The 144,179-nt window shown below is 33.2% G+C and overlaps 11 protein-coding genes, 2 long non-coding RNA genes and 3 other non-coding genes across 21 annotated transcripts; 6 read left to right on the top strand and 10 right to left on the bottom strand.

Annotated features, from left to right (window-relative positions):
- Positions 1–22,766: 22,766 nt before the first annotated feature.
- LOC105779050 (uncharacterized) lies at positions 22,767–24,835 on the bottom strand. The gene is made up of 4 exons (XM_012602801.1): positions 24,251–24,835; positions 23,771–24,106; positions 23,375–23,614; positions 22,767–22,850 (listed from the first exon to the last, which is right to left on the bottom strand). The coding sequence occupies exons 1-4, from the start codon at positions 24,833–24,835 to the stop codon at positions 22,767–22,769; spliced, it is 1,245 nt and encodes a 414-aa protein (XP_012458255.1).
- Positions 24,836–55,908: 31,073 nt separating this feature from the next.
- LOC128040572 (uncharacterized) lies at positions 55,909–58,254 on the bottom strand. The gene is made up of 3 exons (XR_008195300.1): positions 58,190–58,254; positions 57,116–57,340; positions 55,909–56,279 (listed from the first exon to the last, which is right to left on the bottom strand). It is a non-coding gene; the product is annotated as an uncharacterized LOC128040572 (long non-coding RNA).
- Positions 58,255–59,133: 879 nt separating this feature from the next.
- Positions 59,134–60,069, top strand: LOC105781048 (mitogen-activated protein kinase 8-like). The gene is made up of 2 exons (XM_012605623.2): positions 59,134–59,527; positions 59,709–60,069. The coding sequence occupies exons 1-2, from the start codon at positions 59,252–59,254 to the stop codon at positions 59,757–59,759; spliced, it is 327 nt and encodes a 108-aa protein (XP_012461077.1). The 5' UTR covers positions 59,134–59,251; the 3' UTR covers positions 59,760–60,069.
- A 1,048-nt stretch (positions 60,070–61,117) lies between these two features.
- LOC105781047 (laccase-7) lies at positions 61,118–64,622 on the top strand. The gene is made up of 6 exons (XM_012605622.2): positions 61,118–61,381; positions 61,473–61,624; positions 62,779–63,023; positions 63,132–63,260; positions 63,354–64,310; positions 64,382–64,622. The coding sequence occupies exons 1-6, from the start codon at positions 61,292–61,294 to the stop codon at positions 64,510–64,512; spliced, it is 1,704 nt and encodes a 567-aa protein (XP_012461076.1). The 5' UTR covers positions 61,118–61,291; the 3' UTR covers positions 64,513–64,622.
- Positions 64,623–67,707: 3,085 nt separating this feature from the next.
- LOC105780332 (fructose-1,6-bisphosphatase, chloroplastic) lies at positions 67,708–70,127 on the top strand. The gene is made up of 4 exons (XM_012604593.2): positions 67,708–68,264; positions 68,379–68,603; positions 69,108–69,614; positions 69,720–70,127. The coding sequence occupies exons 1-4, from the start codon at positions 67,836–67,838 to the stop codon at positions 69,789–69,791; spliced, it is 1,233 nt and encodes a 410-aa protein (XP_012460047.1). The 5' UTR covers positions 67,708–67,835; the 3' UTR covers positions 69,792–70,127.
- On the bottom strand, positions 69,900–72,852 carry LOC105780331 (uncharacterized). The gene is made up of 7 exons (XM_012604592.2): positions 72,543–72,852; positions 72,141–72,402; positions 71,462–71,662; positions 70,697–71,384; positions 70,471–70,577; positions 70,330–70,389; positions 69,900–70,245 (listed from the first exon to the last, which is right to left on the bottom strand). The coding sequence occupies exons 1-7, from the start codon at positions 72,714–72,716 to the stop codon at positions 70,193–70,195; spliced, it is 1,545 nt and encodes a 514-aa protein (XP_012460046.1). The 5' UTR covers positions 72,717–72,852; the 3' UTR covers positions 69,900–70,192.
- A 7,979-nt stretch (positions 72,853–80,831) lies between these two features.
- On the bottom strand, positions 80,832–81,696 carry LOC105779392 (uncharacterized). The gene is made up of 2 exons (XR_008195440.1): positions 81,558–81,696; positions 80,832–81,112 (listed from the first exon to the last, which is right to left on the bottom strand). It is a non-coding gene; the product is annotated as an uncharacterized LOC105779392 (long non-coding RNA).
- A 6,823-nt stretch (positions 81,697–88,519) lies between these two features.
- On the top strand, positions 88,520–93,471 carry LOC105780426 (uncharacterized). Of its 5 annotated transcripts, none has more exons than XM_012604752.2 (5): positions 88,520–89,013; positions 89,389–89,567; positions 90,002–90,356; positions 90,555–90,674; positions 92,991–93,471. In XM_012604752.2, exons 1-4 carry the CDS (start codon positions 88,591–88,593, stop codon positions 90,633–90,635), a joined length of 1,038 nt encoding a protein of 345 aa, XP_012460206.1. In that variant the 5' UTR covers positions 88,520–88,590; the 3' UTR covers positions 90,636–90,674; positions 92,991–93,471. The 5 variants fall into 5 exon arrangements, with proteins under 5 accessions (XP_012460206.1, XP_052485319.1, XP_012460205.1 ...); XM_052629359.1 differs by lacking the exon at positions 92,991–93,471 and adding an exon at positions 91,526–91,797; XM_012604751.2 differs by lacking the exon at positions 92,991–93,471 and adding an exon at positions 91,195–91,510.
- Positions 93,472–95,346: 1,875 nt separating this feature from the next.
- On the top strand, positions 95,347–96,902 carry LOC105780125 (L-type lectin-domain containing receptor kinase VIII.2). The gene has a single exon (XM_012604259.2). It carries the CDS (start codon positions 95,614–95,616, stop codon positions 96,691–96,693), a length of 1,080 nt encoding a protein of 359 aa, XP_012459713.1. The 5' UTR covers positions 95,347–95,613; the 3' UTR covers positions 96,694–96,902.
- A 2,868-nt stretch (positions 96,903–99,770) lies between these two features.
- Positions 99,771–99,862, bottom strand: LOC128040855 (small nucleolar RNA snoR27). Its single transcript, XR_008195661.1, has one exon. It is a non-coding gene; the product is annotated as a small nucleolar RNA snoR27 (small nucleolar RNA).
- A 103-nt stretch (positions 99,863–99,965) lies between these two features.
- Positions 99,966–100,065, bottom strand: LOC128040856 (small nucleolar RNA snoR27). Its single transcript, XR_008195662.1, has one exon. It is a non-coding gene; the product is annotated as a small nucleolar RNA snoR27 (small nucleolar RNA).
- Positions 100,066–100,100: 35 nt separating this feature from the next.
- Positions 100,101–100,194, bottom strand: LOC128040854 (small nucleolar RNA snoR26). Its single transcript, XR_008195660.1, has one exon. It is a non-coding gene; the product is annotated as a small nucleolar RNA snoR26 (small nucleolar RNA).
- Positions 100,195–101,323: 1,129 nt separating this feature from the next.
- On the top strand, positions 101,324–102,174 carry LOC105780079 (heme-binding-like protein At3g10130, chloroplastic). The gene has a single exon (XM_012604186.2). The coding sequence runs from the start codon at positions 101,475–101,477 to the stop codon at positions 102,072–102,074; it is 600 nt and encodes a 199-aa protein (XP_012459640.1). The 5' UTR covers positions 101,324–101,474; the 3' UTR covers positions 102,075–102,174.
- On the bottom strand, positions 102,146–103,138 carry LOC105780080 (protein transport protein yos1). The gene is made up of 2 exons (XM_012604187.2): positions 102,972–103,138; positions 102,146–102,551 (listed from the first exon to the last, which is right to left on the bottom strand). Exon 2 carries the CDS (start codon positions 102,546–102,548, stop codon positions 102,315–102,317), a length of 234 nt encoding a protein of 77 aa, XP_012459641.1. The 5' UTR covers positions 102,549–102,551; positions 102,972–103,138; the 3' UTR covers positions 102,146–102,314.
- Positions 103,139–104,084: 946 nt separating this feature from the next.
- On the bottom strand, positions 104,085–107,578 carry LOC105780078 (O-fucosyltransferase 19). Its single transcript, XM_012604185.2, has 8 exons — positions 106,794–107,578; positions 106,294–106,366; positions 106,137–106,207; positions 105,954–106,042; positions 105,733–105,865; positions 105,405–105,637; positions 104,842–105,318; positions 104,085–104,759 (listed from the first exon to the last, which is right to left on the bottom strand). Exons 1-8 carry the CDS (start codon positions 107,367–107,369, stop codon positions 104,510–104,512), a joined length of 1,902 nt encoding a protein of 633 aa, XP_012459639.1. The 5' UTR covers positions 107,370–107,578; the 3' UTR covers positions 104,085–104,509.
- Positions 107,579–112,124: 4,546 nt separating this feature from the next.
- LOC105780191 (uncharacterized) lies at positions 112,125–115,126 on the bottom strand. 2 transcript variants are annotated; one of them, XM_012604381.2, is made up of 7 exons: positions 114,960–115,126; positions 114,655–114,855; positions 114,344–114,410; positions 113,715–114,046; positions 113,337–113,478; positions 112,872–112,997; positions 112,125–112,656 (listed from the first exon to the last, which is right to left on the bottom strand). In XM_012604381.2, exons 1-7 carry the CDS (start codon positions 114,979–114,981, stop codon positions 112,272–112,274), a joined length of 1,275 nt encoding a protein of 424 aa, XP_012459835.1. In that variant the 5' UTR covers positions 114,982–115,126; the 3' UTR covers positions 112,125–112,271. The 2 variants fall into 2 exon arrangements, with proteins under 2 accessions (XP_012459835.1, XP_012459834.1); XM_012604380.2 differs by having other exon boundaries at positions 114,655–114,858; positions 114,960–115,125.
- Positions 115,127–144,179: the final 29,053 nt, after the last annotated feature.

Below are 144,179 nucleotides of genomic sequence, written 5' to 3'. Positions count from 1 at the left end.
TTAATTGTCCTCCTCCTCCTCTCCATTCCACATCCTTTATGTATAAAACATGCTTAAATAGCATTATACATAATTTCACTATTCACTTATATTTAAATTCAAAGTTGTCTATTTGAGTCGAGTCACTAAATCATTTTTATCTAAAGATACAGAGCTCCAAATTAAGATCTGTTAATTTTCCCTGAAACTAAACTCTCATGTCTTCTTACCATAAAATTTTTAGAATTTTTTACTGGGTAAATTAGTACAGTTTATTCTTTAAATTCACCCCTATTTCACTGCTCAACATCACTGACCTTTCTTCACTAAAAATGAATTATCTCATTGTAAAGAATTCGGATGATATTTATGTTTCTTTTATTTGAAAATAGACTCATTAAGTATTCTAATCATATAAATTATAACTCATAATTATTTTTTTACAATTTTTAACTATTTTCCAAATTCAGAACAGGGGATTCTGAAACCAATCCGACCCTGCCTCACTAAAATTCAAATATCTAAAAATTTATAACTTTTTTGCTTCCCTTGTTTCTTTCATTAAAAATAGACTCCTTAAGCTTTCATTTAATATCTTATTCACTCTCTAATTAAATTTCCACCATTTTTGGTGATTTTTCAAATTCACACTATTGTTACTGTCTAAAACTGTTTTGTTGCACATTTTACTTTTTCATAATTTCATTACTTCTTTTCATCCTACTTAAGGGTCGATTAAATATCGAACCCAATATTCATCACGTAACCTTATTCGATTCACATATATTTTCACTTATCTAATTTCCCCGATGAACACTTTGGAATATTAACCGTTACACGGTGGAATCAGCACTTAGAAACCACCTTATAATCAATGATACGGGGAATCAGCACATAGCAACCCCTTTCACAGTCAAGGATACGATGGAATTAGCACTTAGCAACCTCCTTTATATTCAATGATGCGGACTCACATAGTAGCATGCACATAGTACTACACATGTGACCATCACTATCCGATACACGTAGTAGCCTACACATAGTACTACACACGTGATCGAAGCTATCCGGTACGCATAGTAGCCTGCACATAGTACTACACATATGACCTATCATTCTGGTACACGTAGTAGCCTACACATAGTACTACACACGTGATCGAAGCTATCCAGTACGCATAGTAGTCTGCACATAGTACTACACATGCGACCTATCATTCTGGTACACGTAGTAGCCTACACATAATACTACACACGTGACCATCACTTTCACTTTCACATAGTGGCCTACACACAGTCCATGCCACATATGTGATCATTTCTGTCACTTCATTCGTATCATTTTTTATTCCGAATGTTCAATGGTGACATTTCTCACTTTTTCTCATTTTTTTTCACTAATCAAAGTCAATTCCTTGTCTTTCTTGACTTATAATAACACATTTAACTTATTTAACACTCACATTATTCAATCCAATCCAAAAATCACATTTTGGAAAAATTACATTTTTGCCCCTAAAGTTTCACAAAATTACTTTTTTGCCCCTAGGCTCGGAAATTAAACTTTATCCCTTATTATTATGTATTATGACATGCTGAACATTTTTCCCTTCTATAGCAACACCAAATTCCCACTCTAACACTTACTTATGAACATTTAGTGTTTTTATCGATTATGTCGTTTTACTCGTTTTCACTCAAAATCGCTTAGCAAAAGTTGCTTAACATAATTTATAGCTTCATATTCTACCGTAAAACATCAAAATAAACACATTTCACATATGGGTATTTTTCCAAATATAAACCCTAGGTTAAATTATTGCTAGAATAAGCAAAATCAAGTTACCGGGACTCCAAAAACGTAAAGAACATTAAAAACGGGTCTTAGAATCACTTACTATGGAGCTTGGAAGCTTGAAAACCCTAAAAATGGCTCCCCCCCCTTTGCTGATTTCGTCCCAATGAAGAAGATGAGCCCAATTTGCCATCTTTTTCCCTTTTAATTCATTTTAATTACTAGATTACCAAATTGCCCCTAACTTAAAAATTTCCTATTTCACTTATCTCATGCCCATTTTTGTCTACCAACTTAACCAATGGTCTAATTACCATATAAGGACCTCCAATTTAAAGTTTCATAACAATTGAACACCTCTAACATGTAGAACTCAACTTTTGCACTTTTTACAATTTAGTCCTTTTGACTAAATTGAGTGCCCAAACGTCGAAATTTTCGAACGAAATTTTCACAAAATCATTCCGTGAAATCGTAGACCATAAAAATATAAGAAAAATAGATTTTTCCTCGTCGAATTTGTGGTCCCAAAACCATTGTTCTGACTAGGCCCAAAATCGGGCTGTTACACTACCTGGCCTCAGTCTGATTAGAACCTCTGCCCGATACTCTCTATCCTCGGCTCATACCATTACCACCCCTTGCTGGTCCACGACCCTTAGGTGGCTGTTGTACTACCTTATAAGGCTAAACAGACCCCGATCCCATAGCTTGCATCTGATCAACACAATGTGGACACTCTATAATTCAATACTCCAACGACGCACACCACCGAAAAGCCCCTAATCTCTTCCAACACTCGCCTGGATGGCACCTACCACAACCACCATAAGACTAAATCCCAATAGGAGCAACAGGAACTCCAACTCTAACAGGCCCATAAGGTCTAGCCCATTTCTTAAGCCTCTGAACTGAACTAAATGGCTCCAAATCCCTCTTATTCTTGCCTCTCTCACGATCTCTATTCTAGCACTCTACACGCTTAACATCTTTGGTGATCTTCGTCTTATCCAAAAGAACAGCGAACTCACGCTCCCTTTGCGGAGCAATCAAAACCCTCAGACTACTCCTCAAACCGTCCTCAAAACGGACACATTTCTTATACGCGGATGCCACTATGCCTCAAGTGTAACGGCTCAATCTCAGAAACTCGGCCTTATACTCAGCCACAAACTTATTACCTTCCGTAAGATTCATAAACTCAAGCCTACGAGCATCAACATAACTCGTGCCTACATATTTTCCATAGAAGGCAATCTTAAAATAGCCCCAGTTCAAATGATCTGGTTGAGTACCCTCTTCAACTGACAACCACCACTGATAAGCTTCGTCAGGAAGCAGAGAGACTGCACCCCTCAGTTTCTACTTAGGAGTGCAGTCAATGTCGTTCATAATCCTCTCAGTGGCCTCCAACTAATACTCGGCCACAGTAGGGGCAATTCCAGTGACATTCCTAAACAGCTCAGCTCTATTGGACTAGAGTCGTTCAGTTAATGACCCATGGCCCTCAGATCCAGAATAGGGTCCAGCGACCTTCTTCAAAACCCTCAACATAGCTTACGATAGTGCGCCGTCCCTAGCCGATCGGCTTTGAGACCTAATCTCAGTAGCAGGTGAAATTGGTGTCTAACTCGTGTCTAAATTTGACATACTACTCTGAGAGAAAGACTCAGCTCGAGCCCCCTATGGCGCTCGTTGCTTCCACGAATACCACGACCACGAATTCTACGGACGCTAATTGTATTTTCAGTTTTATCTACATTAAAAATTTTATGTATCAGTTCCAGTGTTTATTAACAGATATTTTATGCTTAAATTATCAAAAGTTCAAAAGTATTTCAGAGGTTCTAGTATCTAACTAACTCAGTACAGTTTCAGAAAGTACTAACTACAGTGTTCTCTAAATTCAGAGATACTTACACGATCAACGTCGGAGACTCGGTGTACCACATACTTACTCAAAATAATTCAAGTTATTTGAAAAACCAGTTCTTTTTTAAAACACAATTTTGGAACCCAAAATTCATAGCTCGAGTTTTGTAACCTGACTCTAATACCACTAAATGTAACACCCTAAACATGGCTTAGACGTTATGGTCGAATCTGGGAGTGTTATGAAGAAGGGTTTTAAAATCAATGATACTACGATAAAACCATGTTTAGTTATTTGATAAAATGTCTAGGTATTATAAAACATGTTCATTATTGAAACCATTATAAGTTGTTCTTTAAAGTTAACCATTTATTTTGTAGTGAAAGTTTGGAAATTGTTTAAAACAAAACCAAACTCGTGTTTAAGAAAAAAACCATTTGTTAAAACCATTTGTTTACGTAATATTTTGTTAATGTTGCGGAAAAGAAAGCAAAACAAAATCCAAAACCAAAGGTTAAAACCATACAGTCCACAGAGTCCCAAAAATTACAAACTCTCAAGAAAATCAGATTTTAAATTAAAACCATTATTACTAAATAAAAATATATCTCAGTCGAATGGTCACCGCTGAGCCTTTGCCGCACTGATCCGCCTAAGTTTGTGGATTACCTGAACAGAACAGACAAACATATGTGAGTTTTCGTAAACTTAGTGTGTAATCCAATAGAAATAGTTATGCAACATACACAGAATTTCATATACGTCAAATACAGATTCAGACCTAAGTTCATGACAGATACAGATAGCAGAATTAGATAATCAGAATAGATATGTAGAATCCTACCTCATCCTATACATACTATCTCTGACCATCCCATTACACCATATAGGGTTAAAAACACCCACCCATCCCAACACACCATATAGTGTCGATACAACACATGACAGAATAACATGTAATCAAGCTGCCAAAATATAAGCGAAAGGTCGCCGTACTGATCACTTCCTCCACATATGCAAATCTCACCCGAAACACAGATATAGAATACAGAATTAACATGCTGAACATACCCGTATACAGATAACATATATATATACTTAAACAGAACAGTTAGACATACACATCAATGTCCTACTCAAATTAGACTATTAGAATATCATATCCTAAAAATTAGGGTTTGGTTAGCCCTTATCAACTCTACGGCAGGCCTACAGTCGATCTGAACGACCTGTGTGACCCTAGAGAAAATTTTAGAATTTTAAGCCCATGTAACAGCCCGTTTTTAGTGAAATCAGAATAGTGGTTTCGAGACCACAAATTCGAGTCCGTAAGAAAAATTATTTTAAAATTATTTTATGGTCTACCATATGATAGGAATATCATATAAAAATTTTGTTAAGAAAATTTTACCGATTACATGTTTAATTGATAAAGAATCAAATTGCATGAAATGCAAAAGTTAAGTTCTAGTAGCTATAAGTATCAAATAGCTATGAAATTCAAAATTTGAGATCCTTATATGGCAAATAAACCATTAAGAATAATTTGTAGATAATTATTGTAATAGCCCATTTTGCCTGGGCCCGTACAAACTAAAACAAAAAAAACAAATAAATAAAAAACAACAAATATAATAAAAAGTTCAGTCCAAACATCCAATTACATTACTCAGCCCAAAACAAATAAATCCATTACATTAGCCCAAATACCTACTAAATCCAACTACCTCTAACCATCCCATTACACCATATAGGGTTAAAAACACCCACCCATCCCAACACACCATATAGTGTCGATACAACACATGATAGAATCACATGTAATCAAGCTGCCAAAATATAAGCGAAAGGTCGCCGTACTGATCACTTCCTCCACATATGCAAATCTCACTCGAAACACAGATATAGAATACAGAATTAACATGCTGAACATACCCGTATACAGATAACACATATATACATACTTAAACAGAACAGTTAGACATACACATCAATGTCCTACTCAGATTAGACTATTAGAATATCATATCCCAAAAATTAGGGTTTGGTTAGCCCTTATCAACTCTACGGCAGGCCCACAGTCGATCGAAACGACCTGTGCGACCCTAGAGAAAATTTTAGAATTTTAGGCCCATGTAACAGCTCGTTTTTAGTGAAATCAGAATAGTGGTTTTAAGACCACAAATTCGAGTCCGTAAGAAAAATTATTTTAAAATTATTTTAAAATTATTTTATGGTCTACCGTATGATAGGTATATCATATAAAAATTTTGTTAAGAAAATTTTATCGATTACATGTTTAATTGATAAAAGAATCAAATTGCATGAAATGCAAAAGTTGAGTTCTAGTAGCTATAAGTATCAAATAGCTATGAAATTCAAAATTTGAGATCCTTATATGGAAAATAAACCATTAAGAAGAATTTGTAGATAAGTATTGTAATAGCCCATTTTGCCCGGGCCCGCACAAACTAAAACAAAAAATAAATAAATAAAAACAAAAAATAAAATAAAAAGTTCAGTCCAAACGTCCAATTACATTACTCAGCCCAAAACAAATAAATCCATTACATTAGCCCAAATACCCACTAAACCCAATTAACCCAAACCCAATTAACCTAGCCCAGCTAATGTGCAAAAACAGAAAACCCTAACTCAGCAAGCTCTCGCGTCGTTCCTCTTCCACACCTACCAGCCCCACGCACGCCGTGCCAAGTCCACGCACGCCTCCACGCTAGCTGGCCATCTACTTGCAATAGACGCAACAAGGAAAGAGAAGCAAAATAACAAAAAATGGGCCAGCAAAGAGCAGAAGATTTTTTTTATTATTTGAAATTTCATTTTCGGCTATATAAAGGCTGATCGAAAATCTGTAAAGGGGGTACCGAAAATTTACCAAAAAAAATTAGAAATCAATAGAAATCACAGTTTTTTTGGAAGGTGGTCTGAGTTTTTTTTCTTCTTTCGTTTTAGTTTCTTTTATGTTTCTTTGATTTTTTTTATTGATGCTTATTTACTGATTGAGACAAGAGACGCAAATAAGAGGTGTGGGTTTACCTTTATGACGATGCGTTGGACTCCTGTTCACTTCGTTGCAATCGGAGCTCGAATGGAGGGACTGAGAATGGTGAAAAGCAACTGAGCGGCTAGGGGCTTGGTTGATTTGTTTTAAAACAACTAAAGGGCATGTTTTAGAGTTTTTTTTATTTTTATGCTGATTATTGAAACGGTGCCGTTTAGACCCTGTTTCAATAGTACTAAAATGGTGCCGTATTGGCACTGACCCGACCCAGACGCAACTAGATCTGCGCGTTTTAGGTCTTGATGGGTTATTTTCGCCACTAATCCTTCCATTTTATTTCACTGTTTCAATTTCGTCATTTTTACTTTTTAAATTTGCCCCGTGTTAATTTGAATTTGTTGCATTTGAGTCCGCACTAAAACGCTGCATTTTGAGGAGGCGAGAAATATTTCCGTTTAGCCCTTCATGTAATTCGCGCGTTACATTCTGGTCCATTATAGAACGGAGCGTTTAGGTGGCCAAGAATATTTGCTCATTTGCCCCCTTATTTACGCACGTTTTTTGATTAAATCCAAATCTTTATTTTTTTTAAATTTGTTTCCTTCAGATTTTGGCTCGAATTCAATCTTGTCCTTATTCTTTTTTTATTTTATATTTCATTTTTGTCCTCAAATTTTGTTTAGTTTTCAACATGATCCGATAACAAATTTATTTTTATTTATTATTTTATTACTCTTTAAGATGATAAAATAAGATTCATCAACTCGATTAATTCAAATTTTTACTCAATTTGATCGAACATCACTCCTACTTGAAACTAGAAATATCAATAAAACTCTTGTAAAAAAAATAAGACATCTCCAAAATAAACAAAAAAACATTCTTTCTATTTGCTAAATTAAATTACTGAAATGACTATATTTTACTAATTGAATTAATTTATTGCTTACTCATTTACTAAAACATGCATAAAAATAATACTCCTACTAAACGTAAGAGAAATATATTAAGAGTCCAATTTTGGTCAAAGCGTATTTAGATAATGTAGACAACAATCCTAAAATGAAACCTTAATATATAGGATTAATTTATTAGAGGATTTTAATTATATTAAATTATCTTACACCTAACATAAAAAAATTCTACATCTTACTTTTATGAATATACATGCATACAAAAATTTAAAGGTTTAGAGGTGTAAAAGACCTCAAATGATTCTTTTAAAAATTAAATTTTTATATTAAATTAGATATTTAAATTATCAAAATGTATCAAAAATACCTTTTGATCGTTAAATTTAATAACCTCCTTTTTTCTTTTTTCAAATTAATGTCGCCACATGTCACACGGCAGTTGTGACACATGGCGAAAAAATAAAAATAAAATTCAACAAATATTATAAAAAGAATATATAGAAAATTATTTAAGCTTTATTAAAATTATAAATTTATTATAAAATATAAAAGCTCATAAAAACCATAATTTTATCCTTATAAATGTACTAATGGTTTATGCTAATATTGGGATTGGTCTATAAAATTTTAATAATTTTATGATTTTTATACACATATTTTAAATAATTAATATAAATAAAAATATTTTAATAATTTAAACTTCAAACGCAAAAATTAATAATACTTAAAACACTTAAACCTCAACTTTCATATTTGAAAAAACCTTTTTTCACTACACTTTTAACCCCATAAGTGGAATAGGGCTTTTATCCGCCATCCTTTATCGTGGTCTTCTACTAATATCTTAAAATTGAAGTACATAATTGATTTGAGAAAGAACACACGATTAAGGAGAGAGCATTTGTATAGGAAGAGCTTGGAAGCAAGGCTGAGCAAGAAAATTTCAAAAACAAAAAAATCTACCCAAGTGTTTGGATGATTTATAGAATGCAAGTTTGAAAACTATAGTTACTCGAAATCAAACTAAATTCTATTTTTTACATAAAAAAATACATATTTTATATTTAAAATGGTGAAAATAATTTAAAAGTTCTTAAAATGTTATTGTTTTAGAAATATTTATGAAAAACTTTTAAAATTTTGTTAAATAATATTCAAAAGTCATAAAACAGGTTTTTTTTAAATAAGTGTAAAAATTTGAAAGAAAAATTACTATGAAAAAATCGTGAACCGAACCAAATTATGATGGACAATTCAAAAATTCAAAATTTTCACCAAATCGAACCGATATGACCCCTATTAGGAAAAGTAAGAGCGTTTGTTTTATTATTTTTTATAAATTTTATTATTTTTAATAATTTTATAATTTATATACCAATCCCAATATTAGCATAAACCATCCAAACATTTATAAGCAAAAATATATATATCATTTTTTATAATTTTTTCTATATTTTTTATAAACTTTCTATATTTTATATTTTAATAATTTTATATATTTTTAATAATATTCTATACTTTTTTATATATTTTTATTATTTTTTTATCATTTTTCTCCACATGTTATAACCGCAGCGTGACACACAGCAAAGTTAATTGAAAAAAAAGGGAAAAAAGCAGGGGGCGTTATTTTTAACGGTCAAAGATTAAACCGCTAAAGTTAACGATCAACCGTTAGAAGGTTAAAGTTAACAGTTAAAGAGCATTTTTGATGCATTGTGGTTATTTAAAATAAATATTTACCACTTCCAACATAATAAATATGCAATTCCATCTTTCAAAATAATTTCAATTTTAAATATTCATAGTAAAAATACTTTCAATTATTCACTTAAAATCATTCACCAAATTATTCATAAAATAATTCGACATTCACTTCATACATGAACATAATACTTTCATCACTTTGAATATAAAATATAATTTTACAATTCCACATCAAATTGTACAATCAAATAAATATAATATAATAATTTAAACAATTTACCCATATTTTCTCTTGAATCCTTCACATATCCAAGCTTCCTCTCCTTTCCATCTTCATTTAATTATTAGATTAATGGATAGGATTTAATCTTCAAACTTTAATTCAATGACTAATATTCATACCATAAAAAATTAAATAATTTTAATGAGGAAATGACAAAATATGATTTAAAATATCTTTATTTTAATCAAGAGAGTAATTTTGTCATTTCATATTTTCCTGTTGACAGATGGATTGGATGTGTGTCAAATTTAATCATTACTTATTTAGATATTATATACTCATGGTATAATTAAAATTTAATCCTTTTATTATATGGTATAATTCACTTTTAGTTCCTCTAATTTCTTTCCATTTACAAGTTAGCCTATATTCTGATTTTTTCATATTTTCCATTTATTAAATACTTTTTCTACTATTTTCTTTTTATGGTCTATTGACATTTTAGTCCTCATGCTTTTGCTAAACTTTGATTTAGTCCTCACTAAAATTCACTATTCATACTTTATTTTCTCGGTGTCTTCTTTAATTCTATTATTATTTGATTAATAACTCTTACTTTCTCATAAAGTTTATTCTTTATTTTCCAAAATAATACTATTTGTGACACAAAATTTTTGGCGTGTTACATAAATATAAAAGAAAACATATTTATAATGTTATTATTACTAAAATATTTGGTGATTCAACCTTGGCATTTGGTGGTTGATTGATCCTTTGCCAAAAAGAAATAACAGAATTAGAACGTAAACACACACACACATATATATATATATATAATATAACAAAAAAAATTGTACAGTTATTATGTAACACCCAACCTATGGGCCAAACGACCGACCCTTCGAAATTTCAACTATCAGCATATGCAAAATAATTTAATGATCATACAATAGTTTCATAGTGTGTTACGTATATAAAAAAAACCTTCTGATAATATTAATTTTTATAGAAATCTATCAATTTAGCCTCATATGTCTAATTATAATTTGAACTACATTTAAAGGGTTCTTATCCATATACAAAAAAAAAAAAAAAAAGTTTAAGGCTACAAGATGTCCCAATATCTACACATGTTACAAAACAAAGGGTGACAAGTTCACACTCAACTTTGAATATTCTGGCTTAATTTCTTTTTTCCTACAAACAACAACTTAGAATACCTGAAACTAGGGAGAGAAAGATGGTAAGTTCATAGGGAACTTAGTGAGTTTTAAAATAAAGTTACTTCCCTTTTTTATTTCAAAATTAAGAATTTGCCTCAAAATTCGCTTAGACAAAACTTGTGCATTCATATTCCACAACTTATGCTTGAGCTTGAACAACACAGAGGTATAGTATATAATGCATGAGAATTCCTTCTGTGAAAGATCATGAAGCATATAATCTTTTCGTACAAACTTGTTGTATATAATCTTAGCAGAAGACCCATCGAGTGGAAAGAGTAAATTTGGATTAACTTGGCGAACAATCCTACGGACACTTTCGTGAGGATTTCTAGATGCGGACTCATACATGTGAACTTGTAACACCCCTAACCCGAATCCGTCACTAGAACAGGGTTACGAAGCATTACCTAGTAAACCATTTAACTCATACATCAATCCAAATATAATATAATTTCATTTAAATACATTCATAGTGTCCCTTAATCGAGCCCTCGATGCCCTAAATATACAATAGAGACAATCAATGACTAAATCGAAACATTTGGAAAGTTTAAGAAAAAGTTAGAAAAAAATTTGGATTGCAGGGGTCACACGACCGTGTGACTCACACGGCTGAGACACACGCTCATGTCTCAGGCCGTGTAACAATCGAAATAGGGGCATACGGCCGTGTCCTAGCCCGTATCTGTGCCTGTGTAACTCACTAACTTGTGCCACACGACCAAGCCATACGCCTGTGTGCCAAACCGTGTAACACTTGAAATGAAACCTTAAAAATCTACAGAGGACACATGGTTGTGTCATGTAGCCATGTGAGACACACGGCTGAGACACTCTCCTGTGTTTTAGGCCGTTTGGACAAGAAATAGGCCAATTTCAAGCCATTCCTTTCACCCAAATCAACCTTGAACCAACAAGCCAAAATCATATATGAGCAAAACACCAAAACATGCATAATAAGACCACTTTCAATATGCCATAAATCCATACAACCAATATGCCATTTAGGCACCGCAAATACAATTCATCAAATTCACCCAAAACATATACATAATTGATCATTCATTTGGCATTTATATCTAACCTATTTCCATACCAAAACTTACTTCAAATGACCACAATGAAACCTCATCATCACATACCAAGTTTGGTCATAAAACCTTGCATCAACTTGACAAAATAAACATAAACCATTTAACATCAAAGTACCACAAACATACCAACCATCAATGTATGAAACTACCCTTAATTCCACACTTCAAAATAACATTACAAGTCATAAACATTAACTAAACCTTAAACATAAGTCCACCTATACATGCCATTATAACCATGACCCAAAACATCAAAATCTACCGATATTATGGCTGGATAGTGTGATTGATCTCCGACAAGCTTCCAACCTGATCAAGCTTTCGATAATCTGTAAAGTAAGGGAAAAACAACTACGTAAGCAATGAATGCTTAGTAAGCTTGTATAAATTTTAAACATAATATTCCATTTCTGTAATAGCCCGGTTTAGACCCTAGTCAGACAGTGGTTTCGGGACCACAAATTTGAGTCAATAAAATATTTTAATATTATTTTTCGTGCTTATAGTAAGTGAATTGACATGTGTGAAATTTCTGTGATTTAATTTATCCGTTTGTGTATTTAATTTGCGAAAAAGGGCTAAATTGCATAAAAAGTAAAAGTGGCATTCTTATTGTTAATATCTTAATTTGTTATGATTTGATATATATGAAGTCCTTAAAAGTTTAATAAGCCATTATAAGGTTAGTGGACATTTATGTCCATGATGCAAGTGTTTTAAATTAATATATCATTAATGTTAAAATGGTAAAAGGTAAATAACACAATATTAAATAAAATAAAACACAAAATGCCATGCATTTGGCTTTGTTTTTGCTGAAACTTGAAGGAAAAAGAAGACATTTTGTGTTTTAAGCATTCGACACCTTGGAAGCTAAAATTTTGTAAGTATTTTGCTTGGTTTTTGATAATTTTTATGTTTTTAAGATCATTGCTTCGTATTCTAGCTAGCCCGTGTCCTATTTTTTGAATTGGTTGTGTATTTTGTGAATTGCCATTGATGAGAAATTATTGTTTTGTTGTTTAATGATGAAAATTAAATATTTGTTGATAGATTATTAAATTTTGTTAAGTAACTTTTGATAAAAATCTAAATTAGGGATTTATTTGTGAAAATGAAAAATTGAGGGCTAAAATGTGAAATAAATGAAATATGTGGGCTTATATGAGCTATAGGAATATTCGTCCAAGCTAGGATATTGTTAAATTATGTGTATTTTGTGTTTTGTGAAATAGGGGCTAAATTGTGAAAAATATGAAATGTTAGGGGCTAAAATGTAATTTGCCCATTTATGTGTTTTTGGAATAAATTTGAATGAAATGTGTTATTAAATAGCCAAATTTGAATTTATATAGATCAAGAACAAAAGAAAACGAAATTAGATCAGCGAAGGTCGAAAGTGGTCGAGTAGTCGATTTCATCCGGTTGTCTTTGTCCGAGGTAAGTACATAAGTAATTAAATGTTGTTAAATTGAATGTATATATTTTATAAGTGTCGAATTGAATTATTAAAAATATAAGTGTATATGTCAAATTAAATTAAGCATTGGAGTATTATTTATGAGTTTGTATCGATCGAATTACGACGTCCTAAAGTCCTGTACGAACCTTAGGAATAGATAGGATACTTATGTCATGACATAGGATTCTGATATGTGATTATGTGGAACACCACGTCTAGGACGTTGGCATCGATTTGTGATTTACGTGTAAGACCATGCCTGGGACGTTGGCGTTGTATGAGCTCGGGATCATCGTGGAACGTCATCACACTATCAATATCTATTTTGGTACCTTAAAAGAAAACTTGTATTTATGACTTATGGCATGTATAGTCTAGCTTGATATGGTTGGTCCTAAGTTGTGTATATATATCTATAGCCATGTGAAAATGGCTAGATCATGTTGTTAATAGTTATGAATATGCGATTGTAGTATAAGTTCATTTTGAGAAGTATGATATGTATTTGTGTTATGTTTGGTATTTGATTTCGGTTGGAATTATTGATATAAATGTGGCTTATGATTAGATTATTTTAGTAAACTTGATATTTGATTGATGGACAAATTTTGATTGTGGTTTATTTTGACTTATTATTGGATTGTATAAATTGTCAAATGAATTGGTGTGAAAGTGGTAAATGATGTGATTATGTATTCGCTAGTGATGAAATAAATATGTATTAAGCTTACGATATAATTAATTGTGGTTTGGATATTTGAACTCTGTTTGTAATGACAAGTATATACGTATACTATGCATGAATGTTTAGTTATATAGGATCGATTTTATATAGCCCTTGTGTTGATCGAAATTAGTTCAAATTGAAATGGTGTTTGTACGCATGAGGCTATATGCATAAATGGTATTAAAAGTATACTTGACCATATTATAAGTTACAAATGCCATATATGTATATAAATTTTAAGTGGTATAATAGGCACTTAAGTTGAAGTTGCTAAAAGAGATGTTAGATATTTGGTTAATGATACGAATTGGTAAGATTAGTTGTGGCTTATTTATAAAATGATTATATGCAATTATTGTGGAAATATATGCATTTGGTACATGGTGTAATACATACCTAGTTGTAATTTAGGTAATATCATATTATTTTTAGTTATACGGTTTAAATCTTGTAAATATGAAATATGTGTAAAATTGATTTTGTGGTACAACAATTTAATTCAAATATTTAGAGTAGACCAAAAATATTGATGTGATTGAATTGATGATGCTTGGTTCATTTGTGTATTATAAGTAATAAAACTCGAATGTTTTTATTAATTAAGCATTTCATTCTTGATAATTGACTTTTAAATTTTATAGAATAATTGTTATTTAATTCTAGAGTTTATTTAGGACAATTAAGTATGAGATGAATTTCATGACTGTGTTAAATTGTGTTATATCAAGTAATGCCTCATAATCCTATTCCGGCGACGGATAAGGGTTAAGGGTGTTACAATTTCAACAATGAAGTTTATAGATTAAATATAAACCTATACCAATACCTCAAGATTTATCCATTATATAACCATCAACTCGTAAATGAGTAAGACTATCAACATCATATAATTCATCAATCCCTTTTTTCGTCATATCACATTTCAATAATGAACTTACCATTTCATTACCTTTTCTTACCCATTTCATTTGTATAATACCGGACATAAGCATAAACATCAAACATAATGTCAAGCTTGACATAAGCCTAATCACCATCATCAATACACAAGTTAGTGCATTTATGTATACAACTCATTCGGAGTCAATCACATGATAAACCATTTTATAAGAAAATACACCTTTTGAAGCATACCTGTTTTTCATGAACATAAGCATATTCCCATCTTTGTCATTTACCATTTCATTGGATATCATTAATACTAAACATGATATAATGTAACTATAGCTTAGCATAAATCTAAGCATCATCCACAATCTCAACTGTTGAATTTATTTATGTTCTGATCAATATTCAATAAATAACAGATCTTTCAAATTCATTAAACATATTATCGTATTGAGATTTTCCATTCAAAGAACGACTTACAGATAAGATTACATCGTCAATAGAAGCTCATAGAGCTGGTCTACACGAACACACCAACAGAAGCTCAAAAGAGCTGGTCCACCCGAATCACACGAAACAGAAAGTATAACGCGAGAGTTCACAATAAAATGTTGAACCTCGGTTTACTTGGGTAATATGACGATATCTCCCTCCAATACCATCACAACTCCAAATCCCCATAATACACCAAAACACGAATGTACTTTATCTCGCGTTCAAATCAAAACGAACATCAAAATTCAATATTATAACTTAGATAATGATTCATTTCCAACAATGGAATATATATACACCATGTTATACTATTCCTCAATTTAAATAAATATTAAATTTTTAAACATACAAACTTACAGCCAAATCGCAGAAATATCAAAGTATAAAGGCTATTTGGTAATTTTTCATTCTCCTCAATTTTTTTCCACTTGATCTTGATCTAAATTAATAAATTCATTCAATTTATTAATTTAGACACTAAAACAATGTATTTTATGTAATTTATTCATTTTGACATTTTTACAAAATTACCCCTAAATTTTTACTTTTATTCAATTTAGTTCCTAAGCCTAAACCATGCAAATTAAAAAAATTTTTTGCAATTTCCCACTAGTCGAATATTCATAGTCTTCATTTCAGCCTATTTTTGTAATAATTTCACAAAAATCCTTGTACTTTTATTGTTTTAGCAATTTAGTCCCTAATTGATAAATTCATCATTTAACATAAAAAATCACTAGAATCATCAATGGCAACATTCAAAATCTTTAACAGTTTCAAAATCGAAGATACGGACTAACTGGACCTCGTTGCAACGATCTCAAATACATAAAAATTATTAAAAGTGGGCAAAGTTTGCTTACCAAATCACCAAACCAAAGTTGGTCGAATGTTTTCTTGTTCTTTAGGGTTTCAGTGGTGGCTTTTAAAATGAAGAAGATGATAATGAATTTTTATCATGTTTTTGTTATATTATACATATTTGAAATTTACTATTTTACCTTTATAAATATAATCAAACTTTAACAATTTAAAAGCCCACTAACGTCCGCCAACCCTTAAATGGTCTAATTACCATTTAAGTCCCTTTTTTTTCTTTATTCAATTAACCATTTAATCACTCAAATCAAATAAAGTTTAAATTTTACATCTTTTACAATTTAGTCCTTTTTAATTAATTAACCATTGAAACGTTAAAATCTTTCAACGAAACTTTAATACCACCTTAATGCCACTCTATAAATAATTATAAAAATTTTATGGCTCGGTTTATAAAAATGAGGTCTCGTTACCTCGTTTTCTAAAACCACTTGACCTTAGGGTCATACCACTTGAACTTAATAAATCGTTTATAAATCATAATTTATCAAATAAAAAACCTTTTTAAAAACCATATTTGAATCGTAAATATTATTAGATTTGGTGGCCTCGAAACCACTATTTTTGACACCATTGAAAAACGGCCTGTTACAGAACTCGTAAAAGAAGATTCATAGATATGACAGACTCGCACATGTGGATTCATAGATATGGCAAACTCGTACATGGGAATTCATAGAAGAAGATTCTTAGATATAGAAAACTTATACATGTGAATTTGTAGAAGAAGATTTATAGATTTGACGGACTCATACATGCAATCTGTGTCGTGGATTTCGTATAGTGAAGTCCCACATATAACATTAACATAAAACTTAGAGAACAAATCCTACGGACTTTCATAAATTTTCATATGCCATGGTCATGGACTTGCTTATAGACATAAGGCTTTAAGCCTTAGACTCTGCAAATTCTTATACTTGAAAGAACTCAAATAAGGTTTCATATACATGTGTGCATATATCCCGTACAATCCAACCGAACCTCCGCAAAACCAAATATCATGCATATACATTCTCCGTACAACCTGCTCGAACCTCCACAAAACCAAATATCATGTGGAACAAGGTGCACAAAATGACATTTCTTCATCTTTCATCTGCCATTACATCCCTCTATACTCTGCATACCATTCATTTTCATGTCTGGCATAACAAACACTCAACTAAATATACTATTAAAAGCACAACATAGATCATACCAAACATATCACCTTTTAGACCATATCAATGTTAACCTCTTCAGTAATTACTTTACCAGTAATAATCCATCCAAAAAAAGAGACTTATACTTATAACTAGACATGCATATATAAATCAACACTTTGCATGCTTCGATAGTACGACAAACATCCCATAATAATTCAACTCCTCATCATAAATAGGACATGAAATGAAACATACCACCACAACACAGTACTGACATACATAAAACAAAAACTGAGGATTTGAGTTCAGGAACTCACCAACAAAGGACCTGGAGTTAACATAACTTAAACCTACTTACCCTTCCCTTTATCACTTGGGCCTTTTCCTTCTTTGTTAACTAAGCATAACAACCATATAAAGATCAAAATGAAGATAATATATATATGTAAGACAACCTTAATTCAAATACATGTAGAGTAGTTATAAATCCTGACTATGACTTAAATCATCACAATTCAAAATAAATTATGCTAAAATCCTCAGTTTTTCTTTCCTTTTTCTTTAATCAAAAGGTACGGAAGAGTTAGAATGATTACTAGATTGCTAAATTCTCAATTATTTAAGCGAACACCCTAGATTCTTCCTTTCATGCAAACCACTCCTTAATTTTATTTCTTATAGAATAAATCAGAGAAGAAGATGAAAGAAAGAAGAAAAATAATGAATCCAGAATGAAAGAATTCCCCTATTATATAATCTTTTCACTACCGATTCCTCTAATCCCGAGTCAGTTAGTACTATTAATACCCTTAACCATAATGTTTCCCACTAAAAGAAACATTTCGTTCTAAAGTAACAGAACTAATAGTTGAAATCTAACCAATTTCCAAATCAGTCAGCAAGATTCATGTAATTACACCAAGACCCTCATAAACAGAAAGTTTTCTAATTAGATACCCAAAATTACTGTTGTACTTATCCTTTAACATTTCCGAGTGTGACATATTATTACAAAAGTATTTGATGCTTCAACCATAGCACTTTGTATTTGATTAATTCTCTATTGCAAACAAAAGAAAATTAATAAATATTGTTATCAAGTTCAATCATATTAAGTAAAACAAAAAAAAAACAAATTTTTAGCTTTAAATGACAGGTACATATTGCACACACATTTATTTGTTATGACCCTCAACCCCACAAACTCTATATGTCATTATCAAGCTAACCCTACAAAGTTTTCTATGCCATTTTTTCTTCATTCATCTTTTGACTTTTTTTTGGTCTTCTAATCATCTTTTTGTCAATGGTGGAAGAATAGGCTCAATTCCATATTTGCCCTATTCATGTTCTTTCGTTGATAGGTTGCAAAACATAAGCATATGCTTTCAATTACGTTTCTTTCTGGTAGCATTGATCAATATGATCATCTAGCTCACCACTCAGGTGCTATATGGTAGAACAAACTTATGGACATGGCGAGCTAGTTAGTTGTCAACTCTAATAACTGAAAATTATCTCTTATTAGTTCATTGTCTATTATTTTTTCCCTTCTTAACCATACAACCATTATCACCATTCTACACCATTTTTCATTCAACATTGACTTTCTTATTTTGATCAAATTTCCTCTTCAATAAAGGACCATTATTATGCTTTCATGATATACAAAATTATCACTTCTCGATAATATGATTCATCAATTTAACCCTAATGTCCTCTAACATTGTGATTATACTCTTGTTCCTTTTCTCCACAATGATAGAGTTGAAAGCTTCACAAATATTATTATTGACCATGTCAAACTTACTGTGACAATCAAAAAGGGTTTTGGTCCAATATTTAGGAGACTTCGACTTCAACTGTAACACCCCACGCCCAATCCAATTGTCGAATCCGAGTATAGAGCATCACAGATCGACCCGTTTGAGACATAAAACTCCCCCTTTTAAAACAATCATCCATTTTGGTAGGTACCCCCTATTTCTTTTTCCCAACACGGTATTCCTGTTAATTTAATACTACATTTACTTGCAAGCATAAATAAAATGGTACCACACCATATTTAAAGATACAAGAAATAACCTTTGGCGGCTTCTTAAACAAAATTTATCAATCAAAAATAATGTTAAGCCAACGAGGCTACTAAAAAACATTCGAAAACAAAATAAAGTTTCAAGTACAAATTAATAGTTTTAAAATGGCAGTATCTAACAGCTGACCTAGTACCCCCAGCATATATATCTCACTTTGTATATGGAGCAGAGGTAGTAAGCCTTGCTGAGATAGGTACGCAATCTCATAGAACATTTCATTTTGACAAGGGCACTAATCAAGAGGCCATTTGACTCACCTTAGATCTCATCAATGAAGCTAAAGAGATAACAGATATTAGAAATGTTGCACGAGCCCAACAAGTTGCTTGATACTATCATTCCAAAGTCAAAAACAAATAGTTTCAAGTAGGTGATCTTGTTTTAAGAAATACCAAGACAAGTTTTCTAGCATCACAACAAGGAAAAATGTCCCCAAATTGGAAAGGACCCTACAAAGTGGTAGAAAAGATCGACTATGGAGTTTACAGAATAGCAAAGATAGAGGGTCTTGTGCTATCACGTACATGGAATGCACGCCACTTAAAGAAATATTACGTATGAATGATCTATCCCTTTTCAGTAAAGATACATTATTTGCAAATGTTGTCTATTTTATCTATCGTGAACAATTTTATTTGAGTTAGTTAATTTAAAATCGCATGATACGGTCGTTGAAAGCACCAAAAATATCCTATCCCTAATAAATAATACAAAAGAATAGTAAAAGGGAAGTAGGGTCAAATCCTCAGGGACTGGACTTGAAAATATCTTGTTCCGTGAAATCCCAGGCAGAATCTTGCCCAAGAAAACTTGCGTTCCTAAAAAAATAAAATAAAAAATAATAGAATTAAATGTTTGGATCTGAAAACAAAAAATAAAATAAAAACAGATTTAAGAATATTGAATCGAAAATTAGATAAATTAAAAATAGAGTTGAGAGAAAGGAAATTCTTATGGGAGATTCCAGCCTCCAATTGTCTCGTTTCACCTTGGGTTCAATCCTCGGCTTTTAGATAATTCTTCCCAAACTGAATAAGCCAGTTATAGTGGAAGAGGACGCCTACGACCACCAGCTCCAAGGATTTAGACTTACAATTTGGTGGAACCTGACTCTAGCCAACAATCGCTTCTGTGGGATCGTCTTATGCTAGATCAACGCTTCTCAATGGCAAATCCCATGCCATTTTGTCTCTTGGGCTCACCAACCTCTGACGCAGTAAGCTAACGAACCGACTGTGCAACCTTCCCAAAACATACAAAGCGGCCGCCTTTGCATACGTTGAAAAGCTTAGTTCTTAAGGGACATGGACGGAAGCGTCAGCCCCGTAGTGCAGAGAAACGATGAATACTCGTTGAGAAGGCTAAGTACGGATTCTAAGCCTCATGAACCCTTTTTAGGGATTTTCGACAACCTTCGGCTAGATTGGTTTAGTGGCTCATGGTTGAGGTAGAAAAGAAAATAAATAAAATAAAAATAGAGATTTTATTGAAAGGAAATATGAGAAGAACAAAAGCCTAAACTTTTGGGGAGAGAGTGTTTACAGAAAAAGATTGACCTCTTTTGAGTCACTTCACCCCCTATTTATAGTGTTAGGGGAGATAGTCTAATCCTACTTAAATTCTCAAAAGATAAATACATTTAATTGAAGATAAATAAAATAAAATCCTAAAAATAATCCTTAATAATTATCTCAATATTAATTATCCTAATATAATTAAAATAGAGTTTAATAGAATAAAATCTCTTCTTTTTGCATTTCAACCCTTCTGTCCTCTATGCTTGCACTTTTGGCACCAACTTTTCCTTGTGCCGCACATTGGCCCATTTTATCTTTAAATTCACTCTTTTGGCCCTTCATTTTGTTTTTGCCTCAAATTTAGTCCCTATGAGATAAAAGATCATAAATAGGTCAAATTAGCAGGATCATACGCAAAATAAATATATAATTAATACATAAAATTACGTTATTCTAGAGTGTTATCAAATTCCCTCTACTTAGCCCATGCTTGCCCTCAAGTATGGTTCATATCTACTGTGAAAGTTAGATTCTGCCATAAAAGAAATATCACTCCAAAGTTTTATAAAAATCAGTCAAAAATGCATATGAAAAATAAAGAGAACCCTAAGCTTGCTTTAAGTAAAACAGAAAAAGTTTTCCAATCAATACACACAAAAATTAGAATCGACTTGAATTATTTAATGAAAATTAGGTAAATTACCAAACCTACCAAGACACCCTATTTGTTTCCTCCTTTAGTCTCCAAATTATATTTTTTCTTTTTCTTTTTTTTTGTCTTTTTTTTACTTTGATTTTGATTTATTTATTATTTATATTTTTTGTGCTTTAGGAATATACTGAACCTTTTGATGCGAAGAGAGATGACAGCCAAGCACCCCACCCCCGGTTACTCAGCCCAGCAGACTCCTACTTTATTATAATTTTTTTCTTAAGAACACATCGAACGTTTTGACGCGAAAAGAGATGACAGCCAAGCACCCCACCCCGGTTACTCAGCCCAACATGTTCTTAAAAATTAATTCTGGTTAGCGGAGTTTTACCTAACACGTCACACAACCTTTTGACGCAAGATAGGACGACAACCCAAGCACCCTGCCCTAGTTACTCAATCAGTCACGTTTTTAAGCTTCACTCATAACCACGAAAACATTAAATGACATTTTAATAATAAATTTTTTTATGAGAACTTTAGAGAATAAAAATCAAGTGTCAAAAATAAGTTTTAGTAATTACCTTAATAGTCATGAACATATTTTAGCATGCAAACATATTAAGTCTCCATTTTGTATTAAACTTGATCAGTTTTACGAAAAGCAAGATAAAGTTAACCCTATAAATCACAATTATTTTTAGCCTAATAAGAATAAAACAGTGAAGATGACATCAATTATGGAAAATTCGTAATTTCCTCATAAAACAAGAATCATGCTTGTAGGTCAAACAATAGGCAATTCTTGGTAAAAATCTTGAGCATGAAAAGAGGCAGATAAATATGGACAAAATGGAGCTCAACCAGCAACACCAGCCAAAAATAATCACAGCAACAGCAACAACAACCAAAATCACAGTAGAAAATGACAGTAATAACTAAGAGTACCTCCCCCAACTGAAAGCACATTGTCCTCAATGTGGATGAAAAGAAATAAATAGGTAGAAGAGTTTAGAAAAAACCCCGTGTTGTTACTATCGATCGCCTATGATGGCAATGAGCTCGGTCAGTTACCGGCCAAAAGTTTCAAGTCGGGCCTCAATGTGCTCTAAGCATTGCTCAACGGTTTTCTTTGCATTTCCGCTCTGTTTTATCTAAGAAAAAGAAGAGAAATTTATTAATATACAAATAAGTAATAAATAATAAAATAAAATAAAGTAATAAATAAAGTAAATAATAAATAATAAAAGTAAATAAAAATAAAAATTAGGTTGCCTCCAACAAGCGCTTGTTTAACGTCATTAGCTTGACACCACTATTGGTTCTATGGTGGTTTCAAATGGATTTTCTCAACCGTGTGGGCTTGAAAATTCTCATAAAACTGCTTCAACCTCTTGCCATTGACTACGAACCACTTTCCAGATTCTTTATTCTTTATTTCAAACGCTCCATGTGTAAACACTTTAGTAACAATAAAAGGTCTTTGCCATCGTGATCGAAGCTTACCTGGGAATAACTTTAACACGGAGTTATAAAGTAAAACTTTTTGTCCTACCAAAAAATTCTTCTGAGCTATTCTCTTATCGTGAAACAACTTTGTCTTGTCCTTATAAATGTGAGCACTCTCATAGGTATCATTGCGAATTTTTTCTAACTCTTGGATGTCTAGTTTCCTTACCTTTCCTGCTGGTTCTAACTCCAACTCTGGTGCCTGTATAGCAGAAGGTAACAGTTTAGTATTTGGAGATAATAACTCATTAACAAATTCAAATTCATCAAGTTCGGAATTATCTCTATAAATTAACTCAAAATTATCTTCCATTAAAAAGTCAATTATGCCGATACGATTTAAGCTCAAGATTTCGCTTGGATGGCTAATGGCGTCGTAGACATTAAACTTTACGATCTCCCCATCAAACTACATCATGAGAGTTCCACTTCGAACATTGATTTTAGTACTAGATATACTAAGGAACGGTCGACCTAGCAGGAGATCTGAAGATCCAGGAGTGCTATCCTCCTCCATTTTGATCACATAAAAATTTGTAGGAAAAATAAGCTAGTTAAATTTTACAAGAAAATCCTCAAGGACTCCTTCTAAATGCACAACAGACCTGTCCGCCAATTGAATGATAACATCTGTTTTTGTCAAAAAACTCGCGTTAAGTGATTTATAAATAGAATATAGCGTTACATTTATAGATGCCCCTAGATCACACATAGCCTTCTTAATTCCCAGATGGCCTATTCTGCATGGTATTGCAAACATGCCCATATCCTTGCATTTTGCTGATATTTTCCCATGTAACACCGCAGATACATTCTCACCAACATTCAACCTTTCATTACCTGTTAATTTTCGCTTGTTGGTGCAAAGCTCTTTAAGAAATTTAGCATACTGCGGTATTTGCTTGATGGCGTCCAATAGAGGAATGTTGATCTCAACATTCCTAAATGTTTCGAGGATTTCCTTGTCCTCTTTTCCTCTTCAACACCGGTTGAATCGTTCTTGAAATGGATGTTGAATTTTAGGCAATGGAGGCTTTGGTCAAACCTGTTCGTCTTTCTCGGGTTTTTTCTGAGCGATTTCTTGGCCAAGATTCCTGTCAGGAATAGTTTCCAGTATCTTTCTGCTTCGTAACGTCACTGCATTTGCATTTTGTCTAAGTTTTGGTTCTGTTTGTGACGGTAGCTTCCCTTGAGAAGTTAATTTCTCGATCGATGTGGTCAACTCTCTAATGGACGCCTCGATTTTTTGTTGGAAATCCTTCGTCTCTTTTTGGAAATTAAGATTTTGCTGTTGAAAATCAAGAACATTAGCTGCTAACTTATTTACCATGGTTTCTAGAAAATTACCTGAACCTTGCGGTTGTTGCAGAAACCGATTTTGGTATGGCTGATTATTTCGTAAATTGGCCCCATAACTTAAGTTAGGATGGTCCTTCCATCCTGGGTTGTAGATATTAGCGTAGGGGTTGTATCGCCTTTGTGGCGGCCCAGGGAAATTTCTTACAGTATCCAGATGGGCCATGGTATCATCATACAAACTTGGACATGCGTCAATTGCATGATCAGGTGTAGTACATATTCCGCATAACCGGGCTGTCTTCGTTTTTTCTGCAATAAAAGAGTTCATCATATTAGTAAGTTTATCAAATTTATCCTCTAAGGTTGAATTAATTAGTTGGTGAACCCATCTCAAGGGTTCAGTATTGGCTCAGAACTACTAAGAATTTGCAGCCATCGTGGAGATCAAGTCTCTCGCTTGTTGGGGAGTCATGTTGACCAGTGCTCCTCCACTAGCGGCGTCTACCATATTCATCTCCATGGGCTTCAAACCTTCGTAAAAGTATTGGAGGAGAGATTGCTCTGTCATACCATGTTGTGGGCAGCTTGCACACAACTTCTTAAACCCCTCCCAATAATCGTAAAGGGACTCAGCTTCTTTTTGCCTTATTCCAACGATCTCTCTTCTTAGCTCAATTACTTGAGACGCTGGAAAAAACCTGTTCAGAAACAAACGAGATAGATCAGCCCAAGTTGTAATAGATCCAGGGGGTAAATAAAATAATCATTCCTTAGCAGAATCTGCTAGGGAGAAGGGGAAAGCACGTAATTTAATCTGATCCTCAGTTACCCCTTGAGGTTTCATGCTAAGACAAACTATATGAAACTCTTTCAGATGCTTGTGGGGATTTTCATTTTTCAACCCACAAAAAGTTGGCAGTAACTGGATTAAACCTGACTTCAACTCAAAATCAGTATCCATAGTAGGATACGCGATGCACAATGGCGGTTGTTCTGTCGGAGCTTTGGCCAGTTGCTGAATCGTTTGAGCCATTGGTTGGTGTGCTAGATTCGGGTTTCGTTAACCCTAGCGTTAAGCACTTCTTCTGGTGAGTCGACTTCTACTTTTTTACTTTCAAATGTTCGAGTAGGGTTTTCGTTAGCCCTAGACTCAGCTTCGTCGCCAACTTCAATTTCTGGCTGTGGGTTACTTTGAGTTCCAACCACCACTGACTATTTTTTTTTGTAACTTTGTCTCCTTGCAATTGGCTCTAGCGGTCTTCTCAATTTCTGAATCGAACGCAAGAGTACCTGGAGCAGATCTGGTCATAAGAAACAAAAAATAAGATTAATATGTTGCCGCCCCCGAAGAATAATACCAAAATTTGATGCGGTCGTTGAAAGCACCAAAAATATCCTATCCCTAATAAATAATGAAAAAGAATAGTAAAAGGGAAGTAGGGTCAAATCCTCAGGGACTGGACTTGCAAAATATCTTGTTCCGTGAAATCCCAGGCAGAATCTTGCCCAAGAAAACTTGCATTCCTAAAAAAAAGTAAAATAAAAAATAACATAATTAAATGTTTGGATCTGAACACGAAAAATAAAATAAAAACATATTTAAGAATATTGAATCAAAAATTAGAGAAATTAAAAATAGAGTTGAGAGAAAGGAAATTCTTATGGGATATTCCAGCCTCCAGTTGTCTTGTTCCGCCTTGGATTCAATCCTCGGCTTTTAGATGATCCTTCCCAAATTGAATAAGCCAGTTATAGTGGAAGAGGACACCTATGACCACTAGCTCCAAGGATTTAGACTTACGATTTAGTGGAACCTGACTCTAGCCAACAATCTCTTCTGTGAGATCGTCTTACGCTAGATCAACGCTTCTAAATGGCGAATCCCACGTCATTTTGTCTATTGGGCTCGCCAACCTCTGATGCAGTAAGCTAACGAACCGACTGTGCAACCTTCCCAAAACATGCAAAACGGTCGCCTTTGCATACGTTGAAAAGCTTACTTCTTAAGGGACATGGACGGAAGCGTCAGCCCCGTAGTGCAGAGAAACAATGAATACTCGTTGAGAAGGTTAAGTACGGATTCTAAGCCTCATAAACCCTTTTGGTGATTTTCGAAAACCTTTGGCTAGATGGGTTTAGTGGCTCATGTTTATGGTAGAAAAAATAAAATAAAATAAAAATGGAGATTTTATTGAAAGGAAATATGAGAAGAACAAAAGCCTAAACTTTTGGGGAGAGAGTGTTTACAGAAAAAGATTAATCTCTTTTAAGTCACTTCACCGCCTATTTATAGTGCTAGGGGAGATAGTCTAATACTACTTAAATTCCCAAAAGATAAATACATTTAATTGAAGATAAATAAAGATAATAAAATAAAATCCTAAAAATAATCATTAATAATTATCTCAATATTAATTATCCTAATATAATTAAAATAGAGTTTAATAGAATAAAATCTCTTCATTTTACATTTCAACCCTTGTGTCCTTCATGCTTGCACTTTTGGCACCAACTTTTCCTTGTGTAGCACATAGGCCCATTTTATCTCTAAATTCACGTTTTTGGCCCTTAATTTTTCTTTTGCCTCAAATTTAGTCCCTATGAGATAAAAGATCATAAATAGCTCAAATTAGCAGGATCATACTCAGAATAAATACATAATCAATACATAAAAATACGTTATTCTAGAGTGTTATCATCGCAACTCCAAACAGCTAGTTGATTTAAGATCACAACCTAAGTTCATATAATGAAAAATTTTATTTGATTTAGATGATTTAAGATCGCACCTGATATCATTAAGGTTGACTGATTTAATATCACAACTTAAGTTCATTTGATTTAAGATAATGAACAATTTTATTTGAGTTAGCTGATTTAATATTGTAACTCTGAACAGCTCACTGATTTAATATCGTAGTTAATATCATTAAGGTTAGCTAATTTAATATCCTAACCTAAGTTCATTTGATTTAAGATTACGAACAAGTTTATGTTGAGTTAGCTAATTTAAGATCACAACTCTGAACAGCTCACTAATTTAATATCGCAGCTGATATCATTAAAGTTAGTTTATTTAATATCGTAACCTAAGTTCATTTGATTTAATATCATGAAACATTTTATTTTAGTTAGCTGATTTAATATTGCAGCTCTGAAAAGCTCATTGATTTAATATCACAGCTGATATCATTAAGGTTAGCTGATTTAAGATCGCAACCTAAGTTTATTTAATTTAACATCACGAACAATTTTATGTGAGCTAGTTGATTTTAGATCACAACTGATATTATTAAGGTTTGTTGATTCAAGATTGAAACCTATGTTCATTCGATTTAAGATCATGAACAATCGCACTTGAGTTAGTTGATTTTACAATCTTTTTTTCTTAGCTCATTTATGTTAACAGTTTGATTATGCAGTTTACTTAAATAAATTTGCAATCAAACACAACACCGCTTCAATACAAAAAAAACAAAGATTTTTCATTTCATTTTCAAAAGAAACAAGTTCAATAAAAATAAGGAAATTAAGAATTAGCGTTGGTATCTTGGGGATCGACAAGCATTTCATCTTCTTCTTCCGTGAAGTAAAGTCTTGTTGAATTCTTCCATTTTTCTACGAATTCTTCCCAAGATGCTCTAGAAGGGAAGTGAACATCGAAATCTAATTGAGTACCAGTGAAATCAATAAGAGCATCAAAATTTACCTTACGAGCATCGAAGGGATCGCCAACTACTTGAGCGTGCAATACGTAGTTAGACTTTAAATCAGGTAAGTAGTCTTGGAAGCTTTGCATAGTTTTCCTCTTGTACTTCTCCAAAGCTTTTTCATGGTTCTTCACCAAATCAGCAATAGTAGCTTTGTGTTGTTTATCCATACTTTTTATGGTTGCTTTCAGAACACATTTATCGGCTTGCTCACCTATGATTTCTCCACGTAACTTTTCAACATCTTTTTGAGCAAAGGTGAGATGCTCTTGTAGTTTCCTATTCTGCTCTACCAATTCTTGTTCTCTTCATCTAAGACTGCATGTAATTTACGAGCCCCTTTTAGAGCCTCCGTTGTAGACTGATAAACATTTTCAGTCTCTGTCTTTTTCATTTCTGCTTCACCAGTACCCTTAGCGAGCGCCAACATTGACCATGTCAGCTTCAGCTAAGACCACTTGGAGAGAAAGTATAAACTTTTTCAAAGAAGGTTTTCTTGTACTGTTGGATGATCTAAATGGACAGGTATGTTCATTTGCCTCTTCAGACATAGAATTTTTTTCATTGCCTACTCGCCTCACCAAAACTGTAGGGAAACTTCTGCATGTTGAGAGGTTCGCACCATGGAAATAATATTCCTGTTTCACCACTAGAAGTAGTAAATTTCATGGAACTACTAGGAGGGCTATAATCAACAATTACACCAAAGGCATCATCATTTGCTAGCCTTGGTGGTGGTTGAGGATCAACAGGAGAGTTGGGAAGAGATGGAACTATGGTAGGAACTGTAGTAATAGGGGCTACGTTATCAAATGTTCTAGCACGATCTTTCCTTTTCTTTAGACGTAGCTCCCCTATTAGACTATCCTCATCTTCACTACTTAGTATGATGTTGGTAGTTCCCATAATAGTCTTTTGTCTCTTTTGACTACTCGCACTCCCTTCCCTAACAATAGTACCAAAGGGACCATCTCGCACATTTTGCATGGAAAATTGCACATCCATGTATTTGTCGATATCTTTGGATAAGCTGGTGGATTCTTCTGAACTTTCTTCAACACTGCGAACTATGTTTACATCACCAACAAGTGTAATATCAGCACCAACAGTTAGCATAAGGGGGTTTGCACCACTTTCTACATTCCCTGAAGATTTCGAAGACCACGGACTACACTTTAATTTACAAAAGCTATAAAAATATTTTTTTTAGGTTCCTCTCATCTCCCTAATAATATAAGCCCCAATTCATCAGTAGCTCCATGTGGCCAAGTGAACTATGCGGCTAGTAATCCAACAGTGTTCGCACCATCATCAGCATTAACTTGTCTCCATCCGTTGGGGCTTAGATTCAAGAAGCAGTGCTAAAACACGTTCTTCATAGTTAGCACTTCCTCCAAGTCTAGTACACAACCTTCGTAAAGTCTATAATGTTGTCCGCAACCTACTTCTGTCATAATTTCCCACTTTCTTAGACACATATCCTTACTAGGTCTCGACCACTCAGTTGGAAAGTCAAAGCCACTATTAATCTTGTACTTAACTCGTATGTACTTGCAATGGTTTAGATAAAGGTTCGAAGACCAATTCGTAATGATGGATTCCACATCTTCGCGATGAGAGAAATAAAATAAACTCACCGAACACCGTCGATTGTAGGCCTTCAGTTAATACAAATTCTGAAAAATGGCGATCAATGGCATTTCTTCGCGCTGACTGCATTCGATGAAGTATGCCATTTCAACCCACCATAAAAAACCAGATAACTGCCCCGGAGCTATCCTGTATTCATTGAGAAGATGGCAAAAGAATGGGTGGAGTGGTAAATGGAAGCTTACCTCTATCACGTGGAGTGGAAGTAAAAAACTATCGTCGTTGGTTTCGCTCGACCGATTTAATTTTTTGGGGATTGAGAAGTCGTAAGTGAAGTTAGGTATTTGAATTCCCCGAGCAGTCAAAACGCGATTTATTTCTTCCACTTTCGTATGCCAACGTAGGCCTTAGCCTCCACCAGAGTACTCACTTCATGGTGCCACGAAGGGATGTTCTGAATAACACGACCACTTCCTCTAGTCCTAGCCATGGTGTTCTAATAAAACTAGAAAAAATGGAAAGAATGATGAAATTTTAGGGAGATTACCTCTGAAACTATTCTTTTCAACAATTTCTACACGGTTTTTCTAGTTATAAAGTGACTTCAAGTTATAAAGTGACAATTTCTACAAATTGTTGATACTCACTATTACCAACCCATAACCAGATTGGGTCTGAGTCGAGTTCTGCACGGTTTGCACTTCAAGTTCGCGTGACACTATGAGTTCACAGGTAAGGCACTCACAACCTTCTATAGGACCGCATGATCTGGGTTCGCACCCCATCACATAGGTGAACCAACATCATATAAAAACGTTCTAATAACCAATTTTACCTGGGCTTATTAAAATTAAATTAAAATAATATAATAATCCAATAATAATAAAATGTCCAATAACAGTCCAATAAAATAAACCCATAAACCGAATACACCCCAGCCCAAGAACTAATTACAGACCCAATTCAAACCTAATACCCAAATTGCAACCCATAAGCCCAAAAGCAAGAAAAATATAAAACCCTAGACAGCAGCAGCTTCCAGCGCTGTTTTCCCCATGTAGCCTCCGCAAGTGCTACGCCACCACCACGCGCGTTCCTCCCATGTGAACCAGGCTTCCACTCCAGCTTGCACCTGTAACAGACGTAACAAACTAGCAAAGAAATTAAAGGAAAAATGACAGCAAGGAAAAGGCAACACAGCAAATAGGATAGCAGTAAATGAAAATTGTTAAAAATATATTTCGATTGATTTTATTTTTATTTTTACGGATTTCGGTTATAAAAAGGCCATTTGAGCACTGTAAATGTGGACGCATACAGAGATTGAATACAAAAAACAAAAAAAAATATTCAAAGAAAAAGGAAAACAGAGTTTTGTAAGATTTTTTTTAATTTTTCTTCACTTTTCTTTGTTTTTTTTATTGCTTTGTTCATTAATAGTATGAATAAAAGAAAAAGAGAGAGTAGGGAGAGAAATTTACCTGAAAGCCGAGACTTCGTTCGCTCCGTCATAATCGGATTCGGACGAGGAATCGGGGCCTCCAAGCGCTGGTTTGTAGAGTGGCGCACAGAGGAAAAGTTGCTTAGGGTTTGTAGATCTGTTAAAATGGCTTAATGCCTTGGTTTTTTTAGGTTTTATGCGTGCAACGAAACGGCACCGTTTGAAGCCCGTTCTAATGGCTCCAAAGCGGTGCCGTATTCAGCCTCGACCCGATCACATCGACCCGATCCAAACTAGGTTCCAGATCCGCGTGTTTTATAGCATAGGGGGAATTTCGCGAATAGTCCTCCGCTTTTATAGAGCCTTTAAATTGATCCTTTTATTTCTTTTAAATTTGGCTGCTCATTCTGTGCTTCATTTCAATTAGGTCCGTGCAAGGATGCTGCGTTTTGAGGGAAGGGATATTTTCCCATTTAGTCCCCAAGTTATTTGCGCGTTCCTTTGTGGCCCTTAATGTTATTTTATTTTTATTTTCTCTTTTAATTTTGAATTAAATGCAATTTAGCTCGTTTTCATTTAATTTAATGTATTCAATTTTTATTTTATTTTTAATGATCATCATTCTTTTTTTAAAATATTTAATTTTACATCTAGCATTTATTTTATGTTTAAATTTAGTATATTTTAAATTTATTAACAATATTATTTTAATATTATAACATAGTATTATTCTAAATGTATCGTTAACATTATTTTAAATTTATCATGTACAATCTTATGCATTCTTGTTGTAGTTTCAATATAATTTATACATTTTTTTTACATTTTATTTTATAATACATTTTTAACTTCACTTATATAGTTCTTTGCTTTAAGATTTATACATTAATATTCTTACATAATATTTTCTATACATATATATAATTTGTGTTAAATTATTTTTATTATATATAAAATATATTATCGATTTCATATTATTACATATATTTTACATATTTTTATAATATACATAATTTGTTTCTTTTAAAACCCTACTTTATTATGTACTTTGTTTATTTCAACTTTTATAATATTATATATATTATTATTTATATTATTATTAAACTTTTCATTTCATATATATATATTACTTATTTAGATTAATGTATGTATATTATTTGGTATATTACATATATATTTTTATTTACTTTAAAATTCATTGTGATGCTATAATTTTACATTGTAATTCTTTTTATCTTCCTTTAAATCTATTTCAAACTCGTATATATATTTTTAATGATAATTTTATGCATGTAATTTATTGTATATTAATAATTTTCAATTTCCTCCCTTGCATGTTATTCTTTTTTTTTTCATTTTTAAGCTTGTTTGTATTAATTTACTTGATATTCCTTTTAATTCTTTAGCTTTTAATATTAATATTTACCCAACATATAATATGAGATTCTTACTATTGTTATATTGTATTGTTTATTTATATTTATTGATTGTTTGACATTCATTAGTATACGCTTTTAGTTTATGAATCATCATCTTGCATTGTACATTATTATTCAATCGTTTTTATTCGTTCAAAAGATTACGTTTAATATCATTTAAGCATCGAAATTGATTTATTCAAAAACTTCCAAGATAGCGTACTATTCGGTATTTGGGTTTTTCGATAGAATTAAGCCCTAACGTATTGGGTTCCAATTTTCCTTGTTGAATCTAAATAATCGAGAATATTCTTCAATCAAAAATACATAAATAAAAAGCTCATTCTCGGGAATTCAATACGTTGTGTCCTAACGCATTGGATATGACATGTTGTTTTCTCGAGATGAGATTTTTCTAAATAAAAATAAAGGTAATATTTGGTATTTAGGAATTTTGTGAAATTGAACCCTAACTTACTGGGTTTTGATTTTTCATTTAACCAAATAATCAGATATACTTCTCAAAATGCATAGGTTTTAAAAAAAAATCAAAAGATAAACTTAGTTTTGAAGATCAAGAATGTCGGGCCCTAACTTAGTGGGTGTGACATTTTATTTCTTCAAAATAAGAGTGTCTTATTATTTAATTCAATTTATTCAAAGTTAAAAGGGTCGTATTTTAAAACATTTTCAATTTTTTGACACTAAGACATTAAACAATCAATTCGGTACCAATTTTGGGCGTTACAAGGGTACTAACCCTTCCTTGTGCGTAACCGACTCCCGAACCTATTTTCTCAAATTTCGTAGACCAAAATCGTTTTTAAGGTGAGCCGATCACACCCCAATAAATGATCGGTGGCGATTCTCATTTTTGTTTTTAAGTCGACTACTAATTTTTGTTTTCAAAAAGTGGTTTCGACACACGTATTAAACCTGGAATAGAGTACGTATCAACATGCATGAAACCTACCTATTATATCACATCTATGAACAGTAACCATATCATATAAATACACAATTATACCCAGCTAAAAGACACACAAAAACACTCAATAAAACCAAATATTCTAAAGAGGAATAATCTTTTTTAATTGGTTTACTCGAGCTCTATTATAACACTGCAACAAACAAATGCAATTTCGGATGCCTACAGTTTCTAACAAGCAAATCAATGATTCAACCTCTAAACCAAAAAGAAAATGAAAATCAGGAAAGCAAATAAAGAAAAAAAAAAGTAAAAAAGTCCATATCTACCAATGCATCAAATCGGTTCAATCAAAATTTCAACATCAAATAAAAAAAGTAATTTCAAGAAAATAAGTTATAAACTACCCAAAAAAATAAACTTAACTATTTTATTTTAAAAATTTTGTATATCTTTGGGCTCAAGAGAAGTGAAACTCCAATTCCATGAAACAAGAGTTTGTGGGATGGGTTGAATGAAGGCATCGTGGCTTGTCGAAGTCTTTTGCCTCCATCCAATTTTAACTCTGTAAAAAGAATAAAGAAAATCGAGAAAACCAAAAAACAAATTGAGTAAGCAAAACCCACGAGCTACCAAAAGCAAACAGGACTGTAGGTATACTGACGGGGTATCTGTTCGGGGAGGGTTTTTGAATTGGGCCATAATTTGTTATCCATTATGCTCGTTATACATTTCGCCATGAGTCGGACTGTAGGTATGTTAGATGTCCTTTTTCATTTTTGTTATTAAAACAATAGATAAAAAGGTTTAATAGTTTAATCAATTCAATCATCGATCCTATTTTAAAAATATTATCACTAATTAATAAATATATATGATAGATAATAAAAAAAGTTATATATTCATATAAAATAGTATGATGCTACTTATAATCTCATATAAAGTTAAGCATTTAGGTGATAATTTTACTCTCATTAACAAAACAAATTTAGTAACATAAATGTGTGTCACTATAATTGTTCATAGTAATGACAAACCAAAAGTGTCACTTATAAAGTATATTTATGATAATCACATGAGATTAAAAAATTTATTCATAAGGTTTTGCATGCAATATTGGTGTATGTTCGGTCATTGAAGCGGAATTGTGGGAGGTTATGACGGACTACAACAAGCTTGGCGACTGGGAGCAAGAAACGTGACTCTTGAAATGGACAGCTTGGAGGTCATTCAACTAATAAAGAAACCTATGTCTGATATCCCTCAGTTTGCAGTGGCTCGAGATGCAAAAATACTGATTCATAAACAATTGGAAATTATGGTTCAACACGTTAACAGGGAAGGTAATAGAGTAGCAGATGCATTGGCTAAGCAAGTTCTTTGTTGGGAGAAAGGTTTCTATAGTTTCCTGCAACCATCCGGTCATGTCTTGTCTCTTGTTCATGATGGCTTGGCCGAAGATAGCCAGAACAACATGGCTTTGATGTAATGGATTAGTTTGCTTTATTTACCAAAAAAATTATTCATAAAACAAAACATTTAAAAATTCATCACTGACAAATTTTCAAATTAATCAAAAACTAAAAAAAAAAGTCAAAATGGCAATAAAAATTTTTCAAATATTTTTTTTTCTATTTCTTTGAACCAAACATTAAGTGACATAATCTCATGATGCTCATGACATTTCTTAAAATTGTTATAAAATATAATAAAAATAAAGAGCAAAAAATTATTATGTTTGTCATCTTAAATCTATTTTTGTGATTAAAATAATATGTCACCTTTTATGTATTATAAATACGACAAATCGAATTTTGCATGAATAAAACTTATTAATAATAGTGACATAAAGATCAAAAGTATCAAAACGTAACTATAATTCGTCACTCAATGGAATTTACATTTGTGATAATGAAAAATCGTCACAATTTTTTTAGACTATCATTAAAACATTTCCCACCAAAAGTGACAAAAACCTATGACGTTTCTAGAAATTGTCATACAAGATATACCATCAACCATCGAACATGACAATTAATCATTTTTGTCGCATTCACAATATATTCTATGACGTTATTTTAAGTGTTACATGGAAAATTCGTCACTAATTGATAGATTTGTAGTGTACAAATCAAATCACTAATATTACATAAACAAGATGATAAGTGCGTAATTTCTCATTTAATTATGATATTTCTCTCCCTTGAGATATGATATTTATGTTCTCAATTATTCGTCACTAATTGATAGATTTGTAGTGTACAAATCAAAACTCTAATATTGCACAAACAATGTGAAAGTGCGTAATTTTATTTATTATTGATTTAGGGAATAACTGGAGAAAAAAGACCTTAAAGCTTATTTTTAGCAAGTTTTTGCGGTTTGGACTTTTAACATAGTGAAGCTTTAGTAATTTGGCTATAACTTGAGCTACAGACCTCCGTTTTGGGCCCATAATATAAGGATTCAAAGGGAATTGAATTATTTAACCAAATTATTACACAATTGATCCCAAAAAGTGGCAGGAAGATGTGTGAAAATGGCCTGGAAGTTTGAAGCACAAATTGTCAAGAAACCTAGAAAGTTTTTGTTTTATTTAATTAAGGGCACTTTTGTATTTTTTGCATTCTGTTATTTTTTCCCTATAAATAGATATTATTAGGTTAATATTTGGGGAGACTTACGCATAGGCATTCTTATTTTTATTTTGTTTCTTTATGGGTTTCTAACCTTCTTTTTTAGTCAAAGATTATATTGAAGTTTGATTTAATAAATTCGTGAGACTTATTTGTGTTTTAATTCTTTTTTGTTCTTTAGTATTAGTGTAACAACTCGAATTTCAGTGGCGTTGGAAAACGCGATTTTGAAACCTCATTTTTGTAAAACGAGTCCGTAAATATAAAAATAGGAATATTTATGGAGTTACTATGAAATTATAATAAAGATCGATTAAATAACTTAGCCAAAAAAGTAGTTAATTAAAGCTCAGGGACTAAATTGTAAAAATCCAATCACTATTGAGTATTAATTAAGAAAATGCTTGTGAAGATAGAAATTAGTCAAAGGATCAAAATGGTTAATTAACCAATTTTCAATAGTAAATAGTGGATGAAGATGGTAGACTCCAAAGAAGTTTAATTAATAATTAATTAAACTATAATAATACTTAAGTTAACTGATTAAACCAAGTTAAGTTAATTAAGGTACATATATAAACTAAATCAAATGGAAAGAAAGAAAAACTTATTCCCATCATCTTCAACCATCCTTAGAGAAAAAGAAAGAAAATCACCATTGTTAAACCTTGCATTCTACCATCCAAGTATTTAAGGTAACAAAGCTAATTTGATGTAATTTCTATAGATTTATGATCAAGGGAACTTGATTTAGATAGCCCATGTATCAATTTTTCAATTGTTAAGTTTTTAGCAAGTTTCCATTGTTGAGAAATTATGAATTAGACTTGAATTTGATAGATATAAAGCTTATATCATAATAAGGACTAAATTGTAAAGCTAAATAAGCTTGTTAGTTAACTTTGTAACATTAGGGACCAAATTGAATAAATTAAAAACCTATCATGAAATTATGCGATGAATAGAAATTATAAGGTCCCTAATGAGACAGTGTGAATTCATATTTTGATCCAACGCTAAATATCGGAATATACACATATCCCGAGTATAGGGACAAAATTGAATAAAATGAAAAATATTTGTGGCTTTATATTCGAATGTGGATTGAATGAAATATGATATATTTTTATTTATTGAATTATCAATCGTAGCAAAAGATGACGCTGGGCCATCATGAGGGAAAGGAAAAACGAGAGTCGTAAACGAGTAACCGCAATTTCGGTTTGTATTTTCATTATTCAAGTACAATATATATATATATATATACATGATTGTAGCTTACTAGATAGTGAGGTAAGATGTTTAAATGTCTCATGACTTGATTTGTGATTGTTGATACTGAATATTGAGAACTGGACTGAAATTAATAAAATAGAAATAAGAATGATATAAAATGATAAATATCTTATATTATGAAATAATGATAGAAATGGTATGGAATAATGTGTTGAATATGTGATAATATGAATTTGATGATAGTATCTCATATGGATTGATAATTAAATGAAATGGGGTTATGATATATGAATGGTTAATGCCCATGTAAACTTAGTAGAAAGGCTAGGATACATTGGCATGCCAATAGGGTCATATGCGTGTTTCTGTACGAGTTTGTCAATGATGTGGAGATTATGATATGTCATACGGGATCTAGAATTTCTTATGGATCATCAAGTATTTATTGCCTCTTTAGAGACCTTTGTGTGGTGGAGGGATGTATTTGCATATGTATATGCATTTGATGCCTACGTGCTTGGCATTTCGGTGCTTTGGTGTGGTGTAGTTTATGCTCATATAAGCTATCTTGATTCGAGAAAGCGTGAATAAAAGAATGGATAGGTAGAATGAAAAGAAATGAGATAGAGATGTTCTGTTATAGTAATGTATGAGTATGTGTATATAAACTTGATTAAATGAGAACTTTGCATAAATTATGGTACTTGGTTTAAATGGTATATAAATTGATTGAATGTAAAACTTGAATTGATTATGTATATGTGTATAAACATGGCTAAATGGAATCATGCACTTACTTGGTATTTGGCATGAATATTGTATGAATTGATACGTGTACATAAACTAATTTAAATAAAATGGTGCATTATGCCAGTACTGATATATGTATAGCAATTGAATTGGTTGGTTATAGAACATGTATTGTAGAGGTGTCCATGGGCCGGGCCGGCCTGACGGCCCGCCCGAAATATGGGAGGGTTTGGGTAAATATATAAGCCCGAAATATAGGTTTGGGCAAAAAAACGAGGCCCGTTTAGAAAACGAGCCGAGCCTCGGGCACCACTTTTTTTGCCTGGAATATAATAAATATTTATTTTTTATTTTTTATTTTAAAATATTTTTAAAATACTTTTTTTATTTTTTTATTTTTAAAATAACTTTTTGGTGTTTATTAAAAAAATGGGCTGGGCCAGGCTGGGGCTTAGGAATTTTTCTCGGGCCGAGCCTGGACAAAATTTCAGGCCCATATTTCGGGCCAGGCAGGGCCTGGGCCTAGGTCGCGGGCTGAAATTTTTTTCTGGGCCAGGCCGGGTTGGACACCTCTAATGTATTGTAACACCCCTAACCTGTATCCGTCACCGAAACAGGGTTATGGAGCATTACCAGAATTTACAGATCAAATACAAACATTTCATAACATTTAACATTCATATCAGAAATCATTCACAATGAATCATATTGTCCCTTAAATTATCCCTCGAGGCCCAAAATATGCATTAGAAACAATTCAGGACTAAATCGGGTACTAAGAGAATTTTTCGCGAAATTTCAAAATTTTTCTTAGGTGCAGAAGACACACACCCATGTGGTCAGGTCGTATGGCTCACACAAGCCAAGAGACTCGCCCATGTCTCAGGTCGTGTGGGCATTAGAAATAGGGTACATGACCGTGTCCCACCCGTGTTAGTTCCCATGTAACTCTCTGACTTGGGTCACACGCCCGTGTGCTAGGCCATGTATAGGTGCAAGGGTCACACGGCCAAGCCACACACCCGTGTGCCAAGCTGTGTGATAAATTCTAAGCATTCTGTTTTGAAAATTTAAAGATGCAGGGGACACACGGCCAAAACACATGCCCATGTGCTAGGCCATGTGTCACACACAGCTGAGACACACGTCCATGTCTCTGCCTGTGTGGACAAAATAAGGCCATTTCTTGGCCATATTTCTCACCCAAACTTGTCTTCCACCTACATTAACTCTTAAACACTTTCACAAGCCAATATAATACATTCAAATCAAGCCAAAACTAAGTCTTATACATGACATATCAACTTGTATGTTCAATTATCCAAACTTACCAAAGCAACCATACATACATATAGGCATATTTTACCAAATTTAAATTATCTCAAACCCATCCTCAACATGCCTAAATGATTTCCATCATTTATCCATTTCAAAAACACATCAACATATTAAGGCCACTTTTTACATATCAAAACATACCAATTACAAGCCTTTCCAATGGCTAATTTCAACCAAACACTTACATGTCATTCTTGACCACTTTTGGCCAATACATGTCATTATAACCTAAAATTTAATTTACTATTTATACTGAAATGAGCTGATGGATAGTGTGAGATATCTTCGCCAAGTTTCCAACCCAACGAGCTTCCGAAGTACTATAAAACAGAGAAAATAAAACAGAGTAAGCATTTAATGCTTAGTAAGTTGGTATAACAGGAAATTAACTTACCATTTAATTTACATTAAAGATACGAAAATAAACATGCTCAAGCCAATTTGGCCATTTGCCTAAACACATATCCTCATCAAGCATGTTAGTCATGTAATTCGCACGAATATCAAGAAACATGTATGAGCTCATCATGTAACAATTTCCGTGTATTTTCAGTAAACACAGATAATATTTCATCCAAAACTTATCTTAACTTATATCAAAACTTTACCCGTTAAACCATATGAAATATTGATGTACATACGGGTAGTACACACGAAGTATACGAATCTGTAATCCGTCAATTCATATTCAGGAGTGCTCATTAGAGCACATAATCGAGAAGCCCTCTCTCGAGTCATATAACAGAAAGTTCATGTGAGCCATATAACGGGAAGCTCATAAGAGCCATATTCAGGAAGCTCCGGATAGACATATATCGAGAAGTTCAAGCGAGCCATATAGGGAAGCTCTGGAGAGCCATTAATCAGGAAGCTCACAAAGAGCCTTTAATCGGGAAGCTCCGAAGAGCCATATAACGGGACGCTCATAAGAGTTGTGGTGTGTCCGCAACACATGTAAGATCACGACCAATTGAGATGCTCCGAAGAGCTATTAACGGGAAGCACGCAGGAACCATATAACGGGAAGCTCGAGAGGGCTATATATCGGGATTCTCATGAGAGCTAATAACGGGACACTCTTTCGACCTGTGGTGTGTCCGCAACATATTCAGGACCACAACCAATTCGGGAAACCTATATCCATCGAATTTTATTTATTCAAATGAGACTTGGTACTTGTCAGATATTTATCGCATATGTGATCAGTACTTACACATGGCAATTATATATTTCAAATACATATTACTCAATTTAAACATCTAAATATACAATTTAGTTACATAAATTTACCCTGACAAGTGTTCGTTGATTTGTTGTCTACAAATCCGACACTTTTCTCTTTTCCTCGATCTAATTTCGTATTTTGTCTATCCGGATCTATACGAGTAAATTTAACTCAATTTAATACAATTCATATTCATTCAATTCAATTCACATCTTAGGCAAAATAATCATTTTGCCCTAATCTTTTTATTTAATTATAATTTCATCTCTAGGCTCGAAAAATGAAATTTATACAATTTACTCCTTATTCCAAGCCTAGCCAATTTTTACATGTCACAATAGCAGTCCATATATTTCATAAAATCAAAATTTTTCCATGAATTTTGTAACTTTTCAATTTAGTCCCTAACTCATAATTTCATCAAAATTCCCTTTACAAAAGTTTTTTTATCTATCAACAACCTTTCATTTTCTACCATAAAACTTCATAATTTAACTATATTCATCCATGGAAAAACCCTAGTACTTTGATAACTTTGCAAATTAATCCCTGAGATAGATAAATTAAGTTATTACGATCTCGGAAACATAAAAATTACAAAAAACGGGACTTGAATACTCACCTAATTGAGCCAAAGTATGCTTGCTTATCTTCAAGCTTCAAACTAGGGTTTCCATGTCTTTTGATTTTAGGAAAGATGATAAATGATGATATTTTTGTTTTATTTTATTATTTATCATCTTTATTTTTTCTTTTTCCAATTTTATCTTTTTCTTTTCTTAATTTTCCATGGATGAATCATCATACTTATCTTCTAACTCCTCTTAATGGTCTATTTCCATATAAGGACCTCCAATTTTGAATTTCATAGCTATTTGATACTTATAGCTACTAGAACTCAACTTTTGCATTTTATGCAATTTGGTCCTTTATCAATTAAACATGTAATCGGTAAAATTTTCCTAACAAAATTTTCATGCAATATTTCTATCATAATTCAGACCATAAAATAATATTAAAATATTTTTTATTATCAGACTTGGATTTGTGGTCCCGAAATCATTGTTTCGATTTCATTGAAAACGAGCTATTACATGTACTACATGTGTTCATATGGTTAATACTACCATATTATTGGCTTGAATCATGAAAGTACCACTGAGCTTTATTGCTCAACGTACGGTTTGTTTATTCCATGTGTAGTTTATAGTAGATTCTGAAGTCCTAAAGCATAATTCAACATCCAATCAGAAGACCTTGACTCAAGAATTTTTGTATAATCCCTTTCTTTTTTAACATATGAGGTGTACCTAGGTTTTGAGTCTATAACACCCCAATACCGAGTAACAGAATGTCACATTCATTACCGGAGTAACTACCATCAAAAAAATTTTATTTAAATCATTTAAGCACTCAAACATTTCATAATACAATCATCATAAACTAAAAAAACTTTTTCGAGACCGAATTGAGCTTACGAATGCTCGATTACAAATCTGAACATGAAATAGGATCAAATTGTAATTTTTTTAAAGTTTCAGAACTGGTATCGATACCCTTGATAGGTACCAATACCATTTTTAGTTTCGATGTTCTAAAATCAATTTATATGAAAATGAATCAATACTAGGCTCATAATATCGATGCTCACATCTAAGCACCGATACCGATATCTCGGTATCGATACAAATTTAAGGTTCGATGTTTTGCCAAAAATTAACAAAATAACAATCATATTGATACCCTTATAAAGTATCGATACTATAATATAAAGTATCGATACTTGAGTCCGGTATTGATATTATTTTTGGATTTTGTTTGTTGAAAAATGGCTTGAAAAATGTTAAGTACCGATAGCCTACTCAAAGTATTGATGCTTCATAGAAAATTTCCAAAATATGCAATTGGTACATATTTCATTTCAAACTAAACTCAAATTATACCACAATTTGCCCCAAAATACAATCAACACACACACCATTCCAATCATTCATCAAGCGTACCAACCTTCCCTATCATTTACATAAGCATATGCCAAATCCAAGGTCATGAAGTATACATAGACATACATTTATTCATCACCCTCAATCATTCAACCTTTTCAAATAAATACTTCAAACCTTACTAATTCATAGGTAATCAATGTATACCATCTACTAGATTCAACTATGCACTTTCATATTTTAATCAAAATGTACCTAAGCATAAATTGGACTATCTCTCTATCCAATTCATTTTAGTTTCACACATTACCATTAAATTTTTCCAATGGCCATTAACATTACATCCATTTATAGTAAGAACATATAGGCAAAATTTCATAGGACATTATAGTCATCTAAACAAGCATATGTACATAACATAAAATACCAAATCCCAAAAGTTTCAAGAACTTTAAAGCAATCAAAAAACATGACTCAACTAGGTACACGCTAACTTAAACCAAAACGGGATATACACACATTACTAAGTCGAGAATTGTTCTCTGGATGCTAAACTCTACTAGCAGTTTGCTCGAAAATCAACTAACCTGGGCACAAAAAAAAAACCATACTCTGAGCAAATTGTTCAGTGGTAATCCTAAGATTCAAATTAATAAGAATAAATGTCAACTAATATAAATTAAATCATTTCAAAATCAAACATGCATCTAACATGTCTAATTCCATACCACCACTACTAATTCCATACAAGTATATATATACATATATATATCTAATGACAAGTCAACATGGAATACATCATATACATGAATATGCAAATTTGGCCTATTGCTTAACATTCACTTATATTCAACCAATTCCACTCAATTTGCTATCTATTACAACAATGAAATTTCAGTACTCAATATCATCATTTAGATTGATATACTCCATTTTATATTAATATTTCAGCCATTACCGAGCCTAGTAGCTCTTTTATACATATTCGGCCCTCAAGGCTCGTTTTCAACTCAAACTAAATAGTATCATGTTTCATATTTCTATAATTTTTCATTTCATTAACATTTATCCAATTATTGCATTTTAACCCTATTAACTAGACACAAACTCAGTAAGGATACACGGATCTGTCACCCCGGGTTGCCCGGCAACGATGGCGCTATAACGATGTCTAATACCATACCGAATTGCCCGGTAATGATTTCTCAACTTGATCAATCTGTCACCTCAGATTGCCCAGCAATGATGACTCAATGCACATTATCTACCACCCCGGATTGCCCAATAACGATGGTTTTACTCAGTACTTTGACCCTATGGCATGCCAACTATATCCGACAAAGTCCGAACAACTAATAAGGTAACAAATACCAATTTCATTATTCATCTCAATTGATAAATTAACATGCTAAGTTCATCATCAATTTATCATTCCATGCATATTATAACATGTTTTAATTCAATTCCATACTAATTGCATATTCCAAGCAAGACAAAAAATTTTAATTTATTCAATTCACTCCCTAGTTCAAGATTCAAATCCAATTCTCATCAATTCAACTAAAGAGGCCACTAAACTTATCTCTAATTCCATGAAATAAAAAATGGTATAAACATGCAACAATTCAAAGATTCCTGAATCATAAAACTACAAATCGAAAATTTTGCGCTATTCGTCGACAACTTTAACTTTTCATTTCCCTTTTGAGGAACCTAGGTCGACATTAGCTACGAATTAACATAAGTATACAAAATTATCAATAACCAACCAATTCACATCTCAATTATCAATTTATACAAAATTATCAATTCATTCAATTTAGTCCCTAAAATCGAGACTAACATAACTTTCAAATTAAAACTCCAATTTATACTCTGATTTCACTATTTTCCATTAGGGACCTCCTATTTCTTATTTCTATAGCCAAGTTCTTAATATCTGAAACTATCGATTAGCTTCATAATTTAATCCTTTTTCAAATATAAGCTTTGAATCTATCAATTTAACACCTAAAACTTTCAATTCTAAATAAATGAAACTTTCAAAACTTCAAAAATTTTACAAATTGATACATGGGCTAGCTAGCTTAAGCTCTCATGATCTCAAAAACATAAAATTACAAGAAAATGACTAAATTGAACAAACCAAATTATTGTTGAAAGTAAAAAGCCTTAATTTCGATTCTTTTCTCCTTAATAATAGAGGTTTCGACTGCTTGAGGAAGAAAAGAGAAATGTTTTTTTTTCTTTTTTTTCCATGATTTCATATTTATTTATTTTATAAATGATACAAATTTTATTTTTAATTATAAGTTAATATAAATTATAAACAAAATCCACATCTAATCATCCATTATATTACTAAAATGGTATATTTTCTATTTTAGAAATTGGTTTAATTTCTATATAAGTCCATAAACCTTTGGCCAATTATAAATCCATAGTTGTAAACTTTTACAATTTAGTCATTTTACCTTAATTACTCACTAATTTGGTTAAATTACTTGTCCAAAATTTAATTCACCTATATAATAATTTCATAAATATTTAATAGAAATATTTATAGGCTTGGTTTATGGAAACGGGGTCTCAAAATCACATTTTTTGATACCACTGACTTTTGGGTCGATACAAAGTCGATTTTTATATAGTGTGATCATGTTGTTATTTAAAGTTGGTAATGGTTAGTGAATATGACCAAATGGTGTTGCATATGTTGTGATTTGAGAATGTTGGAGTTGAAATGGACTTGAAATGCAAATGTGATAATAGGTTGGATGAAATGATTTAGCATCAAACTAGAAATGGTAATTTATATAATGTATGTGTTTATATGGTTTTAAAGGCTAGAAATGAGCTTATGGAATTGAAAACTTTGCTGAAATATCATATTTGAGATATTAAATTGATTACATAGGTGTTGCAATTTGGTACCATTTGGACCATTTGGGAAACAAACGGTCATATCGTAGCGTCGGACCCTTCACGTCATGACCTGAAACCCCAGAAGTCACGACGTCAACCTAATATTTTGAAACTTTACAATTAAATCCTAATTCAACCTCAGGTTAGCAAAAGAACTTTCGTAAGTTCGTGTAAGGCACAAATATGATTGAAAAACATATTGAGATTGCGTAATGTATTTAGTTGCATGTACAAAAGGTTAAATGGAATCGTAGTTGCTCTGGCAACGTATGTGGCATCCCATAGCTCAGACTTGGCAGTCTGGTCAGGTATGGATGTTACAATTCGTGAATCTTTTTTTTAATTCGATAGCTTAGAACGGATGTTTTGTCAAGAAGGTTTTGTTTTTTTCTAGGTCTCGATAGCCTAATACAATGATTTCAGGATCTTTAAAATAATATGATTTTCACAAGTAAGAATTACTTGATGTGGAATTGGATTTGGTTATTTGCTTTGATGAAAAATAACACCATGATAAATCAATTTCTCTCTTGACCTTTTCGCTTAATGTTACACAAACCCTAAGCGATGGAGACTATAAACTTTCTATCAATTTTTAATGTGTTTTTTGTTGTGCAACCTTAATAGAAAGATGATCAATTTATAATGATCAACTATTAATCCGGTACATCCATCAAGTAGTTGAATGTACGAATAAGATTTTACTTCTATTAAAGTAAAACACTTAATCCCTTTAAATTGGGCCACAAAATTGGGTTAAAATCTTACATTCTCCCGGTTGGCCCAGTGCGATAAAACATAATCTTTAATAGAACAACCGTTGAGCAAGCCTAATAAAATATATCATTCATCATTATTACCATATATAAATGGCAAATGCTAGTTATGGTGGTTGTATATGGTTTAAGTCACATACTTCCTTTCGTATACTACAACATTACAACTCAAGGTAATACGATTTAAGTAACATACATATCATATCATGATCACAATAGTATCTTATAAAGATTTTCTTGTTTTAAATAGTTTTAAGCAAACTATGTGCACAAGATCATAAAAAAATAGGAAATATGTAAATTTTATATCAAAAGCACAATAATTAAGCTTAAAGTGTCAAATTACCTTAAAATATCATTTACCAATACAACTAAGACCCATTCTATATACATTTTCTTTAAATGTCTTTAGATGTAAGCCTTTAGTTAACGGGTCTGCAATTACGAGATCAGTCCAAATGTGCTTTAGACACTCTTTATTTTAAAATTTTCTCTTTAATGATAAATACTTTGATTTCATATATTTTTCATCTTTGGAATATTTTTCATTCTTTGAGAAAACACTACTACGGAATTATCACAACAAATTTTTTGTAGCTTGGTCCCAAGTCCTGAAATAAATTTCTAACATAATGCATAAATAGACACCTTAAAACATGCCACAAACTCTTCTTCAATTGTAGATGATCCAATGATGGACTATCTAGCACATTTCCCTTATATGGCTCCTTCAACAAGTACAAATAAATAACCAAAGGTGGATTATCTAGTGCCAAGATATCCAATAAGTTTGAATTCAAATATTCAATCACTTTCAACCAACTGAATCTTCTACAGATGAGCATGTAATTATTTATTCAAATTGCCCACAACAAAACCATAAGTCATTGATTCTATTCTTTTACCATTCTACATAATTTTTTCGACATTGTATAAGATTAAATGCATACTTTTTGTTTAGAAACAATTCCTGCTGAACAATTACGCATATTATATCTTTCTAAAACTCTTTTGATATAGTTTTTCTGAAACAATCATTGTGATCTATCATGAAATATTTCAACTTCTATCACACAGGATGCCTCACTCCTATCTTTCATTTCAAATTTATTTGAGAGAAAAACTTATATACTATAATCATTTGCAGCAAGTAAAATAATGCCAACATGTATAACTAAGAAAATAAACTTTCTCTAACTGATTTTTTGATATATACATCGATCAACAATGTTTTCTTAATAACCAAAAGACTTTATGGTATCATAAACTTGGTGTACCACTGTCGTGAAGTTTTCTTTAAGTCACTATATTGACTTCTTAAGTTTACACACCATATGATATTTTCCTTCAACTGAAAAACCTTCAGGTTGGTTCATATAAAATTCTTCCTCAAGATCTCCATTTAGAAATGTTTTCTTTCCACGTCCATTTAGTGTAACTCTAAATCAAAATAAGCCAAAAATGTCATAACAATGCTTAAGACCTATTTCTTATAGGCTGGTGAGAAAGCCTTCTTATAATCAACACCATCCTACTGAGTGTAATCTTTGCAACAAGTCTATTTTTATACCATTTGATATTGTCATTTGAGTCATGTTTGGTTTTAAAACCTATTTACATCCAAATTTTTAAAAACCCTTTGGAAATTAGATAATGTCCAAGACTTTATTTTGTTCCACAAATTTATTTCATCTTATCTTTCATAGTATTTAGCCATTTCTCAGACTCGTCATTATTTATGGCTTGTGAACACAAAATTAGATCTTTACTTATTCCAATATCAAAATCTAACTCTATAAACCACATAATCATCAAGAATGGTTGATTTTCTCTCTCTATGAGATCTTCTTAATGGCAGTATTTGTGGTTTATTTTCATTAGACCTCTATGAGTTAGTTTCTTCTATGGTTTTCATCATTTAAATGCCGTACAACATTATTAGGGTATTCATTAATTGATGGAACAACATTTGTGATATTTGTGGATAGAGGAACATTTATAGGTGTTGTAAATTCTGCTCTAATTTCTTTTATATCCACAACTTGTTTTGAAGCACTCCCACTAACTTCACCATTCTCAAGGAATCTAACATTACTAGTTTCTACGATTCTCAAACTATAATTTGGTAAGTAAAACTTATATCCTTTAGATTTTTGTGGATAATCAATAAAGTATACACTTATTGTATGTGAATCTAATTTTCTTTAATGTGGATTATATATTATTGCTTCCGCTTGGTAACCCCAAACATGTAGGTGTCTTAGGCTAGGCTTCCTTCGAATCCCCAACTAAAAAGGTATTTTTGGAACTATCTTACTAGGAACTCTATTTACTAGGTATACAACGATTTTGAGTTCATGCATCCACAATGAAATAGGGGATAAGGAGTTACTCATCATCCTTCTAACAATATCTAATAAAGTTCGGTCACACCTTTTTGCCACACCATTTTGTTAAGGTGTGTCTGCCATAGTATACTATGCACATATGCCACGACATTGTAGGAATTTTGCAAATAAACCTAGACATTGTCTTGGTTCAATAAATTTTTCATAAAATTCATCACATCTATCAGATCTTACTATTTTCACATTTCTATCTAACTACCTTTCAACCTCGTTCATATATACATCAAGGGAATACTGATTGAGATTTTTTATCAAGTAAATACATATAACAATAATGTGAAAAATCACCAATAAAGGTGATAAAATACTCTTATCTATTAAAAGATGGAAAATCAAGAGGTTTATATATATCAGTGTGTATTATCTCAAGAAGCTAGGTACTTCTTATGGCGCCTTTCTTAATATATTTATTTTGCTTTTCCTTAATGTAATCCACACATGCACCAAGATCGATAAAATCTAGATTCAGTATAATCTCATTCTTTACTAATCTTTCTAGCCTTTCTTTAGATACATGACCCAAACGTTTATGCCACAAGTAAGCAAAATTTTCATTTAGTATACTACACTTAGTTCCAACATTGCTACAATCAATAAGTAAAGATTATGCAAAAAAAAAAAACATTATCAAGTTTCAATTTATATAACCATTAATAAGGTTTCCAAAACCTAAAACAATATTATTCTTAAATAAATTGAAATAATTATATCCAACCTTAACATTAAACCCAGAAACATCAAGTTCTAAAATTGATATAAGGTTCCTAGAAACTAAAGGTACATAAAGAGTTTGAAATAGGTCTAAGTGATAACTAGTATCTAAGACCAGATGATCAGTCCATATTCCTTCATTGAAACCATCATATGATATAATGATAGAAAATCTTTAGTTGGGTTTGTGGTTTGGATCAAAAAGAATGTCTACACCATATTGGATTCATGTATAGTAGCACCAAAATCAAATCACCTAGTATTATTAGGAACATGCATTAAGTTTGATTCAAAACATACAAAAATATAAAATTTATTTTTCTTTTTGAACCAAGCTCTGCATTTTTTGCTATCTTTCTGATAATGCCCTACTTTTTTACAGAAGTGACACTTATCTACCATTCGTTCCTTTTTCTTGTAATTGGAGATATTGAAAGGTGTGTTTTCTTTTTCTTAGACTTGTTGGTTTTTTCCTTAATTCATTTTCCAACTCCTTGACCCACAAGGTTGATGGAATTACTTCCTTGACTATTTAATCTCATTTTGTAACACTTGGTTTCCAATAAACCTAGAATTTCAAATGATTAAGGGACTAAATTAAAAAAACCGTAAGTTGGCAGCCTCTATTAAAAGAAACGAAAAACTAGAAGATGAATTGGACATGGTTGAGAACCAATATAGTTTGATTAGAATGGAACCAGTCAATTCCTTAGTGGGAGACATAATAATTAGTTATGGACGGTTATAATAAGGTTTGTGATAGCGCAGGAAGGGCTATCAATAGTTAGGAAATGGCTTTCTAGGGATGATTTCCTTCGCAAACCTGTTTCATTTTCTCCCGTTCTTCATCTTATTCAATAGCTTGAAGAAGGATTAGTCATGGAAAGTTCTACATGGAGCAGACTTCATAAAGATGGAGGTAGAAAAGTAAGGAAAGCAGCAAGTTGGTAAGGTTTTTATCCCTTTTGTGTACATAAAATTTAAGGAAATGAAGTTATAGACTTCAGAACCATTTTAAGGGTACTACATGTTTCTAGAAAAAAGAGGTTAGGCTGATAATATTAAGTTAATCCATGATTTTTGGTTGTAATGCTTAGCTGCCACGAGAATGGAAGCTCTGGCATTCGAGGGAGCTAAGCTATGGGAAACGATAAAGCTTCAGGTGAGTTCCAAACTCCAAATCTATTGTTATGATTTATGTTGTCTAGCTATGTCATGTTTGCATAAACATGAAATATGATATGAGCATGCATTGCATGACTTAGGGAAAACCTCAAGGAAATAGATGAAGTTTGGAGGGAATAGAGAGCAACCTTATTAGATACCGCCTTAGGAAAGTTCTCGGCCTTGCAGAGGGAAAAATAGAGTGTTTAAGTATCAAGTTTAGGTGGTGTAAATGAGGTAGTGGAGTGAGGATTAAAGATATAAAAATCATGGAATGGTATTTACCACGACTACGGTATCAATCGGTCCTTCGGGACGACACCGTGACGATGGTATATGCTGTAAAACCATAGATGAAAGATGCTATGGCAGTCAGGTATGAGGTACGTAGCGTAAGACTATGGATGAAAGATGTCATGGTGTCATGGTACAAGGTAAAAGGGTATATGGTTTAAGACCATGGATGAAAGACATCATGGCGACATGATATAAGGTATAAGATATACGTTGTAATACTATAGATGAAAAATGTTATGGTAGCCAAGTATAATGAGTAAGACCGTGGATGCAAGACTCAATGGCATCATAAGATAGTGCACCAGAATGGTGAATTGGTGTAATACCATGGATGAAAGACTCCATTAAGTCTACAAAGATAACCCACTGGGACAATAAACACAGAACAGAGATAGTTCGTTGGGACAGTAAACATAGAAAAAATAAAGTTTGCCAAGAAAGTAAACACTAGGTAATTTGCTGGGTGAGAGAAACGAGGTAAGAAGGGTGTAAGACCATAACTCGGCTACGGCATCTGATAGATTCTACCATGTAACAAATGCAAAAAGTATGCTAGAACCTCAAGTGAGAGGTATAGGCCAGTGCGTCAAGTATGAGAAACCACGCGGGTGCGAGAAGAGTTAAAAGAAAGTGTAAATGGTGGCAAGCAGATCTGGAGGAATCTGCCAAAGGTGATAAAAGCGGTAAAAGGATATGTGAAAGTCAACAAGGCATGGGTGAAGACCCAACAAGAAATAGAGAAAGATAGGTCACACTAGAACTGGACTCATTATGAAGATGTAAGAGGAGAAGCAGACTCAAGCAAACTTATGAGCGATGGCCTGCTAGGACAGTAAGTCAGTTGTTTATCACATCAGATAGGTGAGGTCCCAAGTTAGTCTTGTGCCTAAGGCGGATTACGAGAAAAGTAATCCAACCACATGTGACCTAGTATAGGGGAAATCGAAATAGTTCGTCAGGATGGCAAGGACCAATATGAGCAAACCCATTTAATGGGACGGTAATAAGTCCTCTAGGACTATGGTATGGAAAGAAGGAGTCCACCAAAGACTGGTTCGACCATGAAAGTCCATCAAGAAAGGTACGACCTAAGGACCCTTGGGCGAAAGACAGAAGAGCGCTACTACCAATGTACAATATGGTAGACGAGTTTACAACCAAATAGATAGAGGACAATGAATACCCTGTGTACGAGGTGTGCAAAAGGAAGGAAAGATGAGAAGTAAAGATAGGACTAACAGATTTGGCGAGGTGTTTGGATTACAATCGAGTGAAGATTCCAACCAGAGGAAGGCCTTATAGAAATTCGAGAAGCTTAAAGGATTGGGTGGAGTCTGCCACTCTGAAAAGGAAAACTTGCCATGAGTTAACAGGGAGTAAATTTATATTTAGTTTATTTTACATTCTTTACCCTTGTGTGATAGGGTTATTAATGGGCAGTAACGGAACTCACTAAGTTCGTTTGAACTTACCAGATTCTGATGTTTGTAGGATTTGCAAGGATGATTGAGGACTTAGATGAGGGACCTAGCTAGACAATGACAAAATCGGGGATCGCAAGCAAAAAACTCATGCACATGGGAAGGGGGTACTATCAAAGGCTTCACCTCAGGATTTTTGTCATGACCAGATAACACCCCTAGGGTTTGGGAAAAAGGGTAGTTATCCTCTGGGAAGAGTTGTAAGAATTTCATTGTAAATAAATAGTCGGATTAGAGAAAAAAATTTAAGAGACTAAGCATTTAATGGCTTAAGGCCTTAGTTGTAAGAATTATTATTTTTAATTTCAAATATTTTATTTTTAGACTATTTTCTAGCAGTTATGTTACAAAATTTAGAATAGGTGAACTAGGTCCATTTGTGACGCTCCATACCCGGAACCGATTGACGAGTCGAGTATGGGTGTTACACTCTTCCTCCTAAATGAGCTTACTAGTCAATTCATTAACGCTCCACTTATCTTTAATAGTGTTATAGTTAATTTGAAATGACTCATAATTTGAAGGTAATGATTTCAATATGAACTGCACTTAAAAAGAGTTATCCCCAAGGTCTTTAGCCTTACTGTAATATTAGCCATCTCGATGATATGTTCTTTTATTCCCATAGACCCATCATACTTCATGGTCATGAGTTGTGCCATTAAGGAACCGACTAATGACTTATCTATAAAGCAAAAACATTCTTCCACAAGCATAAAATTGTTTTGTGCTTTCAATTTGTGGAATTGTGGTCTTAATGTTGTTGGCAATAGTTATTGGCAAAGACATAAAGTTTAATCTATTTTATCATTACCATTGTTTATGGTACTACATCTCTTCATCACTGCTTAAGTCAACAATAGCAACAAGTTTATCTTATAATAATGCTAAGCCAAGATCAAAAACACCTAAATAGAAATTGACTTATTCACTCCATTAAAAAAAGTTCAACTTTATTAAACAAAGTAACAATGAAGCTTGTGAATAAAGAGAAAAGACTAAAAAGAATACATAAAGTACAACAATACATAAATTCTCAAAATATATTTACTTTATGAATTCGGATATATAAACAATCCAAGTATATCCTAGTTCTCATTCGGTAGATACTACAATGTATTATCATAAATAAATTCTAATATATCCTAGTTCTCATTCGGTAGATACTACAATGTATTATCATAAATAAATTCTAACAACATTAACGAAAAAATAAATAATTCTCATCAAATATACACATTATCTTTGGCAATTCAAATATATATCTAAAAAATATTATTTTGCCACCACAATTTTCACTATTCATAGAATAAATAATTCACCTTTGGGAAAATTCTAAAATTCTAATGAGTAGTGAAAGCCAATTCATCCATTTTTCCTTTATAACCATTTCATTAATTACATGGATATTAACAATTTTATATACATGATTTAATTGACATCTACGAATCCTTCCAATTTGGTCACTTTGGTGACTAATAAATTATACACATCACATAGACATCAATTTAAAAAATATTCAACTTTAAGAGATAATTTTTTTGAATAATCTCATTATAGGTTCTGATCATATCTACTTTTTTTGACACAATGCTTAAAACTACCCATAGCCCCTCCTCAACCCATAAATAAGAGGATAATGCACTTTAACGCACTCGAACGCACGTCCTCCTACATTGGTAACAATGCCCATACCAATCAAGCTAAGACTCAATCAGCTAGGAGATAAAAATTTTAAATACTCATTCATGTAAAATACATAAAATGATCATGATTTGACATATCCATAAATATATATACAAAAATATAACTTATTAATTATATATTTTTGAATTAAAATTAGAAAAATAGTAAAACCCTCGATCAAAACCAAAATATGTTGGCATGGTGAATATGCTAACTTCACTCGCAACTTGATGTGCTAACCTTATTATCTTTCATAAAATCATTCATCGCATATTTGATCAAATCGATTATGAATAAAAGATAAAATTAAATCTACAAAGATCCTTCACCGTCAAACTCATCAACATTTATCAACTTTACATGTTAATCATACATAAAACATAAAACCTATTGTGAAATTCATAAAATCTATTTTTATAGGTTACTTGGAACCACGTAAATATTATCATAGAGAAAATTGTAATGGAAAATCATATATTCTTTAAATAAGCTCATGATAGCATATTTCAAATTCAATTATCAGGATACTATGCAAATCAAAACCCTAATATTACATTACATAAACAATGATTTTAGGTTTTTTAGAATAATATGATTTTCACAAGTAAGATTTACTTGATGAGGAATTGGAGTTAGCCATTGGATTTGACAAACAAGAACACTACGATAAATTGATGGCATAATTGCAAAAAAAACCTCAACATTTGGGGGCTTTTGGTTTTGTGCCCTTGACCTTTTTGTTTTTTGATTGACACCCTCAACATTACGATTTTTTAAGAAAGCAGCCCAGTTTCAAACGGTAGGTCAACATAATAGCCCATCTGTCATGCCACATAAACGCACAATGTCATAGATGATGTAACACCCCTAACCCGTATCCGTCGCTAGAACAGGGTTACAGAGCATTACCGGAGTTTACATTTCAAAACTATCAAAAATTTTAAAAAATTTAATTCATATCATCAATCACAGCAAAACCAATCAATAGCATACATATTGTCCCTTATACGAGCCCTCGAGACCCTAAAAAACATTAGAAACAAATCGAGACTAAATCAGAAACATATAGAAATTTCTTGGAAAAGATGAAAATTTACAAACTAAAGGGGTCACACAGCCATGTGGCTAGGCCACATGACTCACATGGCCAAGAGACACGCCCGTGTCTTAGGCCATGTAGGCATTCAAAATAGGGACACACGGTCGTGTCCCAGCTCATGTTCGTGCCCGTGTAACTCACTAACTTGGGTCACACGGCCAACCACACGACTGTGTGCCAAGCTCTGTACCCTTCGAAATAACCTCACATGCCCGTGTGTCAGGCCGTGTAAGACTTGACCAGCAACCCTTTGAAAACTATAGGGGACACACGGCCATGTTACCTGGCCGTGTGTCACACACGGCTAAGACACACGCCCGTGTCTCTGCTCGTGTGGACGAAAATAGGTTATTTTACAAGCCATTTTTCTCACCTTTTTCAACATGTACCTATAATCCCTTTTGCACATATACTTAAGCCCTCAAAAGGCACCAAAACCATGCATAATCAAGCCAAACACATAGTACAATAACATCCAACCAATATGCCCAAAGGCACCTCAAATGACAACATTAAAACATGTATAACCTTGTATTCAATTTGGCCAAAATAATTGATTAACTTCTAACTAAGTTTTCATCATTACACAACATGTAAATCACTTACCAAAACATACCATTTGGTACCAACTGTACCACATAATTATTAGTATCAAAATACGATATGCTTATTATGGTAAAACACCAATTTACAACAAGTTATATGTCATATCTAATATGCACATTCATCTATTTTTCTATCTACCATCATTGAATCATAACAAGTCATATATCAAACATTACAAGGCTACTTATATACACCTTATAATATATATATCATTTTACTAACACAAGGCCAAAATGCAAACTAACCAAATGATCATTTCTACAACCAAAACACATAGGCTAACATTAGCCAAAATACCTATACATGTCATTATAACCTTAACCAAGATATCAAAATCTACCAATATAATTTTTGGATAGTGTGATAAATCTCCAACGAGCTTCCAACCTAATCGAGCTTTCGATAATCTGAAAAGTAAAGAAAAATAACTACGTAAGCAATGACTGCTTCGTAAGATCATATAAACTTTAATCATATCTACCATTTCAAATATGAAATTTATACATTTCAAGAATAATCATATATCGATACCACACGATTCATGAAACCAAATTCAACAACTCATAAATTGAATAATTTCATAGTATCACTTATACCTATCATCCTTAACAAAGTAGGATTTTATAAAAACTTTAAACCTCTTTCAATTTTCTTCCTTTCGTTTGCATGTCATTACTTTCCATTACATTTACTTTCTTTATCTTAAATAACATCATCGGTTTAACTCATCGTTCCATTTCATATTTATAATAAACAAGACACAAGCATATCATCAACCATAGCCACAAGCTAGTGCATTTAAACATAGCTCTTTTAGAGTTAATCACATGATAAACCATTTCATAAGAATTTTCATAATTTAAACCTTACCACTTATTCAAGAGTACAAGTATAATTTCATTTAAGGACTTACCATTTCAATACGACCTATAAGTAAACATAATACCATTTAACCAACAGCTTGGCACTTGCCTAAGCATCAAATAGCAACACATGTTAGCATACTTGAACATATTTCATATAAATTCAACATTGATAACGTTATTTTCTCAGCATGTCACACTTGAGTTCATTACTCGTCTCAACTTACATATTTACGATGTATCAAGATATCAAAGATGTTCATATATGTACATGTCATGATACATATCACTATCTCATCATTTCATCATATACATATATCATCCATTACAATTTATCAATATATCATGTACCATCATTTCCATGTATTTCACATATATACCTGTATTAGTTCGTATCGAACTCATATCATCTCGTAATAGAATTGTGCCTGTTGAACCACTAGAATGATATCGAATACGCGGGAATCTCGCAGACTATGTACCAACACGTGGTCAAAACCACTACCATCTCATATCTCATATCAATGTTCTCCCTCGAGCCATAATTGGGTCTGCTCACATAAGTTGTCAGTCAAGACGTAGCTACACGGTGTTGCTCACACAAGCTGTAAAGTAACCGCAACACATGCCAAAAACTCAGCCACCAGTAGGACTTATAAGACCAACACCCCAAACACGGTAACCTCAAATGATATTTCATTTGTATCCTAAATATTCCTAAAGTTCAAACGGGACCTGACAATCATCGTGCGTCGTTGAATTTTCCTCATTTCATTATAAGCTAAATCGTATAATAACATATATATATATATATATCGATTCATTTCCAATAAAATTTAATATAACAACATTCAATTTAATCAAAAATATACATAGTATAATTCATACGAACTTACCTGGCTAAATTGCAGAAATACCAAAATTCAGGGGTATTTTGGTAATTTTTTATTTTCCTCGATTTTTTATCCGATCTTGATCTAAATTAATAATTTAATTCAATATATTAATATATACAATAAAATAATTCATTTCATAAAATTTAGTCATTTTTGACATTTTACAAAATTGCCCCAAAAGTTTTACTTTTATTCTATTAGTCCATGAGCCCAAAACATGCAAATTAACCATTTTTACCCAAAATTGAGCTTATCCGAATGTTCATGGTATCCAAAACATCCCATTAATACAAAATTTTCACATTAAATCCTTGTTCTTTTATTAATTTAACAAATTAGTCCCTAATCGAAAAATTCATCAAAATCACTTAACAAAATACTTATAAATATAAATCAACCTTCCAAATTCATCATCTAACATCAAAAATCACAATATTCATCAATGGAAACATTCGAAATCTTTAACAGTTTCAAAATTGAAGGTACGAGCTAGTTGGACCTAGTTGCAACGATCTCAAAACATAAAAATTACAAGAAACTAATAGTTTAGGGGCTTACATGCAAGGAATTTGACTAGCTAAAATTTTCCATCATCCATGGCTTCTTTCTTGCTGAAATTTTCAGTTGAGGAAGAAAAATAAAGATGAAAGCTTTATGTTTTCTTTATTTATTCATTTAATACCTAAATATCATTTTACCCTTACCTAACTTTAAAAATTACACTAATGCCAAGCCATGCACATCCACTATCACCTTTAATGGTATATTTATCATATAAGGACTTCCACTTTAAATTTCTATAGCTATTTAATACCTTTAGCTTATAGAACACAGCTTTTACACTTTAGCGATTTAGTCCTTTTTGCTTAATTAACTATCGAAACGATAAAATTTTCCAACAAAACTTTAATATCACCTTAATTATACTCCGTAAATATTTTTATAAATATTTACAGCTCAGTTTATAAAAAATGAGATCGCGATACCTCAATTTCTAAAACCACTTGACCTTAGGGTCATACCACTTGAACTTAATAAATCACTAATAAAACAAAAATCACAATATCAAAAACCTTTTTAAAATCAAAATTAACTCGTAAATATTATATATAATATTTGCAAACTTACTTGTCAGATTTGGTAGCCCTGAAACCACTGTTTCCAACATCACTGAAAATGGGTTGTTACAAATGATGTCATTTATTTAACAAAATTTTTTCTCTCATTTTCTCTCTTGCCAAACACCACTTTTTTTCTTCAAAACACATAGTTGCTGCCATTTTTTCTCTCATTTTCTCTCTTGCCAAACACCATTTTTCTTCTTCAAAACATATGAAATTTAAAATAACCTAAACATGGTCAGTAGAAACTTTAGGATTACAAACGAAGCCTCGAATAACAATTTCTATTAGGCTTCCAAAATGACAGAAATTGTATTTATAAGCATATATACAGTATTAAAAGGGACATTGCCCCTTTTCCACTTGAAACAAAATTTAGCTTTGACTACGATGTTGACAACCTAGACACCACAGCTGGCTATGCTAACCAGCGGAAAATTATTAAGGGAATTATTAATGTTGATATTGGTTGGCTGTGAATCCAAGTAAAAAATAGTATATGGGGGGAAGTGGAAGTCTCGTGGATGGTGTTCGTCGCTGGTTTCAACCTTGCCATTTGATTCCTTCTTCTTCGAATCAACAAAATAATAACATTATCATCGATCATCATGATACTTCTTCGTCATCTTCTACTACTCTAACCCTCACTCTAAAACAACCACAAGAATCAACGGCTGATATTGTCGTTCAGGATTTTTATTTTTCTTCCTTAAGGCTTGTTAAAATTCCTAAGAGTCATTACTTTTCTATTTCTTCCATGGATTCTCACAAAAAGGTAATTTTACTTGTTTTTTTCAGATCTCATCTGCTTTCTTTGCAATTGTTATTTTTAAATGATTCAAAATTTTGAACTGCGATCGTTGTTTTTTTAATGTAAAACTGAAAAATTAAGGAGACATTTTTCATTTAAGGAGCTAAACCGTGGATTTGCGTGGTTTATACCTATTGTTCAACAGCTTCGAAAGAGTGACCTGGATCCGGATCCACAAACTCAGCATCGTCGGTGAAGCAAATGGAATTTGGGTTTGGGTTTTTTGTTGAAACCGGGTTGCATTCATCTCCAGTTACTCCAACCATATGTTTTGAATAAGAAAAATGGTGTTTGGCAAGAGAGAAAATGAGAGAAAAAAAATGGCAGCAACCATGTGTTTTGAAGAAAAAAAGTGGTGTTTGGCAAAAGAGAAAATGAGAGAAAAAATTTTGTTAAATAGATGGCGTCATCCATGACGTCGTGCGCTTATGTGGCATGCCACATGGGCTATTATGTTAACCTACAATTTGATTAATGGTCAATATGAGTTGACCGTTAAAACTGAATTGATTTCTTAAAAAATCATAATGTTGAGGGTGTCAATCCAAAAATAAAAAGATCAAGGGCACAAAACCAAAAGCCCTCAAACGTTGAGGGGTTTTTTTTACAATTATGCCTAAATTGATTTTTCCCTCTTAACATTTTTCCTTAACGTTACACAAGCCCTAAGTGATAGAGATTATAAATTTTCTATTAATTTTTAATTGTGTTTATTGTGTAATCCTAATAGGTAGAAGGAGGATCAATTTCTCATGATCAATCTTTAATCCGATATCCTATCAAACAATTGAATGTACGAGTAAAATTTAACTTTTATTAAAGTAAAACATTTAATCCCTTTAAATTAAAAAGCATTATTTTAGACTTAATTAATTCACAAAATTTGAATGAAAATCTTACATAACAAGACAAAAAAATTGATGATCAATTATGACATGGAGGCGAACGTGGCACCTAAGGTTGGAATTTTCGATATATTAGTTTATTCTTTTTTTATTTACATATATTTCATTATTTTCAAAATATTGAAAAATGTTTTATTTTTCTCAGAGATTATTTAGTCATACTCGTGACTAAGCTCTGGCCACAGTAGAATTTTTAATTATTTTATTTATTCTATTTGTGCTTAGTTATTTATTTACGAATTGATTTAATTTCTAAATATTATAAATTAAATTTATGATATCAACTCAATTAAATATTTATATAGGTGTTATGACATTAATATTCATTTTAAATATCATATAGTCACATATTTAAATTGATATATTTATATAAACAAATTGCTCACTCATAATTTCAAAAGTAAATTGTGGGAAAAGAAATTAATGCTCTTTCTATATATTGTTACCATAGAGTTTTCTTTTATAGGAGCATATTAAATTATATTCAGGGTATTCGAAGCATATTAGGGAACACAGATAGATGGAAAGGAAACAGAATCTAAATTACCCATACTTTCTCTATCTGTTTATTTCACCCAACAAGGCTTTATACGTTATTTTTAATTAGCAGTGCCAACAAATTTTACCTTAGGATGTCGCCTCTTCATTTCATGATTCAAGCAAGAGTTTTATATGTCAAAACTGAATACGTCACAGAGAAAACTGAAACAAAGGGTTTTATATTTTAAAAAAACATATCTTTAAAATATATTTTATATATATCTAAGAGGCTCCAGATCACTTTGCCTTATATCTTCTAATAATTGTCTCCGATCCTCTCAAAATGAGGAACCCTGTTTTGTTGCTTGTCGGCGTTTTAACTCTTGTGGTGGCTACAACAGCTTCAGCAGCAGTAGTGGAACACACATTCAATGTAATAATCTCAAACACCCTTTGGAACCTGTTTCAGGTGGATGTATATAGAAAATGTTACTGATCAGTCAGATGTTTATTTGATGCTGCAGGTTCAAAACTTGACAGTTACTCGACTATGCAATCGCCAGCTGATTGTTGCAGTAAACGGTAGCTTCCCTGGTCCGAGAATCCGAGTTCGAGAGGGTGACACACTTATTGTTCATGTCTATAACAAGTCACCCTACAACTTGACTGTTCACTGGTTAGTCCAAATCGGTTCTTGATTTGTTAGTTCAAAAGAAGCTTTCATTTTATTTTTTTTTATAACAATAGGAGACGAATAATATCCATAATAAATTTAATTGAATCTTAATTCGATTGACATGAACATTATTGTCAAGAGAATGTGAGTTCGTGTGTGCTGAAATGCATTATTTTTTTATTTATAAGTTTTGAGAGGTTTTGAGTAATTTTCAATATTATCTAAAAATATATATTTAAAATTTCACTCCACTACTTTTTCTCATGTGTATTTTTTCAATAATTATGTATAGTTTTATTACTTTTCAATTATTAATTTTTATATTTCTTTGCAGTATGTCGTACGACTAGTTTATACAATTAATATATATATTGTAGTATTCTTTTTTCCTTAATTTAAAGGAATAATTGTCGTATTCTTAAACTATATTTTTAAAAATCAATTGCTTTTAGTTATTATTTATACTAGTTAAACATTTTATTAATTTATAGTTACCTTTAATCGGTCATCAACTCAATTATAAAATTATAGAATATTTTCTTAATTATAATTAATATTATTATGATGATTTTTTTCCTTTTCATATTTTTATATAATTTTTAATTAAAATAATTACATATTCAAGGATCGAACACATGGTAAATAGTATTAAAATACAAATTCATTACCACTCCACCTATATTCAATATAAAATATTTTCTTTCCCCACATCGTGGGTGTGATAAAAGCTAGTATTTATAATGTTGTTGATTGAGTTTGTATCACCAATTAACTTGACATAAACTCAAAATAGATGTACTTATGTGTTTAAATTTAATATTTTAATATGACTTATTTACGTGTATAAATTTCGTGTATTCACAATTTAATATATTCTTTTCATTTGACATATTGTATGTGTTATTAATTAGTTTCAAACCATTTGTTTCATTATTTATCATATGTTATTTTAAACACACTCTCGTATTCTAAATATGTAGTTTCCACACACATACACGTGGTAAAATTTCAATTTTCTTTAAATAGTTCATATTTGATATAATGACTTTATAAGTGAAATTAAAAAACTTTGTGGAGTGCGCTAAATAATTTGTTCAACTTTAATATGATATGTGTAAAGATTCTGATCTAACAACTGGTGATTGTTTGAATAGGCATGGAGTGTTTCAAAAACTGAGCTGCTGGGCGGATGGACCCAACATGATAACTCAGTGTCCCATGCTCCCTGGGAATAAATATACATACAAGTTCAAAATCAGCGGTCAAGAAGGAACCCTGTGGTGGCATGCTCATGTCTCGTGGCTACGAGCCACCGTCCATGGCGCACTCATTATTCGTCCGAAATCAGGCCACAAGTATCCCTTCCCTAAGCCCCACAGAGAAGTCACTATCATATTAGGTACAGCATTAGTTAACGACCTATCTTAAACACTCATTATTAATTTAATGATTGAAAAATTTATTGACCATCCACAAAGATGACAATGAAAGCTTTTATGTTTTTCAGGCGAGTGGTGGAATGCTAACGTCATGGATGTTGAGGACGAGGCCGTGACCAGTGGAGGTTTACCAAATATTTCTGATGCTTTCACTATAAATGGATGGCCCGGAGATCTCTATCCATGCTCTCAAAACCGTAATTAATTATCCATAATCATTAACATATTCCATTAAAGAATAATATTTGAAACACCGCAGGTTTACATGTTGTGAATTGATTTTTAATCAGACATGTACAAGCTTAAGGTTGAGCCAGGAAAGACTTATCTCTTACGCATAGTCAACACTGCACTCAACGGACAGCTTTTCTACAAGATAGCGAATCACAACCTGACGGTTGTCGCCGTCGACGCTGCCTATACGAAACCTTATGTCACCAACATCATCATGATAGCCCCAGGTCAGACCGTCGACGCATTGCTAGTCGCCGATCAAGACATTGGGTCGTATTACATGGCCGCTAGTCCGTATTCTACCTCAGTTGGTATACCGTATGATAATACTACCACAAGGGGCGTCGTGGTGTATGATGGTGCCCCACCCATAGCAACGCCGTTAATGCCAACCCTCCCCGCTTTCAATGACACCGCTACGGCTTACAAGTTCTCTAGTAGTTTAAACGGTTTGAAGGATGGACCTCATTGGGCACAGGTTCCAAAAAACGTGGACTACAAAATGTTTGTGACTGTTGGATTGGGGTTCACTCCTTGCGAAGCAAACAGGACATGCCTGGGTCCAAAGGGAACCAAACTCTCAGCGAGCATGAACAACCAATCCTTCGTGCCACCCAAGAGAATGTCATTGCTGCAAGCCTTCTATTCGAACGTGGATGGCATCTACACCACGGATTTCCCTGCCAAGCCCCCCATTGAATTTGACTATACCAATGCTACTATCAACAACTACAACCCAGCGTTTCTCTTTGCTCCAAAAGTTACTAAGGTGACGAAGCTAAAGTTCAACTCAACAGTGGAGATGATGCTTCAGAACACTGCTATTATTGGAGTGGAGAATCATCCCATGCACCTCCATGGCTCAAACTTCCACGTATTGGCTCAAGGGTTTGGGAACTATAACCCTTCCAAGCATAGGGAGATGTTCAACCTTGTCGACCCACAAATTCGTAACACCATTGGCGTTCCAGCTGGAGGATGGGCAGTCATTAGATTCACAGCCGATAATCCAGGTTAGCTTTCCATTATCATTGCTATTCATTCGTAAGTTTGTATACTGAAAATACTTTCAATATAAATGTAGGTGTATGGATAATGCATTGCCACTTGGACTCGCACTTGACCTATGGCCTCGGCACTGTTTTCATGGTTGAGAATGGACCAACTCCCGAAACAACTTTGCCTTTACCTCCGGTAGATCTACCAAATTGCTAGAAGTTCAAATTTTGCACAAAACCATGGCTGAAGTTTCTTAATATTTATTTGGATTTGATTTCATATATGGTCCCTTTAATTTATGAAAACAGATCTAAAATCCAATAATGATATCCAATTATACAAACCGTTGTTTACTCGTATTCTATTTTTCAGGATATTATTTTTAATTATAAAAATATTCCCTTTGTTTTTCTTCCGTTTGGTCTTTCTTGACGCCCTTTTTGTCTTGTTTTTTCGTCCTTATATTAATTCTGATTGGATGGATGTGGTAATAAGGTAAGGGCTTCCCAAGATTGACCATTCTAAAATTCAAATTCAATGTTTGGTAGAAAAGTCTATTTCCACTCCATCCAACCTCCAGTCCATAAAATTTTATTTCCTTTTAACATTAATTTTTGTTTCTAATGCTTATCTAGAGTTTAATCCTTTCAACATTCTCCAAGCATTTTAAAGCCAACCCATCTCCTTTGCCTACCACCATCAAGTCCTCTATGATCTTTTTCTTTTTTTCTTTTACATTTTGATATCTGTTCTCTACCTTACGCCATAAGCTTCCCAATTCTATCTTTAATAAAAACTAAAATATCAAAAAAAACAATATATAATATCAGCCTTATACAATAGAGAAATAATAAAAAAGAAATCTTAAACAATAAAGAAAACCCCAAAATACAACAATTGAAATGAAATCTTAAACAATAAAAAAGCAAGAACTCTAGAAGAACAAAGTAGTTAGATTTTTCAATTTTCCCTCATAAATGTATCGTTTTGGGTTCGAAGGCCATAATCAATAACATCTAGCCACCTGTGCAATGTCTAATGCCCCTCATCATGGCCACTTTTCCTAGAAAACTTCGCATTTATGATAGTTATTCTAGAAAAAATCTAACGCCTCTTCAACTTCTTCAGTGGGTCAAACCATCATCCAATTTTGGATCATGCCTTACGAGAGGCCACTTAATAACCTCTTGTTCAACCCGAGGGGCCTGTTGTTATACCCCTTCATTGTTTGGACACTTATTAGCACCGAACATGTCGTTGACCTATGCGTTGACTCCTTCTCAAACAATGCCTCAACAGGCCACTCGTCCTCAAAACCTCTAAGAAAGACCACCCACTCAATCTAAATGGAGGCATCCACCTATATTTAAGTGTGAACACTCTTCTAGTGTAAATGCGCTTCTAAGACACTAATGAGTATATTTAGGCATAATAACCTCGTACTAATAGACACATATAATATACGCCCATCATTATCCTTTACACGTTACATTTAGTGAGGCTAACTGTGTATCCTGCCATGCCATACTAACGGACAAAAGGACCTCTCCTATAAAGACCCTAAAGAAAGATAAAGAAGGGATCGATATTTTAGCATCCTAAGGTAACTCTGATCAATTATCTTCTTGATCAGTTTGTCCTCTTGTCCTTGTTTTGGCTCTCAGCCTCTTTAGGTGAACAAACTTCCATTGCACCACTTTGATCTCCTTCTTGTCTTCCTCCCTTGGTGTACTCGATTTCAACAAACATATTAGAATTTTTTTAAATTTTTTATTTTCATAATTTCATATATATATATATGAATTTTATGAGGGTTTAGATTTTTTTTCATTTTTATAATTTTATAGGTTTCTAAAATTTTAGAGAAAAAAAAAACTTTATTTTTTATAATTTAGATTTTTTATAACATTTTGACAATTTTTTAGAATTTTCTTTTGAAATTTATGCTTTTAATTTTGAACTGCTCTTATGACATTTTGGACGCATATCTCGTTTGAATTGGTTGTATATTTTCATGTTTTTTTAATGAAAAATACACTAAAATAACTAATGATGAAATGAAAGAATAAATACTAAACTAATTTTAGAAATTCTTCAAATACCAAACTAATAATTTTTTTGCATAATAAAAATTGTGGCCTTAATGTTTACATTTAATCTCCTTTTAAAAGAATCGAATTTGATTATCAACCTTTTAAAAAAAAGTCAAATTCGACCATTAATCTTTTAAAAAGAGTTGAATTGTTGTTGTTTTAACGAAAACATTGACTAATATGTTAAATTTTTAAACATGATGACCCATATGGCAATTCACATATACTTCATGTCAATTTTTGAATTATTATGAATTTTTATATATATTGAATTTTGAATTATTTTATTATATTTTATTATATTTTTATAATTATTAAACAACTTGTTGATGTGGCATACAAACAAATTGTGTTATGTCAACATGAAGCACACGTGAACTGTCACACAGTTTACCATGTTAACATTGTTAAAAAATCAATATTTTAATCAACAATATGTTAGAAAAACAATTTGACTATTTTTTGAAAATTTAAAAGCTAAATTTAGTTTAAAAAAATCAAAAACTAAATTAACAAAAATAAAAACGTTGAAAGATAAACTTATCATTATATTTTTTTATTGTACAGTTTAGTTACATATTGGTTGGGCTTTAAAGCATCCATGACTAATAATACCAAATTGAGAATCTATCTACTGTACAATTCAGTTCACATTTTGATTGGGCTTTTAAACCTAATGGCTTTAACCCAACAAGATTTTGGAGTGAATTTCATGTCTGTAAGACGTATTATTTTTCTACTGTATGTATTTGTGTTCAGATATATCATTTTGGATTTACTATTTTTTAAATATAATTTATATATGTATATAAAAATATTTTTAATATTGAATAAATTTCAAATACAAAATATTCATCAATTATATAAAATATTCTTTCAATAAACTTCATAAATATAATTTATCATTAAACAAACTCAAAATAAACAAATAAAAAATCCCATAATTAAACAATAATATCATTTTATACTATACATATAACAATCCACCGTCTAACAAAACCAAACTAAAAAAAATTTAATTTTAAATTTTAAATAACTAATACAATCGATACCAACTAAATTTAGACCGAAACAAAACTTAATAGAATAAAACATTCCGACCCACACAAGAAGTACCGATACAAATTCACTACCTTAGTGGAATTCCATGGTTCCAGAAACAGAGCTTTGAAACCCATAACTAGTATTTACACCAACTGGGCTTTTTAACCAAAAACCCATATAAATAAGAGAGCTAAAAGTAGAAACTTTGACATAATACAAGTGGGTCCTCGTAGGCTATATGGTGGATGCTATCTTCCATTTGGATTGATTGCAGGCATAATCATCATCACACATTTGTCAGCAACAAGCAGATAAGCAAACAACTGCCCAATTGGAAGTTTTAAACACACAACCAAAATTATAGAAAGGATCAGCGGAAAATAGAAAACTGAAAAAGAAAAAATGGTTCAGGCAATTTCAACTTCGTCCTGTTGCAATATCCTCTTCTCAAAGTCACATCGATCCACCTCTCCTCATAGTCTTCATCGTTTCAATCACTACTCGCCAAGTTTCGCACACAGAATTTCCACCGGCGTTCAACGTAAAGCGCTGGAACTTCCATTGCCGGAAACAGTGACACAACAAGTCCAAAACAAGGAGCAAAGGAAGACCCAGTTTGCACTCGAGAATTTAACCTCTTGGCTGTTGAAACAAGAACTAGCAGGCAACATTGACGCCGAGCTCACTATTGTTCTATCAAGCATCTCCTTGGCTTGTAAACAGATAGCTTCGTTGCTCCAAAGATCAAGCATTATTAATCTCACCGGCGGCCAAGGTACTATCAATGTCCAAGGTGAAGACCAGAAGAAGCTGGACGTTATATCCAATGAGGTTAGTCTATGTTTCCAATGGGTTTTATTTATGTCGTTTGGTAACATGAGACAAAAATACCATGACATGTTATGATGTTTATTCACTAACCCAAGTTACATAATATAAGTTTAGTTGTTCTGCAACTGCCTAAGATCAAGTGGACGAACAGGGATTATAGCATCAGAGGAAGAAGATATACCTGTTGCAGTTGAAGAAACTTATTCTGGAAACTACATTGTTGTCTTTGATCCTATTGATGGATCAGCAAATATTGATACTGCATTAACAACTGGATCAATCTTTGGCATATATGGCCCTGACGAGCAATGCCTTATCGATCTCGATGATACCTCCACGGTAATCCTTTCATCTGTAACGTCTAATCTTAGTCAACAACGGTTAAAATACCATGGAGGCCCCTATATTAGGAGTAAGAATGCATTTACCCCACTACTCAAAAGATTGACAAATTAGTTCCTATATATTAGATCAAAAAGTAAATTATTTCTTCTATTCAAAATTTTATCCATTTCATTAATCTATTTACGTCAGCATTAATCTAATGTACAAGGACTAGTTTGTTCAAAATTTTAACTAAAATGACCAATTTACACATTAATATAATATACAAAGACTAGTTTGTCAATTTTTTGAATAGATAGACCAAAATACAATCTGACTTATAATTCAAGGGCCTCTCTGGTACTTTTACATTAACCAGCATAGATTACCTGCAGTTTTGTATCCTACAGCTGCAACTAAACAGTGGAAGTGAACTGCAAAAAAACAGTCCACATTTATTTAAACAAGGCCACTGTTTTAATCTCTTACCTAAATGGTTTCAACTCGTTTACAATACAGCTTGATGAAGCAAGAGAAAAATGCATCATCAATGTTTGCCAGCCAGGGAGAAATTTATTGGTTGCTGGCTATTGTCTATATTCAAGCTCTGTAGTGTTCACCATCTCCTTAGGCAAGGGGGTGTTTGCATTCACCCTAGATCCCACTTATGGAGAATTTGTGTTAACACATGAGAATATCAAAATACCTGAGTCAGGTAAAATTTACTCTTTCAATGAAGGAAATTATGACCTCTGGGATGACAAACTGAAGAACTACCTTGACCACCTTAGGCAACCAGGATCCAATGGCAAACCATACTCAGGCCGCTACATAGGTTGCCTTGTTGGTGAAATTCATCGAATGCTGCTTCGTGGTGGCATCTATGGCAACCCTAAGAACAAGAACAACAAAAATGGAAATCTGAGGCTACTATATGAGTGTGCACCAATGAGCTTTTTAATAGAACAAGCTGGTGGCACTGCAATAGATGGAGTTCAAAGAATTCTTGACATCGTACCTGAGCAGGTAACAGCTTAAACAAGAACCATATTGACTAAGAATTACAATGTTAACAGGAGCATGTCCTTGCACTAGACAAGCATTAATGGCTTTAGCATGTTATATTGGCAGGTACACCAACGTACACCAATTTTCATTGGAAGCCCAGATGAAGTTCAGAAATTACAGAAGTACTTGGCTTGAGCTGTTGAGCACCAACATATGGGTTTCAACCTTTTTGCATGTTATGGGCATATTTCAAGTACACAAGATGACAAGACAAGTTTCCTATCAAGGATGACGAGAGAAGTTTTCAATTAAAGAATTACATGATTAGACAATCAAAATGCTATCAACATCTCCATGGTATCTTTAGTATCCTACATGATTAATTAAAAAATACAACATTTGATTAACAATTCTTGAGTTTGTAGAGCATCTATGTTGCTCAAATTTTAAACAAAAATCACATTGGCAAACACAACTTGATCTTTACAAAGAAATTAGCTTAATGCCATGTTAAAATGCTTGAAGGGTTTAGATATTGCTTGTAGTGAGTGCTGTACCGATAGTCAGCCAACTAGTCATCTTGATGGTAAAACCACTCAGTTTGTAGCAGAATAATTGTTTTTATCCGGAGAAGTTCTTTGACCTTTTGCTGCAAATTCAGGTAAAAGTAAACATGAATAAAGAGAAATATTAACTTTCAAAATGATCACTGTAGCAGGATATAGTATTTTACCAGGGCTCAATATCTTTATGCATTTTGTTATAGACTTCATTGATGTCAAGGTGTTGGGCCCTGCAACCATAGGACATGCAGAGTAAGCATACAAATATCAGTTTAGAAGCAATAAAATTAGGCAGCAGTGAGCTTTACCACCTTCTGCATTCATGTTTTTTTCTGAAAACACTTCTGTGACAGTAGATGAAAACGCTGACATGACTTGATTAGCCCCCAGATTGTCATCCCCTGAGTCATGAGAGGACCTGTGAAGCATGACAGAAAATAAACGTCAGAGAAAAATGACTACACGGAAATTAATGAAGAAATGAGTGGAGAAACTAATGGTCAAAAAATGTAATTTGATTGAAGTTAGAATCAATACCCTGAAAGAGCAGATCCAGAAGTACCCAACGTTGGTTGGCAAGGGTAGCCAATTCCATCAGGTCCAAGATCAAGATCCACTAATAGTTCCGAGAAGGAGAAATTTTCACCAAAAGCATCTAAATTTGGCAAATCCAGGTCAAAGAGATCTGCATCTATTTCAGACTCAGACGTGGAGGTCTCGTTCATTATTGGCTTGTACACATCAACTGTTGCATCAGAACCATCAAAGTCCAGCCTGCTCTTTACATGATCCCTCTTGCCAAGCCTCGTTAAGCCTGTCTTAACTGGTGAACAAGAAGAAATGCAACGATTCCTCTCAATGGTGTAGCACGTCATTTGTTTTAAAGGACTAACCGTGACTCTCTCGGTTGAAATTATAGTGCAGTTGGCAGGAGTGATCTCTTGAGGAGTATTGCTGTGGCCGCGGTTAGCAGTTGAAGAATCACCAAAAGGAGTCATTAATTTATCACTCTGAGGAGAAACTGCTTGCGGGGGTGTCTTAGGACCTGAAGAATTAGTTGGAGGGGACAGCTGTGGCCGATTGAACAAACACTTTGCAACACCAGATGCGTGCATTGTCGATTCATTGGGTGTGCAGCTGGCGGGTGTTGATTGATTTAAAGAACGTAACTGTCCATCTACTTGTCTATTTATTACATTATCAGACTCTGGCAGCTTCTCTGTTCCTGCAACAAACATGTCAGGGATGTTATGGATATATCAAGCCATGAAATGATGGGGCATAAGAATGAAGAAAGCATACCTTGGGTTGCTAACTTCGTAGAAGTTGATCTGCTACGAGTTTTCTTTGCAGCTGTTGGGGCTTCAGCAACAACTTCCGAGCTCCTTTTATTTCTTGTTAATGGCTGACTTGGAACTGGCGAAGAGTAATTGTTTCTCTCCATTCTGGAATTAGAAGGACCATATACTGGAATAACAGTTGGTGTACTATACACAGGAGGGCCTATAAAGCAAGAACATCGATAAAATACAGGAATTGCTTAGCAAAAAGAACACAAGAAATACGCATATCAATTTTTTGATCATATACCATGATTTGAAATTATTATCATGAAATAATTCTCAAATAGAAAAACAACAATTTAGACATCTCCAGAGTACTCTAAAACCCAATTGCATCAATTGAAAACTCAAAATACTTATCAAAAACAAATTGCCACTAGTCACCAATTCCAAATATTCCATTTAGCACGACTTTAAAATATTCAGAATTTATTACCACCATACTAACTATACAAACATCTAATCAAACAATAATTTTGAGCCAAACCGATGACACCTATATTTGATAAACGTTTCAGTCTTCAAAGGCTCAAAATCTTCCAATGCTATCATCAACAGCTCAACCTAAAGTAAGATCTAACAAAAACATGGCCAATTCTAATACAACTAAGTAACGACCCAAAGCTCAGCATTTGTACCTGGAGGAGATCCGGCACGTGGATCTGATTGAGGAACCACGGCTACTGTTTTAGTTGCATTAGCATGAGGAATCATAGGCACTGATGCAGTGGCACTTGCATTGTAAGCGTTCATTACGCTTTGCATTCCCTGCAAAAGGGACTGAACCCTGCATTTTTCTTGCTCCAAACGAGCTTTTTCCTGCTCTACTATCACCTTTTGCTCTTTCAAACAAATATACTCGTCTAACATCGCCCCTAAACTCAACAAACTCTTCGGCGCCTATAGCAGAAAACAAGAAATAATTCAATAATAATAATAATAATAATAATAATAATAATAATAATAATAATAATAATAATAATAATAATAATAAAGAATGGAGATAACAGATTAACTGATCCAGTCAATTAGGGACCTACCTCTCGAACAGGGGATTTTGAAATGAGAGATGAAGCTTCGTTTCTGAAAATGGAACGAGTTTCGGTGTAGTTGTTATCGGAAAGGTAACGATCGACGATGAATGCAACTTGGACCGGAGTGACTTTTCCTTTGCCCAGATTCTCCGGTTTCTTAGACCTGCTTTGCTTCCCCATTTTCCTTTGGAAAGTGAAAAGAAAGATAGAGGGAAAGGAATAGTGAGGGAATTTCAGAGTGGACTAAAGATATATGATTGTGAGTTAAGAGAGGGAAAGTGTGAAATGGCGCCATGGCTGAGGTGAAATGAAAAACGCGGCAGAGTTTGAAAATTTTTGGAGGAAAATAGAACGGAAAAACCCCCTTTTTTCTAATCTTCTTTCCGTTTCCCGGGAAAATCACATGCCAATGGCTTTTGGAATAATAAACTTAATTAATATAGGTAAAATATATTTTTGGGTACCTAATCTTGACTTTTTTTTCAAATTGGTTCCTATGTTTGGTTTCCATTACACAAAAGGATACTTACTACAAATAATGTTTACTTTTTTATATGGCCCAATAAGCACATGGTGATAGTGACATAATTGATGTTAATATTTGAAATTTTAAAATTATTAAAAATTATTTTTTATTTTTATGAAAATTATAACAAAATGACATGACCCAAAGAGAATATTTTGTGTTTTTATTTATTTTAGAAATTTATAAAAAAACTATTTGATTTTTATAATTTATATAATGTTAAATTTAACCCCCAATATTTAATTTTCTGTCAATTGGCCTTTGTTCTTTTTGTTTTAGATTTAGCTATTAACCTTTCAAAATGAGTCATTTGCTTTTCTTTAACATAAATATTGACTAAAACATTAATTTTTAATGATGTTAGTCCACGTGATAGTCCACTTGCATTTCATGCTAACATGGCAATATTTTATCTTATATGCTATGTCAACAAATAATTTAAAATTTATAAATAAATTTAAATAAACTCAAATTCAAAATATATATATATATAAATTTCATAAAAGTTCAAAAAAAAGAGCATCAATATAAGTGGATTGTCATGAAAACTTTCATGTTTAAAAGCTTAGCATTTTAGTTGGTATTTTCATTGAAAAAATCAATTGAACTTTTTCAAAAGGTGATGATCAAATTTGACTTTTTTTAAAATTAAAAGTCAAATTTAGCTTCAAAAAAAATAATGGTCAATTTAACAAAATGTAAACTTTAAAAGTTAAATTTGATATTATGCCGTTCTAATTTTTATATATAAAATTATCATTTTATAAAATATTATGGAATTTATAAAGAATATTATTCTTTTTATTTTTACGAAACTTTTTTTTTTTGTTAATGAATTTTGTTGTACTTTTACTTTTTAAAATTTCTCATGATTTTTAAATGATTACACATCCTCATTGCCACATGACAAATATTCTTTATCCCAGGCAAGTGTCAAATTGTATAACATAGACCAAGCATAAGTACCATGTTGAATTAAAAGAAAACATATGCACCAAAGTCAATGTAATACCCAATTTTAGCCCGGGCTCACATATGGAAACATAATTTTTGAGGATATGCAATCTTAGATATGATATATGCAATCTTAGATATGATATGCAATCTTAGATATGATATATAATCTTAGATATGATTTTGTAATCTTAGAGATTTAATTTGTAGATACCCTTTAATCTCAGCCGTTGATGTAATTGATCTGTACCGTTGGATTTGGGGAGGCTCAACTATAAATAAAGGCCTCTCCCTTCATTGTAAAGAAAAAAAAAGGAGGAAAGAGGAAGAGGAATAAAAAAAACGATTGGCAGTTTTTTAAAGGTGGCTTACTATTTTTTCCTTTCGATTATTTTTTTTACTTATTCACGATTTTAAAAAAGGGAGAAGGTGATACCACTGCGAATTTTATTTATTTTTTATTTAGCCCCTCCGCCTTTTAATGTTTTTGTAATTAAGTTTTCTTTATTTTTTTAATTTACCCTTTTATTTATTTTAAATTCCAATTTAATCCTTTTGAACGACACCGTTTTAGAGGAGAAGGGAAAATTTCCCTTCCAGCCCCTCTATGTAATTCGCTCCTTCAATTTAGTTCTCCAAATTTTATTTATTTGTAGATTTACCCCAAATTTGTTTACTTGTAATTCAATTTAATCCTTTTTATATTTTTCTTAAAATTAGTTAATTTTGTTAATGTAATTATTATTATTATTATCTTCATATGTAATTATTATTATTTTAGCTATATATATATGTATACTTGTTTCTATGTGCATATTTATATATTTTTTTAAAACTAATATTTTTCGCATATTTATTTTTTTAATATGAGGTAATTATTTTTATTTTATTTTATTTTATTTATATATAATTATTTTTTATAATCTATATATGTTATATTTATCTTTGTATATATATATGTATGTATACATATTAATATTTTTAACCAGTTTTTATATACTTGTATATATATATATGAATATATTTATTTTTTAAATGCTCAAATATATGTATTTTTAACACTTACTTTATAATTTATATTTTATTTTCACAAATGCATTATATATTCTGCTTTTATAAATTTTAATCCAAAGTTACATATGTAAATTATGTGTATGGCTTTTAATTTCAATGTATATATTATGTGCCTTTTATTCTTTATATTTTGTTTATTTTCTTCATTCGATTATTAATTCATGTTTTCGTTTATATGTTAAAAAGAATTGTTTTTATGATTTATTTGATATTTTGTATGTGATTATTTTTATTATGTATATTGATTTTATTTATTCATTTATTTATATTATTTCTAGGCCATTGTAATATTTATTATTGCATTGTATATTTAATATAGCATCACATCATTCTTTACTCAATTTCAAACTTTTCAAAATTGAGAGAATGCTTGAATTTAGGATTTTCAAAGAAATTGAGCCCTAGCGTATTGGGTTCCGATTTTCTTCGTTAAGTCTAACAATCGAGCATTTCTCTTTAATCAAAAAATAAGAATTCATTATTGGGAATTCAACACGTTGTGTCCTAACGTATTGGATGTGACGCATTGATTTCTCGAAATGATTTTTTTTTTCTAAAAACAATAAAGGAAATATTCCGAGTTTGGGATTTTAAAGGAATTGTGCCCTAACGTATTGGGTGTGATTTCTTAAATCTTGGATAAGTGGATGCTCTTTTAAAGTAAAGGAAATATTCCGAGTTTGGGATTCTAGAGGAATCGTGCCCTAACGTATTGGGTGTGATTTCTTAAATCTTGGATAAGTGGATGTTCTTTTAAAATTTTATTGTACAAGTATTTTGGCTCAATTCATTTTGGGGAAAATTAGAATGCTGTGCCCTAACGCATTGGGTGTGGTATCTTCTTTCTCTGAAATAATAAGGGTCTTAATACGTAGCCTTTTAAGTTTTGCTAAGGATTACGTTTTTTCTAAATTCTCGACCTTAAGACACTAATTAATTAACTAGGTACCAATTTTGGGCGTTACGAGGGTGCTAATCCTTCCTCATACGTAACTGACTCCTGGATCCGTTTTTCTAAAACTCGTAGACCAAAGTCGTTTTTTAGGTGATCCAATCACACCCTAATAAAGATTGGTGGCGACTCCCAATTTTAATTTTTTAAAAAGTCGACAACCTAAAATTTTTTGTTTTTCAAAAGATGGTTTCGACAGTCAACATCAAAACCAAACACATATAAATGGTAAGACAATTTATTCATTCCAAGACAGTGAAACTTTTAATTTCATAACTGAATTATTGTAATGATAGTGTTTATTATGATCTATTAAAATATATAAAGTTTTATATTTTATGATGAAGTTCCTCTTCATTTTATATATTTTGTCACCATGTTCTATCCCTTGTTCAAACAACTGTCTTGATATGTCTTTGGGATAGCTAAATACATAATAAAGTTGACATTTTTTACTTTGATCTTCATGGTGTATTACATCATTAGCAAATGATCCTCAGAGCATGTTTTATTATTTGTTGAATGTTGCTAATTGGAATTGGGAAGAGTAGAATGAGGGAGGATCGGCAATTCCATGTTAAGCCTTACCATTATCCTTTACTTGGAGACCAAACTGACTATTTTACTTGGATGATGAATGAATTTATGGGATAGTTATTGAAGATATTTCGAGAGATAGATTCAGCCTTTTACTAAAAAGTTTGATGCTTATCAAAAGTTGTTGAAGAGACTCTTGTACCAGCGTATAAATAGGTTATTGATCGACTTCTTCTTTAGTCATTTAGGGATGTATTTAGACACTCATTGTTTAAGGATTTTTATGGAGATGTATGTAACGTGAGGTATTTGGGGAGAGTGATTTGTAATAATTTGATTCAATTTTGGAGCTACAACTATCCATTGGGAAAGGCTAGATTGGGCTTTAGCCAATAGTTGTCTTGGATGAATTTTAATTAAAATCATTCTCTGAGCAAGACTCCATAAAATAGAATTAGGGAATCTAAATTGCATGAAGAAATATTGTGTCTTGATTCTCTCTCTACTTATCTTTTTTACTCGTGTTATGGATTTATGTTTATTTCTATCCTTGATTTGCTTCTTGCACTAATATATTGCTTGCATTCTACTAAAACATCTGTTTAAACACCTGTCTGAACATTGAATTGAACTAAGAGTAAATTGAAGTTCTTACATTTACTAAAATGATTTTATCTCATGTAAGGATTTTAAATATTTAGATTAAACTCCACTTTCCCGAGTTTGGGTTTCTCGAATTTGTTGAAGGTAATAACATTTTGTTTATTTAGAAAAGTGTTCATGCTACCAAGACTTTGTTGTTAGAAGGAACTTATCAGAGTCTTAGCACAAGGCATAATATTAGAGTATTCATGGATCCATGGATTCCAAATGAAACAAATTTTCATGTGGATTCTATTCCTTTAAAAGACATGAAGGATTTGCTAGTGAGTGATCTTTTTACTCCCAATGGTGACCTATGAAACGTTTAACTAGTAGAGGGCGTATTGGCTCCATATGGCGCTAAATGTATTTTGAAGCTATCTATTGCATGTACTAAGCCAAATGCTAGAGTTATTTGGCATTTCACTTGGACAATGGTGTATGAAGCTAAACTAGGTTATGCACTAGCAATAAACTATTTGTCCAACATTATGAACTTGGCAGTTAATGGTCATTGGTCTTCTCTATGGAATTTGGATGTCCTTCTAAAGTTAAGGACTTCTTGTGGTGTTGTGTGCATCATTTTCTTCCTTGTAAGGGACAATTGGCTAAGAGGGGTTACCCCATAAACCCCACACGCTCTCAACATGGCTTGGTTGATAGCATAGAACATATTTTGCTTGAATGCCCTATAGCATTGGATGTATGGTGGAACTTTGGGCTTGTTGTGGATTCTTTATCTGTTATGCTTTTCTTCATTTTATCCTATCAATGAACAATGCCTTTACTAAGCATTATGTGATGGCAACTGCTTGAAGTAAAGGTGCTCATGGTAGGGCAGCCCATAAAAAATTTCACCGGGTCCTAGCAGAGCTGCCCGACCCAAATATGGGCCTAAGATTTTGCCCAAGCCCGACAGGAAAAAATCATAAGCCAGTTGCTGCCCACAGATCCATTTTATTTTAAAATTTTAAAAATTAAAAAGTATTTTAACATATTTTAAAATATTTTAAAATTAAAAAATAAAAAGTATTTTAAAATATTTTAAAATTTAAAAAAATTAAAAAGTATGTAAAACATATTTTAAAATTAAAACAATAAATATATTTATTATATCGGTAGGGCCGGCTTGAAAAAGTGATGCTCGAGGCTTGCCCGTTTTCTAAACGGGCCTCGTTTTGCCCAAGCCCATATTTCGGCCTATGTTTTTACCCAAACCCTCCCATATTTCGGGCGGGCCGTCGAGCCGGGCCGGGCCGCCCGACCCATGAGCACCTCTAGCTTGAAGCTTATGGTTACATAGAAATCTTTTTGTTTGGAAAAGTATTAATTAATGCCTTGTATCTCACTATCATTTTTGTGGAAGATAGGTTTTTGCAATATTGGACGGAGGCTTGCTGCATCATTGACTATGAGCAAATAGCCCATTACTATAAGAACGACTAGTAATGGTTATTGGAGTAGACCAGATCAAAACTGCCTCAAATGCAATGTTGATGCAGTGCACGCTTCACAAGATGCTTCCTCATTTGTTGTTATTATTTTGGATCACTCTATAGCCTTCATTCGAGGTTTTTTCTTGAATGCGTAAAGAGTGTCTCATGGAGGTCAATCGATTAAACAGGGCTCATTCGACCCACTTGAACTAGCACAATCTGTGGAACATGTGGAGAAGCTCATCTACTTGAAGCCTTGGTGGCCAAGTGAAGCACTTATGGAAAATTAGGACTATCTTGGTAAATATGGAAAGTAATATTAGAAGATTTGATTTTGTAATCTTAAAGGACTGAGTCAATCCCTTAAGATTCTCAATTGTAGATAGGCTTTAATATCGATCATTGATGTAATTAAATCTGCACAATTAGTTTTAAGGGAGCTCAACTATAAATAGAGGTCTTTCCTCTCATTTCTAATCATCTCATTCTTTGTATTCTTTCTAGAGGAATAGAATACTTTGATAGCATTTACTCAAATACTTAGCGTGCTTTACTTTATTGATTTTCTGTTTTTCGTTGCTTTTTTGCTTTGAGTTGCTTCCACTTTATTTTTGGTGCCTTGGAGAATTTCTATCGAGAATTTGAACCCAAAAATTCACCTAAGGCCACACAGATTGCGAGATGAAAGTTCTAGCCCCACAATACTTTACTAAGCATCATATGATGACAGCTGCTTGAAGCTTATGGTTACATAGAATTTTTTTTGTTTGGAAAAGTATTAATGCCTCGTATCACACTATCATGTTGGTCGAGGATAGGTTCTTGCAAGATTGGACAGAGGCTCGTTGTATCATTGATTGTGTGCAACAGTCCACTACTGTAAGAATGCAACACCCCCTAACCCCAAACCGTCGCCGGAACAAGGTTACGAAACATTACCAGACATATTAAACAATTTACAAATAAATAAATCATAAACAACCAACTTATTAAAATAAATCATAAATTCGTATGTTTGTTTACTAATTGACTTATTTTTTTATAAAAATTTCGGCAGCATTTCTGCTTATTTTTACTTAAAACCCCCTGCAATTTAAAACCATATCATTTTCAAATACAATCAAATCAACCAATTCATGTCACATTCTCATTTTCTATTCTAAATTCATTCTAGTCAAATTCAATTAATATAATATCAATTTAAATTTAACAATGTACTAATTAAATAAAAATAGATAATCTTCTTTCATTAAAATTCATAAACTTTTAATACTAACATTTTTAACCATTTATATTAAAACATAATAATATTTATACACATCCTATGTACATGCCACATTATCCAAAAGGAAATATACATCACCAAAGTTGTACTGAAGTCGGGATTGATTTGGGTCTTTGAATCGAATTTTGACTTCTACCAACTCACATGAAACAACCGTCTGTTGAGTATTTTATACTCAGTGGTATTACCATATTTCAAATTATAACAATAATAAACATAAAATGCATAATTCATATACACAATTTTAAATTCAATTTCCATATTTCAACAATAATAATTCATCAATTAATATCATACATCCACAATTTGAAATTTGACATAACATAAATTTTAGGTTCATTCCTCAATCTCATATCACATTTCAATTAATAATTCAACTTTTTCATTTCATTTCAGTAGCTCTTTGTTAAACTCATTCGGTTTGTCATTTCATTAATTACCCTATTAACAAAAATTCGGACTTTGGAGGATACACGGATCCAACCAAACACACCAATATGGCACCCAGTGCCTCATCGAATAGTTCGAAACAATAGTTGATACCCAGTGTCTCATCGGCCAAGCCGAAGTAAGTTGGTACCCAGTACCTCATCGAAACTATCCGAAGAAATATTGTGACACCCAGTGTCTCATCGACTCGAGGTCGAAGTATCCTTGAACTCTTCCAAGCTTATGGCATGCCAACTATATCCGACTCAGCCCGACTAGTTAATAGGGTATTTAAGTCACGTATAATCCTAATTCAATCACAAATTCTCACATTTTCAGTTCAATCATTTTTCCACCTTTCAATCAACAATTAATCCACAATTCACACAATTTCATAACTCAATACATTTCCCATTCAATTTAATATCAGTCACTATTTAATTTAAATTCACTTCCCGCTTTCAATCAACAAACAATTTAATTATTAATTCATATCAACTATTCAATTTAAATCACACTCATCTAAATAATAATAATAATAATAATAATAATAATAATAATAATAATAATAATAACACTTATACTTATCTCACATTTCATTTACCAAACACATAAATTAAATTTAACATTTAATAATATATATAACTTGAATTATAGTAATACAAACCGTAAATCTCCCGATTTAATCCTCAATAGCTTTCTCCTTTCCTTTTGATGCTGATGCCTCAGGCTCTTTGTTAGCTACAAAAATAATAATAATATTCGCTATCAATTATAGTATTAAATTAAAATAAATAATTGAATTTCTAATCAATTCTTACTTTATTCCCAATTTAATATTAACTAAGTTTACTTACTTTCCTAATTCAATTCACACTCTATTTCTATTCAAATTTCATCTAAACTCAATTTTATCTACTAATTTTTTTCAGCATTTTCACTAATTTCGAATTTTCCTCAAATTAATCCCCAAAATTCAAAACTTATAGTTTTGTTTACAATTTAATCCTTTTATCAACTCTAACTAGAAACTCTATCAAATAAACCCTCAATTCCATCATTTATTCAACATAAACCCTACTCCAAAAATCTATTAACTTCAAATTTTCAACTTAAATCCAAGAGTATTTCACTCTAGGATTCCAAAAACATCAAATTTATGAGAAAAGGACTTGATTTAGCTTACCTATTAAACTTCAAGCTTCAAAATCTCAATTTTCCCCCTTTCTTTTCTTTCCCTTTTTCTTCCCCTGTTTTCGTCTCTTTCCCTGTTTCTTTTCTGTTCTTCTTCTCTTTTTCTATTCTTTTATTTCATTTGTTTTTCTTTTTACTTTTTGCTATAATAATATAATATAATAACTAATATAAATATATTTTACTACACATGTCATAATCATTACCATACATTTGTCTTAATCTTATTTGTTTCCTATAATATTTTAATTTAATAATATTTTATAATATAATCAAGAAAAATCTAAGATTTTTTTTCCATCCATTGCCGCCTAAACTTAAGCCATTGGCTTATTTATCTATTTAGTCCCTCTTAATTTATTTTAATCTATAATTAAACTTTCACTTCTATTGTAATTTAATCCTTTTTACTAATTATTCTTAATTAAGCTAAATTCACCTATCTAAAACCTAATTAAACACACAACTAGTCTAGTAAATATTTCTAATAATTATTTTCGAACTCAATTTACTAAGACGGAGGCCCGATATTATATTTTTCCGATGCCCGTGAATTTTTGAGTCATTACAAAGAATGACCAACAATGGTCGTTGGATTAGACCAGACCAAGACTGCTTCAAATGCAATGTTGATGCAATGATGCACGCTTCGTTGGATGGTTCCTCATTTGTTTCTATTCTTTGGGATCATTCAAGGGCCTTCATCCAAGGCTTTTCATATTTGTTTCCTTTTGCTTTAGATCCATGTATGGCTGAACTTCTAGCTATTCAAGAGATTCTTTTGTGGCTTAAGGATGAACATTTTGATAATGTGCTTATTGAATTGTATTGTAAGTATGCCATTGTAGCTCTTTGTTTGTCAGCATTGAATTTTTCTGAGTTTGGTGTGATTCTACAAGATTGCGTTATGTTAAAATCGCTCTTTCAACTTTTGTCCTTACACTGGACATGACGAACTGCTAATAAGGCAGATCATGAGTTTGCTCGAGTGGCCTTATTCTATACTGAACATTAGACATTGGATGATCTTCCCCATCCTCTTTGCTCTATCTTAGATATGGATTGCTCTTTGTCTTTTTCCAATAACATTGAGAGACATAGGTTTGGGTGTATTAAGTAAGCTTATCGACTTGAGATTTAGGTGTTCATCGGTTTTTGGTTTGCTCTTGTATTGCTCACTCAATTTTACTTAGAAAAAATATTACTTTTTAAATTTAATGCTAAAATATTAATATTTAATCCGATTTAAATAATTATCATTAAAAGAAACCATAATTATGTTTAAAACATAGTCGGCTAAATGTTGAGAATATCTATGAATGTTTAAAAATGTAATAAATTAAATGCAAATTAAAAAATCAAATTCCTAAAATGATTAAAATAAATTTAAAGAAAATAAAATATTAAATTTTTTAAAATAATTTAAATAAAATTCAATTTAAAAGTATGTAGTAGCAAAATTACAAAAAATATTTAAATTTCCTCAATATTAATATTCTTCTTTTAAGCTATCATACTTATCACTATCTTCTATCCTTATTTGTCAACTTATTTAACTTTTAATACAATTAATTATCTTTTGATGCCCATTCTTTCATTTCACTTTACAAAAAATATTATTTTCTTTGCTGAAAATCTCGATTATAGATTTTAATATGTTAACGATAAACATCTAATCAAACTCTTTATATAACAAGCATTAAAATTAAATTGAATAAAATTATATTTAAAATTTAATAACATAATATTGTCTCATTATCAATTAAAATAATCTTATGCCATTTTCATCACTTCTTTTTCAAATCATCTGACTTATCAATGTTAACAATCTCAGTTATAAAAGCAAAACGCATCAAACTAAAATTTAATTTTGTGTGCTTCTTTAGATGCTATTTGGAAGTGTTGGGTGTTAATGTATATATTTATAGTGTTAAATATTGAGTTTTGCTCATTCCTAAGTAGCACTGAATAAATGATAATTAAATATGGATACAAAATATTACTTTAATATTAGTATTATTTCATATAAAATATTTTTAAACCTAAACTACGTGCAAAAGAATATACGTCTGTTGAATACAACCATAAAATGAAGAAGGGTTAATTGTCATATTGATTAATTAATTTAAAATAGTAAGTAATTCTACAAAGTTTAATTCAATATTATTATGACTTCATTTAAAAAAATAATATGATCAAACAGCGATGTGGGACAAATGAAGTTGCATTTGTGCAACTGGAACAAATTACATACACCTATCCAACAAGGGAGGCATTAGATAGATTGAACTTCTAAATGAAGCTTTGCTCGCAAACAAGCACGAATAGCATAAGTATTGAAAGCCATATATTGTAGATTGTCCTTTCAAATATGTCAAAGCCAAACCATCCGATTTTTAGATGTGAAAAGGCATTTTCGAAGGAAGAGATGCTTGCAATAGAGGCAAAGATGTTTAAATATGTTGCGGGAAGAATTGTTGGATTGCCACTTTGTATAAGCCCAATTTTAGCTCGGGCCCAACACACTCAAATCAGACCAAATAAGACCCAAAATATCCCACCGACCCAATTACAATAACAGACCCAAGGCCCAAAATTAAACTCAAACCCTAAGCCCACAACCTAAAGTTTTCAGAAAAGAAAACCTAAACCCTAATGCACCCTTTGTGCCGCTGCCCCCATGTGCGGTGTTAGCACACTCACCGCTCGAGGTCTGCTCCTTTGGTACGGCCTTGCACCAAGATGGAAAATCCTTCCGTTGACCTTACCCCACCTGCAAAAAAGGAAGCAATAGTAGTATAAAGAAACAGTAATATGAACAGTAGTATAAATAGTGCAAATCGGCTATAAGAGTCGAATGAAATGTAATCAAAAAGAGGGGGGGGGGGAACAAAATATTGAATCAAAAAGAAAATTTTTGAAAGAAAGAGTAATAGAAAAACAGTTTCTAAAGGTGATTGTTCTCCGAATTTTTAGCCTTTTTTTCTTCTTTTTAATCAGTTCTTTATTTTTTTTAAAAAAACTATTAATAAATAAAAAGGAAAAAGGGTTTAACTGCGTCGCGCCGGAGGAGGAGCTGAACGGTTTCCCTTCGGTTCTAGGGTTCGTGGCCACCGTTCAAACGATTCAGCCTCGAATCCGAATTCTAGGAGAGACGAGCTCCAAACGGGGCTAAAAAAGGCAAGTTTTTGCACCTCCGACCGCCGCTTGCGGCAGAGGTGCGCCGGAGCCTTCGTCGGTCCTAGGCCGGACTAGAGAGAGGGGTCGAGAGAGAATGAGGGCGTTTTTTTTTTTGGAAAAAGAAGAGTAAACGAATTTTTTTTTCTGAAAACCTTAGTTTTTATACTGCTGCGAAATGACACCGTTTCGTTCAAGGTTTTTTAATGCCAAAACGGTGCCGTTTTAAGGCGACCCGTCTACGCGACCCATGGACCCTAAAGATCCGTGTGTTTTTGGACTGAGGGTCTATTTACCTTTTCAGTCCTTCCGCTTTTGGGCTTTCCTTCAATCTGGTCCCTGTTTTAATTTTTCCTTTTTAAATTTACCCATTTGATTTTATTTTGTTTTCATTTTAGTCCTCCGACTATTTTGTCACTTGAGAATGTTGCGTTTAAGGGATAAAAGGGGAATAATTTCTTGTTTACCCCCTTCTTCGCGCACATCCTGATTTGACCCTTTCCAGTGTTTTTGCACATTTTTCTTTACTTTGATTTCGGCCCTTAAATTTTGGTTAAGTTTCAATTTAATCCTTCATTTGTTATTTTAGTTATTTTATTTCTAAATTAATTATTTAAATATTATTATTACTATTATATTATATGCCATCATTAATCTTCTTTTATTATTATTATCATTACTTATTCATTTATGCCTTTTTAATTCCTAAATTTTGTTATATATGTACATACTTACATTGTTTTATTTTATAACATATATTTATATCTCTTTTGTCTTTATGTAATATATATATACACCTGCGTATTCTCATTTATATATATACATACTTTATAATTTATATTCATAAATATATATAAAGTTATGCATATTTGTATTTATATATACATATCCCTATGTTTTTTTAATTTATAATTTACATACATATATACATGTTTTGAATTTATATGCACATACTTATATATTTTATATACTCTATAATCCTTATACATATACATATATACGTATAGACATACATATTTTCATTATATATATATATATATACCTACATAGTTTTGTATTTTAAAATTTTTTATATTTCATACATACATACACGCGCCCTTATAATATATATATGTATGTGCATGGGCACATTTTATAATCTATCTATATATACACATATACTTATATATTTTTATGATCAATACGCATGCCTATATATATATACCCGTATACCTTTTATATTCATAAATATGTATATATTCATACATATATTCTTTTATATATTTTATAATTTATATTTATACATATACATTTGTATTATTATTTTTAAATATGCATATATAAATACACACATATTTTTCTACATATTTTTATAGTTTATTGATTTCATCTATTGCATTTTGTTTCACTCCATGTTTATTTGTTTATTTGTGTATGTGTTCATTATAATTCAAAAGAATGTCTTAATATTGCACCCATTTATTTGTTGTGATATGATAGATTTGTCTCTCCTATTATTTATTTCATTTACGTTGTTGTTCATATTATTTATGCTCACATTATCGTATCCATAGTTGTCATTTATCAATGCAACATTTATTCGTAAATCAAATGTAACATTACATCAATTTTTACTCAAATTCGTAAAAAAGGAAAATTTAAAAAATAAAGGTAATACTCGGTATTTGGGATCTTCGAAAGGATTGAGCCCTAACGTATTGAGTTCCAATTTTCTTCGTTGAATCTAAATAATCGAGAATACTCTTTAACCAAAAAACATAAATAAAAAGCTCATTATCGGGAATTCAATACGTTGTGTCCTAATGCATTGGATATGACACGTTGTTTTCTCGAGATGAGGATTTTTCTAAAAAATAATAAAGGCATTATTTTGCATTTGGAAATTCGAGAAAGCGTGTCCTAATGAGCTGGGTTTCAATTTCTTGTTTGGCCAAATAACCAAATACCCTCTTATAGTTTCAAAGAATGGATTTTGGAAACCATAAGGTGATATTGGTTTCGAGAGTTTAAAATATCGTATCGTAATGTGTTGGATGTGATATCCTTTCGAAACAAGAGAATCTTAAATTCCACTCATATTGTTCGAAAGTTTTTAGGATCGTATTTTTAAAATTTTTCAAAGTTTTTAATTTTCGACTTTAAGACATTAACTAATCAACTAGGTACCAATTTTTGGGCATTACGAGGGTGCTAACCCTTCTTCGTACGTAACCGACTCCCGAACCCGTTTTTCTGAATTTCGTGGACCAAAACCTTTGTTTTAATAAAATCAAATCGTTGATTAAAAACAATCGCTTTTCAAGGTGATCCAATCACACCTTATTAAAAAGGATTGGTGGTGACTCCCGTTTTCGTTTTCATTTTCAAAATCCAAGTCGACCCCGTTTTTATCCAAAAAATGGTGTCAACACACTTCTTAGCATGTTTTAAACAATTTGGTAATGCAAAGTAAGAAATCCCATATAGGTTGAGGAAAGACTTTTTAGAAGGTTTAAATATAGTATTATTTTTTATTTTTATTGAGAAATTGGAGGCTAAAAGCCTAGCATATGTGTGTCATCATTGTTGATTGGTTAAATTTATGTTTCTGACACTTATTTTTTTGTTTTCAGACTATTTTTTTAGTTGTAGGAAATCGTATGTTATTTTTGAAAACTAACACTACTATTTTACCATTGCGTTTTGCAGTAATATATTTTTAACATAGACTGTGTATGGTGATTAGAGAGTCAACTATAGTAAGTGTTGAGATGTGAATAGAGTTACCAATCAACCTGGTCATCAAGAGAGCTTAAGGGATCTCTTGAGTAGATCCTTGTATTTGTACGGAAAAAAGATGGCACGGGCAATGTCTTTTCAATTAAGGAGCTTTCAATATTCTTTGGAAAACTGATAATGGTAATAGAGAAAACCAATCAAGATCCAACCGTAGTTGAAAGGTATTTTGAAACATGCGACAATTGTTTGCCAACAATGGAGTAATTAGTAAAGAGAAACATAACTTCAAATGGTACCGGCGCTTTGTGTGGAGTGAAGCTGGAAACCCTTAAACATCTTTTTGTGCAATGTCAGTTTGCAAGAGCTGCATGGTTTGGAAGCTCACTTACAATAACGATAAATTGATTTTGCCTCAACTCAATATCAGATTTGATCCATCAATGAACATTGAGAGTTTAAAGGCGAGGAGCTTTTAAAAGGTTTCTACGTGCATGCTTTGGGCAACATGGAAGGCTAGGAATGATGTTTATTTCAACAAGCCCACCCCAAACTCGTAAGGTGTTTAACAAATGGTAGGATTAAGTCATGGCTTTCTTCTACTTTTTAATAATAGAATCGATAAAGATACATGGTTAGCTGCAGTCCATTCAAGTGATTAAAAATGATATTGGTTGAAATCTCTCTCTCTATATATGCAATTAAAAAAGCTTTCGTAGAAATCGTTTAAGAAAAATTGTGATGGAATTTTTTTATCATTTATAAAATTATAAACGAGAATTCAGATTCTTTAAATTGTTAAGAAATGAGAGATCAAATTTTACGGATTGATAAATTTTAAAAAATATCATGTCATTGAATTGAAAATCCTTTTTGACATGTGATATACAAATATTAATACATCCTTTTACTTATCTTTAATCTCGGACTCCAAACATTTTTTTTCAATTCTCGCTTAATTAAAGTGCAAAAAAGAACAAAATTTTACATAAAAAGGATTGGACCATGTCGGCCCATCTCGAGGCAATATAAATGGGCCCAAAAACAACAATTTCTGCACCAACGCTATCGAGTTCGAGTAAGCACCAACTTTCACATTATCCCGGGGTCGAAGAAATCTTCAAGAAAAAAAAATGAAGCAGGGCCTTCTTCTATGGAGTCCTTGCTATCTATCTCCTCCATCTTTCCACTCAATTTCCCTCAAAATTCCGTCAATCAAACACACTCCGCGACTCGCACCAATCTCTGCTTCTCTTGATTCGACTGACACCCAAGTCCAACTGCAGCAGCAGCTATCAGCCAGGGAGAGAAGGCAGCTTAGAAACGAAAGAAGGGAGAGCAAATCAGGGTACAGCTGGAGAGAAGAAGTTGAAGAGAGGCTCATTAAAAAACCCAAGAAGAGATACACTTCTTGGACTGAGGAACTGAATCTTGATAACTTGGCTCACTTGGGTCCTCAATGGTGGGTGGTTCGAGTCTCCCGGCTTAGAGGTCTCGAGACAGCCGAGGTCACGGCTCGCGTGCTCGCTAGGAACTTCCCGAACATCGAATTTAAGGTAAACAGAGCCAGTATAGTTTGTTGCTATTTCTATTTATCGGCTGCTAGAACATAAGATGCATTGTGTTGTTCGTGTAGCCTTTTATTTTTATGCTGGGATTTATTCGAGGATTGAACTGAAACGTTATTGAGATTTGAGAGAACAATATCAAAATGTTTGTTTGTGCTAACTGTTGCTAAGAGGACTAGACACAGCGGCTAGCCTTGGAATTGGTGTAACCATTGTTATCTCCTCCATTAAGCTTCTTTATATGTACAAACGAAAAGTTGTCTAGGCATTTTAGGCGTTATTGTTTAAGATAGAGAAAAGGTTAAGAATTTGATGCATATATAATATGATTACAGTTACTAGTTCCTTTTTTTTTCCCTTCAGATATATACTCCAGCTGTTCAGGAGAAGAAGAGATTAAAAAATGGTTCCATATCAGTTAAACCGAAGCCCTTATTTCCTGGTTGTGTTTTCTTAAGATGTGTATTGAACAAAGAGATTCATGACTTCATAAGGGAGTGTGACGGAGTTGGAGGTTTCGTTGGTTCAAAGGTTGGGAATACGTGAGTGTTGCTTTTTTCCTGATTGAAAATTTCTAAATTCTCTAGAACCATGGCTTTACGATCATAAGTTAATTTGTTATCTGTTTGCAGTATGAAGATGGCATTGTTTCATACTTCTTTTTGAGTTTCGAAAAATATAAGATTTCTAATGAATCTTTGGAGAGAGTTTTACTATATGATGTTGTTGATTTAAAAATTACCCAATCTAAATAAAACTGTTGGTTTCATGATTCTTTCGTATCTTGTTTCAAGGTATGTTAGGATTTCGAAGATGTTTAAACTATAAAGACAACGCACTAAGACCTGAACAAACCCAAGGACACTTGTATACATTTTTTATGAAAATAATGCTGAATTCAGAGTATTTTATATAATATTCTCTGTTTTTCAGTTTTTTCAGTCAGTATAGTTAAGTGCTCGTGCATGGTTTGCAGAAAAAGACAAATAAACAAACCTAGGCCGGTTTCCGTTGATGACATGGAGGCAATCTTCAGGCAGGCAAAGGTGGAACAAGAAAAATCTGATCAAGCATTTCAGGAGGAACAGCAAGGAGAAAATGCTCTCATGTCTGATAAGATGAATATAGAATATAATGTAGATTCCAATGGTGTTACAAGCTCCGTTTTGGACACTAAGCCAAAACGACAAACTAAAAAGAAGTCTGATACTGTAGTAAATGGAGCAAAGTATTCTAAGCAACTAGTCCCAGGTTCAAAGGTTCGCGTATTGTCTGGGAACTTTGCTGAATTTATTGGCAGCCTTAAGAAATTGAACCGCAAAACTGGAAAGGTATGACATTTACAGTGTGAACAAGTGAAGTTACTAAGTCAAAAATAGGCCTGTGCTTGCATACTTTTTGGTGTGAACCGAGAAACATTTATAGCCCTTAATAACCTAAAACATCCTTTCTTGTAATGATGGTGGATACTTATGCATTTACGTATCAAGTTAAAATGATTTTTTAAAATGAAAACATGGTTCTTGCAGGCAACTGTGGGATTTACACTATTCGGGAAAGAAACCTTAGTAGATCTAGATGTCAAGGATGTTGTACTGGAAACAAAATGACATGAATGTGCTCTCCTGATATATCATTACAGTTGAAGGGTAAGATCATTGAGCTAATGTCCTTTCGCTATGGGCATCTTTTAGCCCACATTGTATGTACATCATGGCACGGAAGTCGTAACATACACCTCATCGTTGCTTGCAAACTTTTGTAGATGATTCTCTTAGTTGCTTCCTGTGTCAATTGTATCTTACCATCAGGTAATAGGAAATTTTCTGAATTTGTCTAATCTGTTTCAAGTCATTACCCTTTGATATATCACATTCATATTTACCCTCCAGGATGTATACATTTTTTGTGTACATACAATCCTAATTTGCCTAGTCATTTTAAGAACATTTTTCGCTTTATAAATATGCTTTACAAAGTTTACATTGCAGCTATATCAAACACTTTGTAGATTGATAGAACATATTTCTTGAAGAGGCATCTGGATAAAACTTGAGATTCATGATGTTACTTGTCTGTTTTATATAAAACTGTGTGCTTTCATATGCATGTCTCTGAAGGTGATGCTCTGCCTATTTTTATTTCCTTTCTGATAGTGGATTTGCTCAGGCTGATGCTTGGCTACTGTAAGCTTTCGTTCAGATGGAGTTATGATATTCACTCGTTAATCCTCAGAAAACTGGTTTACATTCCAAGTTGTCCCCTTGCTCCTTTTGTTGACGATATCCTAATTTGGGATATGTCAATTAAGTAGTTAAGGCTTAATAGACAGGCACCTTCGGAAGTTGGAGCTTGCAGTTATTATGGAGTTAATTGATTACTATCATTGAATATGAATTGCATAATAACAATAATGACGTCTCATCATTGTTGTTGAAGTCAGTTGATTACTTCTTTTTTAAATATCAAAGCCTGGGGTTTAATATTTGGTTGTGGATAGCCTCTTTTCTGTTTCTTAGATTGGGTCTTGAGCTGCAACCGAAGGGTAGCTGTACTCCATCTCTTAACTCTTCCTTCACATCTTCCTTGGTTCTGGTTTGCTGGGTACTGCACTGTGTTGTACTGTTAAGTGGAACTTGCTTCATCTTGTTTCCTTCTATTTATTTATATATTTCTTGGGAGAGCTAAGAGGAACTTCCTTTAAAAGAAAACAATATATATATTTAACTTGTGGAGCAGTTTGGTTTACATCTAGTGCCCCATAATATTAAAGCTTGGTTAACCAAAGGTACATTGATGGTAGTTGCATTAATTATTTAGTTTGTAGTCTAGTGTTTATTAAGATATTGATTACCTTACATCCTCATGGTTTTAGCTTTTAGCTTCTTTCTTCCTCTCGTTATCATTGTTTCTTAAAATTGATAGTATATACCTAATTTATACATTATTCTTGAACTGGCAATCACATGAACCCTATAAATGATAGAAAGTTTTAATGGGATCCAATTGTAGAAGCCATCAATGTAGTAAATAGCCAAGAGCCTAACCTTGGAATTAGCTTTTGCTTCTTCACTATTTTCAAGAGTTACTTTAGGGCTTTGGAGACTTGGCTTTAGCGACCTCACGAAATAATCTAATCCCACTAAGACTAAATTGTCCGGATTTAGGTTATGTAATGACCCGTCTAACAAGTTGAGCTGTGCTGTGAATGCATAATCCAGCATTGTCCTCTTTGGGTACCCACAAGTCCTCAAGGTTTTTCCACCAACACCATAGATTTGAACTTGGAACATAACACACAAATGTGTGTCCACAAGTCCTCAAGGCTTTTGCACCCTAATGTGCAATTCATTAGATTTGAACTTGGAACATAACACACATACGAGTTTACTTTACAGAATGGATACCAATTGATCCAAATCGGGTTCGAATATGTGGAGCCACACTTAAGACCTTGAAGGTCCTATGGGTGCCCAAAGAAGACGGTTCCGGATTATGCTGAGCGACATGGTCCAAAGGACTGGGTTAGGTCATGACACAGATTACATGGTCTGTCTTGGGCTTAATGGTGGTCCTCCGGTGCTCCAGATTTAGAAATGTGAAGGTTTTAACCAAACTAGATATGCCAGCTTCTTCGAAATAATCTGTCCTCCTATCTAGACAAGGAAACAATGCTACCTTTTTACACAGTAGTTGTTATCCTATTTATGTCCATCTTTAATTACTTTAGCTGATAAGTAGCTATCTTCATTCAGCCTGCTTCTTTGTCTCTCTCTATCTCTCTGGTGGATTGCCAGACCACTATCAAGCCCCACTGCAACCTCAATTAACTACTATCCTCTCAGCAGTTGATAAAACCTAAGCTCTTTCTTGGAGATGTTTTTACTATTAGGTTGTCACTGTTTTCATGCATAAACTATGCATATTACTGCGGATGATAACCCTTTTTTTTTTGCTTAATCTAGGAGACAGGTGTTGGCTTGAAAGATGGTAACTAGTTCCATGTGGGTGTTGTGTCTTTAATCCATTTGTTGATTTCTTGATCCTATTGCCAACCCAAGAAAGAGGGTAAAGATCTCAGCATAACCAACCAAACCTGATAGGGTTTGAGGCTTTAGAAAAAAAATCAATCAAAGAGGCCAAAAGGCAGTGGTCACAAGAATCTCACCTCAAAAGCTAGTGGTCCCCCTCCCTACCCATGTTTCAAATTTAATGCACAAAACAAGTGCCAGTGCTTTGTGGTTCTAAACTTTGTTCCCAAAGGGTTTTGTTCCACCCAAAGTTCATATCCTACCCTGCACCTGTCTTTGTAACCGTAAGCATGTGCTTTGTAAATAATAGAATAGACCATTAAACCAACCATTTTCAATTGGCAAGTTAGGCAATGTTATTCGGATTCAAAGTTTGGTCCATATGAATATATTTAGTGTAAGTAATGAATGCAAAGGTCTACTGTCACTCAGATTTAACTACGCCTGACGGCCTAAACCTACTAAAAAAATTTCGGTAGATTCATTCTTAATTTGCAACCTCACGAGTCATGGCAAGCTGAAGTAAATAGGTATAAAAATAAAAAGCAGGCTTCGTTGTTGCAACAACTGACTACATTTAAGATAACCAACTCTTGCTCATTGTCTAACATTTTTTTGGAGGAAATAATTGAGAAGTCAGCTGAGAACATACACTCAACGGTTAGTTGAGTCAATTTCAAGTTTCAATACTTAAAACCTTACTTGTGTGTTATTTTGCTGTTCAAGTTGTACGGTTAGAATTTTTGTGGCCAGTATTTCCAGAGGTGAATGTAAGATTACGTTTCCTTAAAAGTCTTTCCTCCCCGCAAAGAAAACAAAAGAAATAAACACTCAATTTCAAAAAATTATAAAATAATTATTAAATTATTTAAAAGTTTTTCACTTAAGTCACTCAACTGTTAAAATTATTGTTGTATGGCCTTCTCTACTTGCACTATTTAAAACTCATTTCCCCTCTCTCTCTATATTTCATTTTTTCCTTCTATAAAACAACTTTGAACATTATAAATTATAAACCAAAATTCAAATAACTTTTTTCTTTTATCTTTGACATTGATTGCCAAATTGATCTGGTTAGAAGGTATATTTTACTTGTCGATGAATACAGATCCATTATATCGATCGTCAAATTATCACTTGGAATTCACTAGTTAGACTTAAAAAAAAACTTAATAACTCAGTGACTTAAATAAAAACATTCGGATAGTTCGATGAATCTTTTTTTCTTTCTTTCTTCTTTTACTTTTATATTTTAATATTTTCATGGAAATCTTTTAAGGGTAACTAATTAATTTACATAAATATAGTTTAATGAATTCAATGTCAAATATAAATTTAAAATACTTATATATATTTTTTACTAAAAAGTCAAATATATTTAATTTTATGGTAGTTTAATATGTAATTAAATTTTTATTAGTTTGTAATTAAAAATAAATAATAACAAACATATAAATATTTTTAATTTAAAATTTATTTAGTAAATACAAATGAAAGAAAGGTTAAAGATGAAGGTAAGGAGTGGGCGTTTTAATAAGTTGGCAAGAGAAAATAGTGTAGTAATTTATGAGGAATTATACGTTGGGTGAGCGTGAAGATAAGAGCACGCTTACATTAGGTTTTAGGTGGAGTTGGCTGTAAAGTGAGGCAGGCACGTTGCACAACCATCTTAGCTTTGCTTGGGTTGGGTGAGTTTATCGACGACCGATCCTGCAAGTAAAAAATTGAAAAGGATCTCATCCCTTTCTTCAATGCAATTTAATCCCTTTTTCCTTTTTCTTTTTTATGCATTTCCTCTTTCTTATAAAACTAAAGGCAAATTAAAAAGGGAAGAGATGGTGGGAATCATACACTCGCATCCGTCGTAGACTCTAATATACAAACATGCTATAACTACGTCCGTCCAGCCTGAGGCTACATTTATTTACCCAACGCATCTCCTAGCTTTTCTCTTTTCTCCTAGCTAACAAGTTTGCTTTCATAACTGTAAGTCTTGTTCCAATAATTTCCAAACAGCCATTAAAAAAAATTACTTCTCTTAACAACTCACATTACAAAGTACCAATTTGGTTCATATATTTGTACTTAAATAATTTGACATTTTTATTACAAGTAATTTTTCCAGGCTCAAAGTCACAAACCTTTTCTCCCTTTATTGGGAGTTTAATTAATGAAGCAAATTAAGAGAAAGCACTATGGATGGAAATGGAAATACGCAAAGATATTGAGTAGACTTGAGAGATCAGAAAAATGTACAAGGGTGCAAAATTGATAATTCTCCATTATAATATTCCCTCAGCCAGCAACCACCGAGATAGAGAGAGAGAGAGTCATAAAGACATTGCAGAAACGAGTAAACGTATTTAATTTTCACACCCTCCAACCCAACCTTCATATTCTTTACTTTCTTTCCTCTGGTTCTTCACCCACAAGCCTTAAAAAATTAAGGGAAAAGAAACCAGCTTGTGTTGTAAAATGGAATCATCACCTGGCACATCTTTGTAGACCAACAAAAAAGAACCAAACTCAGATTTCAGCTCTCTAACCCACATCTGCGATGGCCATTTTCTTCTTTTCCAACTACCTCACAGCCCTCACTTGTCTTGTTTTCTTCTCCAAAATCTTAGCTGCAGAGCAAAGTTCTTCCTTTTCTTTCAAAATTTTTGGTAAAGATCCAAAATTTGAGTCCAATATTGCTTTATATGGGGATGCACATGTTGGTAATGATGGGTCTTGGGTTCAACTTACTAACTCAGTGAGTTGGAGTGCTGGGGCAGTTATGTACAAGAAACCCATCAAGCTTGTTCAAGGTAAAGTAAGGAAACTTGCTTCTTTTTCAACCTACTTTTCCTTCTCCATGTCTCATAAAAATGGTGATGGTTTGGCTTTTATTATGGTTCCTAGTAGTTTTAAAGTTGATGTATCGGGAAATAGTACGTTTGGGATTTCTCTTGGATTGGAAAAAAACAACAAAAGCGGTATTGTTGCTGTAGAATTTGATACCTTCAGAGATGCCAAGCATGGTGATTTGAATGAAAACCATGTGGGCATTGATGTGGGTAGCCTTGCATCAGTTAAAGCTAGAAATTTATCCTCTCTCAATTTGGTACTAAGCAATGGAGAAAAATTACATTCGTGGATTGATTATGAAGCAAGTTCTAAGAGACTAGAGATTAGGTTGAGTCAATCTAGTAGTACCAGGCCAGATGATCCCTTGCTTTCATACTCAATCGACTTGTCAAAACTATGGAATGATGAACAAGTGTTTGTGGGCTTAAGTTCTTCAAATGGCAACTCTTCGCAGACATGCTTTATTCACTTATGGAGTTTTAAGCTAAGGCAGGTTCCTAATTGGATGCATTCCCAACCACTTGATCCTGAAGCTATTACAAAAAATCCCAAACCTCTTACAACACCGCACAAGAGTAGCAAATGTTTTTGGAAAGTGCTTGTTGTGTTTGTCTTCGGCGGTGCTTGTGGAGCCTTGACAGCTTCTTGCGTGCTATACCTCTGGAACATGTTTGGTGATAGGCGACCTGTGGTGCCTGAAGAGTGTGGTGCAGAAGGTGTGGATTTCGAGTACAAGAAGGTCAAAGTAGTAGTAGTAGACAACGCTGTCAAAGATGGCAAGAAGTAAATCTTAGAGTTGGGTTTTTTTTTTTCTGTCTGATTGATGTTTTATTATGTTGTAAATTGATGATCTTTTGTAATTGTAGTTGCAGGTTTTGTGTGTGCTTGTAGCTAATGACCAATTGTGAAAAATGTATGCTCTTGGTTACACAGTGTTTTAACGATGGAATCATTGAGGTTTTACCTTATAATATAAACTGAATGTTGCTTGCCTTATTCCTGAGCAAGTTCTTTACTGTTTTATTTGAATTTTTTTCGTTTCCCCTAAGTTTCCATGATGAACATATGCGTTCGGCATAAATTTGGACTTTGTATTAGATATGATGTTCCAGACATATGAAAGAATTGAGTATATTAGTATTAGAAACGCATCTGAAGTCCAACTAATGGATGCTTTAATTTCATGTTAGATTATGCTGTGAAGTCGCTTGTCTAACATCAATTAAAAATGCAGAAACTCCTGAACAACTTCTTTATCTAAGAAATCCATTTTGTGACCTTATTTAGGCCTGAATATCGTTTGCCGGGAACCGGTAACAGCCCCACTCCGTAAATATGTAGTGTAGGCCATTGCCCTTGCTGTATTAGGCTGCCTCAGGTTTCATGCTGTGACTTGGTGTAATTAATGGAACTAAAGATTTTTATAGCTTTTTTGCACTAAATAGATAAGACCTATGACAGTGAATTTGCCAGGCTTAACAGTTTAGTGATTTGAGGGGTAAATTTGATATATTATATATATATATGTGTAGTTTTTAGGAAATAATTAGAGGTAGATTGATTTTTTTAGATATATAGGGAAATAGATAGATTTTGGAGAGAGAAACAAAGAACGTGTCCTATTGAATGTGCTTTCCTGCAAAGTTAGATAAAACGCATCTTGCTGGTTCAACCAATGGTGAAAAAATCCAACGACAATTTTTTCCGACAACTAAAAATGGCTAATTTATTTACTATAAAAATCTAAGTTATTTTCTTTGTTTTGCATTCAAATTTCATTCGCCTAATTCTCTTAATTCTCTCAACTTTTTAGTTCTCAAATTTTCATTCAATTTCTCTCAAAATCTTGTTGCTTTAATTTTATATTTCATAATTTTTTTTTTGTTTTTAATTGATTTTTATAATGACAATTTCACTTATTCGTTTCGAAGATAAGCACATTTCCAACGTCCAATTGTAAATAGTAAGAAAATATTATTTTTTAAAAATTTTAATTAAGTTCATTTTGAGTTGTTAACACTATTAATTTTATAATTTTTTATGTTTATATAATCGAACTAAAGATCGGTTTTAAAGATGTACATGAGGGCACCACATGTTATTGAACAACACTTGCAAGAGACAAGATTCTTGCACGTGACTCATATGCTCGAGGAACTAAATTTAATCTCACACTTATTAGCGCTTTGGTGGAAATATGAAGACCCGAGACTCACACATTCCATCTTTCGTACGGTGAGTGTAAAATTACACTCGAGGATGTAACTTTACAACTCGATTTACAGGTGGATGGGTCAGTCGTTACGAGGACAATGATCATTGGTGATTAGAGCGCAATTTACGAGCAACTATTAGCCAACGTGCCAGACAAGTTTTTGGGTAGCCGAATAGAGATGAAGTGGTTGGAAGAAAATTTCAATTATATAGACAACTCCGCGAGTGCTGTTGAAAAAGAAAAATACGTCCAATCATTCATCTTGAAGTTAGTTGGAGGTCTTCTACTGCCCGATAAATGTCAAAATCTGGTACATTTAATGTGGCTACTACAACTTGTCAACTTGAAAGAAGTGAGACGACTCAATTGGGGATCAATTGTGTTGATGACATTGTACTGAGAGATGTATCGGCCAACGCAACCAACGAAAATTAAAATCGGTGATTACATACTCCTTCTGCAATTATGGGTATAGTACCAACTACTCTTTTTACACCCCGGAGTAAACGTCTTCTTTCTCACTCGTAATAAGATAAAATTCATTTGATAATATAGTTATCATAAAATGCTCCCAATATCAATAACACTAAACAATTTGGTCTCCAATTGTTAATAAAAGCTATCTCTGAACTTTACCGAGAGAAAACAGTTGCTGGATTTTGTGACCACATTCAACGCCGAGAGATACCAGTTGCTGGATTTTGTGGCTACATTCAACAATGACAATATGCATGAAATTTAAGACTGGAAAAATATAGCATTTCAAGCTTGAAGGTATAAAGAATTGAAATTGAATTATCAATATATTTAACATTCATACAGGCATACAAGCTTTCCAGATTAATTCTTTCTGGAATTTGTACTCTTCTAGCATTGTTTTACATTGTATAATAACATCCTAGAATCAAAGCATTGATTACGCAGTTGTTCAGAATCCGTTCCACGATGTAGGATGAATTCTTGTCCAGGACGGATCACCTTCCTTCGTGCTCATTTAGCCTCTGAACATAGCATACACCATAAGGTACCTTCAACCACACATAACAGCAACACACATCTTGTTCTTGGCATCCAAATTTGGTTGGGTGAGCTCAAGCACAGTTAAGACTCAATATTTGCTTGGATCCACGAGAGGTAAAAAGCAGGAAACTGATCAAGAAGAAGTGAAGCCTAGGGAAAAGAATGTCATTCACAGCCAACTTCCTAAGAAGAAAGTTTAACCGACCAGGAAACCTCAAAACAAAATGTTACTACAGACATTGTAGCAGATATTACAAGGCTCAAATCTCAAACAGGATATCATTCAGACACATTACATCCTATTCAATCAACCGGAGTTCTAGGCTCAACAGAATAAGCCCTAAACACATCCCCCCTAAGTTAAATTCTCAAAATCTTGTCATCTAATGAAGGTATCTATGAACGACTAACAATTCAAGATTGATGTAATTGTAAGCAAAAACAAAAACAAAAAGAGTAAATTCATGTGAAAACCAAAGGAGTAAACTACTCAATCCTAAATTATCCATTAAGATTATAGATATGTTAACCCTATTCTTGTTAATGTAGTAAGAACCATAGGTGTTAAATTACAACGATAAGACACCTGAATGAACCAAGACAGGCAATGAACATGCTAAAACAGCGGTAGTGGATCTCAGCATGGAAAAATGTCTTCAATCCTTATAAAAGGAAGTTCAGATAGATAACGCAGTTTGTAAAGTAGCATCATAGACCCAATGAAAGCATATCCACAAACTCATTCAGCATCGATTAACAACTCATGCAAGGGGTTCAATTTAACCAAACAATGTAGTAACATAGAAAAAAAAATTCAAGGTTAAACTGGATCCCAGTATGAGATTAGTGTTATCTTCATTTCCATTTAAAGAAAGGACTATCAGATAGATAACGCAGGATAAAATTTAACACCTTTGATCCATAAAACCAAAACCCAGAAAGGGAAAGAGTTGAAAACGAAGCATCTCAGATATAAAAAATTGCCCACTTTGTTTCTTCACTGACAATCGAAGTGCAAGGATAACAATTTAATTATCTCCTCATCGATATGAAAACAAAAAGGTGCAGAAAATTACAACATATAAATCATCTGGAAACAGAAATTCAGATTGTTGTGTTAAAGAGACCAGTTTTGTTTCAGAAAAAAATGGTACCTTGAAACACTGGTAACCCTAGGCCTTAATAGTGAATGAAAGCCTTTTCTAGAAAAGCCCCATATATTTTATGGGTTTCTGCCCTTGTGGACCTATTTTCTTTGTTATTTGAAACCAATTATGGAACTCAACAATTCCAAGGTTTTCGGGTCTTGGGCTCTTGGCTGTAATCCAGTACTGCATGCTGCTCTTGTATTGTCTTCAAGAATACAAACTGGTTTGATTTAGCATATTATTGGGTGTAATTTATGTCATTCTGAACTCATCCGTGGCTGAAGGCAATTCTGCGGTAGGTACAGTGCAAGTTTTATACAACATTGAAATCAAACCTGTCACTAATTTTGTTTATGTATTTACGGATAAACTACACTAAAGGTCACTAAATTATTAATAATTTTACGTTTTGATCACTCAACTTCAAAAAGTTATGAAATGGTCACCAAATGATTTGGAAGTTTTCATTTAAGTCATTGGGCTGTAAAATTGTTGTATATAGCATTCTCTATTTGCATCATTTACACCAATTGAAAATTCTCCTTTCCCTCCTCTTTTACAGTTCAATTTTTTTTATGAAACAACTTTGAACATCATAAATTTACGAACCAAAATTTAATTAGCTTTTCCAATTTTCGACATTGACTGTCAGATCGATTTGATTCTAATATATGTTATTCTACTTGTCGATGGATATTGATCTACTATACCAATCATTAAATCGTCGTTTGAAGCTTGCTAATCAAACTTTAAAGAAAAAAATTAACAATCCAGTAACTTAAATAAAAACTTTCGAATAGTTCAATAATCATTTTGTAACTTTTTGAAGTTAAGTAATTAAAACGTAAATTTATTAATAGTTTGGTGATTTTTTTTACATGAGATGATGATTGATGGTATATTCTATAATTTTAATCAAGGCTTAGCTTGAGAAACTGTAAGCCCATAGTCTCTCCACTGATTGAGGTCGTCGATAAAAGAAGTCCACTAGTTCATCTCCAAATTCGTACCACAAAATTAAGGACAATTGTATGTGGAGTCTTTGCCCCTTCCCCTAGTAATGGCATTATTTGGATTGAACATTCTAGATTTCAGTGGCCTTCTTCTGGTTATAAAAGATTGTGGCTTGATTCCTCAAGTTCAATCCAAAAAAAGTCTATTCTAAATCCAACTAGTTTCACCAACATGGGTATGGTTTTTGGTAAGATCACAGTGGAAACACCAACTAGTTTCACCAACTCGGCTGACTATGAAATCCGAAAATACCCACCTGCAGTTGCAGCTGAAGTCACATACGATCCATCTCAGTTCAAGGGGAATAAAGATGGTGGCTTTTCGTTGTTGGCAAATTACATCGGTGCTTTAGGCAATCCCCAAAATGCAAAACCTGAAAAGATTGCAATGACAGCTCCAGTGATAACTAAATCACCTGGAAATGAAAGTGAAAAGATTCCCATGACTGCTCCTGTGGTGACAAAGGGTGACAACAATAGCATGGTGACCATGCAATTCCTATTGCCGGCGACGTATAAGACAGCGGAGGAAGCACCGAAGCCGTTGGATGAGAGGGTGGTGATAAAGGAAGAAGGGGAGAGGAAATATGGGGTGGTGAAGTTTGGAGGAGTGGCGACGGATAAGGTGGTGGAAGAGAAGGTGGAGAATCTGAAGAAAAGCTTGGAGAGAGATGGGTACAAGGTGATTGGCCAGTTCTTGTTGGCGAGGTATAATCCTCCATGGACTTTACCTGCTTTCAGGACTAATGAAGTCATGTTACCCGTCGAGTGAATGCAAAACTGTGTGTTTGTTTGTATGTTTGTTTAGCACTTCTGTTCTCACAAATAAGTTTGGATTGCATAGGCTACAAAAAGAAATGGTCTTACCAGCATATGAGCCATTCTCTTATTCTGTCATTTCGAGTATCGTACACACACAGCTGGGCAAAAACAGCTTATTAACATATCATCAGAGTATGTATGGATTAATTCATTCATGTCACAAGCCATGAATTTATTCTTCATGTTGATCTCAACCAGAGACTAACTTTACTACAATAGTGATGATATTGAAAAGGATAAGTGGTAGTCTGAGGAATTGACATGCATGTATGAGCCCAACTATCTGCCCCTTGAGAGTGTTTCTTCCTCCTCCTTGAAATTCTGCTAAAGTCCATCTTCTTGGACCAAGGAATCTATCTTCATTCAGTATTGCTAATGCATTGGCAAATAGCAGCAATCCTTCTACCAATGTCCAGAACCCCATTTTCTGCACAAAATTCAGGCACACAAGTTCAGGCCATGTAATAAACCAAGAAATTCATCTCAAAAGTTACAGTAAAGTGTGAACAGAAACCAAGGCTGCTCAATAACTCTCAATACATATAAAATATAGCCTCAAAAATCCAATCTTAGCATGTACAACAAAAGTTGATCCTTTGATTAAAAAACTAATGATTCTGATGACCAAGCAACATGATTGATTTTACAATTAAAAAAAAAGATTTAGTTGATATGAGGTTTATGATCATGGGATTCAAGTAAAACATATTATTCGCATAAAAAAATCTAGAATTTATTCCTGAAATCAGCTCTCTTGCTGAGAAGTTACAGATTTGAGAACACAATAAGTCAAAACAGAGCATTTCCATGGAAACAGAGAAGAGAAAAAGATAGGAATTTTTCTCACTTGTGACAGGAAGCAACCCAGGAAGAAATTATTTCAACTAATTAATTTCATCGACCAGAAGCAGAAGATCAAAGGAGGATGGAACCAAAGCCCTTTTGAAGAACCGAGACGACTAGTTGTAAAAACAACAGGCGGTCTCAGCTTGTTGGGCCACGTATGATTCAGGGACGCTTTTCATCTAACGGATAAGATCGTCCTTGCTCACGTATTCTTTGAGCTGGGCCCATAAAACACGACCCGACAAAATTTATCAGACAGCCCAAAGGACAAGCGAAAAATGGAAGCAGTCTCCGACAACATTTGACATAGAATAATAGCATCGTGTTTAGCTGTCCACAAGGCATTATTATCCACTTTTAACTTAGTAGTAAGAGTTAGATTGTAATTTTCCTCTTTTACTCAATAAATAGGTAAATTAATTATTAGATATTAGATTAAAGAGTAAATTGATTTTTTCTATTAAAAACTTTACTTATTTTTACCACTAAAAACTTGCATTACTGACAAAATAACCAAACAGTTTCACGTGACGTGTCATATGCACCTCACTCTGACATACAATGTTTTAATAGTAAAAATAGATGAAATTTTAAATAATAACTAATTTGCTCTTTGATTTAATATATAATAAGTAATTTTTTTTATTTTTTTAAGTAGAGAGAGCAAAATACAATTATAAAGACTTCCACTATACTTGATTTTGTTCAATCACAGCAAGAACCTGACAATAGTGTGAATACTTATATCTCAAGATTCGTGAGGAAATCTCTTCATTATGGCAATGATGGACTAATTTCTGTTTGTAACCGATGGAACACGGTGTGGTAGTTGGAACAAGTTTATGTACCGTACCTTCAATGTAGTAATTGGAATCCAGAGAACATGGTATCTGAATTTGTTTCTGATGAATATAGATAAGAACTTATGGAGGAGGAAACGGCTGGGATTAAATGTACATATGTCTGAATATTGCTTAATTTCTGTTCATTTCATCTGGAGTGATTCTCAGTAGGCAAAGCAAGTTTCCAAATTGGGACAGCTCAAATGCATTTTAACAATAATCTTTCAAGAGAAAACGTATGGAAACGAAACTAAGAAGAAGACAATAAAATCTGCTGCGGAAAATTAGGAAACGATTTCCATTATGTTTTAAGATATTACATTCAAGTTTGTAAGAGGCTAATTTGGCAAACATCCCTTTTTACAACCAAATTATTGAAAGAATAATGAATAAATCAATGCTGTGATTTCCCACTGTGACATATATATATATGCGTGTGTGTTTTATATAACTAACTTGATTTGCCTTAGAATAACACATCTTCTCTGTGGTTTTTTTACCTAAGTTGCTGGTTTGGTCTTTCTAACAAAACTGAAACCGGAACCATATAATTCAGCTGACATCTGTAGGTGGCGGCTTGCATGTCTCCCTATCAGCGGAAAGCAACTTACCTTAATTCAAGAATCCCCCCTATCAGCCTTCCTCCTGCACAGAGCAGTGTATATAATTCAACCAACTTAACCCACTAACAAAAATCCTATCTTCGAACTGAACTCAAGGTCTGGTCGAACTTCGGGCCGCTGATTTTCTGCACTTGACTTGTTTTACAGATGCACCCAGGAAGGGGGTTTGCATAAAAATTCTCCTCTAATCTTGGTGACTCTCCTGTCTGTCTCATGTAAGGAGCTCCCAGCCTGTCAGAGTGTAAACTCTTTACTTCTGAAGAAAACATTTCCCACGTTATAAAACCTTCATCCAGCTGATCGATGAGTTTCACAAAATTTTGTCTGAAAATCAAACAGGTTATGTCATTACAATACTCTTTAATAATCATGCTTCACGAAAGCAAAATTCTGCATGTATACAGACCTGTCAGGGTTGATGGTCTTTCGAAATCCTTCGAACCTTCGATGGCCCTGTACTGCTTTAGCCATATTCCCATCATGAGTATAAACAAACACATCACTTTCAAGTGCAACAATATAATCCAACGCAGCAAGGCGGTTTTGATATGGCTTGAACAACTCCAACTCTTCTTCAGTTGCCAAGGTCGAATGAGAGTAGACATTTGGGAACTCAGAACGGAAGGCAGCCATGCTATTGCTGCCATAAATCTCTCCTGCAACAATGTAGATAGGTGTACTAGAAGGGTAACCCATTGCCTTGAGGAACACGGCTGCTTCTCTAGGGGTCATTGGACAACCCCCCTGCCTTCGCCGTTCTTCGCTATCTATCTCTTTCTCCTTCCAATGCCTAACATTGTATCTCATAACCGTGAGTTCATTGCCCTCTTCTACAGTCAGATTATGGATGCAGCCTGTGAATGCAAGCATATCTTTCTCATACCTGAAGCAATCAAGATTATTAGGCTTATTAGGCTCAGAGACTTTGCTGAGAGAAATACTACCAGAAACCAAAGAATGACCGTGGACCTCAAGTGTAAAGCAATATATGGATCATTATTGCTCTTCAGTCTATCAACTAAAGTCCTTCCGAGATCCTCTATCTCTTTCGCATGCCGGAGAGCTTCGTAATTTGCTCGGCACCTTAGTCTTTGAATGGAGCTTGGAAGGTTATTATTAGCAAGCCTTGAATCTGTATGTGTGAACTTGATCACCTTGTGTCGCTTTAGTAAAGGGAGCACTTCCCTCCTGTAGTAGTTAGCCTGCAAATGAAGCCATCTAAGACACCTTTCCAAAAATAATAAACCAAATGGTATATCACCATACATTTAACACCAAATTTCGATCCTTTCAATACCTTAGACCAGGAAACAGGGGCCTTTACCAGAGGTTTTATTGTTGAGTACTTAATGGGAAGATACTCAACAATATCAATATCATCTTTCAGTACATTAATAAAGTGCCTCCAGTCAAAAATATCCTTGAAATCACTGTGCACAACATATTGAAAACGTTAACAATTTGAGGCTTTACAAAGACAAAAGTGATATCAAAAGAGGTACAGCGATTAAATTTTACCTTGGGTCAGTCCAAAACGACTCATGGTCAAGAGAAGGAAGAACCAAGGTGGCATTCATTATCTTAGCAACAGCGACCATATCACATATCTAAAAATCAGTAGAGCCAAGCCAATAGATCAGCTTGTGAAAAAGAAATAAGAAAATGAGAGATCCAGTCCAAGTCTAGGGAAAACTAACTTACTCCTGTCCTCATCTGATTCAATCCACCATTGGCATGAACAATAATATAGCCATTAGACTTCGATCTTGTCCCTGGAGTCGGTTCAGATTATTTAACATTAAAAATCAGATAAAAGAAAACCCTTTTTTAAATAAGTTGAGAAAGGAACATGACATACTTATTTGATTCTTAGGTCGGGATATACATTGATGATAATTGTCGCTGTTTGGTTTCATCCAAATTTCTGGGGTCTGCAGGAAAGTAAGATTTATACGTCTCATTGTAAGGAGGGAAAAACATGAACCAATAAATAAAAAAGGCAACGTTGTTAACTTTTAAATTTACTATTTCACCAACCAACAAAAAAAGGTAAGATATGGAATTGTCGAATTCCATATATGAAAAGTCATGTGAATGGAAAAGGAAAACTGGAAAGCCATTAAAGAACATAACAGGCCATCGGCCAACTTTAATGACTCGTGATAAATGGAACCCTGAAAATAGTTGAAATTCGGTGTTTGGTCAGAGCCACCACCCTCGAAATCATTTTCAATGAAAAATAAAAGGAAACACCCATTTTCGTCAACCGTTCAAAAATTCATAAATAAAAAGAAGAAAAATTTCTTTTTCTTGACCAGAACGGAAGAATTAGAAGAGGAAGAAGAAGACGAAACTTACGGAGATCCTCTCAAGAACGCGCTTGGGCATGGAGTGTTCAGTCTCGCTGACAACGCGTTGCGCCATGGCCCAATCCTCTTTGAACGTCTGCAAGATGAGCAGTCCGTTTTCTTTCTTCCATTTACCGTTAACATCAACGTGGGTACTAAAAAGCGAGACTTTGATGAAAACGGAAACGACCGCCATGAACAAGAGGAGCCCGAGGATCTTACGGCCCATGTTCCGGCCGGATCTCAAACTATGACCCATGTTAACCGTCCAATGACACAGGTTGTCAATCCAAATGAACCACCTATCGGGCACCCACGAGAACAAAAGCTTCCTGCGAAGCTGCAGGTGCCTCATCACGTGGTGCTGCTGCAAACAATGGGACCCGCAAACCGAAGAAGAGACGGAAAGAATGTAACCGTTGGGGTTGTCGGATTCTTCGTCGTTAGATGCATCCGTAATGGAAGATGGATTATTGCTGTCGGACTCAGCTGTTATCGGAGAGTCCGCCACGCGTCGTCTTGTAGTGGTGGGCCCACCTTGCATAGGGCTCCCGTTTGCCGAGATGTTCGCAGCCCCCGACGACATTGTATCGCCGGATAAACACCAAACAAGACGAAGAAAAACAGTTGACCGGAAAGGAAAAGGAAAAAGGAAAGAAAAAGAAAAGAAGGGAAGAAATAAATGGAAGGAAGGAGAGCGGGTTCCCGCAATGCAAGGCAAAAGCAAAGGTCCGAAATTTGTTACGCTCTCTTTATAAAGCACGACAATTGACTATCAGAGAATGTGGACATGTTTTTTTATGGCTTTTATTTTAATTTTTCATCCAAGGCATGGCATGGCATTACAAGGCCAGCTTTATTATTTTTCCAATGATTGTTTCATTTAAATTTAATATTATAGTTGAACTTACCGAAATGTCCTCCTTTCTTTTATTTTTAGAAATATCATGTCGTTTTAATGTCCGAAATTTAAGAAAATAAAAATATTAAAACAAGTTAAAATATTTCAAAATTAAGGCGCAAACTATTCTCTAAAAGAAAAACTCTGAAAATAATAGATTCTTCAAAAGTCATGAAAATTGCTTTCACAACAAATTAAGCATCATCACTTTTGTAAAGGAAGAGTGTGGTGAACTTTGAGTTTGTGAAACAAAGTAGAATATTTTACCTTCATAATTAAATGAATAAAAAATGTTTATCTTTTCGAAAATAGGAAACATTCAAAGTCCTTTTTTTTAAAAATAAAATTGATTTTAGATTTTTTTTGAAAATATGGGAAACAAAAAATATTTTGAAAAGTTAAAATTAATTATTAAAAAAAATAAATTTAATTGACAATTTGGCTCTGATGCAAAAGTATTTATTTTAACCATTTTAAAATATTAAATCCTCAAATGGATATAAATTTAGAAGCTTTTTTATTTTATTACAAGAGAATAAGCATCATGCATATTTCCCTACTTTTTTAATCCAAAATAAAATAATATAAATCAAACAGTATATAGCTTTAAAAATGAAAAATATTGATTCTGTTTTTGACACCATGTGCTTGATATCATTTATTAGTGTCACAACCTTGTTATAAATCATAGAAATGCACTTTACCTGCCAAATTATCATCACAGAATCAATTACAAATGTATATTCTTGTAAGATTAAAACCTTTCTAATTTGATTCTCATTTGTATTAAAATAAAATTATTTACATTATCTATTTCACTTTTTTTTTCAATTCAATAAACTAATGGTGTGCTTAATATTGCTTCTAATAAATATTTTTGAGACAAAAGCATTCCTAAACAATCTACTTTGTGAGGGAAAAAATACTTCTCCGAAGTCAAAATTTGGCCCAGATAAAATATATTTTTTAAAAAGTTAAAAATTTTAGTTTCTCCCCCAAATTGTTTTTTTTTTCCAAATCATTTTTGAGAATTATTGTTAAACTAAGCCTAAATTTAAGAAATCTCAATTCCTGCATGCCCAGGCTACCCATTTTAGGTCCCTAATTGTAAGCGTAATTAAAAGAATTTTTTTCATGAAATATATCAATATTCAAAATCATATTATATATAATTAAATTTAAAGTTAATTTTTATTCATAAAACTTGAATTGAATTGAAACTTATTTAAATAACTGAAGGGTAAATTAAGGAAATAATCTTCATAAACAACAAACAATATACATATTCCATTTGGAAACAGGAAAAAAGAAAGAAAGATGGTGAGAGGGATTTGGTTGGTAACTTGATCGGGTTTTAAGAAATCAATAATGGTGATTTTTTGGTTAATTCCCCATTTAGAACATATAATTCTGGTTTAGTAAGTGTTATCATTCAAATAGAAATTGGGAAAATAAAATACCTTTTAAAGTGTTTTGGGATATTTGAAAGTTTAATTTTGTGGATGTTAGATTTTTTCAAAATTTGGGTAATATTTATAGTAAACTATCTCTTAATTTAAAATTAAACATACCTACTTGTTATGGCAAATAAATTTTATTATTTAAATTCCTACACCTTATTATTTTTATATTTGATTAAGAAAATGATAACGTATTTGATTGATATTTAAATATTTTCTGAAATTCATCCCACAGTTTGATACTTTTATTGTAACAATACATTAAAAGAAAAAAAGATGGTAATATTCAGAGGACACTTTTGGAATTGAAATTTCAACGAAAACAAAAGGGGGATTGGAACGTTTCTCGATAGTTGCGTTGTTAATTTTCTAAAATTTATTTATTTATACTAAAATCTAAAAAGCCCACCCCTTTTTTTCGTCTCGGAGTCTGACCTCCTTTTTGGTTTTACACTGCATTTTATTCCACAAAATCCACTTTCCAAACCGGAAAACGACACGTGTCGCATTTTTCCATTCTTTACGTCTCTCATGATACAATCTCGTCGCCTCACTCATTGCTTTTTTTCCAACCGTTGGATTTTTCTAATAAAGAGCTACGATTAGATGCTTTAAGTACATAAGCCAATCCCACAAATGACGGCTTTTCTTTCCTTATAATGCAATAATCATGATGCCATCCAGGACGATAATTTTGAAGGTACCAACGGTTGCTTGGCAAAACAGTATAATAGGTTGTAATGTAGGTGATATCAGCCCTATTGCGGGGTGGCAAACCGCAATCGAGCGCCAGAAAGACCAAAACTCCAAATAATTTTCAACGCGGCCAGAATCCACTGGCTGCTTGGGAATGCTCGCACGTTGTCTCAAATCATGCCTGTCCATTTTAGAGTTTAAATATAAATCTATGAGATTTAATCTATGGTATTTCAGTTTATTTATTTAATCAAAAATAAATTCTCATACTTAAACCCAGAAAAGAAGTATTTAGTTAGGCTGGCATTATAAAATTCAAAAGTAAACACTTGATCTTACTAAGATACGTCATATCTCGTAGCATGAGTTAAAAAAAGAATACGTCAATGGTCCTTTCAAAAGGAGTTGGGTTGAGCTTTGATCCGAGGCAGAATGGGTGAGTTGAATGCTTCTCCGCCGTTAAAAGTCATTGAGTCCACTGGAAAATGAAAATTGAAAATAGGCATTTTAATTGGCTAATCAAACATTTCCAGAGTGTTGTTGTAGCGGTGACGAAGAAATGTCGGAAGGCAGTGAAGGGTCCACACGCATTTCAACAACTGTTAAAAAGCGAGGGTCAGTCTCAGATGTAAAGTTGTCTAAAGCAACCCTTTTTAATTGGAATTCCTTTCCAAAAGGAATCCCGGTTCCTCCTTTGACCACAAGTATGATACAATTGCATGCTAAATATATAAAAGAAGACTTCAAATCATTAACAAATAAGATAAGAATACACTTCGTTTATGGTAAATCTAAACCACAAACTATACACTGAAAGTTTGGGGTAGTATATGTGCGATCCTGCGTTCCGCCTCATTTCACTATCTAATCCATCAATTTGAATTAGGTTAAAAACATATATTATTTTAATTAAATGCATTTTGGTTCAATTTCGTTCAACTCTTTTCATAAAAATGTATTATTTTAATTATAATCTACAAATACTAATATAAAATTTTAATATATTGTTATTTTTAATTAGTAAAATGAATTACCAAAATAATTTATGAGATAATTTTATTATTTAAGATATGAGATGATTTTTTTTTGTTTTCTCGATAAATTGTATTTGTAAAGTTTATTTATTAGAGTTTTATATTTGGAATTTTTGAATTGTTTGTGAATATTTCTTATATCCATATATTAATTTTTTTCTAAAAATATCAATAAATTTGAAATAATATATCAAAATTGTTGAAGGTAGTAGGGTCTTAGATCCTCAACAAAAGGTATTGTCTCATATACTTCAGGGAGAGCCTCATGGATTTTAGGGAAGTTGATGTAAATACAACTTGCAAAATCACAAAAAAAGTGTTAGTATTGTTAGAAGTATTAATTATGCAAAGTACGCTTGTAAGGGATCGAACAATCAACCAATATCTTATATGTCTTATCTTAAAATAGCCTAGCCAAGCGGTAGTGTCCTTACCCTTTAAGACACTTAAGGGGTTGGGATTAAAGCCCCACCAAGGTCGAAATGATATGTCCACTTTTGCAACACTAGGTATCTTGGATTTATCTCTTATTTTAGAGTTCAATATAATTATCAAATGTCAACAAGTCTCATATAAAACAATTTAGAGTTACTTTGATATTGCTTTTGAAAAATAAAATGTCCATTCTAGACATGATGTTGTAAAGTAAAAAATATATAGTTAAATAATGTTCAAATTAGTTAATATTATGATATTTTAGTAAAAATATAAAAAGATTAATTTATTATAACTAATTATATGAAATATAAATTTAAATATTTTGAGCAATTAATAATAATAATTTATAAGATATAAAATGACATTTAAACTTAAGCTAATCTAATTAAATATTAGAATATAACCATCATAAATTCAATTTATATAATGTTCTATATATCAAATAAGGAAACCCAAACTAAATATTACATAAAAGATATTATATTATAAATAAGTGCCTTTTTAATTATAATATTTTCGTTTAAACTCAGAAGCCCTTTATTTATGCAAAGAAAAGAAACAGAAAGAAACTATGGAATTAGGTATAGATTTAGACAAAATTGATCAATGCATGTGTACCGGCTAAAGGGAAATGGGAGGGGGCCACGCCATTTATGAATGTCTGGTTTTATTTCATTTCCACCGACCACCGTCTTCCCCACCCAAACCTTAACGTGTCAAACATTCTGCTTTCTCATTCTAACTAATATTTTTATAATAAGTCCTAAAAAAAGGAATTAAGAAATTAATAAACTTATATCAACAACACCAACTGTCATAATGCAAAAATAATTACGATAATCACATGGAAATTACACTCTATGGTGTCTTTCAAACGCAAGAAATGAAGTTAATTATTTTAAGCCACACACAAAATTCATACAAGTATAGGTAGCATAAATAGTTTGAGACATGATGTTTTACACCTTCAACCATTCCAGGCAAGGGCACAATCCCCAGCAAAACCTAGCCGGATAGTAATCCTTCAGGTACACCTCCCGGCTGTATCCAACTATGTAGAAGCTGAAAGATTGACGATGATGACGCATGGTGACACGGGTCACTGGGACCACTGAGATTGTATGTCTCTCACATATGACCCTGGCAGTTGGAGGTACAGATGCCCTGTCTGCAATAACATCCGAAGAAAATGTGTTGAGGAAGAAAGAGTCGGCAAAATAGGCTGGGGTGCACTGGTATGCCTGAGTGTTGCATAACTGAACTCCTTTGGCCCTATGGAAAATCTCATCTGGAACCGATGCTGCTCCACTTGTCGCACTCACTTTTCGAGTTGAAAGTGTCTTCCTATCAAATAATTCAAGGGTCTATTTATAGAAAGCAAATGCAATTCATCTACATACATCCTGGTTTCACAGATCATAACACTAAAATATCCCTCCAGATTGAGTTTCACTGATCGTCTAAATCAGACTCAGTGGACAGAAAATATTTCCAACAATAGTATCTTAGAAGTAGTGCCGGAGTATAACTATACTGCCAACATAGATAAGCATGCTTACCATTTAACAACAGCAATTTTGCGAGTCAACAGAGAACCGCTTCCATTGCATGTCTTGCATTTAAGTAAGCCACGAGATCCACAAGTTGCACAAGGTATCTTTCCCTTTCCATCACATTTTGTACATCTGCAGAGATATAATCAACCATCGGTGAAAAAAATGGATCATGTAAATAACTCATACCTCAACAATATATGTTCGGAAGAAAAGAAATTAAAAAGAAACCAAATATCAAACTAATGTTTACAAAGTTCAATATGGGGATCATTAGGCAAAAGTTTCAAACTTAGAACACCCAGATAGCAAATTAGGAAGGATAATTACACGCAAATATGGTTCCTTGAAAGAATGCATAGTTGTGAAGTACTAGCTCAACCATATTAGTCATATGTTGGAACCAGTAACCAACTATATTGGATAATAAATATAGGTTTTGTAGAATTAAATAAAGTAGAAACTGCTCACATGGTGTCTGATCCGTCTCTGTGAGCAATTAATCCCCTTCCATAGCAAGCAGGGCACTGGGACATCTGATTTTCCTTGTAAAATCCAGGTTCTTGGTCTGCATTGCATGTAGGACATGGAATATCTCCTTGTCCTGCACAATCTGCAGATTTTTCTTTATACATTAAATCAAAGCTAAGCACTACTGACCATGAAGGCAGGAATCATATAGGAAATGTGTAACTAATAAAGCACAAAGCATTAATATAACAGGAAAGAGACATATGAATTGAACTAAAGGATCATCAAAGTCGCAAATAACTTTGTGTTTATAAAAATTTAAGATTTTAAATCCTTCGGTTTTAACCCCATAGACATCAAATGTTTAAGCAGTATTACCTGAACATTTCTCAACGGTCTCACTATTAGGAATCTTGACTCGGGTTTCTTTGTATGGCACAAAGAGAACAGGGAATTGTGATCTTAAATCCAATTCCCAAATGCCAAGTTCAGGTGTATTATCCTTTCCATCAATTTTACCACCAAGGTAAGGTTCTGTTTCTCTTATCACTTCCCTTTCTTCTAAGAAAGTTTCAAGAGTTCCCACATAAACATTGCAATCCTCAACAGCATGAATCTTCCAGGTACGAGCAGGGTGACTCCCCCAACAACATCGATGACCGATATGATCGATGAGCAACTCTCTTATCTCTACCTCATCCAATAATTGCCTACACTTAGATGACACATTTTAATCAATACATGGTAATACCTAATTCTTAATAATTCACATTGATAATTCACACTTAGAGGACACATTCTAATCTGTTCGAAAATAGGTCAGACCGAGATTTAGAGATACTTTATATTACTAGTATAAAATGCTGCTGCTATATATTTGTCCTAGTGTCATGGACTAGTGTCATGGGTTGCGCAAATCTAAGTCCATGACACTAGCTCCTAATTCAAGAACATATGACAACACCGCAAATTAACGCAAGGGAGTCCCGAATTTCATCGAGCCATACCTCTGAAAATCATTGGAGTATGCGCCATAATCTGCTGCGTAAGGACTTTGGTGAGGAATAGCTTGCTCTGAGACATACAATAGAACCGGTCAACAGTAAGAGTTCATAACTTAAAATCTACATTGACAACTCAATTTCAATGCTTAATTATGGAATTAATTTTCTTGCATCCACTAAAAAGACCAATATTGACAATTTAAAGCCACTCAAAAAATTCCCAACTATGAACCAAAAAAGTTAAACCATTTAACGAAGGAGACTGAAACACTAAATAACCATGTACTAAAAGAAGTGGCTTGTATTGGAGATACCATTAGGAAGGGGCTCAGGGGAGCTGATCAAAGGAGCATGAATGGATGGCGGGTAAGGAGTAGAAAAAGAAGTGGCTGATCGAATCTCTTCGATGCTAACATCCGTACCCGCCAACGAAGCCGTTGGAATCACCGACCCTGTTCTGCCAACATACTGATACGAGCTCAGCCTCTCGTTCTCATCAATTTCACTTCTTTTCTCTTCTAAAACCCAAGATTAATTCAAGACGACTCGGTTACGATCATCATTGAAAATATCTAAAAATATGAAAATGGAAATAAAAGGGAAGTGGGAAATGGGGTACCTGAGAGAAGAGGCTGTTCCATAGTTTTTCTTTGGCAATTGCAAAGCTGGAACGGTGTGGATAAGTGAAGATAAATTGGAGCAATTTCCTTAGCAAGGAAGGAAGTTGAAGAAGATCATCGAACCGAAGTCAAAATGTGTACTTGTCATCGAAGAGTATTTGTTTGCTTCTGATTTTGATGGGTTTGGGTCCAAAACTACTAGTGAGTGAATTTTGAGTAAGGTTTGTGCCCAATAATACGGTAGCCCAATTTTGTTTTATCTTTTCAGGGTTAATCCACTTAACATCTCCAAAGTATCGTCAAGATTTTAATTTGGTCTTTAAATTTTAAAATATTTTAATTGAGTCCCCAAAGTATCAACATTATATTAGTCTATTCCTTTCATTAGCCCAAATGTCAATTTAGGCATTAAATACAAATGCAGATTTGACATGAAACACATTTAAAGCATATGGATAGAATTGTTAACATGTATACCTACCGCATAGATAATTTAGATCTCATGTGTTTGAAAAAATATACATTATCAATAAAATTTAGGGACTATTTTTTAACATACTAGATCCAAGCTATCCATTTAGTAGTTATGTAAGTGTTTACAATTTCATCCACATGTTTTATATATGCTCTATGTCGATAGGCTCATGGGACCTGATTAAAATGATACAACTACTTTAAGGACTCAATTAAAAGTTTTTGAAGTTTAAGGATCAATTTGAAATTTAAGTTATAATTTGAGGTTGTCTTGTGAAGTTAACCTTTTTACTAGAATTTTCTTTTGAAATTTTTTATTCGAAAGTTCATTAATCATAAATGAGATACAAAGTCAAGTTCAACAATGACGACTATTTTTTTTTTTTGCTTTTAAAAGTAAATTGAAAAGTTTGGTTTAAAATTTAAGTATTTTATATTGCAGTGAAAAATAATTTTGAGAAATAAAATAGTTATTTTAAATATGTTACTAAAAAGTAAAAGTATAAATTTAAATTATGTTAAAGTTGATTAATATTATGATATTTCAATAAAAATATAAGAAAATAATATTATTAATATTTTGATATTTGAAATATAATTAATAAAAATTTTAGGCAATTAATATGAATTGTTTAAAATTTTAATTGAATATATAAATTATATTTTAAATTTTTTATAAAATAAATTTCAACATGAAAATAATTGTATACTTAATATAAATATTAAATAAGGTACAGTGAATTATAAATTATGGTTAAAAATATCATTTGACTTTAAAAGTACTTTTCCCAAATTCTAACTTTTGCGTTTGCATTGAAAAACACTTTTGTAAAAGCATTTAGTTCTTTATTGTTTATAGTGCCAAAAATGTTTTTGGTTTCAAAAGCTTTTTTAAAATTGTCCACTCAGCAAGATAGTCACGGGTAAAGGTTCTTGGAACCTTGATTTCTTTCACTTTTATTGTTCTGATGATATCATTGCAAGGATTGTAGGAACACCACCACCACACCCTTTTGTCGGGCCTGATAGGATCACTTGGGGGTGTTCTGTGATGGGCTCTTTCTCTCTGAAAAGCGCATATAACAAGCTAGGGGAGGAAACATGGAATTCCAAAGAGGCTGTTTGGAAATTCTCTTGGAAGTTCCAAAGACCACAATGAGTCCGAACCTTCATTTGTCTTGTTTTTAAACTCTAATTACTCACGAATATGGAAAGGGCAAGAAAGGGTATAGGAAGCGATAGCTCCTATAAGCTCTGTGGTCATGAATTTGAATATTTGTTGTGTAACACCCCTTACTCGAGACCGTTTCCGGAGTCGAGCACGAGGCATTACTTAGCTTATCTTACCAATTCGGAGCATAAAAACTAGGTTTGAAAATTTATTTCACTATTTACAGCAAATCTGTCCAATCGCGCAGCAGTTACTAAATTAATTATAACTTGAGCTACAGAACTCGAAATTTAATTCCGTAAATTTTCCCTGAAACTAGACCCATATATCTACTCACCATAAAATTTTTAGAATTTTTGGTTCAGTCAATTAGTACAGTTTATTAGTTAAAGTCTCCCCTGTTTCACCACCTGACTGCCCTGACCTCTTGTTACTAAAAATAAGTTTTCTCACTGTAGGATTTTCATATGAAGTTCTTACTTGTTTCTAAAGAAAATAGACTCATTAAGGAATCTAAGCATGTAAATTTCAACTCATAACTATTTTTGTACAATTTGTAATTATTTTATAAACTCAGAACAGGGGACTCCAAAAACAGTTCTGACCCTATCTTACTAAAATTCACATATCTTAAAATATAAATTTCCTTTTGCTACACCGTTATTTTTCCATGAAAATAGACTCAACAAGATTTAATTCCATATATCATTCACCCTATAATTCATTTTATACTATCTTGGGTGATTTTTCAAATTCACGTCACTATGCTGCCTGAATTCTGTTTCTTTGCAAAATTTTATCCTTTCATGATTTCCATGCATAATTTATCACCTAATCTTTCATAACAACAAACACCTTCATCCTTAACCATTTTAATGACCATACATCATCAAATACTTACACATCACTCATTAGCAAAATCATCATTACAAACATACAAAATGACTAAATCCCTATACATGCCATAACTCAAACGTGTTTCGATATAAAATACCGAAAGCGGTTGTGGTTGATAGTGTGGACGATCTCCGACTTTTTAGGATCCTTGAAGTAGCTTTGCAATACTATAAGAGAAAGAGAAATAAAAGAAGTAAGCATAAAGCTTAGTAAGTTTACTAGCAAATAAATAACAATATTTAACTTAAATAATTAAACTCAAATGTCTATATCTCTAGTTTACTCTTTAGTTAATCTCATACTAGTTCTCTTGCTTGTTTACTTAGAATACTTGTGTACATAACTTACTCAACTCTTGCTGCATCGTTGAACATCAATTGATAGTATAATAAGTTCTTAACTCTTATAACTTACCCGAGCTTGCCATTTATGCTTTAAACCGAACTTTCATGAACATAATTCGTTTACAAGCCCGTTGAGCTACATTGGAATAATAAGGATACTCGGTCTCTTCGATAATAACATGCCAAAGCCATGTCCCGCACATGGTCTTACATGGGATGTTCTCATATCGGTGCCCATGCCATGTCCTGACATGGTCTTACTGGGACCTCTCATCTCGGTGCAACGCCATGTCCTGACATGGTCTTACATGGGACCTCTCATCTCGTGCCAATGCCATGTCCTGACATGGTCTTACATGGGACCTCTCATCTGGTGCCAATGCCATGTCCCAGACATGGTCTTACATGGGACCTCTTTACCCAAATGTCATGACATTCGTATCCAAGACCATCCTTATGTATCAACGGGACTTTTAATTTTAATTCTCTATCATTTCATGCTTAGATCATCATCAAATAAATTCATAAAATAAATTCATAGTTGCTGGAAAATAACAGCATTGATAATAAATATTGAAATATTGCATTTATTTACCGTAAACTTACCTCGGTACCAATTATAGCCAAATTCACCAACTTAGTCTTCAACTTTATTCTTCCCTTTGTCTAACCTCGAGTTTCGTACTTCTTGATCTAAAATAGTAAATTTAACTTATTTAATAATCACATTCATCAAAACAGCCCTCAACTCTAACTTTTTCAAGATTACAATTTTGCCCCTAAACTTTTACATAATTACATTTTTGCCCCAAGGCTCGGAAATTAAACTTCATCTCTTATTCTTATGTTTTATAACATTCTGAACATTTTTCCCTTCTATGGCAACATCAAATTCCCACTCTAACATGTACTTATGAACATTAGGTATTTTTACCGATTGTGTCGTTTTACTCGTTTTCACTTAAAATCGCTTAGCAAAAGTTGTTTAACATAATTTATAGCTTCATATTCTATCATAAAACATCAAAATAAACACTTTTCACCTATGGGTATTTTTCCAAATATAAACCCTAGGTTAAATTATTGCTAGAATAAGCTAAATTAAGCTACCGGGACTCCAAAAGCGTAAAAAACATTAAAAACGGGACTTGGGATCACTTACTATGGAGCTTGGAAGCTTGAAAACCCTAACTATGGCTTCCCCCCTTGCTGATTTCGTCCTAATGAAGAAGATGATGATTTTTGCCATCTTTTTCCCTTTTAATTCATTTTAATTACTAGATTACCAAATTGCCCCTAACTTAAAAATTTTCTATTTCACTTATCTCATGTCCATTTTGTCTACCAAGTTACCAATGGTATAATTACCATATAAGGACCTCCAATTTAAAGTTTCATAACAATTGGACACCTCTAACATGTAGAACTCAACTTTTGCACTTTTTACAATTTAGTCCTTTTGACTAAATTGAGTGCCCAAACGTCGAAATTTTCGAACAAAATTTTCACGAAATCATTTTGTGAAATTGTAGACCATAAAAATATAAGAAAATAAAATTTTTCTCATCGGATTTGTGGTCCCAAACCACTGTTCGATAACCTCAAATTTGGGCCATTACAACTCTCCCCCTTTTTAGGATTTTCGCCTCGAAAATCTTACCAAGAAAGAGATTCGGTATTGCTTCCTCATTGTCTCTTCCGGTTCCCATGTTGCTTCCTCAATCCTGCTTTTGCCATAGCACTTTCACCAGATTACCTTTTTGTTTCTAAGCTCCTTTGTTTCTCGTGCTAATACTTTAACCGGTTCTTCATTATAAGTCATATCCCATGAATTTCTACTTCATTGGAGTAATAACATGTGAATGATCTGATCGATACCGTCAGTAGCATAGATACATGAAATACATTATGAATTTTGTCGAGTTCCGTGGTAAAGCCAATCGGTAAGTAATCGGTCCAATTCTTTCTATAATCTCATATGGTCCGATAAATCTTGGACTCAATTTACCCTTTCGATCGAACCGAGAACTTTCTTCCAAGGAGACACTTTTAAGAATACTTTATCACCCACGAAATTCAATCTCCTTCGTTTAAGATCGGCATATGACTTCATCGATCGGAAGTCGCTTTAGACTATCTCGAATCGACTTGACTTTTCTTCTTTCTGATTAAATCAACCCCGTGTATTTTCTTTTCACTGAGCTCAGTCCAATATAACAGTGTTCTACATTTTCTACCATACAAAGCTTCATACGGAGCCATTTTAATACTAGACTGATAACTGTTATTGTAAGCAAATTCAATCAAAGGTAGATACCTTTCCCAATTACCTTGCAACTCTAATACGCAACATCGGAGCATATCTTCCAATACCTGAATTACACGCTCAGATTGGCCATCTGTCTGAGGATGAAATGCAGTACTGAAATACAACTGAGTACCCAAAGCTTCTTGTAATTTGTTCCGGAAACGAGACGTAAATCGGGGATCTCTGCCTGATATAATGGAGACAGGCACTCCATGTAGTCTAACAATCTCGATATATACAATTCACCAATTTATCTAAAGAATAATCCATACATCTTTGGGATAAAGTCGCGGACTTTGTCAATCGGTCGACAATTACCCAAATGGCATCTTTCTTCTTTGGAGACATCGGTAACCGGATACAAAATCCATAGTGACTCTTTCCCATTTCCATTCCGGTATAGTGATTGGTTGAAGCAACCCGAAGGTACCGATGTTCACTTTTAACTCACGACATACTAAACATCTTGATACAAACTCAGAGATATCACGTTTCATACCCGGCCACCAATACATCTTTTTCAAGTCATTATACATTTTATTACTCCCCGGATGTACAGACATAGTACCGCTATGGGCCTCGTGTAGAATGTATAAGCTCGGAATTCTTCGGTACACATACTCTACCTCTAAATAATAAACAACCATCAGTCCCAGTCTGAAATTCTGAATCATTACCGGACTCATAATGTGCCCGTTTAGCCTGTAACTTTTCATCATTTTTCTGAGCCTCACATATTTGTTGACGAAACATCGATTTAGCCTTCGTTTCAGCTATGATTGAACCATCATCAGTCAGTGACAATCGGGCATTCATAGCTCGTAAAGCAAATAGAGATTTTCGGCTCAAAGCATCAGCTACCACGTTAGCCTTACCCGGATGGTAATCAAGAACCAAATCATAATCCTTTATCAATTCAAGCCACCTGCGTTGTCTCAAATTCAAATCTTTCTGTGTCATCAAATATTTCAAGCTTTTGTGATCGGTATAAATATGACACTTTTCACCATACAAATAATGCCGCCATATTTTCAATGCAAATACAATAGCGACTAATTCGAGATCATGTACCGTAGTTTCTTTCATGTGGCTTAAGTTGTCTTGAAGCATAGGCTATTACTTTATCTTCTTGCATCAAGACACAACCCAAACCATTTAATGATGCATCACTATAAATAATAAATTCCTTACCCGATTCAGTTTGTACCAACACAAAAGCTTAGTCAACAATTTCTTCAATCGGTCAAAACTTTGTTTGGCATTTATCTCGTCCATTCAAATTTAACATCTTTCGTAATAAACGAGTCATTGGAGAAGCTATCATAGAAAACCCTGTACAAATCTCGATAATATCCATTAATCCCAAGAAACTTCTAACTTCAGATACATTTTTTTGGTGGACTCCAATTGACAATAGCTGAGATTTTACTTGGATCTACCCTGATGCCTTCTGCGGATACAATATGTCCGAGAAAACCTACCTCTCGAAGCCAAAATTCACATTTACTGAATTTAGCATAAAGTTTCTTTTCACGCAGAATTTGCAACACTATTTTCAAATGTTCTGCATGCTCAGTTTCATCCCGAGAATAGACTAAAATGTCATCAATGAAAACTACTACAAACCTATCTAGATACGGTCGAATATCCGGTTCATCAAATCCATGAATCTGCAGTGCATTAGTCAACCCAAACGGCATAACCGAAACTCATAATGCCCATACCGGTTCGAAAGTCGTCTTTGGCACATCCGCTCTTTACCCAGAATCGATAATAACCCGATCGGAGATCAATCTTTGAAAATACTGTGGCACCTTTCAGTTGATCAAATAAGTCATCAATTCGAGGCAATGGGTACTTATTCTTTATAGTTACCTTATTAAGATGCCGATAGTCGATACACAATCTCAAAGACCCGTCTTTCTTTTTCACAAACAGAACTGGAGCACCCCAAGGTGAATGACTCGGACGAACAAAACCTCTGTCAACAAGTTCCTGTAACTGTGCCTTTAACTCTTTTAATTCTGTAGGAGCCATACGATACGGAGCTATGGAAATTGGGGTAGTTCCCGGAATCAGATCTATAGAAAATTCCACTTCTCTTTCTGGTGGCAACCCTGGTAATTCCTCCGAAACACATCGAAAATTCACATACAAGCGGCATCGCTCAGTATCTTTGACTCGATACTTTAGTATCCAACACATACGCCAAATAAACATCATACCCTTTTCTGACACACCTCTGAGCTGACATCACTAAAATTACATCAGATAATTCATCTGTCTGATCAGATTTAACCCGAAGTAATTCTCCATTCTGGCACTTTAGTACAACATATTTCTGTCTACAGTTTACTACTGCATCATGCTGAGTTAACCAATCCATGCCCAATATCACATCAAACTCATCAAAAGGCAATAACATCAAGTCAACCGGGAAACAAATACCTTTTATCATCAGTGGACAATTTTTACAAACTTTATCCACTATCACAAACTGGCCCAGGGGGTTAGAGACTTTAACCATAAATTCAGTAGGTTCAACAGACAAATTTTTAACAAATACTAATTTCGTGCATATATATGAATGTGTAGAGCCAGGATCAATGCAATAACATTAGTGTCATAAAGAGAAAATGTACCCGTAATTATATCGGAGAGGACGCTCTTCACGAGCACGAATAGCATATGTTCTCGCGGTGCTCTAACATCCGATCTCATTCTTTGAATCTCTGGATGCACTCCTATTACTCGCTCCCACTCCTGGGTTTCTCTGTGATCTACCTCTAGTAGGAGCATTTCCTGATCTCACACTCGTTATCTCTTCTCTTTTAGTGCTGTTTCAGACAATCCCGAATAAAGTGATCGGACGCTCCACATCCGAAACAAATATTTTCACCGCTCTACACTCTCCGGGTGGCGTCTCCCACATTGAGGACATTCCGCCTAGGAGGTCGAAATCTCGCCATGATTGGCAACTGTAGTGGTTTGAGCTCTAGAACCTCAAATCTTCTACCTGCTTGCCAGATATCTAGTGGAAAATATGATCCGCTAGAGAGCTTCCTAGGCCTCTTAGATGTAGACCAAATGATTTACTCATTTGCCTCTTCTTTGTATCCTGCGCTCCACTTGACTTTGCTCTTCTCTTTTCTTTTAACAAGTCTTCTACTTTACAAGCTCTTTCTACCGAACAACAAACTCTCGATTTCCAATACACCCACCGATAGTCGGATGTCATCATTAAGCCCATCTTCAAATCTCTTGCACATGTTAGCTTCAAGGATACAAATTTGCGTTCATATTCATCACGACATTTTACCTTGTTTTAGCTCAAGAAACTCCTTCCTTTTACGATCTATAAATCTCGGTGATGTACTTCTTTCAAACTCCTCCTGAAAGAAATCCTGTAACCCTCTCACTCGGTACTATAGACACGAGAGTCTTCCACCAATGATAAGCTGAATCTCGAAGAAGTGAAACAACACACTTTATACATTCTTCCGAGTACAAGATAATTCTTCAAAACCCCGATTGTATTCTCAAGCCGAGTTCGCTTTTCGCATCATCATCTTTGGTAGCCCGAAATTCTTCAGCCCCTTGCTTCCTAATCTTATCAACAGGTGGTCTCTCCCTGATAACTATACCTGCAACTGGAGAAGATACATGGGGAACCTGTGAATCTTGAGGGGGTGGAGGTCTTATAGCCGGATTCGTTGAACGAACTCGGCAAACCAATCATCATGGCTTGGAAGAAGGCTTCTAGCTCCTCCTCCCCGTCTATCGATGCGGTCTTTCACTAACATTAACATCTGATGGCACCGTCCCTTCATGGAATAGGCGCATTACTCTCTACTTCATCTGTACTAGCTCGTTCAGGATCCATAACTATAAAAGAAAACATTTTAAAATCGTCAGGAGTCGTCACACTATCAAAATATATAAGTATGGCATGTATAGGTAGACTCTTATTCTTACTGAGTATTTCCGAGAACCGACTAAACCTGCTCTGATACCAACAAAATGTAACACCCCTTACTCGAGACCGTTTCCGGAGTCGAGCACGAGGCATTACTTAGCTTATCTTACCAATTCGGAGCATAAAAACTAGGTTTGAAAATTTATTTCACTATTTACAGCAAATCTGTCCAATCGCGCAGCAGTTACTAAATTAATTATAACTTGAGCTACAGAACTCGAAATTTAATTCCGTAAATTTTCCCTGAAACTAGACCCATATATCTACTCACCATAAAATTTTTAGAATTTTTGGTTCAGTCAATTAGTACAGTTTATTAGTTAAAGTCTCCCCTGTTTCACCACCTGACTGCCCTGACCTCTTGTTACTAAAAATAAGTTTTCTCACTGTAGGATTTTCATATGAAGTTCTTACTTGTTTCTAAAGAAAATAGACTCATTAAGGAATCTAAGCATGTAAATTTCAACTCATAACTATTTTTGTACAATTTGTAATTATTTTATAAACTCAGAACAGGGACTCCAAAACAGTTCTGACCCTATCTTACTAAAATTCACATATCTTAAAATATAAATTTCCTTTTGCTACACCGTTATTTTTCCATGAAAATAGACTCAACAAGCTTTAATTCCATATATCATTCACCCTATAATTCATTTTATACTATCTTGGTGATTTTTCAAATTCACGTCACTATGCTGCCTGAATTCTGTTTCTTTGCAAAATTTTATCCTTTCATGATTTCCATGCATAATTTATCACCTAATCTTTCATAACAACAAACACCTTCATCCTTAACCATTTTAATGACCATACATCATCAAATACTTACACATCACTCATTAGCAAAATCATCATTACAAACATACAAAATGACTAAATCCCTATACATGCCATAACTCAAACGTGTTTCGATATAAAATACCGAAAGCGCTTGTGGTTGATAGTGTGGACGATCTCCGACTTTTTAGGATCCTTGAAGTAGCTTTGCAATACTATAAGAGAAAGAGAAATAAAAGAAGTAAGCATAAAGCTTAGTAAGTTTACTAGCAAATAAATAACAATATTTAACTTAAATAATTAAACTCAAATGTCTATATCTCTAGTTTACTCTTTAGTTAATCTCATACTAGTTCTCTTGCTTGTTTACTTAGAATACTTGTGTACATAACTTACTCAACTCTTGCTGCATCGTTGAACATCAATTGATAGTATAATAAGTTCTTAACTCTTATAACTTACCTGAGCTTGCCATTTATGCTTTAAACTGAACTTTCATGAACATAATTCGTTTACAAGCCCGTTGAGCTACATTGGAATAATAAGGATACTCGGGTCTCTTCTGATAATAACATGCCAAAGCCATGTCCCAGACATGGTCTTACATGGGATGTTCTCATATCGGTGCCCATGCCATGTCCTGACATGGTCTTACTGGGACCTCTCATCTCGGTGCCAACGCCATGTCCTAGACATGGTCTTACATGGGACCTCTCATCTCGGTGCCAATGCCATGTCCCAGACATGGTCTTACATGGGACCTCTCATCTCGGTGCCAATGCCATGTCCCGCACATGGTCTTACATGGGACCTCTTTACCCAAATGTCATGACATTCGTATCCAGATTACCATCCTTATGTATCAACGGGACTTTTTAATTTTAATTCTCTATCATTTCATGCTTAGATCATCATCAAATAAATTCATAAAATAAATTCATAGTTGCTGGAAAATAACAGCATTGATAATAAATATTGAAATATTGCATTTATTTACCGTAAACTTACCTCGGTACCAATTATAGCCAAATTCACCAACTTAGTCTTCAACTTTATTCTTCCCTTTGTCTAACCTCGAGTTTCGTACTTCTTGATCTAAAATAGTAAATTTAACTTATTTAATAATCACATTCATCAAAACAGCCCTCAACTCTAACTTTTCAAGATTACAATTTTGCCCTAAACTTTTACATAATTACATTTTTGCCCCAAGGCTCGGAAATTAAACTTCATCTCTTATTCTTATGTTTTATAACATTCTGAACATTTTTCCTTCTATGGCAACATCAAATTCCCACTCTAACATGTACTTATGAACATTAGGTATTTTTACCGATTGTGTCGCTTTACTCGTTTTCACTTAAAATCGCTTAGCAAAAGTTGTTTAACATAATTTATAGCTTCATATTCTATCATAAAACATCAAAATAAACACTTTTCACCTATGGGTATTTTTCCAAATATAAACCCTAGGTTAAATTATTGCTAGAATAAGCTAAATTAAGCTACCGGACTCCAAAAGCGTAAAAACATTAAAAGCGGGACTTGGGATCACTTACTATGGAGCTTGGAAGCTTGAAAACCCTAACTATGGCTTCCCCTTGCTGATTTCGTCCTAATGAAGAAGATGATGATTTTGCCATCTTTTCCTTTTAATTCATTTTAATTACTAGATTACCAAATTGCCCCTAACTTAAAAATTTTCTATTTCACTTATCTCATGTCCATTTTGTCTACCAAGTTACCAATGGTATAATTACCATATAAGGACCTCCAATTTAAAGTTTCATAACAATTGGACACCTCTAACATGTAGAACTCAACTTTTGCACTTTTTACAATTTAGTCCTTTTGACTAAATTGAGTGCCCAAACGTCGAAATTTTCGAACAAAATTTTCACGAAATCATTTTGTGAAATTGTAGACCATAAAAATATAAGAAAAATAAAATTTTTCTCATCGGATTTGTGGTCCCGAAACCACTGTTCCGATAACCTCAAATTTGGGCCATTACATGTTGCATGTGCTTAGAGATTGCTCAAGGGCTAGAGCTATCTGGAATAAAATTCTTCCAGTCGAAAGGAAAACTCGTTTTTGTAACACCCCTAACCCGAATTCGTTGTCGGAATAGGGTTACGGAGCATTACCAGAGATTATAGAATAGATAACAGACATTTCACAATATACAATGTTCATATCAACATTCAATCATAAAGTTCCTTATAAGAGCCCTCGAGGCCCAAAATGCGCATTAGAATCAAGTTGGGACTAAATCGGAAACTTAGAGAATTTTTTGCTAAATTTTAAAATTTTTCCAAGGTGCAAGGGACACATGCTCGTGTGGCTAGGCCGTGTGTCTCACAAGGTTCAGAGATATGCTAGTGTCTCAGGCCGTGTGGGTATTCAAAGTAGGGACACACGGCCGTGTCTCAGGCCGTGTGGGTATTCAAAGTAGGGACACACGGCCGTGTCCCAGCCCGTGTCCAAATTAGGGTGGTTACTGACTTGAGTCACACGGCCAAGCTAGACGCCCGTGTGCTAGGCCGTGTGAGCATACTAACTTGCATAATTAAGGTACAAAGTTCACACGGCCAAGTCACATGCCCGTATACGAGGCCGTGTGCCACATAAGGTTGAGACACACGCCCGTGCCTCTACCTGTGTGGACAAAATAATGTCATTTCCAAGCCTTATTTCTCACCCAAACTTGTTTTCATCCTACATCAACATTTTAACACATTTACCAACAAATTCAAGACATTTAAACCAAGACAAATCCAAGTCTTAAGTTTAACATATTAAACATACAACCAATGTGCTCTTAGGCACCCTAATAGACAATTTATTATTATGTCATTCCAAAACTTATACTTACCTATATACCAAATGCATATATGCATAATCAAATTCACACCTCAAACATGATAATACCATATATATCAAAACACGACCATTACAAGCCATTCCAATAGGTAATTACAACTAAAACATGTGTATGCCAACATTGGCCAAATTATCCTACACATGCCATTATAACCAAAGTTAATTTACTAAATATACCGATATGAGCCGATGGATAGTGTGATGATATCTCCGCCAAGCTTCTAACCCAACGAGCCTTCGAATTACTATAGAGCAAAGGAAAATAAAACAGAGTAAGCTTTAAAAGCTTAGTAAGTTCATATAACAAGAAATTATTAAAAGCTTAGAAAGTTCGTATAACAAGAAATTAACTTACCATTCAATTGCATTTAAGGTAAGCATACATAATACATCCAAAACAATTTAGCTAATAGCCTAAACACATATTCTCATCAAACTTGTTAGTCATGTAATTCACATGAATTCCAAGAAACAAGGGTGAGCTTGTCATGTAACAAGATTTCCATATTCATAAACTTTCCATATCTTACAATCACATATATCAATTCCATGTATTTCAGGGATATACAGAAAACAACTTATTTAAAACTCATGTTTTCTCTTGTCAGGATTTTTCCTGTTGAATCATTAAATATCGATGGATACACAGGTAGTACACTCGAAGTGTACAAATTTGTAATCTGTCAATTCATATTCGGGAATGCTTTTTAGAGCATATAATCAGGAAGTCCTCTCTTGAGCCATATAACAGGAAGCTTATCCAGGCTATATAACGGGAAGCTTGAGAGAGCTTATAACGGGACGCTCTTTCGAGCTGTGGTGTGTGCACAACATATGCAAGACCATAACCAAATACGAGAAATCCTGTATTCATCGAATTTTCATTTATTAAAACGGGACTTGACATTTATTGGGCTTTGTCAGATATGTAGTCAATTTCATATACATCACAACAATACAAACACATACATACAATTCATTAACACATATAAATTTTCAATTTAGTTACACGAACTTACCTCGACAATGTTCGTGTTCGTAGACTACTATTCCGATACTTTTTGTTTTCCCCGATCTAACTCTGAACTAGGTTTATCCGGATCTATACGAGTAAATTTAACTCAATTTAATAAAATTCACATTCAATTCCATCCAATTCACATCTTAGGAAAAATTACCAATTTTTCCCTATACTTTTGATTAATTACAATTTCATCCCTAGGCTCGGAAAATGAAATTCATGCAATTTAATCCTTATTCCAAGCCTAGTCAAGTTTTACATATAACATTTACAGCCCATGTATTTCAAAAAATCAGAATCTTTTCATGAAATTTACATCTTTTCAATTTAGTCCCTAAATCATAATTTCATCAAAATTCACTTTACAAAAGTTATTTATGTAATGACCTGAATTTTCAGTGGTGTCGGAATGGTGATTCGAGATCACTAAATCCGACAAGTGAGTAGAAAATATTATTAATTTAGTGAGTATAAGTTAAATGTGAAGTTAGGAAAATTTTTGAAATAGTGAATAGTGTACTAGAAATAAATATTAAAATAACTAGAATAAAAAATGAGGTATCCAAACCTCAGAGATTTTAAACCGAGCCATAAATATTTTTATGGCTTGTTAAAAATTTAGTATTAAAGTTTCGTCAAGAAATTTTAAAGTTCCGATAGTTAATTGGAGAAAAAGGACTAAATTGTAACAAATGCAAAATTATGAGAAATGATTAAATAGCTTAAATGATAAAATAAAGAGGGCTTAAAAGGCAAATAAACCCAAGGTCTATTTGGGCTGGACGGAAAAGGCATGAAATCAACAAGAAAATAAGGAGAATTAAGGGCAAAATTGGAATATTGTAAAATTTACTTAATAAAGCTAGGATTAAAGTGGAATTATCTAGATTTCTCTTTATTTTTCTACATTCTCATCAGCAAAAACACCATATAAGGGTTTCCTTAAGCTGGTTTTTCATATTTTTATCGCAAGTAAGTTCAATTCTTGATTATTTCTTAAAATATTTGTGTTTTTGTGACTTTTACAACTAGGTCCACTTGTTGAATTCATTAGTTTTTGATTCAATGAAAGAAATTGAAAGTTTCTATGAATATGTGCTGGAATTATATGATGATTTAGCATGGAATTAGAGCTTTAAATTGTTTATATGCTGATTTTATTGAAAGAATTGAATAGAAAGTGAATGTTTGGGACCTAATAGTAAAAGAGTTTGAAGTTAGGGTTTTATGTGGAAATTCTGAATTTCAATAGTTATGAAATAACTTATAATGTCTAGGTAAAGTACTAATTGAGAAGAATTAGCTTAATTTTGGGGTTAATTGAGCAAGGACTAAATTGTATGAATTGTGAAATTTGGGGCAAAATGGAAATCAACATTTTGCACTAAAACAGTTTTGGACAGCAGCAGTAGTCTAATTTTTAAAAATTACCAAAAATTGTAGGAATCGAATTAGAGGATGAATAAAATATGAAATTAAAGCTTATTGAGTGTAGTTTCTCACAGAAGAAACGGTGTAAGTAATGGAATTGTAAATCATGAGATATAATACATTTTGTGAGACAAGGTCAGAATGATTTTAGGTTCCCATGTTCTGACTTTGGAAAATCATCAAAAATTAAATAAAAATAATTAGGGGCTTAAATTTATATATTTAAAATTATGAATAAGTATATTTTTAAGAAAAACAAGTGGGAACATCATCTGAATCCCATACGAGAAGATAATTAATTTTTAGTGAAGAAGGGTTGAAACTGTCAGACAACAGAACAGAGGTGACTTTAAAGAGTAAACTGTACTTATTGGCTAAACCAAAAATTCTAAAAATTTTATGGTAAGAATATATGTGAGTTTAGTTTCAGGAAAAATTAGCAGATCCTAATTTTGAGTTTTGTAGCTCAAGATAAAAATAATTTAGTGAATATGACATGGACGGACATCATTGAATATCCATAAGTAAATAGTGAAATTATAGATAATGTTACTTAAAAGTGGGTTATAAACATTAAAGATGTGAAATAGAGTGAAGGTGAAGTCAATATTGATAAGTGAATGATGTTACAATGATAGATTGAGAACCCGAAGCAAGTCGAGGAAAAGAAAAAGTAGTTGATTAGTCCCTGAACTTTCACAAATTCTGCAAATCGACCCAGGTAAGTTCATATGGCTGAAATTTAATAATTAAATGTTAATTTCATGAATTATATAATGTTTGATGAGATATATTTGTTGATTAATTGAGAATAAAATAACAATGCGAAAACCGAATAAATGATCAAATTGAGCGGAACGTCGGATTTGAGTAGTTCTAATCAATGACAAGTGATATGTGGTAGCTTTAGCTACACTTATCTGATCAATGACAAGTGACAAGTGATAAGTGGTAGCTTTTGTAATACCCCCTACCCGTATTCGTCGCCGAAATAGAGTATGAGGCATTACCAAATTTTACCGAATTTTTTTTTTCAAGATAGATTTATCATATTCATAAGATAATTTCATCACATACCAAAACCAAAATTTGTTAGCCATACCAATGGCTAACCATACATTCATTTCACATTAACATCTAATTTACTAGCTTATACATGCCATTGATTTCAAAATAAAGTTCCTTTATGTACCGAGATCTCGAGATTGATAGTGTGATGTGTCTCCACCAAATCCGACCTCCGAGCTCTTAACTCTACAAACAGAGAAAAGAAACCGGTAAGCACTTTGTGCTTAGTAAGTTCATGCAACAGGAATTATACTTACCATACTTATACATCCATCATTTAATAACACAAGCACACATCCAATTCACATAAACATATACCTATCACATACAAACTCAACCTCATACAAATTCATTACAAAGATAAATGGTTGATGAGCTCATCAATTCCATGATTTCCATTTCCTTGTTATTTTTCCATATTTATCCCGTTGAACTACTTGGAATTTCGATGGATATTCAGGGGTACACCTAAGTGTACAAATCCGGGTCCGTCAATTCATATTCATGTGCGCACATTTCTATTTCAGAGAGCACACTCCATGAACCTCATCCTTACAAATGGATTACCACCGAGCTAAATCCTCAGTAATATAAACTCACGAGTATTGTCGGGATTACTACCCAAAGCTAAATCCTCAGCGACAATTAATCTAATGAGCTTGGATCTGAATTAACAGTCCAGGCTAAATTCAGACCCTAATTCGGATTACCTGTCCGGGCTAAATCCATTTTCCACATATTCTTCGGGAGGGCTATATCAGGATAGGATCACCCGTCCGGGCTAGATCTTTTTTACCGTCAATTCCTTTTCAGAGATCCATCGAATTTTCCTTTCATTCAACCGGGATTTATTTCCTCTTTTCATCAAGAATATCAACACTTCATCAATTCTCATACAATAAACATCCAACTCATATTCACAACAATAATAAACATTTCAAGCATTTAAGGATATAATTCAAGTTACACGAACTTACCTCGACAATTGTTCGTAAACAAAAATCTACTAATCCCGAACTTTTTCTTTTCCTCGATCTTGCTTCGTATTTGAATTTTCCAGATCTAAATAAATAAATTTAATCATTAATCTAATACACTTCATGTTCATATGTAACTTTCTCTACAATTCCATTATTATTTATAGTGCATTCAAAGCCGCCTCACTGAGTCACAGTCACTAAATTATTTATATCTTGAGCTACAGAACTCCAAATTAAGATCCGTTAATTTTCCCTGAAACTAGACTCATATATCTTCTTACCATAAAAATTTCAGAATTTTTGGTTTAGCCAATAAGTACAGTTTGTTCTTTAAAGTTTCCCCTGTTTCACTGTATGACAGTTCTGACCCCTCTTCACTAAAAATTAATTATCTCACTGTACAGAATTAGGATGATGCTTCCCTTTATTTCTTCAGAAAATAGACTCATTAATGATTATAAGCATATAAATTATAACTCATAATCATTTTTTTACAATTTTTAATGATTTTCCAAAGTCAGAATAGAGGAACCCGAATTCATTCTGACCTTGTCTCACAAAATCTATTATATCTCATGATTTACAATTCCATTGCTTACACCGTTTCTTTTATAAGAAACTAGACTCAATAAGATTTAATTTCATATTTTATTCATCCTCTAATTAGATCTCTACAATTTTTGGTGATTTTTCAAAGTCAGAGTACTGCTGCTGTCCAAAACTGTTTTAGTGCATGGTGTTAATTACCATTTTTCCCTTAAACTTTCAACAATGATAATTTCGTCCCTGCTCAATTAACCTCTCAATTGAGCTGATTTTTCTCAATCAACACTTTATTATATCACTTTAAACTACCTTATAACCTTTGGAAATCAGAATTTCAGCACTAAACTTTAATTCCAAACTTTTCACAATTAGGTCCTACAAATCAATTTCTATTGGAATTACCTAATAAAATCATCTCATAAACAAATTAAAGCATCAATTTCATCCTATTTCCTCATAAAATTCCAGCACATATTCATATCAACTTTCAATATCATTCATAAAATCAAAAACTAATGAATTTAGTAATAGGACCTAGTTGTAAAAGTCTTAGAAACACAAAATTACAAGAAAAGGCAAGAATTAACTCACTTGGTGCAAAAATTATGAAAACCAGCTTGAAGAAACCCTGAGGACGTTTTTTGGCTGATGAGAGTGCAGAAAAATAAAGAGAAATCTAGATAATTCCACTTTAGTCCTAACTTTTAAAGCAAATTTTGTAATATTCCAATTTTACCCTTATTTCTTCAATTCTCCTGGTTTTTCTCAGCGTATGCCGCCCAAAATATCTCCTTTTGGGGTTATTTACAATTTATGTCCCTCCTCATTTCACAATTGAGCTATTTAATCCCTCTAGTAACTTTTACACCTTTTTCAATTTAGTCCTTTTTACTTAATTGACTACCCAAACATTAAAATTTTCTAACGAAATTTTAATACCATATTACTAACACTTCATAAATATTTATAAAAATATTTTTGACTCGGTTTTACGAGATCGAGGTCTCGATACCTTATTTTTACCCAATTTCTTCAATAATTTTTTTTCTAACTAACCGCTTAATCAGTAAAATTTTTCTATCGATATTTTCATACGATTTTTCCTATCATATCAATATTAATGCAAAAATATTAAAATAAATTTCTCTTTAAATCGGATTTGTGGTTACGAAACCACTATTCCGATAATTTTGAATTTGGGCCATTACAGCTTTAGCTACACTTATCTGATCAGTGACAAGTGACAAGTGATAAGTGGTAGCTTTAGCTACACTTATTTGATTAGTAACAAGTGATAAATGTGATCCGTGTAAGACCGTGGCAAGACTATGGCTTTGGAAAGTGATAAATGATCATACACAAGACCATAGTTATACTATGGCAAAGAGGAAGTGAAGTACTCAATTTTCCGTAACCGTTCCCTAATTTGATTAAGGATGATAAGTGACAAATGGGCCCAAAAGAATTATAGTAAATGGATAAGTGGTAGTGAGTTTATACCAAGGGACTCACCAATGATTGTGGTTGGCAGGTAAACTTAGTAATGGTGTATAATGTATAAGTGTATGAATGTTTGGTAAGATTTATGTTTTATGCCTATGAACTTATTAAGTTTCTATAAGCTTACTTGAGTGTATTCAATATCTCTTGTAGATTGATGTGAAAATATACGGAGGATCGGATCAACACTGAGGATTACACTATTCAGATTATCTCCGTTAGCTTTTGTAAATGGTTTGATGATTATATAAATGCCAAAATTTGTTTAATGAATATGTATTAAAGTAAAGAGTGATGAATATGCTAAATGAAAGGACGTCATGATATGTTTAGGTAAATGAATAGTAACTAACTCGTAATAACAGAAAATTAATTCGGTAAACTCCGGTAATGCCTCGTACTCTATTCCGACGACGAATACGAGTAGGGGGTGTTACAGTTTACCTATCAACAACCTTTCATTTTCTACCATAAATTTCATAATTCATGCATACTCATCCATGGAAAAACCCTAGTACTTTGATAATTTTACAAATTAATCCCCGAGATGGCTAAATTAAGCTATTTCAATCTCGGAAATATAAAAATTATTAAAAACGGGATAAGAATACTTACCCAATTAAGATAAATAAGCTTGCTTGAGCTCTTTTCTCTTAGCTAGGGTTTCCATGGGTTTAATTTTGGGAAAGATGATGAAAATGATGATATATTTTTTTAATTTATCATCTTTTCATCTTTTATTTTCCAATTTCATCATTTTCTTTAATTAAATTTCCATGGATGAATCACTATACTTATCTACTAACTCCACTTAATGGTCTAATTGCCATATAAGGACCTCAAATTTTAAATTCCATAGTTATTTAATACTTTTAGCTAGTAGAACTCAACTTTTGTATTTTATGCAATTTGATCCTTTTTATCGGATTAGATATAAAATCAGTAAAATTTCTTTATGAATTTTTCATGAAATATTTAAATCATAAATTAGGTAATAAAATAATATTAAAATAAATTTTCTTACGGACTCGAATTTGTGGTCCCGAAACCACTATTCCGATTTCACTGAAAACGGGTTGTTACAACTCTCCCTCTTAAGAATTTTCGTCCTCGAAAATCTTACTAGTAAAGAGGTTCGGATATTGCTTTCTCATAGTTTTCTCCGGTTCCCAAGTAGCTTCTTCTATACCGTGTTGTTGCCAAAGAACTTTTATTAGAGCTACCTTTTTATTTCTTAATTCTTTAGTCTCACATGCCAGAATTCTGACTGGTTCCTCGCTGTAAGTCATATCAGGATGAATTTCAACCTCTATCGGAGAGATAACATGTGAAGGATCTGACAGATATCGTCGTAACATTGACACATGAAAAACATTATGAATTCTGTCAAGCTCTGGTGGTAATGCCAATTGGTACGCAACAGGTCCAATTCTTTCAGTGATCTCATATGGTCCGATAAATCATGGACTCAATTTTCCTTTACGGCCAAACCGAAGAACTTTCTTCCTAGGTGACACTTTCAGAAATACTTTGTCACTAACTTGCAACCATGAACCTAGAGCTTCTTATAACTTGCTCCAGAATCTAGATGTAAGCCGAGGATCTCTATTAGAAATAATTGAAACTGACACACCATGTAATCTGACAATTTCAGAAACATATAGTTCTGCTAATTTGTCCAGGGAAAAATCCATACGTACCGGAATAAAGTGTGCAGACTTTGTCAAACGATCAACGATTACCCAAATGGCATATTTCTTTTTCAGAGATGAGGCAATCCCGATACAAAGTCCATAGTAATTCTTTCCCAGTTCCATTCCAATACCGTGACTGGTTGTAATAATCCCGAAGGTACCTACAAAGTCCATAGTAATTCTTTCCCAGTTCCATTCCAATATCGTGACTGGTTGTAATAATCCCGAAGGTACCTGATGTTCAGCTTTAACTTGTTGACATACCAAACATCTAGATACAAAGTCAGAAATGTCACTTTCATTCTCGGCCACCAGTACATCTGTTTTAGATCATTATACATTTTATTACTCCCCGGATGCACAGACATAGTACCACAGTGAGCTTCGTGCAAAATCTTCTGTACAAGCTTCGAATTCTTAGGAACACAAACTCTGCCTCTGAATAACAGACAATCATTAGGTCCAATCTGAAATTTTGAATCAGAAGTTATTTCACATTATACCCGTTTAGCTTACAATTCATTATCACACAAACTCTGCCTCTGAATAACAGACAATCATTAGGTCCAATTTGAATTTTTGAATCAGAAGTTATTTCACATTATACCCGTTTAGCTTGCAATTCATTATCACTTTTATTTGCTTCACAAATATGTTGTAGAAATGTTGGCTTAGCTTTTAATTCAGCTAAAATTGAACCATCATCAAACAGTGAGAATATAGTATTCATGGCTCGCAAGGCAAATAGTGACTTTCTACTCATAGCTTCAGTTAACAGGGCTTTTAACCGGTCAAAACTTTGCTGGCACTTATCAGACCATTCAAATTTCACATCTTTTTGCAACAAATGTGTTATCGGAGAAGTTATCATCGAAAATTCTTTTACAAACCTCTAATAATAACCGATTAATCCTAGAAAACTTCTGATTTCAGACACATTTTTCGGTGGCTTTCAATTAACAATAGCTAAAATTTTACATGGATCCACTCTAATGTCTTCAGCCGACACTATATGTCCTAGAAAACAAACTTTCCGAAGCCAAAATTCATATTTGCTAATTTTAGCATACAGTTGTTTCTCATGCATAGTTTGTAGAACAATTCTCAAATGATCAGCATGTTCATTTTCATTTCGGGGATATATTAAAATATCATCAATGAATAACACCACAAATCTACTGAAGTATGGTCTAAAAATTTTGTTCATCAAATCCATAAATACCGCAGGTGCAATAGTCAAGCCAAACGGTATCACAAGAAATTTATAATGTCCGTACCTAGTTCTGAAAGTTGTTTTCGGCACATCCGAATCTTTTACTTGTAACTGATAATAACCAGAACAGATATCAATCTTTGAAAATACTGTAGCACTTTTCAATTGGTTAAACAAGTCATCAGTGCGAGGTAGTGGATACTTGTTCTTGATTGTAATTTTATTAAGCTGTCGGTAATCAATACACAATCTCAGGGATCCGTCTTTCTTTTTAACAAACAAAACCGAATCACCCCAAGGTGAAGAACTTGGTCGAGCAAAACCTCTGTCAGTCAGTTTTTGCAACTGTGCTTTCAACTCTTTTAATTCTGTAGGAGCCATTCGGTAGGGTGCTATAGATATCGGTGTCGTCCTGGGCACAAGATCTATAGAAAATTCCACTTCTCTAACTGGTGGTAATACAAATAATTCCTCTGGAAACACATCAGAATATTCACAGACAACTGGCATTGATTCAAGCTTCAACTCAAATACTTTAGTATTCAACACATAAGCAAGATAAACATCGTACCCTTTTCTGATATATTTTATTGCTGACATAGCTGATATTACATTAGAAAAGCCATCTATTTTATCAGATTCAATACGGAGTAATTCGCCATTCTGACACTTCAACATAATATGTTTCGGTTTACAATTTACCACAGCATCATGTTAAGTTAACCAGTCCATACCCAGAATCACATCAAATTCATCAAATGATAATAACATCAAGTCAGCTAGAAAACAGAAACCCTGTATCATTAATGGATAATTATTACAAATTTTATCAACCATCACATACTGGCCCAGGGGGTTCGAAACTTTAACCACGAATTTAGTGGAATCAGCAATAATTTTTTATTAATCACTAAATTTATGCAAATATATGAATGCGTTGAACCAGGATCAATCGAAGTAATAATATTAGTATCAATTAGAGAAAAAGTACCAGTAATGACATTTGGTGCAGAGGCATCCTCTCTTGCACGAATAGTATATGTCCTTGTTAGTGCTCGTGTTTCAGATTTGGCAGTTGAATCTTTTCTTGTACCTCTGCTATCACTCACATTACCGGTGTTACGAGGTGGTCTACCTCTCAAGACGGGGTTACTCGACTTTGAAGCCTCTACAATATCTTTCTCAGTTTTTTCCGGGCATTCTCTAAGATAGTGGTCAAAAGAGCCACATCTAAAGCAAGCTTTGCTTTTCATGTGACATTCTCCAAAATGAAATTTATTACAGTGCTTGCATTTAGGTTTAGTGTTTCTAACACTACCTGCACTTGCTACAGATGTAGCCTGGGCTCTTAGACTAGAGTATCGAATGCTTTTACTTCTCCCAGAATATCCCGCAGAGGTAATAGAATGATCATGATCTTTCTTTGACTTCTTTGAGGCCGACTAATATGACTTTCTAGTAAATCTTTTACTTGAAGTTCTGGTTTCCATCTCGACTTGTCTATTTTCTTTAATCAGCTTTTCAGCTTTGCAAGTTCGATCAACCAGTACGACAAATTCTTTTAATTCCAGAGTCCCAACTAACAGCTTTATGTATTCATTTAGGCCTTCTTCAAATCGCTTACACATTGCGACTTCAGTCGGGATACATTCTCTGGCATATTTACTCAGTCTAACAAATTCTCGTTCATTTTCAGATACTGTCATGTAGCCCTGTTCAAGTTCCAGAAGTTTTTTCCTTTTCTGATCAAGAAACCTCTGACTGATATATTTTTTTTCTGAATTCAGTTTGGAAAAATTCCCAAGTAACCTGTTTTTTTGGCACAACAACAATTAAGGTATTCCACCATTGATAGATTGAGTCTTTTAGCAGTGATACAACATATTTCAAACACTAGGCTGGTGTACAAGATAGTTCATCAAGAACTCTGATAGTATTTTCCAACCAGAATTCAGCCATTTCAAGATCATCTTCAGCTGTAGCCCTAAATTCTTCTGCCCCATATTTACGGATTTTATCTACATGGGGCTTACCAGTTCTAACAAGTTCATTACCTTGTGGCATATTAGGAACCGATTGAGAGACATGAAGGGGAGGTTTTTGTACAGCTGGATTTGGTCTTACAAATTTTGTAAACCATTCGTTCATCATTTGGAAGAAGACTTATTTTGCTTCTCCTCCTCGGCCCTCAGATACGAGCCTTCTACTACTAGATGCTGCTCTTTAAACTGAAGCTTGAGCATTGCTCTCAACTTCATCGGATTCAGCTCGATTGGACGACATTACTATACGAAAAACATATTTAAAATGGTTAGGAGATATCACACTATCATAGGTTATATAATGGCATGTATAGCTAGACTCGTATTTGTTACGTTAGTCTAAGAATCGACTAAACCGTAGCTCTGATACTAATAAATGTAACACCTCTAACCCGAACTATTGCCAGAACAGGGTTACGGAGTATTACCAGAGATTACAAAATAGATAACAAATATTTCACAACATACAATGTTCATATTAGAATTCAATCATAAAGTCTCTTATAAGAGCCCTCGAGGCCCAAAATGCGCATTAGAATCAAGTCGGGACTAAATTGAAAACTTAAAGAATTTTTCACAAAATTTCAAAAACTTTCTAATGTGCAGGGGACATATGCCGGTGTGGCTAGGCTGTGTGTCTCACATAGTTAAGAGACATGCTAGTGTCTCAAGCCGTATGGGTATTCAAAGTAGGGACACATGGTCGTGTCCCCGCCCGTATCCAAATTAAGGTGGTTACTGACTAGGGTCACACGGCCAAGTTAGACGCCCGTGTGCTAGGTCGTGTGAGCATACTGACTTGCATAATTAAGGTGCAGAGTTCACACGGCTTAGTCACATACCCGTATGCCAGGCCGTGTGCCACACGCGGCTAAGACTCACACCCGCGTCTCTATCTCTACCCGTGTAAAAATACGTGAGCATTCTATTTTGAAATTTTAAAGATGCAGGGAACACACGGCCGAAAAACATGCCCATGTGTTAGGCCGTGTGACACACACGACTGAGACATACGCTCGTGTCTCTACACGTGTAAACAAAATAAGGCCATTTCTAAGCCTTATTTCTCACCCAAACTTGTTTTCCTCCTACATCAACATTTTAACACATTTACCAACCAATTCAAGGCATTTAAACCAAGCAAAATCCAACTCTTAAATTTAACATATTACACATACAACCAATGTGCTCTTAGGCACCCCAATAGACAATTTATTATTATGTCATTCCAAAACTTATACTTACCTAGATACCAAATGCATATATGCATAATCAAATTCATACCTCAAACATGTCAATACCATATATATCAAAACACGACCATTGCAATCCATTCCAATAGCTAATTACAACCAAAACATGTGTATTCCAACATTGGTCAAATTATCCTATACATGTCATTATAACCAAAGTTAATTTACTAAATATACCGAGATGAGCCGATGGATAGTGTGATGATATCTCCGCCAAGCTTCCAACCCAACGAGCTTCTAAATTACTATAGAGCAGAGAAAAATAAAACAGAGTAAGCTTTTAAAGCTTAGTAAGTTCGTATAACAAGAAATTAACTTACCATTCAATTGCATTTAAGGTAAGCATACATAATACATCCAAAACAATTTAGCTAATAGCCTAAACACATATTCTTATCAAACTTGTTAGTCATGTAATTCCCATGAATTCCAAGAAACAAGGATGAGCCCATCATGTAACAAGATTTCCATATTCATAAACTTTCCATATTTGAAAATCACATATATCAATTCCATGTATTTCAGGGATATACGAAAAATAATTCATTTAAAACTCATGTTTTCTTATGTCAGAATTCTGCCTGTTTAATCATTAAATATCAATGGATACACGGGTAGTACACTCGAAGTGTACAAATTTGTAATACGTCAATTCTATTCGGGAATGCTCTTTAGAGCATATAATCAGGAAGTCCTCTCTCGAGCCATATAATGGGAAGCTTATCCGAGCTATATAACAGGAGGCTTATCCAGGCTATATAACGGGAAGCTTGGGAGAGCTTATAATGGGACGCTCTTTCGAGCTGTGGTGTACCCGCAATATATGCAAAACCACAACCAAATACGGGAAATCTTGTATTCATCGAATTTTCATTTATTCAAACGGGACTTGACATTTATCGGGCTTTGTCAGATATGTAGTCAATTTCATATACATTACAACAATACAAACACATACATACAATTCAATTAACATATATAAATTTTTAATTTAGTTACACGAACTTACCTCGACAATGTTCGTGCTCGTAGACTATTTTCGATACTTTTTGTTTTCCCCAATCTAATTCTGAACTAGGTCTATCTGGATCTATACGAGTAAATTTAACTCAATTTAATAAAATTCACATTCAATTTCATCCAATTCACATCTTATGAAAAATTACTATTTTGCCCCTATACTTTTGAGTAATTACAATTTCGTCCATAGGCTCGGAAAATAAAATTCATTCAATTTAATCCTTATTCCAAGCCTAACCAAGTTTTACATATAACATTTACAGCCCATGTATTTTACAAAATCAGAATTTTTCCATAAATTTTACATCTTTTCAATTTAGTCCCTAAATCATAATTTCATCAAAATTCACTTTACAAAAGTTGTTTGCCTATCAAAAACCTTTCATTTTCTACCATAAATTTCATAATTCATGCATACTCATCCATGAGAAGGCCCTAGTACTTTGATAACTTTACAAATTAATCCTCGAGTTAGCTAGATTAAGCTATTACGATATGAGAAATATAAAAATTACTAAAACCATGATCCGGAATAAGAGAATACTTACCAAATTAAGCTAAATAAATAAATATAAAATTACTAAAATTACGATCCGGGATAAAAATACTTACCAAATTAAGCTAAATAATCTTGCTTGAGCTCTTTTCTCTTAGCTAGGGTTTCCATGGATTTAATTTTGGGAAAAATGATGATATTTTCTTATTTTATTAATTTATCATCTTTTCATCTTTTATTTTCCAATTTCATCCTTTTCTTTAATTAAATTTCCATGGATGAATCATCTTGCTTATCTACTAACTCCACTTAATGGTCTAATTGTCATATAAGGACCTCAAATTTTGAATTCCATAGCTATTTAATACTTTTAGCTAGTAGAACACAACTCTTTCATTTTATGCAATTTGGTCATTTTTATCGGATTAGACATAAAATCAGTAAAATTTTTTTACGAAATTTTCATGAAATATTTCAATCATAATATAGATAATAAAATAATATTAAAATAAATTTTCTTTTAAACTCGAATTTGTGGTCCCGAAACCACTGTTCCAATTTCACTAAAAACAGGTTGTTACAGTTTTTACTCTAGGCCCATTCATGAGAGGATGGTAGATAATATCCAAAATAGCTACTCTCTTGGTTTGGGTGGAATTGACTGGGCTTGCATTTTCGAGATGATATCTTGGTGCATCGGGAAGAACTGTAACTGCTTTGTGTTTCAAGATAATGCTCGAAGTACAGAGGATATTATCAAGACCCCTTATAGTTGGGCAAGACAATAAGTTATCGCTTCAAAACCACATTCTCACAAATCTCATCCTTTCTTTGCTACTTCACCTTTGGCTCGTGATTCGATTTGCTTGAACATTGATGGATCGATTAAAGTTAAGGAAGATATCGCTTCAGTTGGGGGACTAGTACAAGATTCTAACGGTGTTTGGATGTTTGGGTTTTGTAGATATTTGGGTTGTTGTTCTGTTTTGGACGTGGAACTGTGGGCCATTTTGGATGGATTACATCTTGCATTGGATCGGGGAGTTAAGTGTATTTTGATTCAAATAGATAATCTCGAAGCTGTAAATGCCATTCAACAACTCTTGACAAAAGTGCATTATTGGTGCATTCAACACATCCCTAGGGAAGAAAACAAGATCGCGGATGCTTTAGCTAAGATGGTTCGTGATAGAAGACCCGGTGTGCGCATTTTGAATAACCCCCCATTGAGGGGTTAGTTTAATCGCTTTTGTTCACATTTTGAATAACCCCCCATTGAGGGGTTAGTTTAATCGCTTTTGTTTAATCTTATTTGTATCACAAAAAAAAAAAAAACGCAATGAAGAACAAGGCCTAACACAGTAAACAACCCCTCCCCGCCCAAAAAATGCTTAATTTATGAATTAGTACTTTAAGTAGACCATTTTTCTCATCTTGGTATTTAATTTTTTTTTTGGAACAACAAAGAAACTCAACTTTTAACCATTTAAGAATATTGGATTGTCTAGCATGCATATTGAATAAGGATGCAAAGGAGTTGGAGCCATGATCGAAATTGTGCATGTTTGTAGATTATGCAAAAGGAATTAGGGGTGGACTATTTATAAATTGAAGGACTAAATGATCATAGTGTCTACTTGTGCAACATTCTTTGGAGAAAGTTAAATGAACAAATTTAAGTCTCAAAAAGTATAGTTGAGGAGCCCTTTGGAAATAATATAACCATAAGGGTTTTAATCTTCTATCTCGCTTCAAGTGAAAGACTTGCAAACAATAAAAACTATAAGGAGCTTCGACCTAGTGCATGAGTTTAACTAGATAAAGAACCGAAAGCGGGTGCGCTGGATATACGATTTTGTTGGCACTACTAAGTGTAGTATATTCGTTTGTACACTTGTTGAATCGATTTTTTAAATTTTTCATAAATTTTTATTTAAATCAATTGAATCAATCAGATTAACAAATCAATAACTTTACTTATTCGACCATTAATCCGATTTAAAAAACATTGTGTTCAACTATAAAAGTTTAAACAACCTAACGTGACAAGACTGATGTGGTAGCGAATGTGGAAAACCATATTCTTGGATAGGGCTTTTTAACTAGACTCCCTTTATTCTTT

The sequence above is a fragment of the Gossypium raimondii genome, chromosome 4 (assembly GCF_025698545.1).
Source record: "Gossypium raimondii isolate GPD5lz chromosome 4, ASM2569854v1, whole genome shotgun sequence".
Lineage (NCBI taxonomy): Eukaryota > Viridiplantae > Streptophyta > Magnoliopsida > Malvales > Malvaceae > Gossypium > Gossypium raimondii.
The sequence above is the reverse complement of the archived record's forward strand: the minus strand, read 5'-3'. Positions and strand labels throughout refer to the sequence as shown.

What these genes read in the sequence shown, in the direction of transcription:
- LOC105780426 (XM_012604752.2), top strand. Translation starts at nt 88,591, where the DNA reads ATGAAGCAGGGCCTTCTTCTATGGAGTCCTTGCTATCTATCTCCTCCA. An exon ending in GGTTCAAAGGTTGGGAATAC is followed by an intron (nt 89,568 to 90,001) that starts GTGAGTGTTGCT and finishes CATGGTTTGCAG; the next exon opens with AAAAAGACAAATAAACAAAC. An exon ending in TGAACCGCAAAACTGGAAAG is followed by an intron (nt 90,357 to 90,554) that starts GTATGACATTTA and finishes TGGTTCTTGCAG; the next exon opens with GCAACTGTGGGATTTACACT.
- LOC105780332 (XM_012604593.2), top strand. Translation starts at nt 67,836, where the DNA reads ATGGTTCAGGCAATTTCAACTTCGTCCTGTTGCAATATCCTCTTCTCA. An exon ending in TGGACGTTATATCCAATGAG is followed by an intron (nt 68,265 to 68,378) that starts GTTAGTCTATGT and finishes ATATAAGTTTAG; the next exon opens with TTGTTCTGCAACTGCCTAAG. An exon ending in ATCTCGATGATACCTCCACG is followed by an intron (nt 68,604 to 69,107) that starts GTAATCCTTTCA and finishes TTTACAATACAG; the next exon opens with CTTGATGAAGCAAGAGAAAA.
- LOC105780331 (XM_012604592.2), bottom strand. Translation starts at nt 72,716, where the DNA reads ATGGGGAAGCAAAGCAGGTCTAAGAAACCGGAGAATCTGGGCAAAGGA. An exon ending in ACGTGCCGGATCTCCTCCAG is followed by an intron (nt 71,663 to 72,140) that starts GTACAAATGCTG and finishes CTTGCTTTATAG; the next exon opens with GCCCTCCTGTGTATAGTACA. An exon ending in CATAAAGATATTGAGCCCTG is followed by an intron (nt 70,246 to 70,329) that starts GTAAAATACTAT and finishes CTGAATTTGCAG; the next exon opens with CAAAAGGTCAAAGAACTTCT.
- LOC105780191 (XM_012604380.2), bottom strand. Translation starts at nt 114,981, where the DNA reads ATGGAACAGCCTCTTCTCTCAG. An exon ending in GACCGTTGAGAAATGTTCAG is followed by an intron (nt 113,479 to 113,714) that starts GTAATACTGCTT and finishes AAAAATCTGCAG; the next exon opens with ATTGTGCAGGACAAGGAGAT. An exon ending in AGAGACGGATCAGACACCAT is followed by an intron (nt 112,998 to 113,336) that starts GTGAGCAGTTTC and finishes ATATCTCTGCAG; the next exon opens with ATGTACAAAATGTGATGGAA.
- LOC105780125 (XM_012604259.2), top strand. Translation starts at nt 95,614, where the DNA reads ATGGCCATTTTCTTCTTTTCCAACTACCTCACAGCCCTCACTTGTCTT.
- LOC105780079 (XM_012604186.2), top strand. Translation starts at nt 101,475, where the DNA reads ATGGGTATGGTTTTTGGTAAGATCACAGTGGAAACACCAACTAGTTTC.
- LOC105781048 (XM_012605623.2), top strand. Translation starts at nt 59,252, where the DNA reads ATGGGGGGAAGTGGAAGTCTCGTGGATGGTGTTCGTCGCTGGTTTCAA. An exon ending in CCATGGATTCTCACAAAAAG is followed by an intron (nt 59,528 to 59,708) that starts GTAATTTTACTT and finishes ATTGTTCAACAG; the next exon opens with CTTCGAAAGAGTGACCTGGA.
- LOC105780078 (XM_012604185.2), bottom strand. Translation starts at nt 107,369, where the DNA reads ATGTCGTCGGGGGCTGCGAACATCTCGGCAAACGGGAGCCCTATGCAA. An exon ending in CCCCTGTTTCCTGGTCTAAG is followed by an intron (nt 105,638 to 105,732) that starts GTATTGAAAGGA and finishes CTTCATTTGCAG; the next exon opens with GCTAACTACTACAGGAGGGA. An exon ending in AAGACCATCAACCCTGACAG is followed by an intron (nt 104,760 to 104,841) that starts GTCTGTATACAT and finishes TTTGATTTTCAG; the next exon opens with ACAAAATTTTGTGAAACTCA.
- LOC105779050 (XM_012602801.1), bottom strand. Translation starts at nt 24,835, where the DNA reads ATGATGAACTCTTTTATTGCAGAAAAAACGAAGACAGCCCGGTTATGC. An exon ending in AACCCGAGAAAGACGAACAG is followed by an intron (nt 24,107 to 24,250) that starts GTTTGACCAAAG and finishes GACGCCATCAAG; the next exon opens with CAAATACCGCAGTATGCTAA. An exon ending in GAGTCCTTGAGGATTTTCTT is followed by an intron (nt 23,615 to 23,770) that starts GTAAAATTTAAC and finishes CTCATGATGTAG; the next exon opens with TTTGATGGGGAGATCGTAAA.
- LOC105780080 (XM_012604187.2), bottom strand. Translation starts at nt 102,548, where the DNA reads ATGGGGTTCTGGACATTGGTAGAAGGATTGCTGCTATTTGCCAATGCA.
- LOC105781047 (XM_012605622.2), top strand. Translation starts at nt 61,292, where the DNA reads ATGAGGAACCCTGTTTTGTTGCTTGTCGGCGTTTTAACTCTTGTGGTG. An exon ending in TAGTGGAACACACATTCAAT is followed by an intron (nt 61,382 to 61,472) that starts GTAATAATCTCA and finishes TTGATGCTGCAG; the next exon opens with GTTCAAAACTTGACAGTTAC. An exon ending in TACAACTTGACTGTTCACTG is followed by an intron (nt 61,625 to 62,778) that starts GTTAGTCCAAAT and finishes TTGTTTGAATAG; the next exon opens with GCATGGAGTGTTTCAAAAAC.